This window comes from Brugia malayi, assembly GCF_000002995.4.
Source record: "Brugia malayi strain FR3 genome assembly, contig: Bm_v4_Chr1_scaffold_001, whole genome shotgun sequence".
Classification (NCBI taxonomy): Eukaryota; Metazoa; Nematoda; class Chromadorea; order Rhabditida; family Onchocercidae; genus Brugia; species Brugia malayi.
The window spans coordinates 13,071,647-13,197,847 of NW_025062475.1; the positions used below are offsets into that span (position 1 = coordinate 13,071,647).

A 126,201-nucleotide genomic window follows, 5' to 3' on the forward strand; every position below is an offset into this window, starting at 1 on the left:
AATGATATAACAATATTATTGAAAATTTATTAGTATATAGGAATAATTATTAGAGATTGAAAAAATTAATTTTAGAGAGTTATTTGAAATTTTATGGTAGAATTAAGTAGTACAGAGTATAAGAATTTACAGTATAAGAAAACAACTACTTATCATTCTATGATCAATAAAGTTCATTGCATTAGGCTAATAGAATGAGATTAATTAATTCAACTTTGACAAATGTGGCTCAATGAAGATCCTTTGAAAGTTGGCATTATCATTAACACTACTGTTGTTAATTATCATTGATAAACAAAAGATTGACACACCGAATGATTGGGTTGGTTGACCTCTCAGTTGTAATGATTGATACATATGGCAATAAATATTATATATATACAAAGTTTGTTATTGTTGTTGTTGTTTACATTTATATAAATAATCTAAAAGAGCAATTAGTCAGCTAACTTTTTAAACAAGAATAAACGAATTTATTCATCAATCAACTATTATCTCTTCAAAAAGCTTATTTTTTGGTTCTATGTTATAAGGCAAGCTATCTTCTTTGATAATCTTTCTCAGATGTATATTTGAATATCCATTGCTGATAATTGATGACTTTAATTTTTTTTTTTTTTTTTTTTCTTATAGAAGGGATTTGGAGACATTCCATTTAATAAATGAGAATGAGAGAGAGAGAGAGAGAGTGAAATAAAGAAGGGACAAAATGAATAAATCATTGTCATTCTAAGTGAGCAAAAAAAAAAAAAAGGGAGAAATACAAGAAACCGATTAAAAATATACTATTTGATGTTTAGTCGATTTAAAATATTCATAATCAACTTGTCAAGTTTATTTTATTCATTAGATTATTAGATTAAAATTAGATTCATTTTGTCTTTTCCCTTTTAAGTTTAAAAAAAAAAAAAAATGCTTCAAATATATATTATGTATATGTAGACAAAGAATTTTCAAATCAAAATTTTTAGTTTACTTTTCTATTTTAGCAAACTTCGGGAAATATTTTATGTCTTTTTTGTTAACGGTCTCTCTCTCTCTCTCTCTCTCTCTCTCTCCCTCTCTTTTATCATTAATTACAAGATGATCTATGAAGCATTAATCAAAAATTTTGAGCTATTTTTTTTGGCGGATTCCTTAACAAATGTAAGAATTAGAAATTTTTTTACATTAACACATTTCTTCGCAACACAGTTAAATTATTTGTGACTGAAAATCATTACAATGTAAACAACATTCCAGGTATGTCAATGTATACGTATGTAATTTCCTCATTACAATCAATGGAAACTGGAAAATTTGATCGATGATCACATAATATAAACAGAAATGAAAAAAAAAAAAAAAGAAAGAATCAGAACTAAGTATATTTTTAAGTTTTAAGCAAAAAATTAGCATAGATTAATTAATTAATTAATTGATTGATTGAGACATTGATCGAGATCGAGTAAAGTAATTTAAATAAGTAATTAAGTGATAATAATAAGTAAAAAAGTAATTTTAATTTAATCATGAATGAATTTAGATATTTCAATAGAAGTGTTAAATTTTAAATTTATACTTGATTTATCAGAAATATTCAAGAAAAAAATGGAAATAAATTAAAGCTTTAATTAACACTTTTAATACAACAATAAAATAAATTGAATTTTAATTAACACTTTTAATACAACAATAAAATAAAGAAGTAATATGTTAGATTGTATTATATTTAAGTAAAAGTTAGATTAAATTTGCAATGTATAAAATAGCGATCAAAGATTTTTATTTGATTTAAATAATTTGCATTGAAAAATTTTTTTATTCTTCCATTAATGAAAGATCATCTTGAATTTCATTCTTCTTGACTCATATTCATTCCAAATATCAATTTCAAAGCAATGTCCCCGAAGAAATAACCATTTCATTGCATTGCGGAGAGAGAGAGAGGGAGAGAGAGAGAGAGAGGGAGAGACGAGAAAGGAAGGGAAAGCGGAAGAGAAAATAGAACGATGACGAATTGATTTGTAATTTTATCAAAGAAATTGATCAAATAAATTGAACAATATAGAAATAATATTCAGAAATTAATATATTCATTTATCAAATTTATTACTAATAAATTTGATAAACATTTTATATTTAATTGCACAATGTTGCATAATTTTCTCTCTCTCTCTCTCTCTCTCTCTGTCCTCTCTCTCTTTATGCAAACATTTTATTATCATTATGTTTCTCTCTCATTTTAATTGAAAAATTTACCTAATAATTTATTAAAAAATTACTTTCAAATAGGTACAATTATACTCTGTAAAAACTGAGAAACTATAAGCGATCAATAATTTATAAAAAAAAATTTGAAATTGTTAAAATGAAAATAATCCATTTCAATCATATATAATTTTTATTTTATTGTTTGTTTAGAAATTAAAATACAAATAGATGAAAATAAATATTTCAAATGAATGTATTTGAGAAAGAAACAGTGAAAAAATTTTGCCGAAAAAAAAAAATTTTTTTTTTTTGAAATTACTATGATACCGCTAAATTGCAAACATTTGTAATTAATCTTACCGACACATCTAAGTGTAATACAATGAGATCAAAAGGTCATATTAGAGGTCACATTATTGTACAGCAAATTAGTCAGCCGATAATTCTCTCTCTCTCTCCCTCTCTCTCTCTGTCCCTCTCCCTCTCTCTCTTTCTCTATTTGTCGTGTACATTTTTTATTACAGATTGTTGCTTTTTTTTTTTTTGCATCAATAATTTGAAGATAGCAAAACAGGTAAATGAATAAATTCAAATTTGTAAGATTTAATTACATTTCGTAAATAAAATTTAAGTTAATAAATTAGTAAGAAGAAAAAGTAAAAAGAAATAATTGATGAAAATTAGTAGCAAATTGTAATCTTCCATCTATCATCTATTTAGTTAATGTCTTATCTAGCAGAAGAATTGTTTACATTCTGCTAAACATTGTAAACAAATCACTTCTGTGGACATTTTATTAAAACTAATATATATCTTTTATTAACCGCAAAATATATATCAATAATGAAAAGGTGTGAATATTTTCTTCCACTCATAATTAATGAATTTTATTGTTTAGAAGAGAATTTTATCATAACAAATTGTATTTAACAATAAATGCAACCAACAATTTTAAATACTTTTATTAAAATAATTTATGCAAAAATAATCAATGAATTATTGCAATAAAAATTTTTAAAATAATTTTTGTTGCAAAAATGTGGAAAATTTGAAATTTCTATTTGAAATGAAATGAATGAACATTGATAAACAACTAAAAAGTACACATTTCGTGATGATATTTAATAATGAAAAAGAATAAATCACAGAAATGATAGAAAAGTAATTTCACTTTTTTTTTTTTTTGAAAAAAAAAAAAAGATCTTATTTAATGGGAGGTTTTCATTATCAGTGAAGTAATCAATTCAAAAAAAAAAAAAATAAAATAGAAATATTTTCAACTGTAAATAACCTTTTTTTTTTTTTAAAAAAAAAGAAATCATTTGTTAATGTAGAAATTGTAATATGTTTCCTTAATTAATTAACATCAATTTTTAATTTAATTTTCTACTTTTCTTGATGAATGGTCATCACCTAAAAGCAAATGTTAATTTTGAAAAAAAAAAAAAAAAAAAAAAGAAGAAAAAGTATAAAATAGAATTTAGCATTTTGAACAAAAAATATTGAAAAAAAAAAAAAAAAAATACATAAAAAATGTGATTCGATTAAGTGAAGAATAAAACAATTTGAATAAATTTAATGCTATAATTTGAAAAAAAAAATTTAATTTTTATATTTATTATTACATAATTTATAATATTGTATGCTAATCACTTTATTACTTTAACTTTACTTTACTTTACCTACTATAAGTAAAGTATTTTGTAATTTAATTACTATATAATTTAATTTATCTATTATCACATATTTTATAATATATATGCTAAATTGATTACTTTTTTACTAAAATATATTCCACATTTAATCAAATTCATTCATTACATTATGATTACAATTCTATTTGTTTATTTTTTTTTTATTTTGCAACAAATTTATTTGTTTGTTTATTTGTTTACTTATTTATTTTCTGATTAATAGATTACCATATAATTTTTTATGCTATTTCAATAGTAATATTTTAACATTTAATAAATTACTGAGAAAGTTTGCTTCTTTTTTTTTTTCTCCTTTAGGTAATTATTAGTGATATTAATTAGGATGACGTCATCACGCAATATAGTAAGTTAAATTAGCGCGCAACCAAAATTGCACCACAAAAAAAAGGAGGAATGCATGATGAGTCATCGAGAGGCGATGCAAATAGCAATCGTTCCCGTTCCCATGCAGCTGCATTGTCCTGCATGTCTGTGCATGCAGACAGCAGCATGCACCATTCTTGGAATAGATGGCAATGTCTGTGTATGTCTGTGTATGTCAGTGTGTATGTGTGTGTGTGTGTGTGTGTCTGTTCCCGCCAGTGAATTTATTTGAAATGAGCCAATAGGATGAAAGGAATGGAGAATTTAAACCAATGAATGAGCGCAGCTCTGAGCACATCCACCCACGCACTATCACTTCCCCAAACATGGCATTCTGGCATGAAAAGAGTGCACGAAAATGAGAGGAGTAGACGAGCAGACTGCGCGGGACTGTCACGTTTGCATGTGTGTCTCTCTGTCTCTTTTTCTCTGCACAACGAAGAATGTCTGAATGTTCGTCCGGTTGGATTATTTTGTGGTGGTGGTTGATGGTGCTGAGTGGTTGCTTGGATCATTTTTGTCTGACGTCCTTTCCCTGTTTCAATTTGTTGAATTTGCAATGGTCAAGGTGTGATCATTGGTACCGCGGTGTATTTTCTGGTACAAATAATAGATGACAAAGTGATTTTTTTTGTTTTTCTTTATATAAAATTAACAGAAATCTATCTCTGATTTTTTTTGTCTCTCAAAAAAGGTAGAAGGAAATTTTTTGTTTTAGCAGAAATATTCGAAAGTATTTTTTTTTTTTTTTTTTTGGAATTTAACTGAAATTTCGGTCGAGGATTTTTAATGGAGATTGAATTTGTACAAAAAGTTTTCTTAGAAATGAATTATTCTTTGATTACAGTTATTGCTGAACTTTTTTTTTCTGGAAGACAAATTGTAGTGAGGACACTTTACTGAAGATGAGTCATCATTTGAATCCATTTAGACACTTCGACAGATTAACTTCTTGATGACCGAAGTATTCTAAATTCATTTTTCATACTTTGTACAGAAAAGGTGAAAGTGGAAGGTTATCGTCAGTGATAAATTCGTTGGCTGAAATTGAATAGCTCCTATTCAATTTTTGAAATCGAATTCAATTTCAAAAACTGACTGACATTGAAATGTGCGAGGTATCATTTTTGCAAAAAATGAGGAAATGTTTATGTAGAGAGGTCAGCGTAGGGTTAATTGTTCATAGCAAAGAATTAGGATATTATCTTAACTTTGTTTGTATGTTGCTAGTTCATAATTCACATTCCATGCTTCACATTTACTCCTCTATCGTAGTACCACTTTTTCCAACAATATTGAGCAAACTTTCACCGAAGAATGCTGTTCTTCGCGGAAAATTAGGTTGCGTTTATCATTTTAATGTATTATGACAAATTTTTGAAATATTTATCAGCATGGCTGTCAGAGATAGTAAACTGTTGAACGACCCAAAAACTTTCCAGTTATCAATCTTATGACATATTTCGCTTTTATTTCATCCAGTATTGATCTTATTTGGTTACAATAAAGCATTTTCAGAATAAATGAAGGATTGATATAAGTATGAATTCATTTCTTTATGAAATTGGTGTAATTTGATATCTATTCCCTATGTGACTTCATCCAATAAAACAGTTATCGATTAAATATTATGTTTAAATGAATGAATGGATGGATTTCAAATAAGAATTTTGTTCGATGTCTTCTAATAGCATCTATAGATGCTGGCAAATAGCCATTAAGTTAAAATTAGTACATCTGGATAGTAGTGAAGAATTTCTTTTAACTATAATATCATTTCTGTGATACAATAGTATTTGTAAGTCATAGGATTTTGAAGTCTAAAGTTTGAATTTCTAACGCACATTATTTGGTACTTTAAGGGATTTTGTATGGACGAAGCTTTTTCCTTCTATTTTATCTCATTCTTAAAAGTTGTGAGTTGGATTAATGATTATTCATGATGTCGTCATCTCTTTAGAAATCAATTCTTCTTGTTCTATTTTTTTCGAGAATTTTCTATGTACAGTAATCAGTATAGAATGCTTTTATTTATCAATTGGAATGAATTTGATGCTGAATATCTGATTCGGAATGCATGATTTTGTAATCTTTAGTTTTCTACAGTCATAGAACTTATTATTAAACACATTTTGGTTATAAAATTTTTGTCAATATTTTATTTTATCGTTATCGGTTCTAATTTCTTTTTTCTCCTTTTATCAATTTTTATAGTCTTTGTTCAGTGATGATGATGATGATGATAGATGATGATAGATGACATTGCTTGTCGCATTCTAAATTCCAATCTTATGTGTACAGTAACATATTTCTAAGCAAAAAGATGTTTTTATGATAGGATCGAATAAGATAAGCTCTGGAAGTTCTTCCTTAATGATAAAGATAAGAAGAATTATGCTGTTAGTCAGTAATGAGTTGTAATTACAAGTTATTGTTGGAGAAACTGAAGAGAGTTAATGGAATTCGTTTTTACTTCAATGGGAGGGAGGAGAGAGAGAGAGAGAGAGAGAGAGATTTGAGGCTAGTGATTGGTATCCTGTAATCATGACATTGTATTGAGTATGCTATAGTATATTTCATTACTGTGATAGCGCAAAATTTAATTCAATTTGAAGTTTAAATTCATTTTGATAATGAAACTAATGTGTGTGTGTGTGTGTGTATATGAGTGCAATGTGCATTTATTATTTGGGATAAATTCTTATGGTATGCCAACAATTTATGTAATTCTTTCGTACTGTCATTCTCTCTTCCTTCCTTTTCAACTCTCTTTTTGTCTTGGTTCCGTAAATATACATCATGTAATTTCTTTCACCTGATAATATACATTTTTTTTTTGGATTGGAAAGCTCAAAAGGAGTTAAAAATTTAAAGACTGGAGTATTTGAGAGTTTCTGGGATGAGTGTTATGTATGTATAACAATGATTCCATGGTTTTAGAATTGGCACATATGAGATTAAGGAATGTAATTTGGTCTTTTGTCGGAGGAATAATTTCCTGAATTATATAAGGAGGAGAAATAATAGTAGGAGAAGGAGGAAGAATTTGATTGTGGTGTAGATGGGAAGCCAGTCATGAATGCTTTCTCAAACATGATCATTGTCTTCTCTTTTCATTATTTTCAGTCGCATTTATTTAGGAATGGGAGGGGAGGTGTAGGGTAGGTAGATAAGTGATGATGGTTATGTTTGCCATTGATTGTTCGAACATTAAATGGTCATTGTATACTGGATGGACTAGAATGACATTTTCGTTTTCATTGATTGTGAGGAAAATGTCACTGGTCAAATACTGGTTTTTTTTTTTCACTATTAAAGTGTTAGCTAGATAGTTTATAAATAGAGCTTCTTACGTATTCGTTCCCTATTCCATTTCTTTAGAATAAGCATTATGGGATTATAGAGAGAAAAGAAAGGAAAAGGACTTTTCATACACCATTTGTGGCGGCTACTTTTTGATTCCATCTCTTTCCTCTGTTTCTTTTCTTCCAGACACATATGCTGAAATAATATATTCGTAATTCTGGATCGTTTCTTTTCATACTTTCACTTCATCTTCTTGAATTGTTTGAATTATTCTTCTATATAATTATCCCTTGTAATGTTATTATATCTTTTAGTATTATTTATCATTCTTTGAACAGACGTAACACCTAGCTGTGACAGGTTTGCATGGCATTATAGTTTGATGATTTCTCTTGCAGCAAATATCTCGTAATAGAGGTTTGTGCCGTGACAGTGCATATCACGATATCGGTAGTATAAAAATATAGGAATAAAAAATGTGTGACGACGACGTTGCGGCTCTTGTAATCGACAATGGTTCTGGCATGTGCAAAGCTGGTTTCGCTGGTGATGATGCTCCACGTGCTGTTTTTCCATCTATTGTTGGTCGCCCGAGACATCAAGGTGTAATGGTTGGAATGGGGCAAAAGGTAGATATTTATTTGCAGTTTTTCATGAGAGCGTTAGTTTTTGGCAAATTTTCCTGGTTTCATTTAATCTCTCGTAGAGTTCGACAAGCTTTTGATAAGATGGTTTCATGTTAACGCCATATTTGGTGCTTTGACTCATAAGTTCGAGTACATATGCGGATTCCAGGATTCGTATGTCGGTGATGAAGCTCAGTCGAAACGAGGTATTCTCACGCTGAAATATCCGATCGAGCATGGCATTGTGACCAACTGGGATGATATGGAAAAGATTTGGCATCATACATTTTATAATGAATTGCGTGTAGCACCAGAAGAGCATCCAGTTTTATTGACGGAAGCACCACTGAATCCAAAGGCAAATAGAGAAAAGATGACACAAATTATGTTTGAAACCTTTAACACCCCAGCTATGTACGTTGCAATCCAGGCTGTGCTATCCCTATATGCTTCTGGTCGTACAACTGGTATTGTGCTTGACACTGGTGATGGTGTTACACATACTGTCCCAATTTATGAAGGTATCTTAATTTTTAATCTCTTATGTTTTTTGTTGTATACCTCAAAAAGTTGCACTGCAATCATAAAATATTTCAGGCTATGCACTGCCGCACGCAATTCTGCGTCTCGATTTGGCTGGTCGTGATCTCACCGATTACCTCATGAAAATTCTTACCGAGCGCGGCTACTCGTTTACGACCACTGCGGAGCGTGAAATTGTTCGGGATATCAAGGAAAAACTGTGCTATGTAGCTTTGGACTTTGAGCAAGAAATGGCTACTGCAGCATCATCATCATCGTTGGAAAAAAGCTATGAACTTCCCGATGGACAGGTCATCACTATCGGCAACGAACGGTTCCGATGCCCGGAGGCACTCTTCCAGCCCTCATTCCTTGGTAATTTTCTTCGTGTAATTGATAAATATTTCAAATGGTTGCCATTAGTATCTTCTGTTTCATTTTAAAAAACTTTGTTTTTTAGGAATGGAGTCTACTGGTATTCATGAAACAACGTACAACAGCATCATGAAGTGCGATGTTGATATCCGAAAAGATCTATATGCGAACACTGTTCTTTCGGGAGGTACTTCGATGTTCCCGGGTATTGCTGATCGTATGCAGAAGGAGATTACTGCACTTGCCCCAAGGTTAGTTGGTTTTGTCAAGATGCAGTAACTTATCGGGACTATGTTTTTGCATTGCATTAACGTGTGCACCGATGTCGGAGGGCGATTAAATTGCTATTCATATTTGCAATATCTGGATAATATTTTTGTATGCTTCTATGTATCTACTAAATATATTTTATTGATGTAGTATAATTTATAACTGAATTCTTTGTTTTAGCACAATGAAAATTAAGATTATTGCTCCACCAGAGCGTAAATATTCGGTTTGGATTGGTGGTTCTATCCTGGCGTCACTCTCCACTTTCCAGCAGATGTGGATCTCGAAGCAAGAATATGATGAATCGGGACCTTCAATTGTTCACCGTAAATGTTTCTAGACTGTTGCTACTATTGCTGCCCCTGCTATTTTCCATCTCTTTTAAACCTCCCAGAAAAGCTATAGCAGCAAATGCAGCAAAAATATTAAGTTAAACTGTCCTTTTACTCGGCCGCACATCCCTTCCACTTATTAATATATCAACCCATTTTACTATACTAGTTTCTTTTGTTTCTGCGATTAAAAATCGGAGTTATATTACAAAATTCTGGACCTGAATTATTTCCCGTCTTTTTTTTTTTTGTTTTTTTTTTTCTTTTATTAGACTTCCTACTGATGTCTTTTGACTATTCTCTTATATAGACATGGAAATATCGTTCGAGCTTAATGAAAAATTTCCACTCACATTCCCACAAAGGATATTTGGCTCTTCCATTTCCTTTTTATATCTGTTTTCTCAAGGAAAATAACATTCCTGAACTTCATGTTCATCTTTTTGCTGCGTTCTTTTTGAAGGGTAACGACGGATTATACTCCTATTGAAAGGACTGTAAGATTTTGAAATAATTTGAATTTCTTCAGATTTAGTTTTCCTGTGACGGAATAAAGAATGCCCTCCCTCCACTTATCCACATATTTTTATCTTCATCCATCCACCTGTCCTCGTCAATTTTTTCCTATTTTTTCTCTTTTTCTCCATTCCTCGTTCCTAAAAAGTGTTTGGTTTTTGTTGTTTCTTTTTAAGCTAAGAATTTTTGGGCATATTCGCTCGTTGATGTTTCTTCATTTTATTCTCTTTTTGTCGTTATCATTTATTATAATCGACATATTTTTTTTCCTCTTTTTTGTTTCCTTGAAAATAATATGTAATAAAACGTTTTGAAGGTTTTTTCTTTTTCGTAAAATTCATTTATCCGTTGGCTGTAACAAAGCGTTTTTTAACGTCTTAGGTGGTCAGAAAAATGACATTTTTTTTTTTTTTTTTTTGGAACTATGTGTTAACATATTGAAATGAAGAAGTGTATGGTCGTAAAATCATATGAAATGTGTTAATTACCACCAAAGATGAGTGATTTCATCATTTCGACACGGAAAAGGGATGGAGTTGAAAGATTTATTGGAAGTGTAGAAATGAGCTTAAAATTTGCACAAGGAGAGGGCGAGAATCTGAAAAGGAAGTAATAGTAATGTTTTTGGGAATGAACACTGACTGTTCCTACCACAATGCGAAGGGACGTGTTCGGAGTTGTTAGAGACGTGTTGGTATGTGGTGAAGATTTTAAAGTATTCAGAGAGTGATTAGAGGCGCACTTTGTATGACAAATGCGCTTCTTTCAAACTTGAATTTTTCGGTGGATTCAAAGCTAAGCCTGTTGAAATTATAACTAAGGCAGTGGTACACTGTGAAACTTTCGTTCCATTGAAATTGGATTGAAATTTCAAATATGCAAATTGTGTGTCTGGTAATTTGTGTTGATTGTAAGATTGATTCAGCACAATCTAATTAATTTTTGCGATTTTACTGCAATGTTTAATCTCGAAATGAATTTAATTTATGCTGGATAGTAATTGTTAAAAGATTTGCAGGGTGATTTCTGATTTGATTTCACAGAAAATTAGAAATAGTTATCGTGTTGCTAAAATGTGTGCTAATCCAGCAGAGTCTTCCATTCGAGAATATTTGAGCAAACGAAAACGTCGAACGAATGATAGTCAGCAGTGTACAGCTAATCAAAAATATTTAACTCGATCAACTGGTGAATATTCTGTCAAAAATTTATTTCATGAACTTTTATAAATATTTTGTAAAGTTATTTCATTTCATAAATTTCAACCATTCTATAAATTACTGTTGAAAAATAGATTAAGTATGGCTCAAATTAATAAGTATGTATTAAAAATAAGGAAGTATAATTACTCTGAATACTATCTTAAGTTAATGGATAATTAAAGCATAAGAATAGCTCATTATTTCTGAAATTTGCTAATACATTCGGAAAATTTGCAAATTTTTGGATGAATTTTTTTTGCCCTAATTTATGCTATATTATGAATAGATAATGGTGGATTATCGTCTAAAAGGCTTTCGCTAAAGTTAAATAATCAGTCGCTCAATTATACGGATTTATTAATTTGTGGATATATGATTAAGTTACCACCAAATATACAACCGTATGCTACGCAGCGAACAATGATTGCAAAAATTCTTATCTCTTTAAAGAATAAACTTAATGCGCTGATTGAAAGCCCAACAGGAAGTGGTTGGTTTATTAGTTAAAATTTTGATTTGAAGAATTTTTCAAACTTCGAGTTTTTTATATGATGTTGTAAACTGCTGAAAACAAACTTAAGTGGAGAATAATACAATAATTCCTGTATAAAGTAATTGCAGTATAAAATTTCCACTGATTCAGCATTTGTTATATTTTAAGTTTTTTCAAATTATTGTGTTTAATTTTTTTTTTTCACTGTTTACAGCATTTTCAACCAGAAAGAAATTTAAATGATTTAGGTAAAACACTTGGACTTCTGTCAGCAAGTTGTGCTTGGCTTGAAAGATACAAAAAGGAACGAACGCAATCACGTGATGAATGCAAAGCATGTCATAATGGTAGTGGTAATGGACATTCTGGTAATAAAACTTTAGATCAAAGCACATTATTTGGAGAATTAAATGGTGTTGATTTAAGCGATAACAATAGTAAAGGTATGAATACAGCCGAATGTTCATGTGATACTCAATCATTTTCTACAAGTAAGTCATTTTTACCAATTGTTGGGAGATAATATTTTAATGTAGATTTAAAACTAGTAATGATCTCTTTAATGTAAATTAGAATTAATGAAAGATAATTCTTTTCATTCAGAAATAACCAACAACTGTTGTGTGGCAGATATTGATGTACTTGACAGTATGAAAGTTAAATTATAAATAACTACTGAAAAACCATGTGCAAGTATTACCTGATTTAAACCTCTAATATATTACAATTGACGGAATGTTTTAGATGTTTGAGAGGAGGAACAGTTACTTCATTATGCATACATTTTTTGTTGCAGGTGAAGTGTTATATTTCTTTTTTTTTTTTTTTTTCAGTAGAAGATGAATTTGAGAATGATTTTCGCTCAGTTGCAAGCTCGCCAGTTGTTTCAAATAAAGTGAGCTATCTGTTTATAAATTACTTTACGAAAAATTAATAATTGTTGCGTTTATTATATGAAATACATTAGAATTAATTCTAATATGTGATTTTCTATTATTTAATATAACGTATTCTAATGTTTAATATAATCGTATAATTCTAATATTTAAAATAATATAAATTTATAGTTGGAAGGAGCTACCTTACTGGATGATAGTAAATTGTCGACGAAAGATGTGACGGAGGAAAGCCACACTTGTTTACCGTAAGATTATGTTAAGAATATTTCTTCCATTCATGTTTTAGAATTTCTAATCGTTACTTTGTATTGAACGATTGACCATTGCATTAATGAACAATGAGCTAAGCGTAGTGAATTTAATACGATAACTTTCATGATCTTTCCGCTAAGTATACATATTCCGAAATACTTATTGCTTATTTCAGACGTGTAACAATATACTATGGAACGCGAACACATAAACAAATTAGCCAAGTGGTAAAAGAATTTTCACGCTTGCCATATAGTCAAGATGGAGTCATTAAGTAATGTTTTATTGATATTGTGTAATACAACTTAACGTAATTTCACTTATACAAATTTCACTTTCTATTGTTTGCAGCGCCTTTATTAGTATTTTGATTTATCTCACTGGATTCAACAAGAAATTTAAATTAGAACTTAACAGAACAAGATATAAAATGATAAATAGCGTCATTAGAGTATCTTTACAATTGAGCACGTCGTTAAGAATAGGCAAAAATTCTTTTGACATTTTTTTCCAATTAAGGAAATTTCTAGAGACATGTTCTACACAGACAGTCATCCAATTTCGAACAGTCTGAATTCATCCTTCAAAAATCGAATTGTTATAGAAATGGAATCAGTGATAATCTTGTCTTGTTCTTTAAAGGACCATTTAACTTTTAATGATATGAAATAAATACTGCTAACAATAGGCTCACTCTCATTTATTATTAATTTTGTCAATCAAAAATAATTTCATTTTTAAAATAAGGGTGATTTTTTGCAGACATACAATACTGGCAAGTCGTGAATATATGTGTATCAATCCAGCAATACAAGTTAATGATGATATCAATAGTAAATGTAAAGAATTCATATCTTCGGATGGGGTAATTTAAAATTTTGCTTTAATTTATACAGCTAGACAAATGTTGCTACATATCTAAATTTGCACAGTATTCTCACATTATTTTAAGCGATTCTTAAATTTAAAATCAGATTTGATTAGATTGGTTGTTCATACAAAAATGCAATGCGTGGGAAATATGAAAAACCGGGCGCAATACGACGTTTAATAGCACAAACTACTCGAAAAGTGAATTATGTCTGGGATGTAGAAGATCTTGTTGAAGCACTAAAATGTTCCACACCATCACTTTGTCCCTATTTCTCAACTGCTCGAGTGCTTATCGATGATGCTGATATTATTTTTTGTCCATTCTCTTATTTAATTGGTATGTATCCTTTATGATATTTATGCTTGTGTAAGACTTGACATGTTGAAGTTTTGAGAAATTAATAGAGAATACTCTAATTTTCTCTAGTCTTATCATTAATAAAGTGATATATTACCCAATAAAATTTTTGTAGATCCTATCGTTCGTACGAATTCTGGTTTAAGCCTAAAAAACACAATAGTTATTCTTGATGAAGCGCATAACGTGGAAGATGTTTGTCGTGAAGCCGTTAGTTTTACATTCATGGAGCGTGAACTGGTTGGTGCAGCTGCAGATTTATATGAGAAAGGTTAGAAAATTTATAGCCTAAGAAATATTTGTTGTTTGTTATCTTCTTTGGGACTTAAGGTTTTTTTTTATTGCAGTGGAAAATCTTTTCAGCAACAGAACTTGAAAAAGAACTTGCAAAAGTGGATGCTAAAATTGTTGCGGAAGAAGGATTGATTGAAACACAAGACAACAGGGCGGGAAGATATAAGGAGTGTTTGGAAATATTGAAGGGCCATTTTAAAACAGTTGGTGTTGAATCAAATTAGATCGATTATGATGACTTTCCCGGAAACACTTTGTTTTTGTAGAAAGCTAAAATAGTGATATTTTCATAGTTATTTTATAAAAAGGATATATAAATAATATTGTATAACTTTTTCAGGTAATTAGTTTCTTAAATAAGATATTGGATTGGTTTGTGAATGTATCATCAAATGCTCTTCAATCGGCACCGATGAAAAATGATCGACTTACCTATACTTTTAACTGGGAGAAGCTTTTCACAACGTTTGCGAATAATGATTTGAATATATTTGACAAAACCGGCAAAGGGACTGCTTATTCAGGTCTACTGGTAAGATGTCGTTTCAAAAAACTGATATTATCAGCCTATTGTGAAGTTTTTAAAAATAGGATTCTACATCGCTTTTTTGAATGCTTAAGGATTTGACTTCAGATAATTCTATAGGTGATTCCTAGAATTGACAGTTTGGAAGAATTCGTATTGATTTTGTTTTCGGAGTTTATTTATGAAAAACACTGATTTGTGGATTAATTTTTGATTCCTACTTTGTATTATATTATTCGAATTTAGCCTTAGTAAGCACTGCTATACATAGCTTGGCTACTACATAACAACTGTTGTTTTAAGGCGTAAAAAGAAAAAGTTTTTTTATGAAAAGGCGAATCTAGAACTTATATAGATCAGTGTTACTTTAGTATTACTCGTCAATATCAATAAAAAGTGGTTTAAAGTTAACTGTTTTCTTCAGGAAGCATTTATATCTATTACCGATACGGGTAATGAAAATGATGAGTTTCAATCCTACTTAAAGTATTACAAGCCATTTGCTTCAACAGCTGTTTGTGTGGAAAAATTTCTATATTTTTTTAAAGCATATTTTCGGGATGACAATCGTACTGCATATAAGTAAGTTCTTAATCAAAAATTATTGATAATAATGTTGCGAAATAGTTTCAATGTCTTTACAATTCTTTTTGTGCTAAAATATTGTCGAAAATGATTTTTACATTAATTTTTTGCAGATTATTTGTATGTATTGATAAGCCATTTGTTCCATATGCGCAATCAAATCTTTTCGATATTACTAAGAATTCATCAGATAGCGTTTGTTTGATTTGCTAATTTCTTTTTTTTTTTTTTTGCGTATGAATTGAAAATATAGGAAAAGATAGGTAGTGTGCGCTACATATGCGGTTTAAGGAATGAACGTTTTGTATGCTGAATAGTATTTTGAAACAAAAGTGTTGCTTATTAATTGAATATGGCAGTTGTGTGCTCAAAATGGATTTGCATTTAGAACAATCAAATACAGTTATCTAAATTTCAGGTCGATATTTTAGATATGAGTTCATATGAGAAAGAAAAGGAAGTATGGTTAGATTCAAAAACACGTCTGAAAGGATATCGCGAAGTGAAATATGGCTATCGTGTTGCTATCAGTTTTTGGTGTATGCGTCCGTCACTGGTTAGAATTATGATGATATGCTCGTTTTCTGAAATAATTATATGATTAAAAAAACTGAATTATAATTTGTTTAGTCCTAGAATTTTGATTTTTTTTTTTCTCATCGAACACTTTTTTTGTTGGATTTAGAATATCAAGATTGTCCCCATCATTTAATATCAAGTCATCACATAGTTTCGGCATTATGCTAATCCACTGTAATTGCCACTGAGCGCAGTTGTCAAACTTTATGATTAAGAGAATCTACACTGATTTAAAAAAGCTGATATAGTTTAATATTTTAGGCATATATAGATGCATTCAAAGGATGTCGCAGTGTTATTTTAGCTTCTGGCACACTCTCTCCGACGGATACTTTTCGTACCGAACTTGGTACTACTTTTCAACAAGAAATGGAAGGAAATCAAATTATACCGGATGAGCAGATTTTCGCTGCAGTTATTCCATCCGTAAGTTTTATTTCAGTCTTTATAACGTCCTTGTTTTGAAAAAAAAGGAAAAAAAAAAGAAAAAAAAAAGCACTAATTGAATTAGTAATAGAAACAGCGTTTTTCTAAGTGTTTCAGGGACCAAGTGGTGAAAAATTGTGTGGAACTTATAGAATTATCAATCGAGATGATCGATTTATACGAGAAATTTCATTGATTCTTAGGTGTACATTTGTTTATTATAGTTGCACAAAGTTATTCTAATTTATTTTATACTTGCAGAAAGTTATTCTACTGTATTTTATAGTTTTAAGAAGATAGGACAAATTTCCAAACTTTTTGAAATGTTTGTTCATTGGTTTCAAATACTATCATATTATTCTTTTTTCATTTTTTATTAGTTAGGTTGCAATTACTCTTTTTTTACTTATTTAGTGAAAAGATATATCGCATCTTTTTTTTCAGTCACGTGTGTAAAATAATACCAAAAGGTGTGTTATGTTTTTTTTCAAGTTATCGTGTCTTGGATCAGATTTATGAATATATGGAAACAACGGGTATTTTAAGGCAGATACAAAATGTCAAGGTAGTTATCATAATTTTAATATCTCTACATTGATCATTTTTTATTATTGTCAAGCACAATCTTTATTGGATCCTGTAACCAAAGCTATGTAATCTTTCTATCAAAATGTTAGATTTTTGTAAGATTAGAAATTGAGCGACACAGTTGTACCTCATCTTCCTTATCAGTTCTTTAAATCACAATCATTAGTTATCATTACTGTTTCATCTCTTTGTCTTTTGTGATAACTATTTCCATAAATATCAGATAGTCAAAAAATGGATGGATAGATAATCTGTCAACAATTAATTTTGTTATTTTCAGCTTGTTTTGAAAGAACCACGTCGTTCATCACTAATGAATACTGTTATGATGCAATATGAAAGGGCGATTGTTAATTCTTTAGATATCGGACCACAGTGCACTGGCGCATTGTTGATGGCAGTTTTTAGGGGAAAGGTAGTTATTTAAAATTCTTGGAATTTTGATACTTAGTATAAAGCTTTTTACCCTCTCAATTCTCGTATTTTAAGTCTTTCTTAAACTTTTTTTTTTTTTTTTTTTTCATACTGATTGCTTTCTAACAAACGTATTTTAAGTAATCGTTATAGTTCTTTTTTTCTTCATTTACTATTGTTTACTTAAATGAAAATGGCGATTTCTGCAAAATAAGTATATTTTATGTTTTCATTGGCTTTTTACCTTAATTCTTGTAATAGATATCGGAAGGTATTGATTTCACTGATGATAGAGCTCGTTGCGTGGTGACCGTTGGTATACCATTTCCCAGTGCTGTGGATGAACAAGTAAGTTTGATAACTTAAAAGTAATAAGTATTCGTTTTTCAATTTTTACTTTTTTTAATGTGACTATTTTTGATCATAATTATATTTCAGGTTATTGAAAAGAAAAAATATAACGATGATTATTGCACGAAATTACAACTCTTATCGGGTGATGAATGGTATACGATGCAAGCATATCGAGCTCTCAATCAAGCTTTGGGAAGGTAAATTGAAATTTTTCATCAGATTTGTGTAATAATTTAATTTGTTATATTATATCTTGTAATCATCTTTGCTAGTCAAAAAATTGTATTTTTAGGAAATTATTTCTGAACAAAGATAATATAACTTTTTAATTTGTATTCGAAATTATTTGAATACAGTTAAGATTGTTGGAACTTTGGTAGTAATATTAAATGACTTTTTACTTTTCCACTTTCATTATAAAAAAAAAAAAAAAGTGATATATTTGTAACTTGTAATGATAGCTTGTAATGCTATTCTTGTTTTGGTAAAATGTATGAAAATTCAGGCTAGATTCATCAGATTTATATCAATTTTTCTTCTAGATATTTATTATTTACAGATGTTTACGGCATCGTTCCGATTGGGGATCGATTTTGATGCTTGACGAACGACTATTGCAAACACAAGCAAATCCAAATGCTAAAAAGATTTCTCGATGGATACGTAAACAGTTGAGACCGTTGACAAATTACGAGCATTTTCTTAACGAATTAGCCAATTTTGTTAACAAAATGGAACTTAAAAATTCTTAGGTAGCTAGTAATAATAACTGTAGTGCTTTTCAGTGTTGTTAATAATGAGAAATAACACTTGTTTTTGAATGTTCCTAGGCTGTTTATAGTTTACGTATGTTTTAGGTTTGAATTTTCATCAGTTTTTGCTACACATTCCTTCCTTTAAATGCGATTTTTTTTGATTTTTAAAATTTAGCAAATCTATGCATAAAAGTAATCCATTCATTTCTTGCCTTATATTATTGTTTAGCTAAATGCCTTCACCTTTACTACAGTTTATAACCTTGATTTTCAGCTTATACTTTACAAATATAATTTTCTTTCTAAATTTACACTTGGATGATAAATAAGGAATAATTCAGACATCGGACAAATAAGAATGAGAAAGAATAGTCACATTTTTCTTGTTTGCATTTATATCTTTTTTCTTTTTGCAAGTGATTTTGAGATTTGGGCTCATGCAAGGCATTAATTGTGTTTTAGTCTTTTTATTAGTCGCAAATAATATATTTCCAAGTTTGTTGTTATGTTTATCTTTGAATGAATTAATTTGATCAGTTACTGCCGATAAATTGTTCTTTTTTTCCTTTTTTTTAAAAAAAATATCATAGTTATCATTCCTGATATATCGGAAATGTCGATTTGAAGGTGTAAATGATAAAACAATTGCTGCAAAGAAGAAAAGATGTGAGTTTGTTATCAGTGATCCTTGGTTTAGAAAGAGAAAGAGATAACAGCAAGTGATTTATTATCACAAAAATGTGAAGTAAGGTAAATGAAGTCATTGTGGATTAGATTACAATCTATCTTCAGCAGAGAATAAACTTAGTTTATCATGATAATGCTTATTTCATAGCAATTTTTGAATGTAATATTTAAACTATAAGTTTCATTATAAAAAAATTTTCCAATAAAATTATAATAAATGGATAAAAATGTGGCAAATGAATTCAGAAATGCCACTGAAATATTACACACTCCATATGTTCGTTTTGTTAAAATGATAAATGTAGCTATTGATATTTAATTATCAACAGCAAAGAAATATTTTATAAATCTATTCATAGTTAATTATTCTCAAATTAATTTATGAATGTTATAGAACAAACTGTACTAATAAGTTCTCAAAGATATTACTCATCATATTTACTCGTTGTTACATTTCATCTAGTATTGCTATTTACGTACATAAATAATTTGAATCAATCAATGAGTAATTATTTTAAAAAAAGAAAGAAAGTGTAAAAAGAAAAAGAAACAGAGAAATTACTCAATTTAACCACAAACATTTTTAATAAATTCATAAAATTGAAATGTGAACAATATTATTTAGTTAGCTTAGCTCTTCTTCTTCTTCTTCTTCCTCTTCCTCTTCCTCTTCCTCTTACCTTTCTCTCGTAACGCTGACGTATATCAGAATTAAACCGGCTTCTCTGATAGCGTTATTCAGGATCTTATCTCTATGTCTTACGCATTTCTTTATGTATGTATGTATGTGTATGTATGTATGTATGTGTGTACGTGTATGTATCCGATCAATGATTTTGATGTTTTATAGGGAAGAAATGGAGGAGGGTAAATGATAAAATAAAATGTTTGGTGAAAATTTTCCAATTAATTTACACTATAGATTTTTGTGTGTGTGTGTGTCTGTTGTTGTTTGTTTGTTTAACTATATGATATTTTGTTAATTTAACAAAACAAATTTAAAAATAGAAGTTTTTTTTTTTTATTTGATAAAAATATTGAAATATATCAGATCATTTGCAACTGTGGCACATTTGACAACCGGTTATTCTCACCTCTTTTTCAGCAAATTATTATTATTATTATTATTATTATTATTATTATTATTATTATTATTACCACTATTTCATTATCATTGATGAATTAATTATTATTATACTAAATTATTGCTATTAGTACTAATTATTATTATTATTAATGTAAATGTCTCTGATTTTTTAAAATAAATAATTTTCTCTTATGAAAAATGCTAATTGAACTTCTTTTCTCTTTTTTCCTTCTCCCTTTTCTTTTTTTCTCTTTCTCTCTCTTTCTCTCTTTCTCTTTCACTGCTCTAAAAAGTAGTGTTACTTGTGAGATTTTTTTTTTTTAAACAGGAAAAATATATTATTTTATAGAGCAAGCTAAAACATTAAAACAATGAGAGGGAGAGAGAGAGAGAGAGAGGAAAGAGGAAGGGGATGAGAGAGAGAGAAGAGGGGATGGAAAGGAGAAAACAGATGGGAGAATGGGTGGTATTATAGTGAACTGACGTGGCATTCAAATAGATCGTCATATTATTCGTTTATAAATATATTTGATTCTGTTCGATGTGAAATTCTATCAATTCTGTTTAGTTAATCATTTTTGCTATCAGTTATCATATTTCTCATCTCTTTTCTTTCTTTCTTTTCCCCTGCTTTTCTCTTATCATTTCCTTTTCTAGTTCACTTTTGATATTTATTCACTTCTGATATACCATTTTTCAAATTAAAACATTTTAATGCTTTCTTTTTTTTCTTAATTTTTAGCGAAAAAAAGTTTTTTTTTTTTTTTTTTTTTAGGAATTTCGCTTAACTAACAAATCAGTCATCAATCGATACATAATAAAAAATGGATGACGATCCGTGTGAATGTTTATTCAACCATGAAACCGCTATGAGGCGCTTACTTTCATTGGTGAAATATTAATTATTCGATTCAGCTTTTCTTTTTTCGTTTCTTTTTTTTTTTTTTTTTTTAGATTTATTTCACTGAATAGAAGAGATGGAATAGTTATATAGTTTTTGAAAAAAATTAAAAAGTACATGGAAATGAAGTCTCTTAGCAATTAGTCGGATTTTTCTTTCTTTTTTTTTTTAATAGAATAAGCACTTACTAAAAAAAAATGTGTGATATATTATTGTTAGCAGTTGAACTTAAAGAGAAGAATAATATATCTCGAGATATTTAATATGCTACTACAATGTGTATAGGTCGAAGAAAGTGAGAGATTGATTTGTATGAATGTAATACAAAAAGAAAAATAAATGAAATTAATTTATACAGTGGTTATGAGCATTTTTTATTCATATTATTTTAGTTACGGGATTCACAAGGCTATTGCACGGATTCTGAATGTGTTCAAGATTTACCGGGTCCACAAGGTGCAGGTTTTGGTGCCAACAATTTAATGATGATTGTCATTTTGTGGGCTATACTTGCAGTTGCGATGTTTCTTCTGCGTCCTAATTCGATGCGTTCAAGACCAGATTCATTGGGAAAACCGGGACCTCGTCCGGTAGGTGTAATGAAATGGCGATTTTTTCATAGAGTAAAGATAAAAGATTTTATAATGACTCTAATTCAATACATATTTTATAAATAACTTTTTCATTAAACTTAGTTTTAACTCGTATTCCTATAGTTTTCAGTACACCAGAACATTTTTTTTTACATTTCAATTTACAAATTTGGATTTTTGAAAATACTGTTCCATCAGCACGCTATAAGTTAACTCTAATTCTTGCTTTTTTGTTCGTTCTATTGAAAAAAAATAAGCCTTTTGTCTTTATTTAGAAATTAGGAAAATTTAAAGAAGCAATTTATATAGTAATTTTTTGCAGATCAATTACAGTTATTAGTTCTTAACCTGAAATTTGTTTTTTGCAGGGTGGTGATGCTCCTGAACCGCCAGCACCTAATGTACATTAATATATACCACCATCAAACTCATCCACTGAAGTTCAACATTGAAGCGACAACAATAATTTATCCACAGATGTTCCTCTTACCTTTTTTTGAACTGTTTCACAAACAAGTGGTACATTAATGATAAGAAGGCTATAGTCACATCAGTGAATAAGTGCCGATTTCTTGTAATTCCACAGTTCTTGTAAATATCAATTTTTTTGATTATACTTTTTTGATTTTACCAGCAGTTTTTTGAAATACACAGGTTGTGAATTAAAGTAGTGGCGGTGGTTTTCTTTTTTTTCGCATTTACTTTTAAGTGAAATTTTAACTTTTCTTTTATTCCTCCATATTCTCTTTCGGAACATTTCTTTCAATTTTATTTCATCCTAACCTTCCGTTATTGTTGTAGTAAGAAAAGAGGTTAAAAATGAGTTGAATGAACTTCTAAACTGAATAATTGTACAGTGTATAGTTAAGGTGGTGAGTGAAGTAAATGCTATAATTAAAATTCAGATAATACTCTCACTTGATGATGAATCTCTCATCTGTAAGAACTGTAATGTTTCTCTGATTTCTAGGAATTCTGAGAACTCTTGCAGTCTGCTGAAAGAACAAGTGAATTTCTCTTTTCCGTAATAAGAATAAATGGAAGAGTAGAGCTCTTTCATTTAGATAAAAAACGAAACATTTACAATCTTGTTTCTATATAACATATTGTTGCTGCTATTTTGAGCTTTTCTCTCGTTAATAGCACCAAAAAGCAACAAAATCTTTCTTACTCTTTTTTATCTACAACTTTTTTTTTTTTTTTTTACCTTGAAATATTAATGAATTCTGTCTGGTTAGCCTTCCTCTTTTTTGCTACTGATCCCTTCCCATTCATTCTCACATATCGTTTTCCTTTCATTCTGCAGTCAAGTCATGGCTTGCAAAATGTGTTTATAATTTTTTTTCTTGATTTAAAAAACTTTTTTCGGGATTTTATTTATTCTCAAATAATACACTTTACATATGTTCCATTCTCGAATATAATTCACACAGGTAAAAATCAAAAATGTGAGAATTTACATTCAACATCGACACTACTTCCTGGCAATAGCTTTTTTTTTTCTCCATTGTCAGGAAGTACAGTGAGGAAAAAAGAAGCAGTATAAGGAAGATGAGAGCGTCTCATTTATCACTACCTGCTTTGGTGGTATGTTAATTTCAGCTGTTGCCCGTTATCAGTGTTGCTTTTTTTAATATGTTATACTTAACAATAGCAGTGTGATTACAACTCTTATCAGCAAGCAGACAAAAACATATTCGTCTTCGTAGAAGTCTGAAGTTTTCATAATGTCAAATGAAATGTTGCAATTCCAAGCTCCAAATATTAGTCTTACTGCAATACCGAAGTCTTAGCTTATGATCGAGTATCAATAATCACAGAATGGAAAGCGATATGATATTAAGCTGTGTTTGACGTGCAGATATCGTGAGAGTGTGCTTTCACTAAGCAATTGGAAAATCTTTATAACATGATTATGCATTTACCTAAAATTTAAAATCTCGTAAAAATGTATAATTTCTAATTGATCCTAAAGTGTTTTTTTTTTCTCTCTCTCTCAAATGTTCAACATTTGAAAAATTTTTGTCAAAAGGACTCAAAATTATGAACATAAAGAGCTAGAGAGAATCGGCAGTCACAAATAATACAACTAATATATCATGAAATGATTCAGAATCAGGAACGACATATAATTACAGAGCTGTTGTACACTTACATTACAAAAAAATACAATGTTTTTCAGTCTGAAGTGAAGAACTTGCGAATTTAATTTTCAACTGCTACAACAGATTTGACTTTATCCATTAGGTATCGAAATGATCGACGAATATAATGAAGGTGAAGTTTTTGGGAATAAAATGAAATGAATTCCCAAAGATTGGGCAGCAACTGTTTAATTTCTATTGATTCGGGATTTATTCTTCTACGATACTAGAATAGATAAAGAAGAAACTAGAAGGTGAAAGAAAATTAGAAAACCTAGAGAGGTATGAGATGATTACAGCTTATCTTCATTTGCTGAGTGTCTGTCCAAACAGAAAAATCTTTTTGCAAATTATAAATTGAAAAAGAAAAAAAAAAAAAAAAAAAAAAACAAAGAGTAAACTTCAAACATTTAAAAAGGAAGCAATATTTCAAATAAACAATTATGCAATAAGAATCTTGAGAATCATGCACATATGTTAAATGAATCATTCTAGTATTTGTTCCAGTGTTTTTGAGCTGAATAATTTGAACTGGAACTATATGCACTAGAAAATGCTGAAGTTACAATGCAAGCGCCTTTTTGAGAAGCTTTTCGACAATCAAATTTTCCATCTCGCTATCTAAATTAAAAGAAATTTTAAAAAATTGTTAGAAAGTTCGTTAAACACTTAAAGTTTTTTAGAAAAAAAATAAACAGTATTTAACTCACAACCAGTGAAGGTGTTTCATTTCATTCACATTTTTGCCTAAATGATAATAGATGTTTTAAATTTATTTCAAACATATCCATTTAAAATAATGAAAATTTCTTACTTTCTGCTGTGCTAGCACCCGTTACTTCTTTCTCAAGTTCAAGCTTCTTTTGAGCAAGAGCTAACATTTCCTCCTCAACTGTATCAGCAGATATTAAACGCACAACAAAAACTTCTCTGCAAAAGAAACTGTTTACCACATTCACTGTAACAAATAATAATAGACCTTAGAATATCACTAGTACAATTAGATTAGAAATATAATGTCACCTTTTTAAGATCTTTATCTTTGGATATGTTCACAGGTTCATTCAAATGTTAAATTATTAGAGTAATATCTTCTATTCACATAATAAAATGATCCGAAAATAAATGTTAATTTGGATTACTGAAAACATTTTCAAATTCTACCACTAAACTAGAAAATGATGAGGTTTTTTGATGCTAAGATTTTTTGAAATTTTTTGAATACAAACGAAATCTGGTACAGACAACATACTTCGTTTGACCCATACGGTGACATCTTCCTTCTGCTTGTTTGTCGTTATATGGATTAAAATCAATGTCATGCAATATGATATGATTAGCTGCAGTTAAATTGATACCCAAACCACCAGCTTTCGTAGACAATAGGAAGACAAATAAATCAGGCGATGAATTATATTCATTGATCACATCTTGCCTAAAAACTTGATAATAATCGACAAGAGCGAAACAGATTCAAGAACTATGTGAAGAAATTTCAATATACATACCTTTCCATAACCGGAGTTGAGCCATCTAGACGGCAATATTGATAGTCACGCAATCTGAGGTATACTTCAAGAATATCCATCATTGATGTAAACTGACTGAATATTAGCACTTTATCACCCTGCAAGATTACATACAGATTGTACAACTTTCCTATTTGTGTAGTTGAGGAGGAAAAATCATTCCATAATTATGATCAGAATTATAGCTGTTTGCAAATCACCTTTTTTTTGATCGAAGGTAACAATTTATCCAATTCCCTAAGTTTTCCGGATTCAAGTGCGACCTCTTCATTGAGGATGAATTTCTGTGTCGAGGTAAATTTTGAACATAATTGGCTAATTGCAAAATCTGATAAAAAAGCAAGATCTTCTGCGACATGATCTGATTTCTTTTTACGGTATTCATTTTCCTAAAAGAATAACAATAAAAATGTAACTAAACTGTTGAACAAAAAGAAAATGCAACAGTAACAGAATGACAGATATTTCGTTTACCTCCAAAGTTCTCGCCATCATAGGAATCAAAACACGAATATTCATAATATTAAATTTCAATTTTAATTAAAATTTAGATTAATTAAAATTGGGGAATGAATTAAAACAAAACAATTCCTACGCGTAAATCCTGAATGCTGTGCCTAGTTCAAAAATCATTACGACATGAATTCTAATTTCCAACGATGATTATATGCGGAAATCTGTCAATATACACAACATTTGCATCATTACAAACCAATGAAAATTTGAAAATCAACCTTTGAGCACAAAACTTCGGCAATTTGAATCACTTTATCATCATTATATAACCGCCTGTATAATAAAGGATGATTGGCCACTTGTCGCAATTGCATTAATGGGCTTGAAGTGTATTTTTCACCATTCGATTCTAGCAAACGAAACTCACGTATCAAATCTGTGTAGATCTCTTTTTGTTCCCTAATCATCTGACACTTGATCACACGATCCTTTTTCTTTGGTAAATAACTCAATACCTACAAAAATAGATTAAATCCAGAAAAAAAAAAAACTCCGTCCGTTAAATACAAAAATTTCTACAATAAGCTAGTCACTTATTTGAACTGTTTCAGTCCTACGAAAGGAACACTTTCCAACAATACTACCTCTTTGCACTTGTTAAACAAAGAGTAAGTAAAATAATTTCAATCATTTTATTATTCATTTTCTTATCGTTTTTGTCACATTCTTCTTCTTTCATATCCCTTTCAACATAAAATGACAAGACGCTTTGAAATCATTTTTTACAAACACTTGAAATTTTACCAAGATATCTAAAGTAAATAAAAATTCTCAAAGAAAAAGAAAACATACATCTACTTTTAATCTTCGTAAAATGTATGGCTTCAAGATTGCTTTTGCTTGTTCAATTTTATCAGCTTCATACAGTGCACCATTTTTGGCTTCCAATGCAGGTATTTTCTTTAAAAGAGCAAGATATGAAAACTTTTTTACTATGCACAGTGTAAATCACCTTTAAACGCTCAATAAATAAACTAAGTGAAATCTAAACAGAGAGCTTATTTAGAAGCTTGTTTAACACCTGCAATTCTGCTCAAGAAGAGTATGACTGAATAACGTAAGCCATTTAGAAGTTAAATGATTCAAATTACAACACTAGAAAGATGAAAAAAAAAAAAAAAAACCTGCTGAAATTGTTGTAGAAGTTGTCCAATATCATCACAATATTTTGTAAACAATTTCGTCATTGTAAAGTACATTAATGAAATTAGCTCAACAAGATTGTTTTGAAGAGGTGTGCCAGTAATTAAAATTTTCCTCTCACCCTGCAATTTCTTTCAATTAATTGTTCCGAGCAAACATAAATCCACATTACCAATAACCTACTTATTTTTTTTTAAACAGGTTTTATCCGACTTGCATTAAAATATCGAATACGCACAGTACAAGTTAAATATCTCACTAAATGTTACACCAAATACGACAGCTTCAGCATAATACAAACCTATTTTCACTAACGAAGACTATATTATTCTTATGAACAGTATTACAAAACCTCTGTAATATATGAAATTAAACATACATGAATTTTCATAAGATTTTTGTATCGATCGGTATTACAATTCTTCAATAGATGGCCTTCATCATAAATAACATAGTTTATTCGAAAACGCTTGAAAAATTTCCGATCTTCTGTTTTAGATCCAACCATATTATAAGTTGTCAGTAAAACATCTATCTGTAAAGATGGAAGCATGAGATAGTGTCTCAAAACAAATAAAAAGTATTCCTAATCCATAGATAATCAGAATTTATTTTTTTTTTATTGTTATTCATCTTTTTTATCAAAAGTAAATCATCTTTTATTGTTATCAAAAGTAAATCATCTTTTTAAATCAATGATATAATTCTATGCTTCACATCATTGATTTTCAACTGTATCTTTCAATAAGCTACCTTTATTCTAGCTACCTTCTTTTTATGTATTCTACTTTATCGCTTTTAAAATAGTGAGGAAGATCTGGAAATAATCCAATTTTCAATTTCGAGAGTTGATACTACTTATATTCATAACTCTAACAATGCATTATAAACATACATTTTTATCAGTTGCCATGTGTCGCAACTGCCTCCGATCAGCAATGCTACCATAATACGTAATGATATTGACTTTCGGAGACCATTTTGAAAATTCACTAAGCCAATTCTCAATTGTCGAGGAAGGTACAACAATTAAGTGTGGTCCCTTGATTTGCTCACTCTTTAAATAAGTTATAAAAGCTATTACTTGAACCGTCTTTCCAAGACCCTGAAAGAAACAACACATGATTGCAACTTAATAACGTGCTACTTTCATTAATGCCATATATGTTTATATAGTTAGGCTTGCATTTTTTTCAATGAAACTGACAAATCATATGATAAATCAATACCTAAAATGTTCCTTTTCAAATTAATAAGAATAATAACAAATAATTTCAGATTATCAATAATTCATTATATCAGCATCAGCAATAAAGGTACTATACCAGACTTTTTGAACTTTGCATCAAAAGGAAATGATGATAGGTCAAGTCTTTAAAGACTACTCCACATATTAAAGCTAAGGTAATAACATCCAGAAAATATGTAACAATTAAGAATATTTCTTCACTACATCTTCCTTCTCTGTATATTTTCCCTCCTTAAAGTATAACAAATAATTACCATTTCATCAGCTAAAATAGCATTCAGTTTTAGTTTATGCATCATCATAAGCCAATTCAGACCAATTTGTTGATATGGATGAAGTTGGCACCTAAAAATAAACATTGGCAGAAAAAAAAAAGTTTCCTCAAAATGATATAGAAATTACAATTCCATAAAACGCACTCTTCACTTAGCAGTTTTGGCTTCATTTGCAACTGTTTAGATTTAATCGAATCCAAAGCAGAATAAATTTCTTCTGAATGTCGACGACAGTCATCCAAGATATTTTCCAGTATACTGCGATTTTCCAAGAAGTCTAAATATTGCTCAGCAGCATATGATCCACGTGGACATTGCAAAAGGCGAGATTCCTAGAATTTATTGCATAATTTAAACTTCAGCTCTTTCGTTACATTATAGGTTTTACGAATATTCGAAATTTGTAAATAATCACAAATACTGTAATTTTCCTAACATATGACATAAAAGTTTATAAAAATTGAAATACGCAAAAAACAAGGAAGATACTGTAGATTTCATACCAAATCATCATAATCTCGAAACGGCCGATTGTTGATTATAAAATCTGCTACTTTATCATTTATGCGTGGGGTTGCCATCAACATATTTCGATTAGCTTCGTTAAAAAACGTTACACAACAATTTTTCAAAACCATCGATGGAGTGTTTTGATTATTTCGTCGCCGCACAATCTGAACAACTCAAACTACTAAAAAAAGACAAAAAACCCCAGCACACTACCATTGTGTCGTCTACATATTTGCCACTCATCGGCTTCACTAACTTTAAGTTTAATAAATATCAAAAACGCTCATTTGTTTTAAATATTTCAAATTTTATTGAAACTACTTTTGCACTGAAAACTGTGATTTCACCAATTTTTCTTCTCTGTAACACTTAATAAAATATCCAAAATAAATTTTAATTGAATATACCAACCTGACCATTTTCACTATTATTATCGCTCTTGCCTATTCGCGCCGAACTATCCGAGTCATAATGTTCGTCATCACTTTCACTTTCCTCACTACTTGAATTCACGTATTTCTTGTGCTTTTTAACTTTCTTCACCATCATTTTCAAACTTATTGGAACCTTTAACTAGTTAAAAAATAGATTGAAAATTAATTTAAGATTTTGCAAAACTAAGGGATAGAAATGCTACAGCATCCACTCAAATAAGATGGATCAAAACCTCGAAATATTATCAACCGAATTCATCCTAAAATTTTAATATGTGATGGTTGTTGATAGCATGGTTCCATCAAAAAAACTAAAAAATTACTCGTTTTTCGCCGCTCTCGGATTTTTCATCACTGGATGAAGAAATGATTGCTCTCTTCCGTCCACCTCTCTTTGTAGTCGGTTGAGTGGCTACATGTGTATCATCTTGTTTCAAAAAACCATTTAATCGTGGCTTACATAACCATTTCACTGGTTCTTTTTCATCCGTTTTTTGATCACCTGACTCGCTGTCTGTTAACGTTTGAAGCCTTAAAAATGAAAGAAATTACTAAAACACTCAATAATCTCATTCACTATAATTAACATCAAAAGTATTAAGCTTTAAGCAATAACAAAAAAGAAAAAGAAAAAAAAAAAAACGAACAAAACAGTTTGTTCTGAAACATGTTTTCTTTAAATACACATAAAACAATTACTTGCTGTATAATAATTTTGACAAATATTTGATTAGAAGAAATCAGTCCATACTTTTCCAACGACTAGATTTTTAATTTATCTTCTACACAACAGGATACCAATAATTTGGATTACTTGTTTGCGATTCTTTCTCCGAAATTGTGCAGCCATTTTGACAAGAAGATATCCAAATTTCATTTTAAATGACTAGTCAATCTAATAAAAAAAAATTAATCATACTCACCTTTCCTCAAAAGTTAGATCTTTCTGCATGATATTTGGTATAGCTCGGAGGCTTCTTGAAGATACTTCGGATAATTCTTTTTTATCCTCATCCGCTTCTGCATCTGAACTCTGTTCTCTCCAACTGGTAGTAGTGCGTGGTGCCTCCAAAAATTTCAAATCCTCATCATCTGATCCATTTTCAATTAATTCTTCTTCTTCTTCTTCTTCTTCTTCTTCCTCCTCCTCCTCCTCTTCCGAGGATGACATCAAACGTCGGCTACGATGAAATGGTCGTGTTTTTTTCACTTCTAAAAATTATTTTTGTATAGTACCTATAACAAAAGCATTTTTTTCTAGTGGATTTATGAAACTTAATAAAACTTTACCTTTTGATCCATGTTGAAGCTGTACTCGACTGTCCTTTCTGCCATTCTTTGATGTCAGCAAATTTACCATCTATAAATTAAGTCGTTATAATATCATATATAAAATAACTAGCTTCTTAGGAAGATACACAGTCCTTCAACATTCAGAAAATGAATCCATCTCCAATCTATCCGAGAATGATCACAATTTAATCATCAAGATCATTCGAGCTATTAATAGGATAACCTTTGAACCCTTGAGTGATACTCTTAACAGTTCTTTGAAATAACTATACGCGGTTAAACTCATGCAAAGAAATTAACATAAATGGACATATACGGTCACGATAGTTCCATTGCTATGTACATTTTATTTAGGTCTGGTAAATTTCAAAGGAAAACCATCTTCAGTATAGAAGATATGGTGATCTCAGTAGTTTTCCATATTCGACAAGGAATTTTCGATTAAATGATGTAAATCAAAAATTCTAAAAAAAAAAAAAAAAACTTGTTTTTGTCCTCTTTAAAATAAAGAAAGAAAAAAGATTTGTTGATTCTTAAATCAATCGAAACTTCACTTCCATTCCCGTAATTTCAAATCAAAGAGAGAAAAGCAAAAATTCTTGTACAAGATTTATAATTTTTACTTCCATTTAGTAAAAAAAAAAAAAGGATTCGATAAAAATTATAAAAACTGCTTGATAAAATTTTAATAAAAATTGCAACAATAAATAATAAAAAACTCGTACTTCCTCTTCAACCATTTTAGTAAAATTAAGAATTTTTGAAGAAAATTGCAATTTTAAAATTTCTAAAGGATAAAACAGGCGACCTGTGCAACGGATTGTTTCTTAAAAGCCAACCCACGTATGACATCTTTCACTGATTCATTGGGTCGATGAGCCACACGACGCTTTTCCCCAGTGATAGCTTCGAATGATCCCGCGGTACTCATTTCCCATGAATATTCACTCCCTCTCACCTTATCTTAGTTTCTTTTTTTTTTTCTCTCTTTTTTTCCAACCCGAATTAAACAATTTACAAAATTGAACCGTTAATTTCAACTGGTGCCTTATTATTTCCAAGTAATAATAACGACTTCTAATTCAAGTGGTCTGTGTTATTTACATCACATTGTTTGGATTATTATGAAATTTCACATTTTATTCATTAAAATAAATGAAAATTTTATTGTTGTAATATTTTGTTTATTTTACATTTGTGATATGAAAATTTGTGGATAAAAGATAGGAAATAATTGGAAATTGAAGCTAATTTAGTATGAACTTTTCAAAATGACACGAGACGTTTGTTTTTTCTTTTTTTTTTTGCTAAAATTGCATTGAAAAAAATGAAGCGCAAATATTGATAGAGTAAGAAATTAAACACAAATAGCTTATAGCATAAGATTTCTTTGTAGTTTCAATTATCAAAATTATTTTTACACTTTTATTTGTTTCAAAATTATTTGTTGCAAATATTTTTTATTTTATTATTTTATTTTTTGGAACAAAATAGCCAATTTTTAAGTGGATTCAACATAACAATGGTGTAAGATGATATAGTTGTTGTTTCATAGCTGATAACATCAACTGATTATTCCTCTCTGAAATGTTGGATGTCAGTCGGAGATATGTTTATTGATAATCTATAAATGTCATTTGCTCTAATTTTATGCATACTATTCATTAGTCAAACTTTTCATAATTAATTCTAGATAAGTATGAAAGATTATCATGAGTAGACCAATCTAAATTACTTACTCATAATAACTTGTAGAGTTACACTAGAGTTATACTCAAATTCGCAGCTAAAAAGACTCTTACGATGAATAAGCACACCTGTGTAGGGGTAACACATTAAATTAGAGAATATAGTAATAATTTAAAATTCTCATTTACAAAAACTAACTTACTGTTTTCAGGAAAAGGATAATTCAAGAAAAGGAATGATTAATATTTAGTAAATAAAAGTAAAAATAAAATGGATAAATTTATGCTCATTCAAGCAAACTTTACATCAAATATATTATGTAGAAATTTTACCTGTTGTAAGATACTGTTGAATGGACAGTTGGCACTGTATTAAACCTTAAATTTAATGATGTAAGAACTAAAGATTATGATGAAGCATTCGTAACAGAAATTTCCTTAGTTATTTTTTCTTTTTTTATATTATTCATAAAACTTCACTCAGACAGGATAACTTTTTTCCTATGACAATTGAGTGCTGCGTTGATATATGGAAAGAAATATAAATCTGAAAGTTTTTTAAGGATATTCAAATTAGCAAAAATATGACTGATTGAAGGAATACTTATCAATGCTTATTGTTGATTATCCGGTTATCCGGTAGATAAACCTAATAATTTGATAGTATTCTGATGTTTATCTTAATAGTAATGTTTACCATGGATTTTCAAGAGTTCGATTAAACCTTGCTTCAGCTCGTTTATCCGGTGGTTTCCATAATATTTTTTCTGTTGGATTTTTACTTATATTATCTCCATCATCTATGATAGATTATAAATTATAATAGAAAATTGAATATAATAGATTACAGTGAAAAAATTAATATAATAGATTATAATGAAAAGCTAAATGAGATAATTGATTGAAATCGATTCCATTCGTATAACGATTTTGTAATTAAAGAAAGGTTTTTCAAAATCTTACTTATTATTTTTGATTCATTTCCCGTTTTCAAATACTTTCTTTGTTTGTTTTCTCTTTTCCAGTACGATTGATCATCCAAAAATGTGCTACCTGAAAAAAAAGAAAGATTCTAACAAATTCAATAACAATGGTGTTAAATGGTCAAATTGGCAGTAGCAAAATTTCTAACTAAATTATCTCTAAATCTTTGTTATATTTTAAACTATCCTATACTCCATTTAATATTTCAGGTAATTCAAAACTATCAGTACTCTATTCCATATCTTTTTTAAATAATTCAAAAAAACAAATGTCTAAATTTAAGAAAAGACATTGAATACGTTTTCACAATGACAATTCATTTATTTCTTGCTTAATACTTTTTGCTTTTCATTTTACTTAATTTTCATTTAGCACAACTGAATGATAATTCAATCATCATTTCCGAATGATAACGATCTAACATATTTTCTCAATCTGTCATTTACTCATTAGCATGCAAATTTAATTATCAATTAAACAGAAAGTTAAATTTCTCTTAAAACTATGAAAATTGAACAGACTTGGTGGTGCATTAACTGAAGCAGAAATTGGCGTTGGCGTCATTGGTGTACTTTCTTCATTCGTCTCGGTTGATATTTCTACGTCAGTTTCCATCATTGTATTCTATAATTTGAATCTTGAATGTATAGTAGTTTTAACTAAAAATTTCTCAATCTCTTCTCTATTCTTCTGATTTATACATTTTTTTTAAAAAAAAAAGAAAAAAAAAAAAAAAAAAAACGATTACGATTGTTCTTGTCAGCAAATATAAATACCTTTAAGTTCAATTTTCAATAATTATAATTTACAAATTATTAAATTTAAAACTTTCACAGAATGTACAATAGGTATTATTAAAATTTGATACAGTTTTACTAAAGTATTACTTGAATTATTTGAGAATATTAATAACACTTAGATGGTGTCACTGACGGATATATTTGTTGATTAGAAATAATTTTACATGGACGTTTGTATTTATAACTAATACTCAATCAATTTCTTCAATTAGATATAAACAACAATTGATATTTGAATCAAAATTCAAAATTGAAATCTCAAATTTTAAATGCGACAAACAGGATGTGATAGAGAATTTGATAATTTTTCCGATATATTTGTTCCAGTTTCATCCAATGAACTTTTATTTTCCGTATCACTTTCTTCATCATTTGTATCATCCAAATTTTCTGCTGAGAAATTTATTCGCCATTTATTTAAAAAGCTAATTTTTTCACTTCTTTTTTTTTGGGGGGGAGGGGAAATCACTTCATCGATTTTAAAAATATATGTATTATAATCAATAAATGTATTTATATATTTATATTTATGATATTTGTACATATATCTATTTATGATAAAAAAATTCACTACATTTGAACTACTATTTCATTTCATTTAACAATTAAAATTTAAAAATTAAATAAATGGTATGGTTTACTTTGAAATTTGTTAAATTCAATTGAATATATTTTAAGCTCATTTACATACAACTACAATATTATGAATAAATTTGAGAAAGGATTACGATTTACCGGATAGTTCAGGAATGAGGAGAACTCGCTTGTTTGGTGAAAAATATGGAACTGGACTTGTTGAGCGAGCAACACGACTAATCCATTCATGAACATGATCCGGTTGAATTTGATGATGATATCGTTCCGGCTAAAATATTCACTAGTAAGTGAGATATGCGGGATATAACAGATTCTTTGGCAATAATTAGAATTAAAGTAATTTTAAGTTAAATGTTAATTAAAAGTGATAATCTTGTTTTCGAAATCTCAAATATATTTGATGGTTAATTGAATGAATTATGTTTGAAAAAAAAAAATTGAAAAAAGTGTTAAAATTTAGTAAAATGATAAATTAATAGAGAAGAGATTATTTAATTTTATCTGAGAAATATCCTTAGAAAGGATAACATCAATTGATAATAGCATAGTTTAGATTTATAATATTAAATCATACTTTTTGCGTTGATGTTGTTTGACGATATTTTTGATCATCAGATTTTCCAGTCTTTCTCTTCTAAATTATCAGTTATTGTAATATATTTATTAGTAGTTTTCTTATTAATGATAAATAATAATCAAAATCATTAGAAATTAATTTCTGCTTGAAAATTTTTTGGATATTTAATTTTCATACATTACATTCTAATGTTGTAAATTTTCAAAAGGTTTTTTTTGAATCTTTTAATGATAAATAAAACATTCAATCACAGAATCTTTGCTTAAATTAATTAAGCTACTGATTGAGAATACCTCCGTTTTGGATTTCCGTTTTTTATATTTCTTTCGTTTCCATTTATCTAACTGATTTTCGTTTGAAACGTCAGTCTCATGTTCTTGAAATTGAGGCTTTTCATCATCTTTCACCTTAACCTTTAATAGAAGTAGAAGTTATTAAAGGAAGTTGTACTTTATTTATGAAAGATATTAATCGGTATTAGCTACTGATTATGATGATATTAAAAATGTTAAATGAAAAATATTTCTATTTGGATTATCTAGCAATAAATGAATAATTCTACTTTTCTTTTTATAAAGTTTCATATAACCGTATTCAGCATTCAGTAGCAATTGAAAAACGAGAATGTCATTATAAATAGTTCTAATAATCCGGAAAAAAAAAAATTGGTTTTTTAAAGAAATGCTTCTAAATAAATATCATAAGTGCTCAATTTCAAATTTTAGGTAAAAAGTTTTAGGTAATGTTTTACTTCACTTTCACCGGTTGCTTGAGAATCTTTCTCAGTTGAGAGCTGTTTATCTTTTTCTGTTTTTTGAGACGGTGTTTTTGCTGTGGAAGCGGGTAAAAGTTGTAAATCCTGAAAACTAACAGCGAAGATATTTAAACTTTAAGAAGTTAGTCTATGATTTTACTGCTTTAAAAAAAATAAATAAATAATAATTTACTTCAATTTCCTTTGCAGTTTTATCAATTGCTGTAGTTTGTAAGGTTGATGGGATTGACTGAGGCGGTAAATGACTTGGATATTGTTCAGGCTTTTGCAATTGAGCATATGGCATAAATGACATTTGAGAATTCACTAAATTTACAGATCGTTATTTCTAACTTTTATTAGCAGCTAAATGAATGGATGATAAATTAAGCTCATAAAATTTTTATTCAAAATATTTAATATATTATATAAGAGGTGGCTTCTTTTTTTTTTTTTTTTTGCTCAATATATTTTTAATCTAAGCTATTTGAATAGACGGAATCATTTTTTCTATTTATTTTACAAATATTCCTAATTAATAATAATAGTAGATATTTTAGCATATTCATAATTAGCGTACAGTATATGTCACTTATAAGATCTACGGAAATTTTTGAATATATATCATTTCTTAGTTTGAAATTATTTATTATAGATATCTTTTTGTAATTATTAAATTCTAAATTTTTTTCTTATTTGGTTACTTACTTACATCAAATAATTACTTATATAGATAGCTATTTTATTGAGTGTTTTTCGTAAAGGAAAATCTTAAAAATTCTCATGATTAAAAAAAATAAATTATAGTACATTTTATGTCTTTCCAGCTTTTTAAGTTCTTAAATAAATAGTCAGAATTTGAGTAGCATAGGTTCTTTTACTCTTTTCCTCATTTTTATCGCAAATTATAATATTTTTTTTTTTTTGATAGATTAAAGAAATTTAAACATACTTAATTCTCTGGAACGAAATGATGGATGTTCTTTTGAGCCAATTTTGGTATCTCTTATTGCTGTCATCATCTGTATATCAAGTTGCTTTTTTCGAAACATATCAAGTTTTAACTGATTTTTATCTTCTCGTCGATGCTGTAATTCCTTTTCCATTCTTTTCCTAAATTTCCAATCAGTTTTATTTTCAGAAAAGAGAATCAATTTAAAGAAATCTCAAAAAAAAAAAAAAAAAAAAAATAATAATAATAATAAACTATGAAAAGTTTTCTCAGTTGTTGAGAAAATTATGCAATTTATGCAAATTAACCTTGATTTTCTTCGATAATAAGCACAAAGAAGCCAAATTGCTAGTAAGCCCAAAATGGCAAAAATAATAAAAAAGATAAATAATGTGATAATCATCCATAATAATGAAGTCGATGATACACAGCAACCTAGAAATGTACTTATTAAATAATACAAAATCATTTCTATTTTCTTTTTTCATTTAATTTTTGATTTATTAATGGAAACACTTACTTTAAAAAAGGTGAAAAGGGAAAGTAATAGACGATAAATCAAATTTCAAATTTAAATATTATGATATGAATCAAATTTTAATTTAATTATTAAGATGAAATTTTACTTTTCCTTCATATTTAACACATTCTTATACCTTAATCTCAGGTGTTTTGCTAGTAAATTTAATTTATTATCTGTTAATTTACATTCATTATAATATTTGATAACTAAAAATTGTCCCCTAATTTCTTGCGTTATATATATATATATATATGCTTCAGAGCTTTTTTGGTAGATTCAAATATTATTTTAAAAAAGTTATTATTAAGAAAGTATTAAGAAAATACCTTGAAATAGGCTGACACTTTTAAATTTAACTGTATTTCTGTAAATAAAAAACTTCTTTCTCAAGTGAAAAAAAAAAAAAAAAAGAAAAAATGTCAACACTTTCTTATATTCAATTCAAACATTTCAAAAAAAAAAGTTTTAATTTGTTTTACTGAAATGATCATTCATTCTAATTAATAATGAATATGAAAGGGATGATAATTCCCTTTAATTAAGAATAATAATTTTCATATATTTCGATTTATTCGTAGTAGCAGAAAAGGATATTTTAAAGATCCCAAAAGAAAGAAAACAATGGGTGAGATCAATTAGTAGCAACAATTTTCAATTCTTAAATTTTAAATTTAAAAAAAAAAAAAAATGAAATTAAACAAATGTATTACCTTTTCATAGTTGACTATCAGTTATGAATGATCGATTGAATTATTTTTCATTTGTTGAAAATTTTCAAAAACATATACTTTCAAAGTTCACTTTCTGTTGATATAACAGACATACACACAATACACCGAAGCTGTAAAGTTGCTCATTGATTAAAATTCATTTCATACATACTTTTTGTTAATTCCAAAATTGTGTTTTTTTTTTCTTTCTTATTTTATTATAGAATACTATCATATATATCTTTTCCCCTCCCTCAATTATCTTTTCGAGATCGAAAAATTAAAGATAATAAGCGTTCAAAAGATTAGAACAAATTTTAAACTGAGCAAAATGAATTAGGGAAAAGAAAATTGATAATATATTGAATTAGTATTTAAATGTTCTCATTTCATTTGACATAATTTGTTCATACACTATTCAATGTATAATCTATGAATGTGCTAACCGGAATTTATTCAGGATAGCTATAACAGTTAGAAATTTCCGCTTAGCAATGAACCGGCTTAAGTTAACACCGTAATATGAAATTACTATTTCTAGTTGTTATTCTAACATGTTTAAATCATTTCGGAATGTTTGACATAAATATGCAAATTTGTAAAATAATCAAACAATGAATAAAATATTCGCTTTTTGTACGATAATTTTCATTTGGGCCGCATTATTGTTTGTGTATTTTATATTTGTTAATGTAACTTTTTTATTTGTGTTAAATATTTGATTTATTAAAGTGGCAGAACTAATTGCTTTTTCGTGGAATATTATTTGAATTAATATGATACGATACGGATTCTTTCAGAAATGGCGGAAATATCTTCATCAACAACAACATCAGCACCACATTTAAGTAGTCTATTTGTACGTGATCGTTATTCTTCGTCCACGTTTCAACGTTTCTTACTTTATTCATATATTCCATTTGGCATATTGCTGTTTTGTTTACGTGTTATTATTGGTGTACATATTTTCCTTACTGCATGTATCCTACGCAAAACAATGTTACTAAGGTGTACGGTAAGTTATTATTACTCTTAGTTTTTATACATATTCACTTATGTGTTCACAGAGAGAAGCATAAACTTTGTTCAGATTTTCAAACTGATTCGTAATTTATATTTTTAAAATGCATTTGTGATATTTCAGACTAAGTTTCAAGTCAATTGAACTAACTTATAATGACCTTATTTCTACTCGCTATCTGTTGCAATATTTTATCGGTTTATAGATGTTGTGAGAGTTGAACTTTTTTATCTGCTAAATGTTTCAGTCTTTATTACACTGTAATGAATGCATAGATAATCACTTGGTGTAAATATACAAATTTGTAAATTAACAAACAATGAATAAAATATTCGCTTTTTTATATGATGAATTGTTTTGCAGGTATTACGGGTTATGTCATGTTTGCTGGGCTTAGTAGTATTAAGCGGTGGACCAGCTCGAGATTGGGATCATAAAACACATATGCTAATTGCGAACCATATTTCGACCCTTGATCACTTGGCTATTGATTTAATTGAACCTTGCATATTACCTTCTGTTTGGGATATACCGAGCATTTTACGTTGGTAAGTGCCAAGTTTCATTCAAGTTTATTGTTCCATTTTGTTGAGTTTTCGAGCTGAAGAGCCTAAATTCGGTCAGATCATTTGGCTACTAGCTCGATAATTCATCACTGATTTCAATAAATAGATATTTTTCTGATCAATTTCGTTCATAAATAATTGCTAAATATTATTTCAAAAATGCTATTTTAAATTAATGTTTGGATGTTTCTTTATTTTTCATAATTCATTTGTAGGTGCTTAGGATACAGAGATTTGGGAGCTCGTCAAGGACGTGCGGAGCTTATTCGTCGTTCAAAAATCTTTTGCGAAAAGAATACTTTGCCTCTTCTCACCTTTCCAGAAGGAGCAATGACGAGTGGTTCCACTGGTCTTCTCAAATTTAGTACTTGGCCATTCGAAGTATGTTGTATTTGTTTTCTTGTCTTCCTGGGGACCTTCTTTATAGTGATAATTAATTTCGGAATTTAGGTGTCTGATTCAGTCCAGCCTGTGTTGATATCAATATATCGCCCATTTTTCGGCAATATTGCAGTATCAGTTTTGGGTGGCGCATGGTGGCAAGATGTTTTCTATTTTCTGTTTGTGCCGTTTACTGTCATGAAAGTACAATTTTTCATCCCAGTCCATTTTCAGTTGATACATTGAAAACATGAAATCCCGAATACTATTTTGATATATCTACTACTGGAATTGTTTGACCCGTTCAATGTATCACATCGTAGAAGATTACGCGGAACTATATTGAATTGAACATATGTTATCTTTCTAAATATGCTTTCAGTTCTAATTATAAAGCATTCGTTAAAAGTATCCATATTTAGTTGTATATCGGTTTGGTACATTGATCGGTAGAAAATTGATTTAGTTAGTTTTATGCTTCAAACATTGAGTAACTGATTCTATCAGAGAATTGATTTAGATACGTTGGCTTCATCCTTTGCATCGTAGGAAGAGTTCAGAATCAAATAAACCAAGCGAAACAACTGAAGAGTTCACGAAACGGGTTGCAGACATTATGGCCGCCAAATTAGGTATGGAAATAACTCTTTTCTTTAATGTTGTGCAACATTGAGAAGAGAAAGACGATTAAGTAACCGTTAGTTGTATTCATACATTTTACTACAGGTATTGCTGCTACTTCGTTTACTTCTCAAGATGCAGTTGAGGAAGCGAAACGACATCTTGAAGGAAGGCAACGGTCATTTCTAAACATAAGATTGAATAATGATTCTCTGAGGAAAAATCGATCTTGGCAGAGCGTAAAGAGTATAACTGAATATCTTGATTCATTGACAATGAAAATCAAACAAGCTTTTCCAGCAGTTCCACTTCTCGCAATAAGGTGAACAATATTTATTCAAGAAAATGCAACCGCGATCCATTCGGATTTATAAATTTATTCAGCTTATTTTTTTTTTTCTGACTTGTTTCTCAAATTAAATTATAGTCTTTTTTAACCCTACCTTTTTGCTCTGCTTTATATTTATTTATTTAAACTTCATTTATTTATTGAAATATTCGTAATTGTTAATGCGGTTGTTTTCTTGATTTCTTTGTCGCTTTTTCCTCTCTATAAACAGATCTAAAAATGTTAATCGAATGATAATGAAGCTTAAGTCAATAATTAATTTTCTTGTAGAGAAGATCTGGAACAAACTCAAGATGGTAATGCAACATGTGAACGTATAACAACGGGAAAAGTAAAATTGAATCCATTGGGCGATGATGATTTATTGCCGGGAACTAATCCACAACAATGGTCAAAAGTGTACAGTCGTCGAAAGTGGAATCTTATTGAAACAAATCGTGCTAAATATTTGAAACGAATTAACGAAAAATTATCTGTTGAACAGTTAAAACATGAAACTAATTCATGATTAGTGGTTTCCCATATTTTGTATTTTTCGTACCTTTTCCATTTCAAGATATAAGGAATAATCTTTTTTAATAAAATAAGAAAATATATAACAAAAGAAGTATGAAAGAAATGATGAATATTTTCTGGAAAATTACATGATATATTTTTGGAAAATTTTTGTTTCAATAAACAACATGAACTGAGTAACAGTTGAAGGTTTATAAGGTGTTAGTGTTGATACTTTTCTGTAATTCTAGTTTTGGTCTTTTTTTACTTTGATGGACTTTGATTTTTGTTTTTTCTCTTTTTTTTCTGTATATCTCGGAATTATTTCAGTCTCTCTCTTCCTACACTTTTATGCTCATCTATTTTTCGTTTCTTAAACTTTATGAAAATGTAGGAAGTTTAACCAAGTTTAAAAGAAGTCATTTTTCATGTTCAAATATTTTAAAATGTAAAACTTAATGTACATCAGGAATTTCAAAAGATGCTTCTGGTATATTCTGCAGTTGGTGGAAAAGCACCAAGTTCAGCTTGCTGAAAATTTTATGGAGATAATAAGGGTAATGTTCGAATAAAAAACTATTATTTGAACTTTTTTCTACTTTTGTTAGATTTAATTAATAGTCATTAAAACAGTTGCTGAGTTCATAGGACCAATATAAACATTTGTAAATTGCTGTTTGAAACACTGATGTTTTGTAAAATATTTCTAATGAGTTCCCAGAACATTATGCAAGAGAAAAAGATTAGACTGATTGCTCAGAGATATACCGTATCTTTCGATATCTTTGTTGTAATAGTTTTTGTATACTAAAATATTTAATGTGCTACGATAAAAAAAAAATATATGGTTTGTTGGATTTTTTAGAAAACTCGGTGTTATATTCATTGTAAATTATACTATAAATGTGTGCACTATTTTTACTTATTAAATAGATATTAAGAATTTTAAAGAAATTACGATAGAATGTGAACAATGCATTCCATATACTATACTTTTGGCAGCAAATTATATGTTATAGGAATTGTTTATTATTTCATTTTGTTGAGAAAACAAAAAAGCAAAGTTGCTAATATGAATTATATGAATTGAGTTAGATTAAGTAATAAATGTATGAATTATAGGCAAGAATTTTATACAATCAAAGTTTAGAAGTAATGTCGAACGTTGCGGAAGTTGTTCGAATTGCCTACTGTGAAATGTGTAGGGTAAGGCATCGAATATTTAGAGTTCGATTCCTTTGTCATTAATTGCTCTCGATGAAGAATGCACTCAGCTCACACTGAATCACACTTAGTTTAGCAATTATTATATATATATTTGATGTGAATTTATTCGTACTGAGAGAGAAAATAGGAGATGACTGGTGTAAAATTAAAATTTATTTAAATCATTTACATGAATTTTTCAGGATATGTTACGTATTAAAATTTATTTCTAACAAAAATTTCAAGCCAATGCAAACATTTATGCAGCTTTTTGTAAAATACTCCATTCCTGTTTTATCGACTCGAAATATCACCAGTTCGTTAGCTACGTATTCATATATCAATCATTATAATAGACAAACTGGACGAGGACATGCAAATGATTTAATGCATCGTGATTTGCCTCGATTTATTGTAGCAAATAAAAAAAATTTCACACGAACTATTGCTCGATTAGTTGGTGTCGATAGTGGTTTGGAGAAAGCTGTTAGTTTTTGTTTTTGTTTTTTTTTTAATTATTTTAAGGTTACAAATATATTACATTACTGAAATGTATCGTTGTGTTTAATGCATATTTCGATGTTGTGAGATAAATTCAGCAAGTTTGAAAAATGAACTTAGTGGAATTATTACTATGTGCAGCTCGATTTTATATATTTTAATTATACTGATGATATGTTTATTTCAATAAATTGAATGATAATAAAAATAGCTAGGTTATGTGTCCATGAAAGTGTTACATTTCATCTATAATTCGTATCTTTTGAAATATAAGCAGAGTGATTTTTTTTTTTTACTTATAGCAATTGATATGACATTCAGCATAGAAGTAACTAAGCAGTAGAAAAAGTTTAGTGTTAGTTGAAAAAGTTAAAAATACTCGTCTTTATTTCACAGATTGACCACTACATTTGAATGTATTGATGGTAATCTATGAGAAGATATTATTACTAATTTATTTTTTGTAGTTGTTGATGTTGGATGTTGGAAAGAAACCAAAACGAAGGAAACTAGATGAGGCAAAAAGGAATCGTTTAGGAAGGATGTTTATGGAGCATCTTTTTCAAATTTTATGTGAGCATGATCGATTTTGTGATATAGAAGGATTAGAATTATACAAGGTATATCTTTGTTGTATTATTTAAAAAACTTTTAGACTTTTTTATGCTTTTGCATTCGGTTACAAGAGGAAATAACGAACATTTGATTAAAGCTGAAATATATTTTGTAATTGTGATAATACTTTGATGATTTAGGTATACGTTTAAGTAAATGTTATTAATTAGGATTTGCTGAAAATTTTCGTTTTTTTTTTTTTTTTTTTTTTCTCTCTCTCTCTCTCCGTTTTGCTGTTAATTTTTGTTCTTGAGACATGATAGATGATTAAAGAAGATAATGTATATGAATTTTAGGTTGATGTAGGCCCAACATTTAAAGTGATGGATGTTTACTGGTTAGCGAAAGGTGATAAATCTGATGAGGTAATTTTTTCCTTTGTTTTTTTTTTTTTTTTTTTATTAGTATTATTATTTTGAGAATAGGAAAAGAAAATCTGTTTTGTCTGATTTATTAACCATCTTCTGAATGAATTTCTGTGATATGTTATTTTGCAGAATTTTCTTAAAATCTTCTGTATTTCTGTTAAAGCTTTTATACCTTTTTAGATTACGGAAAAAGTGCTGAAGGAATCAGAAAATTTTGTACGTAAAAGACTATCGGAATTGTTAAGCACTCATAATGTTCCACGCTTAACTTTTGTTGCTGAACGTAAACATATTGTGGAGCAGGTACGAATAGATTAATTAATGGCTAGCATTAGTCAACATCCTTTTGCATAGAAATTTTATAAAAATTGATTCTTGTCTATAAATAACGTGTAATTGTTTAGTTTCTGATAGAATTATAGCAGCGTATAATATTATTAAAACTGAGAATGTAAAACTTGTAGAAATATCGATGTGCTCTGTCAATATTGTTACTCAATGAAATAACTCTTTTTTTTTTTTTTCAATTTAAAAGCTTAGTAAATTTTCTTGAAAGAGGATGCATTATAATAAGTCATCTCAATGTCTTATATATATATATATTTTTTTTTAGGAAATGAATCGTTTATTTGAGAAAGCAGATTATGGCATGCAGTATCGAGCTTTAAGTCATACTGGTGCTATTCTCGGATCAATGGCTGATACAGGTTTAATCAATGATAATGGACGACACAATTTCATAGAACAAAAGTTTCATAAAAAGTGAAAAACTGAGGAGATGAAATTTCGTTGCAAACAAGAAATAAATGTAATTGAAATTTTAAATTAAAAGATTATTTGTGAAATTTTCGAATATATTTCAAAAGAAATGATGTGTTTTAGAAATTTATATTTGTGAACTATTTATTGAGATATATTAAGTTACTTCGAAAAGCGAAGTAAAAATGTTATCGATCTTCCTGATATTGAGTTGCTATGTGAGAGGAAATAAATAATAATAAGTGAGTCAAAACAATAAACAATTTACAGTACTTCGTGGAAGTTTTTATAATGATGGTTTACTCCATCAAAAAAGCTACGATAACTGAAATGAAAAGTAAGAATATAATAACAGAAATTGTAGAGATGATAGAGTAAAAAGAACTTTGTCAAATGAAACCTAAAATTAATCCGGAAATTGTATTTTAATATTATTAAATGGTATAATATATGTGAAAATGAGAGAGATTTTTACAATAGCGATTAAATTAACCAGTCATTTCAATTACTTAATTTCAATGAAATTATTCATAAAAAGAGACAAAGAATTAATGAAGGGCTTATTTAGTCATCGAGTTAATTGTACCAACTTCATGATAAATCCGATAGTGATGTATATAAAAAATTAATCTGAAATTTCCATTTAACAAATGATAAGATTAAATAACAGTATATTCAATGAATTGACAAAATTGCTTAATTACGATTATAGGTGTACAATTTTGCTAGAATAAATGACAAATCGATCAAATTTGTTGATTTGTTTACATGCAAAAGGAGAGGGAATAATTAGTGAAAAAAAAAAAAAAGTATAAATTACAGGATGAAATGCTCAAATGAATGGAAGAAAAAGATTGGTTGACAAGGTCAGAGGACAATTAATGAGTTAATAGGAAGAAAGAAGTTATTGTTTTGTTCTGCTACTAATATTAGCTAACGATTGCAATCATAAAAGCATTTGACAATAAATTCTTGTTAATTATTCAAGATATATCTGATAAATTAAATTAATTAAATAAATTAAATTTAATACGACATGTTAGTTTTTGTGAAATGAAATTTTTCGATTTATAAAATTAAAAAAAAAAAAAAATAAACTTACTATTTACAAAATCTTATTAGTTAGATTTTAATTGTTTGTTTGTTTGTATTATTTTTAAAAGTTAACTATATTTTGCAAAAATTAGGTAAATTTAAAAAATTGAGATTAATTTTGCAACTTTTGCAATGCTATATTTTATTTGCAAAATTAAACATTGTTTAATAAATGTCATTTTTGGGATCGATAAGTTTTAGTTATGTAGCTGTATGGATTTTGAAATTTTATTTAAAAATAAATTTCACGCAATTTTTATTTTTTTGATTTACATAAACTAATGAAATGGTTATTTGACATATATGAAATATATTTTTTAATTTTAGATGATTTTTTTAATTTTAATTAATGTATTGTTTCCACTGGTTTCCAATTTTAAAAGATTAATTTTTCCAACAATTTTTGTTTAAAATCTGTTTTTTTTTTTTTTTGTAAATTGTTTTTTGTAAATTGTATCTTCATTACAACATACGACAATATACTGTCAATTAAGGAATAAAACATTTGCAAAATTAATATGGAAAAAAAAAAAGAAAAGAAAACTTTCATTTAAAATCAACAAATATTCTAAAAATTAAATTATAATAATCATTTTTTTAAAAGATTCTTTAAAATAGCATTCATTTTGAAGAAAAATTTCAACAAATAAATTTCTACAATATAAAATTTTAAATATTACCTTTATAAATAGCATCACTTTTCACAAATGTAAGGTAATATGTAATTATTATATTTATTTTATATGCGCAAAAATTCCTTCTTATTTTTAATTATAATAAATTATAAATCATAATTATTATAAATATAATTAATCTACAAAAAAAAAAAAAAACTTTTAATAGTTTATAACTTAATTCAAATTATTAATTTCACCTGAAAGTGATAATTTCCTTTCGACACAATAAAAAAAAACATTTTTCACTTTTTTTATTTTTAATTTTATTTTCTTTTAATATTTCTTTTTAAAAGAAGAAAAAAATAATTCCGTGATAGAATCATTTTATTCTTTTAAACTTTGTTATACTTTTTTTTCATGACTAACAAATTTTTGTTCATTTTTTTGGATAAGTTCGCATATATAAAAACGTGGACGTTTAACAAATTAACTTTAATATTATGAGCTATTATAAACAATTTTATTTTGAAAATATTTAAAAAATATTAAAAGTTATTAATTTAGATTAAATTGGTGATAGTAATTAATAATCGATGATTTTAATGATTAGTGGATAATATTAATTGTTAAAAATAACAAACATAGCCCCATTTTCTTTTTTCCTTTTTTAAAAATATGATTAATTATACTAATTAGATAAGGTAAATAATCATTGCTCGTTACTTTTTCATTTTTTTTTTTTTTTTAATTTAGAAATTTTAAATTATAAGTATGATAAGCTTAAAAACGAAAAATTAAGTTACTTTTGTGAAAAACATTAATGAAATATTGAAGATAATTTATAAAAAGTAGCAATTGATTAAATTGTACGAAATAATTCAAAAATCAAATCAAATTTTTTTCTCATTTTACAAAGAGAAAAATTTTAATTCGTTTGTCGTTTTCATTAAATGAAAGTGAAAAAATGAAAAGAAACATAGAATTGATTAATTGTTTACCTAATTAAACTTAATGAATCAGATGAAAAGAGAAATGTTTTCTTTCTCTTTTCCTATCAATTTATTTTTATATTAATTCTATCATATTATTATTTATTGTAACTCAAAAATATTTACTTAATTTTCTATTTTAAGCTTACTTTAACCATGAATAAGTAATAAGTTATGCATAAGTATTTTTCATGAAGCTTTCATTTAACTGAAATATTAAAATAAAGTTTTTCATTAAGATGAACTATAGAGTTGGATTTAGAATTCAATTATTAGTAAATTAATTGTTATATGTAAGCTGAATGAGATTTAGACATCTTTTCTCAAATGTTTTCTAATGTATTTCTGATTGATACAATATAAAATTATAAGTTATTACAGTGCAAGAAGCTAAAATATTTCTTTTTCAATTATGTAAACAAATTTATGATTAATAGAAATTTTGATGAACAAATTTTATTATTATTATTGTTATTACTATCATTGTTATTGTTATTATTATTATTATTATTATTATTGTCATTATTATTGTTATTATTACTTTCATTGTTATTATTATTATTGTTATTATTGTTATTATTATTATTATTATTATTATTATTATTATTATTATTATTATTATTATTATTATTATTATTATTATTATTATTATTATTATTATTATTATTATTATTATTATTATTATTATTATTATTATTATTATTATTATTATTATTATTATTATTATTATTATTATTATTATTATTATTATTATTATTATTATTATTATTATTATTATTATTATTATTATTATTATTATTATTATTATTATTATTATTATTATTATTATTATTATTATTATTATTATTATTATTATTATTATTATTATTATTATTATTATTATTATTATTATTATTATTATTATTATTATTATTATTATTATTATTATTATTATTATTATTATTATTATTATTATTATTATTATTATTATTATTATTATTAATCGTTTAACATGATAAAATTGGTGAGAAAAAAAATGAATGAATTTTATTGTTATAAATTTAAATACAATGTAATATAATAAATAAGCCATGGAAAAATGTTAACTTTGAACGGTAAGTGAGAGAGACAGAGAGAGAGAGAGAGAGAGAAAGAGAGAGAAGAGAGTAGTATTTGTAATAAAATTACATAAAATAATAATAGTGTCTTATAGAATTACTGATCAAATATATTTAATGTATAAATAATGATGATGAATTTTACCCGTTAAAAGATTACCCGTACCCGTAAGGAAACGAAAAAAGGCGAAAACAAGAAAGGATTAATTATTCCAGCGAACATATCCAACCAACAATCGTAGTAATTTCAGTTTATTCATCATTGAAATTGTTCACAACTCATTTATTCAGGGCAAAATTTCATTCCATTATCAATCAGTTTTGCTACTACGTATAGAAGAAATATTAGGGGCAATATCTTGGCGATCTGTCGATCGGTCAATCACAAAAATTTCTTTGTATTAGTGAAAATTCACTTTCAGTTGAAAAATTTATCAAACTCAATCTCTAACCGAAACAATTTCAAGTGACTCTTATGTGAGTTCTCTTTCCTTTCATTTTGTTTCATTTCCTTCAAAATTTTTTATTTACTTATTTATTTATTTGTTTATTTTTTATTACAGATAATGAGAGAAAGATGAAGGAAAAAAAGCAGAGAGAAAGCAAAAAAAAGAAAAAAAAAATACAAAATGTTTATTGTTTTAATTGAAAATTTCAAATTAAATAAAAGAGCATTGATTAGAATTATAATAGTTATTACTTTCAAAATATCTTTTTCCATATCTTTTAGGTTATTTCATTTTTGAGACAAAATACATATATAAATTGTAATGAAATATTTAAAAATAATAATTTTTACATAGATGTCATAAACATTAATTACTGTAATAATTAATTAAACTATTAAATTTCTTACTTATTTTTTTATAGGCTTATTTGGATTTTGATATTACACCTGTGCTCATTGATCAAAGGACAAAGTAGTCGAAGTCGACCAAGTGGACCACTTACTAATGATTTTCAAAATTGGCTTGTAGCAAATGGCTATGAAAGTTTAAATTTTGATCGGCCAGATATTGGTCCAAGTGGTAGCTTTGGTGGTAGAACGAAAAAAAATCAAAAAGTACGAAAGTTACTTTTTATATGTATTATTTATTTTTTAGCAAATATTTAATTTTAAATATTTTTTTATATATGTGTATATTTTAGCATATTTAATTTTAAATATTATAAAAAAAAAGTTTAAATAAGTTTTTTAATTATTTATAATTTTTTAAAGTGATTCAGCGATAAAATTGTTGCAATTATTTCAACAAGCATTTATGAAAGTTTAAATTTTTGATCAAACAATAATGATATATTAATTTAAATAATAATTTTGATTATAAAAAAAAAAAAAAAAAAAAAAAAAACACGGAAAAAAGGAAAATGAGGAAATTATTTCATAGATAATACGTGAACCGGTAATTTTTGTACACGGTAATGCGGATGCAGCATTATACATACAACCACCATTAGCAACCGGATGGTCACGTTCAATTCAGTATTTTCTGGAGCAAAATTATACCTCAGCTGAATTATATGCGACAACTTGGGGTGACACATGGGCAGGTGGAAATATTTTAAATGCCTATAGTACAATGCATACCTGTGCAAATCTTATATATTTACGAAAATTTCTATCTGCTGTATTGGATTATACTGGTGCACCTAAGGTTGATATTATTGCACATTCATTTGCTGTACCACTAATGAGGTAGGAATATTTGCATAAATTTTTATTTTAAATTTTTACAATATATAATTTTTAACTTTTCCATCCTTTATTTTCACAAAAATAACAATGAAATTATTTTTCAATTAAAATTAGACATAATTTTTGCTTATTTTTTTGTTGAAAAAAAAAAAAAAAAAAGTTGATTGAAATTTAACATAACCAATATTTAAAAAAAAGAAATTTTTTTTTTCCTTTTTGAGCAATTAAACAATTAGAAATATAATAATCATTTATCTGCACTGTGAGATGCATTTAATTAAATAATTTAATATTAGAATAAAAAATTTTGATAATTAGAAAAAGTTGAAAAAAAAAAGATTGATCAAAAATTTTTGATAATTTAAAAAACGGCAAGCTTAAAAAAAAAAGAGAATTATTTCAATGCAATAAGTTTGATTCAAGAAATTTTTTGGGATTTTTGTGTTAATTTAAAAAAAAAAAAAGTGAAGCAATTATGTTCAATGTGAAACATACTGTAGTGTGTTTTGCTGATATTTCATTTTAATTTATTAAAAAAAATTTTTTGGAGTTTACAAATTTTTTATTATTATTTATTCAAACGTATAAAAAAAAGTATTTATCACTTTTTTTCGTAGTAGTAATACTAACAGTAGTAGTAATACTAACATATCTTATAATTTTAATAGTTTATTAGCCCTAACTTATAAACTTTATTTGAGCATAGTTATCATTTTGCGCAAATAGCTAAATGCTTTCCAAAATTTCCAAAATAGCACATAATACAATTCGATTAATTAACTCCTAATTTGCATTTATAAATTAAATTTAAGTAGGTAAAGAAACATTTTAAATAAAAAATTACTACTGTAATTAAAGATACTTTATTTTAGGAAAGTCTTAAAAGGTGGCAAATTAATAGCAACTGATGGAAATTGTGTCCTTGGGAAACCTTTGGGTCATCGTGTGGATACATTTTTGGGCATTTCTGGTGCAAATTATGGTCTTTGCGTTTGTCAACTGGCGCAAACAGTACCAGCCTGGTGTAATGCTTTAGATGGTTTGTATCCTGGTTATACATGTGAGGATCAGGTAAGTATTTTATTTGCCCTACTCAATTTATAATTATCTAATTTTTTGATGCTTAACAAAATTTTCATCCAAAATTACTGTCAAATGCGCATTTAGTCATGTTTTTTTGCGCAGTAATTTTTAAACTACAAAACAGTTAGATTATGTTATATATATATAATAGTTTCAGTTGTTGATAGTATTAACGAACAACGATTTAAAAAGTTTAAAATTATATAAACCTCAGTTAAATGTTTGTATTAAACAAAAAATTCTAATATATCGTATACCTTTTGAATTACTAAAGTCTAACAAAGAGGTATAATATTTCATAAATAGTACAAAAATCATGAATTAATTAGATGAAAATGCTTGTTTCTTTTTTCTTTTTTGCAGTTAATTTGTGCATATCCAGATTCGGAATGTAAACAAAAAAATTACTCCGCATTTTTGGAGAATTTAAATAATGATCCAAGTCGAGAAGCTGACCATGTATATGCTATGTGGTCTGATGGTAATCCTTTATTGTCTGAAAGTTGGAAATTATCAAATTAGAAGTTAGACTATACGATTCCTTTACAAAATTATTTAGCTTCTTCAAAAACTACCATTGTAAAGTTAAAGGATAAAATAAAAATTGCATTGAAAATAAGTAAATTCATTCTTTTCAGTAGATGAAGTGTTATTACTTCGAGGAATGACCTGGGGTAAACCAACCAGCCGTATACCTGGAATGAATGGTCGCTGGGTATCCGACAGAAATGGTCATATGGCAATGAAAGATTTAACAGAATTAAGGCAATATGAGGCTGTTGTGCACCATTCCATTTAACTTATTCACTTTTTTTTTCGTCTCCTTAATAAGTAAATGGATAATGTGAATTACAAGAAAAGCCATTGCAATTAGTATTTATTGAAAATTAAGCAAACGGATATTTCTTGGATCAGTTTATTTGACATAAAAATCTTAATTATTTGCATTGTTACAATTCTCAAGTTATTCTTCATGGAAATTCAAATAGTTTGAAGAGATAAAGGTGCAGAGATATGCAAACAAAAAGAGAAACTTATTCAAAAATTTTTGTCTATAATTCCACATAACAAATAGGAAATGTGTCAAGCACATAACGGGATGCAGCGAATTTAACAATGGAGTGAATAAAACAATAAAGAAAGGAAAATAAACATTCCATAACCAATGATCATTTCCCATTCATTTACCACTTTTTAAGTTTGTCATACCAGCACGCATGACTTCATCAACATGAAGCAAATTGCACGAGACAACACAAGCAGATGCTAAACTGTTCTGCTTGACTACAACGTTATCCCAAATACCCTAAAATTTACATATTTCAGTTCTATTAAATAAAAGTCATATAAAAGAGCTTAACTTAAAAAAAATTTAGAAACAGCTTTATGAATAATCGTTTTGGATCCATGAAAAAAGTAGCTGGCAATACACGAAGATAAATACTATGTAACTTATTCATGAAAATTAAACGATCGTATTTATTCAAAAGATAGTTATAATTTCCCTCAACAGACCTATGTGAGATCATGCCATTATCCGTATTCGGTGATGGGTAAAAAATTTGGCACAAATGACATTAAAAACAATCAAGCTTCTGTGTAATTTAGTCTTCCCAATTCAAAACTTTCAAGTATGAAAAGTTAGCGTTACCTTAGGATTGCATGGTTCGCCTGATGTGATGTCTAAGCCAATAGGAATTTTACCCTTGCAAGCAATCCGTTCCTCTATTAGTTTCACTATTGTTTCCTGAGCATCAAATCCTGCATTCGTTGCTAGTGTCTTCGGAATTACTAATAGTGCATCAGCATAAGCCTAGAATATTGAGAAGAAAAGATGCTGAAAATTACTTCGTTTCATCACGGTACTCATTTCTCCTACACGATATTTCAAAAAAAAAAAAACATTTGATAAAACCTTTTGCAGAACTGTAATTTCTACTTACTTGTACTCCCAACTTTGCTCTGCCTTTCACTTTGTCCACTTCATCCTTCAGCATGCAATATGCACCAATTTCAAAAGCACCAGCTCCCGGTACAACCGCTTCTGCAGTAAGACAAATATCACATTTTCGCTGCACTTACAACAAGTTGATACAGATGAAAGATAAACTATGAAAGAAAAGTGATTCAATAATTCAACGAAATACATCTTTTCACTGTAGTCTACAATTATTCTTCATTCAATCCACGACAAAAAATATTTCTTCAATTGCAATTGCTAAAATTTCCCCTTGATCTACTCAACGATTAATTTACGTTAAAAAGTAAAAAAGGAAAGCAAAAATTAAACCACGAGAATATTTCTATAAGAACTTACGATCACTGAGTGCATTGAAAACTGCTCTAAGACCATCATGAAGAGCATCTTTAATTTGTGTAATTGTATGTTTGTTTGGTCCTTTCAACAAAATGGTCACTGATTTTGGGTCCTTGCAATCTTCAATAAATGTGTACTTTTCTTCACCCTGTAAAGTATAATTATACAAAATTTATGACTTCTACTTCAGAATTTCAACTCTTTCATGTGAAGCAGCATCTCTGCCAAGATTATTGAAAAACATGGAAACAAAAAATGAAGAATCACAATACGTAATGTAAATGTGATAAGTTTAAAACTAGGTAAAGATAGCAGGATGATGTTAAACTATATAATTATGGATAGTAGTGCTCTTTACCGCTTTAAAATGTTAAAAGTATTACAACTTTCAGTTAAATCAAATATTGCAACTTTCTTATAAACCATTCCAATTAATCAACATAAAATCTCAAGTAGTGTGAAAATTTCCATGAATCAGAATCAAAATGGCTGCATTACTAATTAATAGTTATCTAAAACTTACTAAAACATGCTCATAAACTGTGCCGGCATATCCAAGAATATTTGGTGCAAGATTATCAACTGAATTCACTGCTTCACCGCCAACTGCCAACTGCAGTCGTTCCATATTACGCCGTTTCGCTCGTCGCAATCCCAAAATACCATTTTTCGCCAACAAGTCTAACGATGGTGGATCAATGCCCTACAATTTTGTAGTTTAAATTGCACTTATTTTTAACAAGTGTGTTTTGTCATCAAATTTTTAAAAGGATTAATTTTATATAAATACATCTCAAAAAATACATGCAAGCCGCAGGAATAAATGAAAAAAACCTTTTGGTTGATTACTACAAAACCACGTTTTTTTCCATCAATTTTTTCTGCCAGATCACACACTTTCTTTTTCAGATCAACAATTTTCTGGACTCTCCGCATTATAAACTCTCTTTCAGCAGCAACAAGCTTTTCTCGTTCAGATGCTGACTTATAGAAAAAACCCGAATTCACTTCGCTGAAAATGCTTGAATAGTTCTTTTCATACTTGGAAGCACTTCGTATTATGTAGTATTGATCCCCTTTTGGTAGTATATCTTTTAAGAGTAATATTGTTAAGAATGTCAACGAGAATTTTTCAGTGCTCTGAAAAATATATCTAGTACTTTTTAAAGTATTGAAACTTATCAAAAAACATATACTCTTACAGCATTTCTGTAAACAAATAATACGGGAGCTACCAATAAAGACAATGGAATTAAGCGAGCTAAGTAGGACAGGGTCTGAGAAATGGTGAAAAATTATGACGTTTTCTCATATTCCAATGAAATGTTGCATGTCAAAATATATGCATTCTTGAGATTTTTTGGCATATCAGGATGCCGACCACCATGATCCAAAACTAATCCACGTATCAGTTTAGTATCCATATCGCTTTCATGTTGCATCTCCTGAAAATCAAAAACCATAACATAATTTCTTTGACATAGTAATGCGTACTAATGTAACAACTAAATATCAGAAACAGCAAAACGCTGAACTTGATCCAAATAAAAAAACCATTGAATCACTTTTCTGCTAACACACATCTTATGATAATTCATCCTAAACCATAAATTCATTTCCATGCGGAGACTTATACCTGCATTTCAATCATATGTAAATCTGGCTGTAGATCATTTCCAATTCGTATTGCTAACACAGCATCCACAACACAGTCCGTTATATGATCAGCCAACTTCCGATTAAGTTTCGTTCGCAGTGAGGTTTGTGCTACCTATATAAAATTGTTTTAACTTCTCTTAATACGGTGATGAAAGTAATAGCTCCTCTGCAAAAGCAGTTAACAGAGCATCTTTTTATGTCCAACTTTTCCGGAAATATGTCATAGCAATCATGACTAGAAAATGAAATCAGCTTAACTGGATTAAGGAGTCTAACTCCTACAGAAAACACGATACCTTTCCTTAGAGACGCTTTTTCTTTCTTTCAACTTATTGTCAAGTTCTTTATCACAACATACTGTGAAATTTCGCTAAAGTAAGTGATAAAGAAAATATGCTACAAATGACACAGGAAATGTGCTCTACAATTAAGAAAAATCTAGATATCATATTTATCAACAAATACCTCGCTCAGCAGTTCACGGTCCACTTTTGGAGTTTGTTTGAAAGTTTCCAGAAATTCAAGAGTTTTCTTATTCGCATACTCGAAGCCTTCTGTTATCAGTCGCGGATGAACACCCTAAAATAACAAATAACGCTGAAATGTTGATATGGAACAAAAAATAATTTTCAAAATAATAAAACTCGTATTGCAACAGCTCTTTCATACATACTTCAGAAACATAAAGATCAGCCTGCTTAAGGAGTTCTCCTATAAAAAGAACAGTAGAAGTGGTGCCATCACCAGTCACATCATCTTGAGCGGTTGTAGCTTTTGCAATCATTGCAGCTGTTGGATGTTGAATTTGCTATAACAAGTAAATATTGTTTGCACAAACAAATTAAAAGAAAGCAATTTAAAGCTTTTTATGGATAATATTTTAACTGTATTGTCTATCCATCAGAATAACGATAACTACAATGTTAGCTATGAACAACTAACCATTTCATGTAGCAATATATTGCCATCCTTGGTCAATTTGATATCACCCGCGCCAGATACAAGCCTATAAAATGTAAAATCATTAATGTCAAAGATAATCATAATCTAATTGAACAAATAATCAGTCACGCATCAAATTTCGGTTTTTTTGTTCCCATGTTTTAACGATTTACTTGTTTTTTTTTCTTTTTTTTGAAACAGAATTAAACCAACATTTTCATTGTTCCCTTTGGCCCAAGATTAGTACGCATTACTTCCATCAGTCCTCTTGCACCACTTATATTCAACTCTAATGCTGCCGCATTACGAGCCAGTTCGGCTTTAGGATTCAAGCAAAGAATTGATGCCATATTTTACGTTTATCTGTAGCGAATTCAAGATTTAAATTATTATTGGCGAATTTAAATTACTGCTTAACTTGCATAAAAGATCGTTGAGTAGTACTCATCTTGCGGGCAATATAATTCGAGTGTTTCTAGTAAACTGATGCTCCATATAAAAGTTAATAACAGCAGGTATTTCACACGAGAAAATTAACAGAAGCTTTCGGTGAAAAATAAGTTTTAAAAAAACAAAAGAATGGAAAAAAAAAAAAGTTTCAAGCAAAGAAAACAAAATTATTGTGCATTTAAATCCACAATCTCTCCTATTCTACTCCTCAAAATTGTTTTTCTAATTCGGCATAAACATATAATTTAACTTAACTTAAATCTTAACACTTGTATTGAGATCTTCACTTAATCAGCCTTAAATTAATTCACACGCATAACACTGTCCACGTGTACCTACCCTACTCTCTGAACGTGAAAAATAGACGTGAAGAAATGTCTTAGATATTGCCCAGTCTCATACTAACTGTATGCAACGGACGTGAAATACCAATTAAATTTCAGACGATTATCTCAAATGAAATTAATTATGTTTAAATTATTGAATGAGAAATGGTAGATTGGCATGGTAAATAGAGAGGAATAACATCCTGAAAATTAATACTAGTAATTACTGAAGTATTCCTAATTCCTATTTTTTTTTTTTTAATTTCTTATATTTCAAATTATATTCATTCATTATATGCAAATTACTTTTGTATGAACAATGAAAGAAAAAAATCAGCGATTTATTATTGCGATAAGAATTTTGGATTAAATTAAATGACAATGCAAAATAATTGTTTGATTGAATTTCAATTTATCTTATGCAATATGTTATTGCATTTTGTTTATTTAGAATTTATATTGTAATATTTTTTCTTTATTATTTTTTTTCATACTGTAATATGCGTAGTATTGGCAGGGACTAGAAGTATATTTTAATTAGCGTAGGAAAATATGTTAATAGCTACGGAATAGGTAGATATTTGTCAGAGATTTTCCTGTTTTATTTTCAGGATATCTCTTTGTTATTGATTAATGTTAGTATTTGAATCCTGAATACAATGAGCGATACGAAAACAATGTTAGCGGAATATGGAAGTTGGTGTAGTTCTATCGATACACATGTTTTGAGCAGTGGAAATTGTAAAGTGATTTCTGAACTGCAATGTGGTGAAAGTAAATTTTTAATTGTTATTATCATGATTATTCACTTGTTTTGTTAATATTACTTAGTCATTCAATTGTTTTAATAGTAATACAGGTTAATATTTTTTCATAACAATATGTCCGTATACCATATACAAGTAAAATTTCCACATAGATCTTTACAATGATAATTATCAAGCCATTAAATTAAATCGACAGATTAAGTAGTAGTCTTATCAGTCTCAAATCATAATGTTTAGCATCATCGTGACTTCACTGGAAAAACATAGTTATTTCATTATATTTAGTGATCAGTCTTTTTTTTTATTGCTAATGGATGTTACATACTTTTGAACTATTTATTTCATAAATATGTTATTTTAGACTCAGTATTTTGGTTGGAATCACAATTTCCCACTGGTCGACGAGCTTTGTTTCAGGCAAAAAAAGATGAAGATGGAATAATCGAATGGTCTCCAAAAGATATTAGCGTAAAGAACACAGGTAGTTTATATTTACTGATTATTTAGAAAAATTCTGTAGGTTTATGATCCATGTTTTTAAGAAGAGAATTAGCTTCATCTTCTATTCCTGAAGAAGAAAAATCAAGCATTGCTGGTTATCAAAAAATAATCTACCATTATTAGCCGTACGATTTCATCAGCTTTTAGATGGCACATATTTCCTTCCCAGATAGTTATGTGTGAATTAGTTTGGAGGAAATTTTAAGAATTAAATCCGTAATTTATTGTTTTTGTTTTAGTACATGAATACGGTGGTGGTTCATTCATTGTTGTCGATGATGCGCCTTATTATATCACTGTGGACGGTATATTTAGGCAGATTACTGCAGACAGTGAACCCGAGTTGGTTGTTGCTGGTGATTACTCACACCGTTTCGCAGATTTGTGTTATCACAAGGTATGTGTTTCTCGACTGTACTGAAAAAATGGAGATTGATCTATTTCTTAATAAATCGTTATAGCTAACCAGTCAGTAATCAAAAATAAAATTTAAGGGTATCTTATATGCCGTTCATGAGGTGCATTCTGGAAATGAAGTCGAAAATATGATCGTACAAATCGTAGATGGTGCTGTTCGACCTATTGTAAGTAACTTTAAATAAATTTATTTTGTATTTTACTTTTTAGCTTGAATTTGTTTATCCTGTTTTTGTATTTAGAAATTTAGAACCATACATCAAATCTTAGGTCACTGGTGCAGACTTTTACGCGTTTCCTCGAATAAGTCCTGGTGGGCAATGGTTAACGTGGATGGAATGGAATATGCCAAATATGGTGTGAAATTTTCATTTGGTTTCAAAAATTATTGTGGAATCAAAATGCAATATGCATTTGATAATCATTAATAAACGCATTCGTGTATTAATTCGTAAGTGAATATATGTTCGAAATATTTGTAAGTGAATCTAAGAAGACTTACATCCATTCAATGCCTTTTTAAACTAGCAATAGAAATTTCAAAAACTTTGAAATAAAAAATCTAGGAAATTATGCATTTCACCTGTAGAAGTTTAGTTATTCGTATTTCACAGCCATGGGACGAAACAACAGTTGTTATTTCTTCAATTAAAGAAAATGGTGGTATTGACGAGTTTTATCGAATTTCTCGTGAAGGTGTCAATTATCATAGTCCGGAGTGGAATTCAGCTGGCAATTTGTATTTAATTTCGGATCATACGAATTGGTGGAATGTATATGAGGTTTTTTTTTTTTTTTTCATCTTTGAGTGTATTAAGAGAACGGATTTTTTTTTTTTGTTCCATAAATTTGTTATGCGTCTTTCTTTCATGAAGACTTTTATATTTCTCTCGAAAAAGCGAACAAATATTCTTACTCGATCTAATAAAATTGCATTTTTAATGTTAAAATATCATTCCATTTTGAATTCCGTCTTTGTAGGTCAACTTGGCTGAACATAAATTGGGCCAAAACTTATTTCCAGTTGATGCTGAAATTGGTGCTCCACTTTGGCAATTTGCTGAGCGACATTTTGCTTCAAATAAAATGGGTTATTTTTATTTATGTTTACTACATTGATATCTTTGTAAGCATAACTGTGGGTAATTATTTATGTAAAATATCCTTCATATTATATGCATTTCTAATTTAAAAATATCTTCGTTATTCATATTTTTTGTAATTTTAATACACTGTTAGAATTTTTTATACACATTGGCAATCTTATAGGAATTTTCATGAACGTTTCCGGAAAATTAGTATATAAACAATGGAATAAAGAAGTTAAGACGATTGATTGCTCGCATTACACAAGTTTCAAATGCCTCGCTCTAGACGAAAGTGGTACTGCTTATGCGATCGCTTCAGGACCGGCCAAATCTTCATCAGTAATCAGAATTCAGCTGGATACGGAGAAGGTTATTATTACTGCAGCATTAGGTTCAGTGTCAGTGAATGATATGTATTTTTTTTTTTTGGTGAGTGTTTTAAATTTTACTTCTTTACGATCTTTTAAGAAAACTTTTTTGGTTTTGATGAGGAATTGCTGCATATGAAGTGGTCAAACTCATATTATTCAAATAATAATTGAACTGTTGGTAGTTTCGTGAGTTTTCTTAGTAGGAAATAAATAGACAACTTTATGGTTTTAGCAAACTATAAATATCATATATCATGTATAGGTGGATATTCTTCGAGAATCACGACCTTCTAGTGATATTGAAAAGTATGATATTTCAATACCGGAATCGATGCATTTTCAGTCAGATGGTATTACTGTACAAGCCTGGTTTTATCCACCATTTGTAAGAATTTTCATCAGATAATATGTTTTAGATCGAAATTGCCTTTGAAAAATTCGGATTATTAATGGAAAAGTTTAAAATAATATATTCAGGAGAACATGGATTTAAAAAATTCTTTCAATCTGGATCATTTTTATAATGTTACATGAAATGTTATGACACATTCTGTTATTTTAATTAATATCAGTTTTGGTCAAGATTGTTTGGAAGAATACAATAATACTTTATCATCAAATTTGCTAGAATTGATATTATTTGAATGGATGACTTCTGATTTTAGAATTATTCCTTCGAAGTTAATCAGCTATATATAAATTTAAAATCAAGTAAGTTTAAAATCATTCATTCCTACTTTCATAAATGAATAATTGCAGTCCAAAAAATATGCAGCTCCAGAAGGTACTTTGCCACCCGTTGTTCTAGTTGCACATGGCGGACCTACAGCTTGTTCTCCGAACACTCTTGATATGAAAATTCAGTACTTAACTACAAGAGGTTTTGCTGTTTGTGATGTCAACTATCGCGGTTCCACTGGTTCGATATTTGATATTTTAAGCCTTATTGTTTTTTTTCAATATAAGAAGTAAGCTGTAACATCACTTATGTTTATATAGATACTTAAATACTCGAAAAACAACAGTAAACATGTTACTATTTGAAGATACATGCAAATAAGCACTTACTTTAAAGTGATAGTGTTAGAGCATATTCCAATTAACAATTGTAGATTAATTAAATTCACAGGTTTCGGGACAGTTTTCCGTAATATGCTACGACGTAATTGGGGTATCGTTGACAGAAATGATATGATTAATGCTGCTAGTTATTTAATTTCTCAGAAGCGAGTTGATCCGAAACGACTATGTATTATGGGTAGCTCAGCAGGCGGTTATCTTCTTCTTGCTACTATTTTAAAATCTAATTTATTTTCTGCGGCAGCCTCACTCTACGGTGTGAGCGATTTAATTGGTTTGGCAAAAGTGAGTTTGAATTTGAAAACAATCAGAATTTATTCAATAAAATGATTCGACGTCATTGAATGCAGATTTCTTATATGCATATATAATTTAAAATATTCATAAATTCATTTAGGATACTCATAAATTTGAGCTTGGTTACAATGAACAGCTCATTGGAAAGTTTCCGGAAGAGAAAGCTCTTTACGAGCAAAGGTCACCATTAAGTCATCTTGATCAGCTTTCAACACCAGTTGCATTTTTCCATGGTGAAGATGATCCTGTAGTACCACTTACGCAAAGTATGCAGTTGTATGAGGCACTAAAAATGAAAGGAATACCTACTTCACTAACTGTTTTTCCAGGTAATTTTCAGTAGATTATTTGTTGTGGAGAAAGAATTATCCATTACTCAGCAAAATCGTAAAGTGTTATGTGCGCAAAATAATATCTATTTCGTATCTTTTATGCCACATGCATTTTGTAACCTAAAAATTTGATGTGATTTGCTCGTTTTTACTTTGTTTGAATTATCCAGCTGTTTAAATATTTTAGGTGAAGCTCATGGCTTTAAGGGGTCTTTTGCGAATGAAGTGACAATGAGTGGTTTTTATTACTTTTTTTGTCGTATGCTGGGCATCAAACCTTCAGTGGAAAGTCAGGTAATTTCTGCGACACTTTTTCTTCGTGTTATTTATAATTCTGGATTCATAAGACAAGATTAATTGCAGATTCAAATTGAGAATTTATCGAAATCGCAAGAGAAAAGTCGGTAAAAAGATAATTTACTGCCATTTATCACCTGCAGTAATAGTTCGTTACCTATTCTATGATGTTATAATAAATACTCGATGTTTTTGTTGCAATTATTTATCCACTTTACCACCCGATTATCTGATCATTTTGCAGATACCATTATCCACATTTAATCAACCCAGTATAATAATTTTGGTAAGACTGAGGACTAGTAATTGTCCTATCATAAGAACATCAATTATTGGACTTTTTGGAATTTTGAAAAAAGAAAAAATACTATATGAACACATAGAGACAGAGGAGACAACATACTTTATATATTATGGAAGAAAGTATATATATGCGATACAATTTCGTATTCATATTAAACTATAATTCAAAATCAAGATAGAATTTAAAAAATAATAAAGCGAAAAATACACGTCAAATATGAAGTGAAGAAAAAAAAAAAAAAACAATAAATAACGAGAAGAGGAATTAATAACGCAGAAATGAGAACAGAAAAAAATATGATTAAAAATAAAAAAATAGCACAAAGGGCAGATTTCATATGATACTGAATACGGGAAGATATATAAATAAATAAACACTACTTAAGCCCTTATCTACAACAAATAATTAAAACAGGAATATCAACAATTTAGCAATGACCTCGACGCATTCCTGAATTATTATTACGATACAACACTTATGTACATCCATATATTTTTAATCTCTAAACTATCTAACAATTTTCTTCTATCGAGACTATATTTGGTAATGTGAATGCTAAAAGAAATTCCGTTAGAGTTAGAGGTCAATGTTCTACTATTAGAATATATGCTACTATGGACTATTTGACAATATCTTCTACACCATTCGCTATAATTAAATAGTTCAATAGCAGACGGAAAGACTGTGAAAGATGTATCAATGAGACCAAAAGACGGATAATCTAATAAATAAAACTGAAATGGAATGTAAATCTTCCGTCTCTTTACAACGAAAATTAAATTCCACAAAAAAGAAAAATCTTCAGGATTCTGTAAAGGAATAATTCTTCCTTGAAGAAATTATTTTTTATCAGAAATTACCTGCTATACTTAAATTCTGAGCGTGAAATACAATTTGAAGTGAAAAAAAAAAAAAGTTAGAATGAGAGAGACTAGCTAATAATAAAACACAATCTTCGTAATGTTAATCAATAAAAGTACAAACATACATCGATCCTAATAATAAAATATATATTTGATGGTCAAGTCATTTTATTTTTTCAATACTACAATTATTTTCATAAATTATAGGCTCAAGGTAAGAGAGTGAACAAGAAAGACACTATTCTAATGCAACAGTAAAGAAAAATGTCAAATTATGGGAGTGGTTCGACATAATTCGCTGGAATGAGACCAGTTTTTCCGTTTAAAGTTCCAATCAGCCAACCATCTTCTTTTGATTCATAAACTACAAAAGAATTAGAATTTAAGATTTCACTAGAGATGATTTAAGTTAGAAAGATCATAAAAGCACTATATATTAACTAGAATAAAGAACTGTAACATATGTTATAGTAAAAAAGATGAATTGAGACCAGTTGAACTCTAGTTTATGTTTCATTTCAGCTTCTTTTAGAAAAAAAAAAAAAAAAATTTTAGCTGTTTCCGGCATATTCTGGTTCTATAAATCGCAAAGAAAAACGGATTATTCTGAGTGATGAAAACGTTCGTTACAAATGCACATAATACTAGGTTTACAAGCTTATGCAACTTATCGTTATTACTAAGAAATTTATTCAAAATAGATCGTATTCTGGTATCAAATTTAAAGACACTTCAAACATATAAGTGCTAAGAGTAAAGTAATACCTAGAAGAAGTATTACCTTAATTCAGCATCAAATATATTCTTAAGAATGAAAAAGAAAGAACTAGCCATTAGTAATAATTTGTCCAGGCTGAAAAGACAATTCAGTATTGTGACCTGCTGTACATGCATAAAGTGTTTTCACTCGCCGACTGGAAATTTTAAAATTCGTAAAAAAAAAAAAGAAATAATGAGCAATAATATGTACGATTATTCATTATTTGATGCCTATTTTCATTGCCATAATTTTGTAAAAGTTATAAGTTATTAAAAATTAATGCTTAAAATTTAATGCCAAGAAAATTTATGGGAATAGTTGAAACGAAATAGTTCTGAAACTTTTAATATCATTGTTAACCAATTCATAACTTTTATAATTTAAAGATGAATAAAAATTGGTGATAAATTTAATCTTTTCTTATCAAATTTGCTTAAAAAGTTAAACAGAAAGAAACAAAGGGTAAGAAAGTCATGCATAGAAGAAATAAAGGAATCAGCTAGTTATTTCATTCATTTGCTCAATTATTTTTATTAATACTAAAAAAACCTTACGAAAAAAAAAAAAGTATGAAAATGCATGCAAATTGTCTTCTTTAATTGCAAACTTCAAATTATCAAAACCTATTAAAAAATATGTATAAAAACCTAAAATATTACATCTAACTTATAGATGACTTTTAATACCTTGGTTGAAGTGCTCCCAAAGTATGAGTACACGTGAACAATGGTGAAACCCTGAGATCACTGATAAGCACCTCGGTAACAGTAGGGGTATCACCGCAAACATTAACATCATCCGTGACATCATCGCCGTCTGGCAAATTGACATTTTTGGACTGTCGCGATAAATCAAAACAACGATGTTGCTGATATTTTGACACAGGCAAAGGTGATATTTTACGACGTCCACTACAACAGTTATTGGCGTTTGTGGAAAATAAATTAGAAGCTGTGATGAAGCTGAAACTGTGAGTGAAAATACGGAAATGCAGAAAATTATTTAATTTATTTCATTGAAAAGAAAAAAAAAAAAACGACGCAGAAAGTAGCAGTTATTTTTAAAGTGAAGAAAAAAAAAAAAGCAAATAAAGCATTTGATAAGTGGAGAAAAGTTATGTTATTATATTTCCAATACTATATTGAAATATATAAAAGTTATTTACAAACACAAACAAACACACACATAAAATTGAAGTGTACGTGGAATGTTATCACCAAGACATCACTTTCTTCTAACTACATCCGTAATTTTCGATATTAACTTACGAATGGTAAATATGAAACTAGCTAGATATTAGTAAAATTACTCGAAATTAAAGCTAAGATAACCTTTAATTCAACTGTATTCTTTTCTTGCCAATCATTACTTTCCGTTAATTTTATAAAATTATACCAAAAATTTTTGTGCAAACTTTTTAAAGAAAATTTTGCTGTGTTTTTGTGAGATTAAGAAATGAAAATTTGTAGAACAATCCAAAAAATTTTTTTTATAATTATCATTTACAGAAGATGTGTCTGAGTTAGTTATAACATGCTTAATTCAGTGTAACTATTATGCAAAATAAACATTAAAAAAAAAAGGAACAATAAGACATACACGAAGATAGATAAACAAATGTAAGCAAGAAAGGATAAATTATACAAATAGCACAAAAAAGAAGAAAAAAAAAAAAAAAAAAAAAACAACAGCAAAAATTTTTAAAATTACAAACTTACGATTCAGAAGAAAATGGATTATATGCTGGAGCGTACGATGTGTTCAATTTAGCTGAAATATGAATATCAATGATGATAACAACAATAAATATAACTTTATTTTATTATATATCGCTTAAGCTTTGCACAAGAAGCTAAGCAATCGATTATCAAAACTTTGCTTCAAAATACTTAACAGGTAAGCAAATGATATGTTTTAATGAAACAGATGAATAAAAGTTCTACCTTCTTATTAGAGTTAGTTATGATCAAAAATAGAAAAAAAAAAAAAAAAAAAACTGTAGTTTTGGTTGAAGCACATTTGATAAGAAATGTTAGACGATGGTGTATAATACAACATCTTAAGCAAATCCTATCCTTTTTTATTTTTATTTTTTTGTTTTTTTTGTTTTTTCTGTTTTCGAAAGATCTTTTGTATGTCTGTTCTCGAGATGTGGTATTCTTGATTGAGATAATATGATCTTAGCTTTGGGTACTGGAAATATACTTTACAAGTTCTCTTAAATTCAATGGCTAAGATCTAAATAATGGATTTCAAAATTCTTTATTGGTTGGACTGAAAGAAGTTGAAATGATTAATTTAGTTTTGGAAATTTAGGTACAATAATTGCAAGAAATAACATTATGCTTTAATGATTCAAATATCATAGTCATTGTGATATTTTATAACCATTACATTACAGCTTCGAATTTTAATGATCACTTCATATCTCATATGCAATTTTCATTTTCAATACAAAAATCAAGAATTAAAAAATTCTTTATTTAGCTTCTTTCTATCTCCTATTTTTATTTCAAAAATCTTTTTGTAAATATGTTTACTTTTTCTTTTTTTCCATATTCTACAACAAAAAAAAAAAATCAAATTTCCCATTCTACAATATTTATAAGAAATAGAAGCTTTCAGCTTTTGTGCCAAATCAGAGCTGAAGAATTTTACAGCAAATAAGAAATTTTAATCTTTCAATTTACAAAAAAAAAAAAAAAAAAAAAAAAGATAGTAACCTCTGGAGGTGGTAGTATGCCGTTCCTGAGCAATTTTAGGATAATGATGACGGAACCGTTCATTTGGTAATGGATCCGAACCAGTACTTGCTGAATTCAATGATTCCCAACTTTCCGCACATTTTTTCCCAACTGATGTTCGACGTTCGTGTTCTGTGGCACCTCTGAAATTTGAATTTTAAATATAAATAAAATTATTTTAATAAATGCTTAATGTGGTGTAAAAAAATCATTCACATATTGATCTCGAATAATATGAGATGAAATTATAGTCTTTTGCTAATTTTCCTATTAGAGAGATATCCATGTTTAATGATAGGTTTTTTTCTTTTTTTTTTATTGTAAGTAACACTTTTCTGTTATATAAACTACCATCCATTGAAATAACAAAAAAAAAAAAAAAAAAACCTCAATACTTAAACTAACAGGTTTTTTTGCTATAAAATATCTTATAAAAAATACAAAATTAATTAATATAAGAATGAGGATTACAAAAAAAAATTTTGTTAATGGCAAATAACCGTACTCATTTAATAAACCAAATACTGCTAAGATTTGCAGTAAAACTTCCAGTCATTTTTGAGAATATTTTTTTAATTTAAATCTTATATTTCTAATAGTAATTTTCGATCTTTTTTTTTTTTTTTTTTTCATATAAAATTGAACAAACCGGAGATGAGCAGTAGATTGTCCACGTAAAGGCTGTCTCATTTGACACTTTGTGGTATTTTGTGTAAGTGCAGAAGATGAACATGTCAAACTATTCTTAGCTATCGGTGTGACAGGTGATGTTCCAGCAGAAGTGCTCGGCTTATTGTATGCTGCTGTATGCATTGAACGATTCGATGAACTCATGTTTAAATCTTCAAAATCTGTTATTATAATTCAGAAATGTGTACATAAATTTAAATATTTAATAGTCAATTCTTGCAATTATTTCTATTATTTATCGTCCAAATATGTAGAAAATATTTTTCTGTTAATTTTTCTATGCAAATATGAAATTGATTAATAATTTTAGCAATACGAGCACAAAAATGTGTTCATTAATGGCTTTATTGAAGATAAATGAAAAATTAAGAAATGCAAAAATTTTAAATTAATCTGAAATTAGCAAAGAATCTTTCAAAAATTTCTCCATATCAACACACAAAGTTAATTATGGAGAAAAAAAAAAAATTTTTAAACCTTTATGATGCAAAATATAGTAACAAATGACAAATAAAAACATACCATCATTACTGTCAGTGTAACAATATGGCACTCTATCGTAAATAGGAGGAGGACGTTGACATTTACTTGAACTGGCAATTGTTTGTGGACGCTTACTGGAAATTGATGTACCTTCTGCTTGCGATCTGTAATAAGATTTATATATTTTCCTTTATCAAATATCTTTGTAATCTTTTGTAATTTCTTAAAGTTTAATTTTAACTCTGTCTATATAAATAGTCATATGCTATGTTTGTCGTCTTTTAACTATTAATCTTCACTTCCTTATTTTACATATAAATCACTCGACAATGAATGACAATTATTAATTCATATAATCAACGAAATAATTAATTTCATTTCCCTTATATTCATGAATTAGTGATCATTACTAACTCAAATTTATTCTTCATACGATCATTTTTTTTAACGGATTGAGCAAAAAGAAAGAATTGTCAAAGATGAATTACCGCTTTTCTTCTTGAGAAATTGATACAATTTGCTGTTTTGAGAAAGCAATAGAAGGACCAGTACCAGTTTCACCAAAAGAAGAGCTTTCACTTATGAACTCCTCCTGATCGTTGGACCTTGCTGGACAAGGAATATTATCAATTTCTTTTGGTTTATTTTTAAATATCTGCAAAAAAAAAAGGAAATAAATACCAATATTCTACTAAAATTCATAAAATTAACTTTTAATTATCAAAAGAAAAAAAAAAAAAGAAAAAACAGAAATAATAAATAAACATAAACCAAGAACAATATTCATGTAACAGCTTACAACTTCCTATACCACTTTTCTTTTATTGAAATTAAACAGATAATAATAGTTTTTTTTCTTAGCAATTTTCTAGCCTTAACAATTCCTAAATGAATTAAATGCATTATTTTCCTAGCTTTACCACCCTCTCTCTCTCTCTGTTTCCACAGTTAAATCTCTCTTAATTAGCAAGTTTAATCTTGGACAAAACTTCCTCATTAATATGCAACAAATATTAAAAGAGCTAACGAGATCATAATTTGCAATGAGCACTTCGACAACTACATTACAAAATTTAATATCCATAATAGCTGCCATTGTTTCCTCTTTTGGCCTTAATAATGTTGGCCCAAAACAAACAGCAAGATTACCTACTGTCATCAGATTTTCACTGGAACGATTTGCCACTCTGTAATTTAACAAAAAAAAAAAAAAAAAAAAAAGAAAAACATGAAATAAAATTGAAAATTAGTGAAAAAAAAAAAAAAAATTCATAGATAATTAAGTGAAGCAATCGTAAAATAATTGCAAATAATAGTACAATTCTTTTTGATATCATCAGCTAATTTTATACATCTAATATTAATTAAATTTGATAATGTTATTTTTTGGAATTTAATGCAGAATTTAATTTTCATAACTAAAAAATAATTTCTTCTTTTTTTTTTTTTTTTTTTATCTTTTTAAAGAGCTTGAAAAATTTACTTCTTAAGATGTTCAATAATAATTTGCAACATCTCGAAATGTATTTGCGGTAATTTATAGACAAAATAGTGAATATAGGAAACACGTGTTTTGGAATCCATTTTGGCGGCATTAATAAAGTGATGATGTAAGTCAAACGTCATAAGTGGTTCTGGCAAATTCCTAAAAAAAATATAATATCCTGGAAAATATTAAAGTCTCAATTATATTAAAATTTACTTATACAAGGCTGAGTCAAATAAATTACTTTGGCATCTCGTGAGAAATTATGCAACAAAACTCGAATGTCTATAATACTAAATTAAACATTCAGTGGTTGCGTAAATGCTATGTTCAAAATTATCAGTTTCATCATTTCATTTCAAACCGTTAGAAAAATGCTTTCATGTCAAATACAATTATCATAATTTTCAATAAAGTCAAGTAAACGTAATACTATAAGTGTAAATAATTACGTATAGTTAAAATAAATTAGATCCTTGATCACAAAAAAAGAAAAAAAAAAAAAAAAAAACTAAATATGACTAACACATTTAGCCTTTAATTGTGATTAGCATTACAACATGTCAGAAAAAAAAAGAAAAAAAAAAACCTTAAAAAAGTTTTAAGAGCGCTTGACAATGTTTTAATTTCCCATTCATCATCTGTAAAGCTAAGTTTGTCATATATGGAACGTCGTTTGTCTAATCCAATTTGCAGTAACTTTTGCACTTTAGATGTAACACCACAATTTCGATATAATCCTTGCTCACATATCCCTAAAAAAAAAAAAATTTTAATATTTTTTAACAAAAATATACCAGAAATTAATATATGTTTGCATGTTTATACTTCTCACTGACTACAAAAAACGAAGAAATGTCAAGAAAGGATGAGAAAATATTTGAGCAGTTAACAAGTTGCAAAAGGGAATTTCTTCAAACTTTCAAATTATGATATAAATCTAAAAACTGAGCAATGACATTAGTTTAAAACATATGTATGAAATGTTTTCGCATGTTTGCTGTTTAAATTTGTTGTAAAAAACTAATTTATGATCCTTTCTAAGCTAACAGCATATAGCGAACAAAATAATATTTTAAATGAAGTTGAAATTTTTAATTTTTCCAATAATACAGCACTAAAAAGTTAATAATTACAATTCATCATCACTCCCAAAATATTTATAGATTGTATTGCAGAATTAAAATCTTTTCCTCATCTTCAATAACAATTCTTTAATTTAATTTATTCTTCAGTTTGAAAATGAAGGAGAAGTGTATGGAAGGGAGAGAGAGAGAGAGAAAGGGAGAGAAAAAAAAAAGTTCTATTTTTTGAAAGTAAAAGTGCCATTATCACTTGAAAACAAATAATTAATTTGCAAAGGAAAGGAAAAAAAAAAATAAAAAATAATGCGATAGAAAACACAGATGTTAAGCCAAAGCTATGATTTTAGAAAAGTTTAATTAGTCTTAACATATCAACCAATGTAATATTTAAAATCCAACGCATTAAATAAGTATTATCCATACTGTAAAAGTATCACAAGACATCAATTTTTTGCTTTTAATAAATTGATAAAGTGAAGAAATTAGAGTGCAATGAGTCAGAAATACAATAGGTTGATCAAATTTTAATAATTCAATATGGTAACTTCTAAAGAAAAAAAAAAAAAAAAATTCTATGGTAACTAAATTAAAATTGTCGAAGTGGAAAAGCTATTACCAATCATTGCTAATAATGATAGCAACTTATTTTCTCAAAATATCAGCAACTGATAATTATATCGCTTTTCAAATAGCATAATTTTACATTTGAAAATATAATTTCAAATTTGATAACATAGAATTAAAACACCTGTGAAAATTTTTTATGTATCATTTAAATTTTTTCGAATTTAATTTTTAACTTCTCTTCAAAATTCACAAACCTTTTTCTTCGATTGCTTCTATACATTTTCGTACAAAATCGAAACCACTATCATCCAAAACTGCTGCAAAAAAGAAAAAAAAAAAGGACTACCAATTAATAAATATATCTAATTAAGATTAAATATAAGGAGAAAAAAACTTTGTTCATTTTAAATAAAAATTTAAAAAAAGAAAAAGAAAAATACCATGGCATTCATCCAATACAAATGCCGGCAAAAATGCACTACCACAATATACAGCTCTCAAACCTTGGGTTAAATTGTAAGTTGTTGAGGTACGATCAAGACGATTAGTAATACCCGAAGAATGGGTAAAGTCTGCGTATGAAGAACGCATTGAATGTTTAGTAAAGCAGAAAATGAATGATTAAAGAAGAGAATACAAACATTTGCATTCAGAAAAATATATGATTAAAGATAAATTTTATCATTTATGATAATAATATTATCAAAGTAGTAATACTACTATTACTAATACTAGTGATATTTGTTGCTGTTGTTGTTTGCTGCTGATGCTAGAATATTTCTTTATGAAACTGAAACCAATAATGATGTCTAAAAAGAGAGAGAGAGGAAAAAAAAAAAGAAGGCCTAATAAGCATTGAATACATATTTTTAGTCTATCTTTTTAGATGTCTAAATTCTTTTAAAATTTAAGCCTCTATGAAGTATTGAATTTCTTCCACACTCTCTAAATCTTTCATTTTGCATTAAAAAATGACGTCAATAATGAAGATTAGCATAACTAACTAATATGCGACATGAAAATGAATGAATCTTTGAAAAAAAAAGTGAGTGTATACATTTCTATGATTGAAAATTTCTTTCATAAAAAACATTTTCTTACAATAATATTAATACCACTTAAAAAAAAAAAAAAAAAATGATTTTACAACTATAATGAAGATAATTTATCAATATTGTTGAAGATAAATATTTTCATTCATTCTATATCAAATAACAATAACAATAAGCAAATAATAAATATCATTGACGTTGTAAAATATTCGAAAAGATTTGAAATTAAATTTTATAAATGATTTAAATAAATGTTGTTAGTTACCGAATTTATTTTCCAAAATAACAATCATATGTAGAATACAATGTGAAAAAAATAATTAAACCTAATACGTACCTATCTATGCTTTTTCAACATAACCAACATGCGTAAATTTTGATAAAGATTTGTACTTAAATATATTTTATATTATTTGAAGATTTATCATTTTTCATTCTATCAAGGTACCAAAAGAATAAACTTATTATAGTAGCATAATGAGACAAAGAAATATGAGTAAAAATAAAAAAAAAAAAAAAAAAAAACCGTTACTATGTGTTAAAGATATATAAAAATAGCTATGTAGTAATATAAGATGTTATATAATTTATAATTATTAAATTTAACATTATCTCTATTAGTTAATGTTAGAAATTTAGAAATATTTCGACACGAGAAAAAAATTCCAATTATTAAAGTTTGACATAATTTAGTTGAAAAAAAAAAAAAAAAAAAGAGAAATTCCTCTCGGGAGAAGAAGTAATTCTGGAGCAAATCAAAATTTTGAACAAAACATTTTAAGAAGATGAAATTTAGGAGAAACCATATGTGCACCAATGTTCTTAAAACTTAGCAAACAGATCGCATTATTTAAAAAAAAAAAAAAAAAAAAAAAAAAGAAGATATATGCTTATATTTTCAATTCAATTCCATCTCTCAGCTACAAAACTCTGTCGAGGAGAGAGAGAGAGAGAGAGAGCAGTAATTATTTTTACAAAATTAGGTAAGTCTAAAATTTAAATTAAAATGCTCATGATAAAGTGTAAACTACTAACATTTAAGGAGATAAATGATTTTTTGCAACTACGGTAGCGATTAGGCCAAATAAAAGTGATAATTGTATAAAATAAAATGAATGTCAATGAGAGATAAATAAAATTCTATAAATGTATCTAACATAAAATTTCATGTGATTATTTCATGTTTACATGTTAATATGAAAATTACTTCAAACAATAAATGAAATCATATTCTATCAAAGCTTTTAGCATTTATTCAATTTCTTGAAAGTGAAGATAATGCTGTCGCATCAACTTTGGTCAATCAACAATCAGTCACCAGTCACCATCTCAGTGCTTTTCTAAATTCTCGCATACTGATGAATGAAATATATGAAATTGCATAACAACTGTCACTTATAACTAACAACAAAATGACTAAAAAGAATTTCATTTAAAAAAAAAAAAAAAGTTAGTAAAATTTGATAATAGGTTAAAAATGTATAATCATCACTATTTTTTAAATCTAATTAATTAATGTATTATAGCAATAGTATCTCTTCTATCTATCATAAGAAAATAGAAGATACTCTTTCGATGAATTTCTTGCAAATTAAACAAAGCACAACAAAGCACACTTTGATTTCATAAGAAAACTATTCTAAATTTGAAATCTTTCCTTGTAATCTTTACTCTTTACTCTGTACATAAAATTCCAGCTCAAAAATTTTCACAATCAATACTAATGATCAGATTGACCAATTCATTACTTAGTTATTTATTGATTGAGTACTTCTATAACTATTGATATATAAATAAATACTCTTTTATTATTATTATGGATAATAATTTTATTTTCACTAACAGTGAAACGAACTATCATGCAGAAATTCATTCGTCATGATATAGTTTTATAATATAAAGTGAAACATTCTTACCATAAATTAATTATATTTATATATTCAAAACTTAATACTAAAAAGTAAATCAGATAACATAAATTATACTATTAAAAAAAATTAAAATTATTATTAAAAAAAAAAAAGACTAATTTTGAAAAATATTTTTAAAAGAGTCTAAATTACAATATTTACCATTCAATTTATTACATTTAATGTAAACTTAACGAAATAAGGAATGCATATATGCACCCAAATCTTCTAAAAAAACAAAAAAAAAAAAAAAACAAAAAACAACACGTATCTAATTTTGCATCGATTGATTTCTCTTTGAAAATTTCAAATTGAAATTTCAAGTAAATTTATTCAATTATATGCAAAAAATAATTCCTAAATTTCAATCTCAATTTAATAGGAAAAATATTTTCAAAGGTACATTTTTCTTTGAAATGTTAACAATTGGTTAGCAATGATAGCTTGCTGTTATGTAATTCAAAAATGTGATAATATAAATGAAAGCATGTAAACATGAGCATAAAAGTTGAGATAAAAAAAAAAAAAATCGAATAAAATATTTGAGGTGTAATTGAATCGTTTTATCGATCATGGAACAAAATTATTTGAAAATTTTTATAATTTACCATATTCTCTATACAAATGTAATAGAATGTAAGGAAGTAAACAGCAATCAGCGTTATGTAATGAATATGCTTCTAAAGCTAATGCTAGTACTTTTACTAATTCTTTTTTTTTTTTTACCACTAGCACATCATCATCCAAAAATAACTATGAAAACAACAATAGCAGCAAAATCATAAATAAAAAAAAAAAAAAAAGAAAAAAAGAAAAAAGCATTGTAGCAAACATACTTTTGAGCCTAGCATAACATATCACAAATTGACATAAAATTGGTAATTTCAATTAATTTTTCTTCTAAAAAGGCAAGAAAAAAAAAAAAAAAACCAAAAACTCTTTTTAAGATCTTAAAGTTCATAATAAAAAAGAAAAAAAAAAAAAAAACAAAAATCGTTAAATTCTTTAAGAATTATTTTAATGATGTGGTAAAATAAAATGACAAAACAAAAATATTAGAAAATTAGAAAAATGATCTGAAATTTAGGAAGGAAGGAAACAAAAACAAAAAAAAAAAAAAAAACTGAATAAGATCAAATTTTGAAGAGATACAATACCATATTATGATAAATAACTAAGTACTACCTATTTTCATCTTTCAATTTATCGCTTCTCATCTCTTTTATTTCTTCCATATGATCAAAAAGTTTAGAAATAAACTTTTTCACTTCTTCCACATCATTTAAATTATATGGTTCTTTTTTTTTTTTTTTTTTTTATATGCCCAAAAAATGTTTCATAAAAGATTATGTAGTTATGTCTAACAGATGTAGTAGATATATGCATAACTAATTTTTTTTTTTTTTTAAGCATTCAAAAAAGAAATAAAGAAGTCATTCTTCTTTTTTTTTTCTCCTTCTTCCAATTTAATTTCATGATAAAAAAAAATTCATGAATGCATCCAAAAACAAAAAAAGAAATTACGCAAATTTTTCATGAATTAAAATTTCAAGGAACTACCGCTAATAACAAAAACAATATCCAGGGATTATAGGATTCTGAAAATGTCAAACTGGATTAAATGATTTAACCAGTGGAATTAGTGAGATTACAATGAGAGCTTAATATATATGTAATGACATCATTAGATTCGGCATTCCATATTATGTCCAAGTATTAAATTTTGAAGATAAACAAAAAGAAAAAAAAAAAAAAAAAAAAACTGCAAAGTAAGAATAACAGAATAGATAAAATATTGGTAAATAGGTGGATCTGATTTCACTTCACCTTGAGCTACAAGTCAAATAGCTTAAGAATCAAAGTAAAATAATTACTCATTTAAAGAAAAAAAAAAAAAAAAACCTTGCAATAAAAGAATTAAATCATTTAGGATTTTTGATACTAAACAACTAAAAGAAAAAACTGCAAACAACAATAAGAAACGGATCATCAATAAAAAGTTCTGAGATTGCAAAATGCAAGAATCATTATACTATTTGTACTAAACATACATGCATCACAGATATGATCAAAAAAGGAGAAAGAAAAGAAAAAAACAAAGAATTATACAAATTTAGTTTTGCTATTGGTTATATAAAACGAAAAAAAAAAGTGCTTACTTCCGAGGCAATTTGATGTTGGTCCTGTTCCAGGTGAGTATATCTGAAATTTGTTTGTGTTATTATGATGTTTTCAAAAAAAAGTGCAAAAAAGAATTTATACACTTTACTTATATGATTTTAACTCCATTAATGAATCGAAGTGAAATAAAAAAAAGCACAGTTGTTTTATTCAATAACAACATAATTATCAAAAAAGCTAATATCCAATATTCAGAAAGATAATATCCAATTTCCTAGAACACTAATCAGATAGCGGCAATATCAAAAATATTTCATACATAGCTAATCCTTAGAATATTTTTCGCATCATACTTAGCTTTCATTGAATAACAAATACTATATCAGATCAGTTTTTTCATTATAATTAAAATTACCTTCACATTTGTAATATTTCAATTTTAAAGATAATGTTTTTATTGCACTAGGAATGTCTTATAAACACAGATTCAAAACAGTATTTGAATTCAGTCATCCAAATTTGAGTTATTTTGTTAATTGCTAATACAGCAAATATGAGGATTCGAGACGCCCAAAATTTGAGTTGTACACATTGCTTACATAACATTAGCAAATCCAATACATATTTGAAATCAATATTTTACAAATTATAAAGTTGTCAAATGATATGAAATCTTACGGGCTCTCTTCCATCCATAGCATCAAGCCATTGTCGACGATCTTCTTCCGATAATGCTTGTAGCGTCATTTGCTCGGTACGATCCATTGCTAAGACATCAAAGCAAAACCTAGAAAATAATTTTATGAAGAAAGTAAAATGTATAGAATGCCTTAATGATTGAAACTATGCATATTATATGAGTTATTTCCATAGATTAACATTATTATTTGAAATTTTAATAGTATTATGAAAAAAGGAAAAAAAAAAAAACCTCTTATCAATACTGTCTGAGGCCCTTCGAGTGCATGTCTTCAGTTTAAAAGAAACAGATTGTCCAAGCGCACCTTTCATATCCTTAAGTGATAAAACAAAGAAAAATAATTAGTGAATTTTAAAAATTGAATGGAACCTGGATTTAGGATGAAAAATTGCATAAAATATGATTTGATAATAGCTGTCACACAGAGTTGCATGGCAGTTACAGTTTAAGATGACCTATTTTACAATATGCAATAAAACTAAATTAATAATGAAATTTACAATATATATCAACTTCTGTGAGTTCTACTGTTCCTCATGACCTTTTTTTAGAAAAAAAAAAAAAAAAAAAAACAAAACAAAACATTTCAAAGATTTGAGATCATTCCAAAATTTCATTTGTCATTTTTAATAATCAACAAATTGCCAAAAATTATAACTACAGTATTTTACTAACCGTTCTTGCTGTGTTATTTACTGGAATCATTGTGAATATTCGTGTTTCCTTTTGATATACACAATAATACATAGTCCATCGATTTGACAAAACATCTCTACTAATTGTTTCTGGAAACAAATATGTGACTATAAATATTAAATAGATAATGTGATTATGTCACATATTCCTCCAAAAAACATGTCTTCGTGTAATACAAGTTTTTAAGAAATAGAAAATAACCTACTTGGGATTTTACTTTTTTCATGAGCAAAAATATAGCCTTGTTTTATGCTAGAAACGGTTCGAGGCGTCGGATTTTCATTATCACTGTCATTTTTACCCGTTTGAAATACCTGAAATTCGTAAAGTCGATTTATACACAAGGTTAATTTGTATTAAATTTTGCCTAAATTTTTTGCTAATCCTGCCCCTAGAAACATCTACCCAGCAACTGATAACCTAGATCTCATATTGAAAAATATCAGTAAGTAATTAGTTTATCTGATGAATTCTAATTTCCTAAAGTCACTTTTCCACTCTTTCGTGATATGACAGCTGAACATTGAATAATAAGGAATCTAGCATTTAAATGAAACTTCTAATTTCATACATTTGGATCGCTTGAAAAAGACATCCAAATATTTCGTGATAAAACGTTTAAAATTCTTGCAAAAATCAAAACCTACTGCATTTTTCAAATGATTTATCAGCATTTTATCTTTGAGCTGCACATAATATTCTTTTGTTTCCTCGAAGCTTTCTTTTGCCTAAAATTTACTCTTTATTTTCAATAAAAATTAACAAAAAAATTCGCATAAAATGAATTCGAACGAATAAGGTGCTCTCTCCAATATCTTTGTTGATAAAAGACAGTGTGAAAATGGATATCTATAAACCAAACAAACACAAAAATATGACCTTTTGAACTTTTGACTGCACTTCACTTAGAAATGGCTTGAAATCCTCATGTGTTACGTGACCTAAAAAGATTCTTATCATTGCCAACAATGATTTTATTGCTTGACAATGAGAAACGATGCTTTCTACAGTGACACCCAGAAGCATAAAGCAATACAAATTTTAATAAAACATAAATAATTTTTATTACATCCGTGTAAAAAAGAAAAAAATTTTCATATGTGAAAAATATTAACACTTACCAACATGATAAAAAGTAAGCCAGCTATATACGAATGAGCATAGCGTCTCTACAAATTCAAATTTCATTCTTTCTTGAACCGCTTGTATCGCTGTTACATAGTCCAGCGAACAGCTACAGAAATTCCGCTGCTGCATATCCAGTTGGGCATCTGCTTCTTTGAAATCATTTTTCCGTGCCTTTAAATTTTCAATTTAAAGAATAGTTTAACATAGATTTCCTAAATACGTTGCAAATGGTTTTATCATTTTCATCTGGAGTTTCCAAGTATTTTGTATGTTCTCATACTTTCAAAGTTATTTCAAATCGTGGTGGAAATTTTAATTAGGAAAAGATTTTATCAGGGAAGATTTTTTAATTTTTGCTAGCAAAAGTAGAAGTTTACTAATGAAAGAAGAGATATAGCAGGAAATTAAATTTTACAAAAAAAAAAATAATAACAGCCTATAAAAGTCAGAAGAAAGATAATAAAAAAAAGAAAAAGTTACCGTTGATAAATGCAAATGTTTTTCGAGTGATGCATAAAATTTATTGGATTCCTTTTCGTATCTTTTTTTATCATCATGTAATACCTAAATTAACTTGCATTTTTGAAAGACATATATGATTATCTTGTAATAGCATTAAGACTTGACAGAATTTGAAATCCTTGGAAACTATACTTATTCTAAATTAAGCATGAAACAATAATCTGACAAAGAACAAGTAATATTACCTTGATCTACAGACTAGTCATCCAAATATGCAAACATGCATTTAACATGAATGCAATCGCTATTCATAAATCAAAAGTAACCTTGCCAATTCCTTCTACTCGAAATTTACGTAATGGTTCGATAAAATGAATTTCCGAATCTTCAATGATTTTTTCGCGATGATCCTCGATCTGACTTATAAAATCTCCAAATTTGCTCACACACTCAGCTGCAAATCTAATATATCAATTAAGCTCTTATTATGATAATTTATCAGTAATTATAAATTAATTATACAATAGTAGAAATTCTGTCACAAAATTGAAACATGCATCAAATCAGACGTCGAATTTCATTGCTTTATTTTATTTTATTCACCGCTACAGTTAAGCAATGACGCAGCTACAAGGTACAAAAAAATTATCTATCATTCTATATTAACATTATATAGCAATAAAAATGTATGAAAGCATCTCAAACTACATTATCCTTCATAATTCACAAAAGTATGGGTAGAATAATGAAGAATTAAGAAGAAAAAAATAACCTATTTTTCGTTCATCATCTGTCTGAGTACTACCAATTGTGACAAATTTAAATTCTTTCAATGATTTTGCAAATGCTCTTTGAGCCACAGAAAGTTCTGCAAAATAATTATGAATTATATTTCATATCTTCCCTATTCTGATGCATACTAAAAAAAAATGTATTTATAAATCGTCATCTATAAAATTCTAATCTAGACTTTCCTGACATTTACAAATATTATATAATATGGAAAATGAAGAAAAGATAGTTTAATTAAATTAATCTGATGAAAAAATAAGTTTAAACTATAAATTAATGGATTGATGTGATATCAAAACTAAGTGCTAAATATTTGTTTTATTTATGTTCTAGTTCCTCCTAGCTTTAAAAAAGAAAAAGAAAAACGCAAAAGAAAAAAAGAATGAAGAAATGATAAAAATTGAAAAGAAAGAAAAATGAAAAACTGGAACCAGAATAGTGTAAAGAAAGGTGACTGAGAATACAAAAGATGTAAAAAATAAAAACTTAAATATGTGAAAACAGTAAAACTTACTTCTTGTGCAATGAATAAGTTCACGGCATTGTATTTCGATATTTTTGATATTTTTATGAGCATCTTCCAAAACACTTTCATGCTCACGTAAATTTTGGCGAAACCACGGAGTATCCGAAAGGCAATCCGCAAATTCTAACGGTCGCAGAACCATTATTATAGATCGTTAAAAATAAAAATATTATAAAATCCAAAAAAAAACAAAAATATAAAAGTATCAAATAGCTTTGAGAAACTTCCATCGAATCATGTCGAATATCATTGAGATGAAGAATAGAATGCAAAATTATAGTATAAAATCGACTCACAATTTTTCCAGTACCAAAACACCTAGAAAATAATAAAATAGAAGAAAATATTAATGGCTACCAGAAGTATAAATTTTATTGATATTTGCATAATTTTAATTATAACAATTTTACACTTAAATACATAGAAAGTTTGGAATTAAAATTTAATTAAAAGCAATGGCTTATCTAAAATATTATAATTGAATTAATTAAAAAATCTATGAATATCAAATAGATAATTTGATGATTAACAATGTGACAGAGAGACAGAGAGAGAGAGAGGGAGAGAGAGTTTGTCATCTCTTAATGATAAAGATATTACTTGTATCAATTGTTATCTTCTTGCTGCTCTCAGGACAAAATGATATCGAGGTGATAAGCCATTTTCTTATCACAAAACCTTCTTCCAATTCGTCAAGGCTTATCAACCACTCAAACAATTGATACAAGTGAGATGAAACATTTTCACGATGTATTAAATCGTTAATTTATTGGCAAAGATAACGTCATATAAGGAAATAGTGTTAATTTTAAAGAGATTTTTTTTTTGACAAACGACAAAAAATTCAAAAAATACATTTATTAGAGATTGAGAGTGGAAAGATAGTGAAGTAGATGAGGAAACGATAGATGATAGGAGTACCATTGAGAGAATTACATAAATGTAGTAATTCTCGACGATGAGAGTAAAAGTGATGAGTTGATTTTTAGCAGAGAAATGGATAGCGAGACGGTTAGTGATTACTTTTTCATTATGTATTATTTTAACAAGCAGAGCGAGAGAGAGAGAGAGAGAGAGGGAGAGAGAGAAGGAGAAAAAAGTGGGAACGAAATTGCAATTTAGAAATTTGAAATGAAGAATTTTTCGATTTCATTCAGAATTATTCATTAACACAACAATTTCTTCACTCAATTTTTTAACTAAATTTTCTTTTCTTTCTTTCTCTCTCTCTCTCTCTCTATCTTTTACTTTTAACTTTTCAAATATTATTTTTATCAATTTAGCAAAATAAAATATTAGCAAAAAATTTTTATATTATAAACAAATTGTTGATTTTTAATTTGTTTTTTTTTTCCTTTAAAATATATGTATTTTAGCTTAAAAAAAATGAAAGTTAAACTTTTAATGAAAATGAAAAATGGATTTTTTAATCAATCATTTAATCAATCAATTTATTAATCAATCATTTCTTGTAATCTTTGATTTACTGTAATCTTTGCAATCTTTGATTTACAGTTTTGAATGAATCGATTGCAAAATTAGAAATTACATTATGAATTATATAATGTAAACATAATTCTATGGTAATTGTATTGATTTAACAAAATAAATAAAAAAAAAAAGAAAAAATCATATTAACATGGAATTTTTTGAGAAAATTAATAAAAAAAAAAAAAAAAAAATTAAAAAAGTATTAACATGGAATTTTTTGAGAAAATTAAACAAAACATTTCTTTAATAACATATTTCACTTTATTAAGCTATCGATATCAAATTATGATAGAGAGAAAAATAGAGAAAAAAAAGAGGAAACAGTAGAAAAATACCATATCATATCATATCATATCATATCATATCATATCATATCATATCATATCATATCATATCATATCATATCATATCATATCATATCATATCATATCATATCATATCATATCATATCATCGTATCATATCAAATATGATAGTTACAAGAATAGAATGAGTAGGGAAAATGATAAATTAAAGTATTAAAATATTTCTTTCCTTTTTTTTTTTTTTTTTTTTTTTATTAATATGAAACTTTTGGGAGAAAAAAAAAATCTTAGCAATACTTTGAAAATTATTACTAATGCTTTTTGATTATATTTTAATTAGATGAAAATTTTAACATTTAATGAATGAAAAAAAAAAGAAAAAAATTTATAACAATGGATAATAAAGAGAGAAAAGAGTAGAAAAATATCATATCATATCATATCATATCAAATATAATAGTTACAAGAATAGAAAGAATAGGAAAAATGATGAATCATAATCAATTTTTTCCATTTTTTTTTTCTTTCTTTTTTGTTTATCACAATAAAAGGAAAGAAATAACAATAACATATGATATTTTCAATAAAATAAATAAAAAAAAAAAGTGAAATAGACGAGATAAAAATGATATAATTTACTTTTTAAAATATAAATATAAATTATAAATCTTTGTGTTGCAATATTGATTGGATAAAAATATTATTATTACTTTTAATTGTTTTGTTCTGGATGATATAAACTATTTAAAATTATTTACAGTGTTTTTAGACAAATTTTATAAGCAATGTTTTATCTATTTATGTAGAAAGAAATTTATTATTATTTTTAGTTTTTTTTTTTTTTTTGTATGCCATTTAAAAATTCCGAAACTATCTAAATAGTATAATATTTTCCTTTCTAATGAATAAATTAAGTGATTAGCAATTGTGACGAGATAGAAAATTATTTTAAAAAATATTTTTAGAAAATAAAAAAAAAAAAAAAATGAAGTATGAAGATGGATTTTAAAAGCATACTTAAAGAATAGTTGGAAACATTATTCCATTCATTCTTCATTTTAATTGATTTCATTTTCTTATTTAAATTTTTCACATATTTATATAAAAAGAAAAAGCGATAAACAATTGAAAAAATTTAAAACATACGTCACTTTAACAATTTGCTTGCAAACAACCAAAATAGTAAACAAGTAATGCAATAATGAATGTAACACTTTTCATCTTTCCTTATATATTGACATTTAAATTATGCTTAAAAGCTAATCTGAAGTCTTCTTCCTACGGTAATCACATTTTTAATTTTAAAAATTTTTTTATCAATTGAATATTGTATGAATACTATCATTTGTTTATTGATATATAAAAAAATAATGGAAGATATCAATGATAATAACTTTAAAATAGATTAATACACTTTCAATATGATATTAATATTTACAAATATAAATAGAATTTCTCAGTTTTCTTTATTTTTTTATAATTTCATTAATAATATATAATTTGCTTGAATATATAATTTTGCTTTTGAAATTTTATTTTTTTAAGAGTTTAATAATATTTTTTTAATGAATGAATAATTTTTGATAGATAAAGTATACGTAATCAAATATCAATTATTACATGAGTACATATGACTAAATATGATTAGTTAAAAAGAAAAAAAAAAAAATCAAGGAAATTATTGTGAATAATTATTAACACTTTGTAATTACCTTAGCGTATCGTTCACGTATTTCACGTAACATTTTTTTTTTTATAAACTTTATGTGCTTAATTCTTCTCAAAATATTTCATACAATTAAAGATAAAATTTTGATGATAATATGCTTATTCTTTTATTTTTATTATTTTCACCATTGCTTATATGAATATATTACTAACAAATAATTATTTAAAGAAAAGAAAGGATATATTACGTGTGGATACATAGGTATAAATGGCGTAACACGTAACAAACATCTCGTACGTCACTTCCAAACTTAATAAAAATAACGTTTACAAAAAAAAATTGCTGATTTTAAAAAAGATCAAATTTGAAGAAAAATTTTTAAATCAGAACACCTATACTAATATTAGAAGATGCAATATTATTTAGCAATATTATTTAAACGTGAATATATGCGTGTATTTGTGCATGTGTATGTATGTATGTATGTATTTATATACGTAAATGTATGCATGTATGTGTGTGTGTGTGTGTGTGTGTGTAGGTGTATAATATATAATTTGTTGAGAACTGTTGAAGTTTAAAAAAAAAAAAGCAATGATGTTGATGATGTTATCTCCATATTTTTGGGATATACATAAAATTCATGAAGAGTATATAGGACACATACACACATGCATACATACACACATACATACATACACAGCCATATATATACATACACACACACATACACATACATACATAGCCATATATATACATACACACATACACACACATACACACACACATACATACATACACAGCCATATATATACATACACACACACATACATACATACACAGCCATATATATACATACACACATACACACACACACACATACATACATACACAGCCATATATATACATACACACATACACACACACATAATACATAGAAATATAAAATAGTGAAATTTTTATAAAAAGAAAATGAAATTTGATGTATATGCTAGAATGATGATGTATCAAAGTGTACAGCTTAAGGCTACCAAAACATTTTAAAGGTTTTTTTTTTTTTTCTGTTGTTAGCCAAGGAAGAATAGGCCGGAATAGAGGAGAGTTGCTGTTAAATTGAAAAAAGACTATTATCGATGGAAATAAAAAAAAAAAGGAAAGAAAAAGGAGAAGAAAAGAGGAAAACGGAAGACATAACGATTTGTTCGAATCGATATGAATTCCTCATCAACTAAAAATTCATGAACTGGTGATGATGATATAAGCATATATGTATACATATACAAAGAATATTTTACGTGTAATTACGTGTAATATATTTATATGTATGTATGTACGTATACGTGTACGTATGTATGTATAAATATAGTTTGACAAATATTTTAAAATTTTTATTGTAAATTCTTTTTTTTTTTTTTTTTTTCAAATGGAATTAATTATTAGTTAGATATAAAAATTATTTCGTTTTAAAATTTAAAAAATAGATGATTGTATACTATTTTAATGTATTATTTGTTAAATAGGATTTTTTAAAAAAAAAAATGAGAAAAAAGGGAAGAAAATGTGATGTAAGAAATAATGATAAAAACTAACAATTATCATTAATTAATATCATTGTTATCATAGTTGAACAATTATTTTTAAATAATATCAAATTTTAGCTTTATTTTTTCTTTGTGAAATTAATCACTAATATCACTTAAACAATCTTTACAATTATTTTTAGTAATGATAGTGCATAGATTACGCTTGCACAGATCAATAAAAGTTAATATTGTACTTGAATAGATCAGCAAAAATTAAAATTATGCTTGCACAGATCAATAAAAATTAAAATTATGCTTGCACAGATCAATAAAAGTTAATATTGTACTTGAATAGATCAGCAAAAATTAAAATTATGCTTGCACAGATCAGCAAAAATTAAAATTATGCTTGCACAGATCAGCAAAAATTAAAATTATGCTTGCACAGATCAATAAAAATTAAAATTATGCTTGCACAGATCAACAAAAATTAAAATTATGCTTGCACAGATCAATAAAAGGTATTAGTTATATAGCGGACGTTAAATTTAACATTACGTTAAGTGAAAAAAGAAAAAAAAAAAAAAAACATTACGTGAAATGAGAAAAAACCTACAAATAATGACAGATGCTAATCGAATAGAATATTTTACGTACGAAAATTCTAATAAAGTATAAACATAAGTAAAGTGTATTAGATCAATACGCTTGCGAGAGATATAGAAGAAATAAGCCTTTAGCTTAGTAGAATTTTGTCTAAAATAATTCAATGGAAGCTTAATTGTACTATTTTCAAAAAAAAAAAAATTGATTGGAAAAAGTTGACAAACATATGAGAAAATTTCATTTAGCAATTGAATAAAACGAAATAAATAATTGCAAAGATAGATAATATAGAAAGACAATTAAACGAATTTTTTTTTTTTTTTTAATAACACACTTAAATTTCTTTTTTTTTTTTTTTCCTATAGAATATATTTTTTATATGGTAAATTAAATGAACTTAAAAGTATTAAATGAATTTAATTATATTTTAGAATATTAATTTTAAAATATATTCTTTATGCTTTCATAATTGTTAGTTTTTTTTTTTTTTTCACTCATCATTAATGCTTTTTGTTTTCCTAGAAAAAAAAAAAAAAAAAAATTTAATTTAAAAAAGACAGTGACCAATACGTGACAATGTGACATCTACCATTCTACTGCTATTGCTATTTGCTTGTCATCGAGATGGATGTACTTCTGTTGGACATTTAGTTCTGATGTGATGATGTATTGACCAGTTCTGATGTGACATTAAAATGTGGGACAATGTTTGTTTAGCATTTATATAGTATCGCACACTCATTTGCTATTTAATGACATACACACACACACACACACACACGCACACATACACATACATACATACACGCACGAGCATAATGCACGTATTCGCGTGAAAATTTAGTTGTCAAATTAATCATCTAAACCATATTACATGTATCTAACTTTCACTTATGATTGACAGATTTCATAGGATTAATACTAATTTAATAATAATATTATTATTATATATCTAACCTTCACTTATATTTCAATAACATGCGTCATGTGTGAACACGTTGCACGTGTAATGCACGTATTCACGTGAAAATTTAATTATCTAGTTAATCATCTAAAGCATATTACATGTATCTAACATTTACTTAAAATTGAGAAATTTCATAACAATATGAATTGAATGACACGTCACGTGTAAACACGTTACGCATCACGCACACACGAACACTTTATATATACAAAAAAATTAATTGATCAATATAATTTCATTTGATTATTTTACATCAATATAAAATTTTTTCAAAAAAAAAAAAACGATCAAAAATCAAAATAAAATTTTTTCAAAATAAAAAAAAAAAATTAATAAACGAAAAAAAAAAAATAAATAAATATGCAAATATTCGACGTTAAAATGATGAAAAACAAACTTTCTTGGCTATAATAAGTAACAAGAAGGAATTAATATGACTGCATCTTGCAATTGTATGGCAAATGCATGCATGCATGCATGCATGCATGATTATAATTTATGCATGAAGTAAATAGAAGAAAATATCATAGAGAATGATGAAAAGAATGAAAAAGAGAAGAAAGGTGTAAAGAAGATAAACGCAGAATTATGATTTTTGCCTGAATTTTTGGTTTGAAATTCTCAAATACAATCATATTATCATTTTTTTAAATTACATTAGCAAAAATTAAAATAAAATGAAATAAATATCTGTGAACAAATTAAGTTTAATTTATAATTATACTGAAAGAACATTTCAATTTTATTATTTTCAAATATTATAATACTAATAATTAAACTTAATTATAGTAAATCGAATTAGAATATATTGGCAAATATAAGTTGTAGTTAAAGCTATAAAATATTATAAAATTTCATTAATTAACAAATAGTTCATCGGATGATAATAACAAGTGGTCTTCTTGATTTTAAAATTTATCGCTAATCTTTTTTTTTGAAAAAAATAAAAAAAAAAAAAGAAAATTCAAATTATATTGCAATTTCATACAAAACATTGTATTCAATTTAAATATTAATAAAAACAAAACGAAAAATTTTTAACGTTTTTGATAGAAATTTTGCAATCGATTGAAGTTTAATAATAAATTTCATTTCTTATGACAAATTTGAATTTTTCAATGAATAAAATTTTGTATAAAATTTCTATTTGTTATCAAAATTTTTACTGAAATGCTAGAAGAGCAAATATTTGAAATATACCTAAAATGCTTAGTTAGTATTTTTGCTAAAAATATTAATATTTTTGAATTTTTATTTCTAAAAATTCGATATTTAGATTTATCATCAAAAATTATCCGTGATTCTAATAAAATATTCATTTTAAAAAAAAAATAATAATCACATTAATTTGCAAGTAAAGTTTACTTTTACTGTAATCTAATTGTTAGATATTATTTTTATTTTTGCATAAATATCTTTTTTTTTTTTTTTGTAAATTTTTTTAAAAAAATAATTTAAAATTTTATAAATTTTTTTTATTTTATAAATATATTTTATATCTTTTTGATGATTTATTGTATTGAATGATTATCAAAGCACTACAAAGTTAATTAATAAATGAAGTTTGTGTTTTATAAACAAAGAATTTACGCAAAAAATAATAAATTAAAAAAATTTTTTTTTTAAATACTTTAGGAAAAGTATTTATATTTCACTGACAACAAAATGTTTGTTTTAATTTTCAATTTAAAAATTTAATATAAAATATGCATAACTTAGCAAAGCTTTTTCATAAATAATAATAATAGCCTCAAAGGTTATTATTAATCATAAGCCAATAGTTTCATTCAAAAAAAAAAAAAAATAAAAATTAAACAAAAGAAGCCAAAAAAGAAAAAAATAAAAATCGATGATTGTTATTCATTTTGATTTTTTCTCAAGTCTAAATTTAATTTTAGTGAGAATAAATAGCGAAAAATTTTTGGCCTTTATATGGCCCATTTCTGGCTTTTATATTATGGCCTGATATTATGGCCCGTACTATCTTGGCCCTTTTACATATAATTATTTAAATAAGCTTCTTTTTGCATAAAAATATTTGCTTACTTGCGAAAATGGTTGTGAAAAATAAGCAAATAAGAAAAACGAAATTTGAAATTTGATATGAAAAAGGAAAAAAAAAAGTGATTAAATAGCAAAAAAAGAGAAAGAAAAAAAAAATTAAATATAATTTAAATAACATTAATTAAATACTAAAAATTAAAAATCGTTATTTTTTAATTTTTTTTTATCTTTTTTATTATATATATATTTTTATACCTTCAATTATTGATTATCAACTGTTAATGTATGCTAACTTACTAACTATTTCAGATTTTTTTTAAATTTATTAATACAAAGTTAGCAAAAAAAAAAAAAGGGAATAAATGAAAATAATAAATTTGAAATAAAATTAAAGTCAAAATTAAAATAGTATTTAAAAAAAAAAAGATGAATGATAATTGTTAATGATAATATTACTATTACACTTATGTAATTAATAAACAAATGAGAAAAATAGTTGCAAAATACTGAAATAAATATGATCAGTTATAAAATATTAATTGAAAAATTTTTAATTGAAATAATATGTCAAATGAAAATTAAACTTTTTACGGATTTTAAGCATATTTAACTTAAATAAATGATAAAATTTATCAGTTAAAATGATAAAAATAAATGATAAAATTTATCAGTTAAGATGATAATTGTATTGCATTGAAACAGTAATAAATGAATGATTAATTGGTGGAAATAGTTTAAAATTGATAAAACTGAAATGAAATGATAGAGCACTGATATTAAGCATATTTAATTTAAATAAATGATAAAATTTATCAGTTAAAATGATAAAAATAAATGATAAAATTTATCAGTTAAAATGATTATTGTATAGCATTGAAACAGTAATAAATGAATAATAAATTGATGGAAATAGTTTAAAATTGATAAAATTGAAATGAAATGATAGAGCACTGATATTAAGCATATTTAATTTAAATAAATGATAAAATTTATCAGTTAAAATGATAAAAATAAATGATAAAATTTATCAGTTAAAATGATTATTGTATAGCATTGAAACAGTAATAAATGAATGATAAATTGGTGAAAATAGTTTAAAATTAATAAAACTGAAATGAAACGATCGGGCACTGATCGCTAATTTTGATAGTGTCACAGTTAAATTCATTTCTCTTTTCCCATCTCTCTCTCTCTCCCTCTCTCTCCCTTTCTCTCTCTCTCCCTCTCTCTCTCTCTTTTTCATTAAACTATTTGATTGCATTTAAAATTACTAATTACTCATAATATTTCCAACCATTCATTCGCTATTCTCACTGTCATTTCTGTAATTGATAATAACGTTTACTGATAATTTATCAATGATAATGAAATAATTAATAAATAAATTATCATTCAATCAAGGACATTTTACTATTTCAAATGAATAAATTAAGAATCTTTTTTTTTTAAATACAAAATATTGTTATTGAATTAAATTTAATTAACTTTATTTTACTTTTAAATTAATTAATTTTAATCTAATTCACTTCTCGTTCTATTTTTTTTTTTTATAAAATTTAAATTATTTTATTATACTGATTTTTTTTTTTTTTTTTTTATTCTGATGTGTAATTTTCAAAAATTTTTTAGAAATTAAAAATATATATATATATATATTAAATGGAAATAATATGAGAATAATTAAATTAAACTTACATATATTGCACTAATTAAAATTTTGATATATTTTACAAACTTTTTTGTTCAAATATTTAAAAAGAAAAACAGATGAAAGAATTTTGATTAAAATTGATTATTAATACTAAAATTACTAAAATTTTTTGCTATTATTCATACATTTTCCAAATTTATACATTTAAACAAATTTCTATTTATCAATAATAATTACAATAATTTTAGAAATTATTAATTAAAATCAATTGGAATTAAAAATTAAAACAAGAATAGTTTTTATCTTACTTTTTCTTTTTTTTTTTTTTTTATTATTTTAACTTATTAATCGATTTAATTATCTTTTATCCTTCTTAAATAACATTTGGAAGCAATTATTGGCTCAGAAATAAATAGTAATTTAAAAAAAATTTTTTTTTTTTTTTTTTGAAATGATAGTTATGATCGAAAATAGTACATCGTTATTTGAGAATTTTGATGAATAATCATTGCAAATTAATTATAGTATCAAAGTAAATTATAAAAAAGTTATTGTTATCACTCAGAAATCACTGATAAGAATTTATCAAATTTCATTTTCATTACTTTATGATAATTTCTAGTAGTTAATATTATTTTCTATCAATTAGTGTCATCGAAAAAAAGGGTGACACTATAAATGCAAATCAATTGATTGATTTGAATAAATTGTTTTCTTTTTTTTTAAATTTTTTTTAATAATATTTTTTTTTTTTTTTAATAAATCAAGGTAAAAATTTATGGAAAAGATGGATATTTCTTTTTTTTTTGTTAATTTATATTGTTTTATTATTAATTACTGAAATTAATTACTTAATTAATAAAATATTTGCTTTTAAATTGTAAATTTGAATTGACAAAAAATTTGAGTACAAATGAAAATTGTTTATTTTTTATTGAAAATACGTTTCATATTATTTAAAAATGCTTCATATTATTTAAAAAAAAAAAAAAAAAAAAAAAAAAAAACCTATTAAGAAGTTAATTAATTACTAAATGACTTTCTACTCTTTCATTACTAATAGACACAAAATGAAAAATAGAATATATTATTGGTTATATAAATTGAACATTTTGAAAAATATCAATAATTAATTAATTTTTTTTTTAAAAAAAAAAAAAAACATAACATTTTTAAGTTATACGAATTCAAAAAATTCCATAAAAATTTATTAGCTAATTTTATTAGAAACAATAAAAGAATAAATTATTCTAAAAATTTTCACAAAAAAAAAAAAATTTTTTTTAATTTTTTTAAGAAAAAAAAAGAGTAAACTACTTGAGAGAAAAAATTTATAATTCAGCCGCATTTGAGCACTTTTTTATGCTTTTTCTTTTTTTTTTTTTTTTTTTTTTTGAAGTACTTATAACTTTTCTTTGCTTTTTAAAAAATTTGTTTTTATGTGGCAGAGAAGAAAATTTTTTTTTTTTTTTTTGAATTGAAAAACTTTAAAACTAAGAATATTTGATTACCATATGGAATAATTCAAAATTTGCATTCATTACTTTGATTTTTTAAAAAAGAAACAATGCTTATAAGTAAGTTTATTAATGATTATTGTTAATTTCGAGAAATAAATTATTATTATTATTAAAATTTGAAAATAATTTTAATTGAAATACAATATATGCTAATATTTAGGTATATGCTAACATAAAACTTTTACATTCATTAATTCATGTATAATTAGTAAAAATTTCTTTTTTAGAAAATACATAAAACAAAAAAAAAAAAAAAAAAAAAAAAAAAAGATTAATTTTATTTTTTTGTACTTTTTTTTAAAATTTTTTTCAAATTCCACACAAATAATTGTTTGTTTTCGTTAGCTCAAAGTAATTAATTACTATAAACTAAAATTAACTTTAAATGATATCTTAAATTTTTTTATAAATATTTTTTACTTATACAAGTAAAAACATAGATTTTAAAAGCTTATGTGAAAAAAAAATTAAATAATCATATATCAAATATATCATTTTCATGTCATTTCAATTTGCATAGATTAAAAAATCATAATTAAAATTGATTAAAAATTAAAATAGTTCAATTTCATTACTACAATGAACGACAAACTTTTCTTTCTTTTTTTTCCCCGATTTTTTAAAAATAAAAATTATAATTATAGAATAAAAATAAATTATTGATTGAAATTAAACCATCTCTAAAATATGATTTGTACTTTTGTTTATTATCAAAATTTTTTTAACTATTTAAAAAAAAAAAAAAAAAAATAAACATAACTATGAAAATAACAAATTATTGTAAATCTTGAAAGAAGAAAAATTGATGAATGTGTCGAATACAATGAATGCTTCGAGACAAAAAACTAAATTTATTTTAAATTTAGTTTCACAAAAAAAAAAAACATTCATGTATTTATATACTGAAGAAGAATGAAGAAGTAGTATATTGGGAAAAAATTAATAATTTCCAAAAAAAAAAAAGGCAAAAAAAACAAATATTTTCATCATTTTCATGTCATTTTCATATGTTATATTTTAAAAAATAGAAGAAGCAAATGAATGTTTGTTTACAATTAAGAAAAAAATTTGTTTTTTTTTTTTTTTTTTTAAATTAGTCTTAGTATGTGTGACATTATTTGTGCAAATATCATAAATAAAACTTAAATTTTTCCTAATTTTTTTCTCTTAATTTGCACATTTTGTTTTACCTGAAAACAAACAATTAATCTTTAAAGTAATATTTATAGTTTTCATTCAAAAGTTATATTTATACTTAGTTTTCATTCAAATTTTTTTTTTTTTTGTTCATTAATAATCATAAAATTTAGAAATAGGATGATCGTTTGATTGAATCATTTAGGATGATTGATTGATTGATTGATTGATTGGATCACTTAAGATGACCGACTGATTAGATCATTTAAGATAATCGATTGATTGGATCATTTATCGGATAGAAATCAAAAGTTTATTTCTGATTTACTTTCATTCCGATTTATCATATTCTCTATTAATTAATTCATTGTATTATCAATTTTTTGAATAAAATAAAGTGGCAGAATGACAATTTTCCAAAGAAAAAATTAAATTAAATTAAGTTAAATTAAATTAAGAGTGCTTATAAAATTAAGAACCATTTATTATTTGTTCCTTCTTTATTGAATAAGTATATAATATATTAAGCAGATCGATAAGAGGTCATAGTTCATGGAAGTTATTAGTGAAATTTAAAAAATGCAATGAGAAATTTTGCATATAGTATAAATAATTGCTTATAACAAAAGATTATACTTAGATTAAAAAATATTGCATAAATAAAAGACAGATTTCAATTTAATTGAAAATTACAATAACTTTAGTCAGAGTAAAACTTTAAATGTACTTTGGATTATCATATCAGTTGATAATGCTAATCAATAACAATTTCAATACTTTCTAGGATTTTTTTTTGAACAATTAATTTCATTTTATTATCATTTGTACTTATATAATTGAAAGAAAAACAGTACAATTTTAAAACTTATTACTAAACCATTTTTGTGACAAAATCAACAAATTAATTATTCATTTTGTTTTTCTCAAAATTTGTTTATTTCTTTTTAGTTAGCTTAACAAATTCCTTCTCAATTAGTATTCTTTATATATTATCGACATTGTTAGCAATTAATTTGCTTTTCTTAGAATTAATTAATTATTCGTAGTAATTTATCATTTCTATCAATTTCATTTATTCACAATAAAAATGTTAAATATTCATTATTGTTTAAGTCAGTTGAAATGTAAGCACTCATTGTTATCAATTGATAAAATAATATCTTTTAGCATTATATTACAAATATTCGATGGTTTATTTTATATTTACTTATTATCATTTAATGTTGTCTAAATTTAATAAATTGTATTATTATTACTTCGATCTTTTGTAACATACATATATGCTTGAAATTTATTGTTGAAATTTTTACTGTTTCATAATTTTGAATAATAATGCAAAATATGAAAATTATTGCAATGAAACATTTGATTAGAATCGAAATTATTTAAATATTAAGACTTATTATCATTACTTCATTTCATGCTGTTATACCTATTCTAAAAAAAAAAAAATTATACCCATTCTATATATATAAATTTTTTAGGTATAAATTTTAATATAGGTATAAATTTTTTTTAAATTAAATTCAAATATCCAATACATATATATTTGATTGTATTTACTTAAAATTCTAATATATATATTTGATTAAAATTAAAGTAATTTGAAGTTTGATTTGGGAGGTCAGGTGGGGAGTTTTATTGGAAAAGTTATGTGGGGAGTTTGATTGGGAAAGTCAGGTGGGGAGTTTGATTTGGGAGGTCAGGTGGGGAATTTTATTGGGGAAATTATGTGGGGAGTTTAATTGGGGAAGTCAGGTGGGGAGTTTGATTTGGGAGGTCAGGTGGGGAGTTTGATTTGGGAGGTCAGGTGGGGACATATCCCAAAGTTAGCTTACAGAAGATTAGGGAAGAAAATCTAATTTATTTAAGTGTAGCACTGAGAATGAGCATTGTCGACCTACCGCGAAATACCGGTTAGCCTTTCTTGAATGATACGAAAAGTCGATCTAGATAGAATTATTTTGTATAAATTAAAATTTTCTTTTAATTCTCGCATTCCTTCTCATGTTAATATTTGATGAATGTCAATTTCCTTATATTTTCCTGTAATTCACAAATTTTTCAGACCTTTTTCTCAATTCTAATCAGACTATTCTCAATATGAAAACAATTGCCTATCATCACTTTTTGTAAATTTTCAAAAGAAAAAAAAAAAAAAAAAAAAATGAAGATCATTTAGTTAGGAACATTTAGCTGCCTTTCTTCAAAATTCAGAAAATCATCTTTTCATCCAAACGAGTAGTTAAAATTTTGCACTAAAATTAAGATATTTCGATGAATCATTCTTGTGTAAAGTTCATTTCTACCATTTTTTTTGTAGATTTTTGCATTTTCGGACATTTTAGTCAGTTCAATTTTCATTAAATTATCCCTTATTGCTTGTTATTTACTACTTAATATTTTCAATGAAAAAGATTATTCATTAGCATCACGGTGATATTGGAATATTGCATACATATGGTACTAACCTTTTTGGTGTAAATTTTTTTTAGCTCTTGTGCTAACATTTATTCACATGAAGTCCGTTGCATTATCATTATCAAAGGGAAGATAATGAGACGAATATGGAAGATACACAACGATATATCTGTAAGTTATATATATTTTTCCATTTTGTTAGGTGTATATATTTGGAATGATTCATCCTAGAAATGCAAAGAAATTTTCTGTATGATTGAATATAGTTTATAAAAAAAAGGTCTTTTACTTCTAATTTTCTTGAATCACTCTTGTTTTATGAAAAGTTTTTTTTTTTTTTTAACACTTCGTTATTTATAACTTTCAATGGAAATATTTTTGTGCAATTAAGAGTTTCTTTGTATTCGTTTTATTCTGCAGTGTTAAACAGTTATTTTTATTAAACCATTTTTTTTAATAAAGAGGAAATCAGAAATCGTTAATTGTAGCGCTGCTAACAATGTGTGATGAAGATGATGATGAGGTAATGGTATTTGAATGCGGTGCTTCATTGGCTGCTAATGCATTTCCAAACTTTGAAGAAATTCGTCGTGCCGGAAAACTTTGTGATGTGATACTTGTTGTTGGTAATGTCAGGTTTGTACAAAAGAAACCCCCATTTGTTGTTCATATAATACATATTTTCTGGTTTGTTATAGAAGTTTTTCATATTTATAATGATTCACAATAATAGAATTAGAAATAATTTCAGATTTAGTGCTCATCGTATTGTTCTAGCTGCGACAATTCCCTATTTCCGAGCGATGTTTACAGCTGATATGGCTGAAAGTCAGCAGGAAGAGATTCATTTGAAAGGTTGACTTTTGACATATGGGTGGAATTACTGCAGTCAGTAATATTCAGTATCCAGAAAAATCTTGACCATATTATTAGCAATACCATAATATTATTCCGTTGACTTCACCTAAATCTTGATAAGCGGAGATATTACATAAAAGTTGGATTTTTGTGGCTTGCTAAATGTTTCGAAATAAGATTTCGGAGTTTCATAGAATGAACCAACATCTTTGACTTTGAAATTATTGAGAAACGTTATCCTCATTGGCATATGGAGAAAACTGATTAGATAACTAATGTAAAAAAAAGTAGGAAATAAAAGATGAAGAATACTGTTATAATTGGTATTTTTCATTCCTCTGCGATTCAATAGAGAGGCATTTTTAAGTTTCACTGTTTAGTTCTTATATAAATTAGAACTTGATAGTTTATCAGGATGCTTTATTTACCTATATTTCATTGTCTGGATTAAAATCCATACCATATATGTTGCATTTCATTTTTTTCTACTTGTTTCATGAAGATTTCGAGCCGGACACATTGGAGCAATTGATAGCTTTCTCATACACGGGAAGCATAAGGATAACCGCTGCAAATGTGCAAAGCATGATGCATGCCGCAAATTTTTTGCAACTCAATGGAATCGTAGATGAATGCTCCAAATTTCTAAAGTGTAGGTTGCAGGCACAGAACGTCCTTGGTATACGATCCTTTGCTATGGCTCTTGGCTGTGTATCACTTGTCCTTTCGGCAGGTATCTAACTGTATGTCTCCTTTTTATTTATTCCCCTTCATTCCAAAATTACCAGAATATTTCACGTTTCTCTAGAAGTTTTTCTCGAGAAATGAGTGCGTGGCTCATTAATATTGTAAAATAATCTTGTAAAGATGGAGAATGGATGAAAATTGTTTCTGGTAAGGACGCGATGATGAATAAAGAAAGATGAAGCGAAGAAATAGAAAAATGTATATATTTTACCATTTCAAAATTATCCTTACCTTCTGACTTCTTCAGTGTCTCGTTTTTATTCTAGAAAAAAATGATTTAGATTGTTTCCTCCACAAACATTTTCTATCGGTATCGCAAGGTGAAGAATATTTGGCTTTATCAGTAGATGATTTGATAACAATACTGAACAGAGATGAACTGTTTGTTGAAAGTGAAGAGCAAATGTTTGATGCATGTATGCGTTGGGTCCAGCATAATCCTGAAAGGAAACAATATTTACCGAGGTAATATTTTTTGGCTAAGATTGGATGCTATTGTGGATAAATGGAAATTATTTTTATTGTTTATCAATTGCTTCATTGTAAATATCTCTCTTGTTCTGGCTTCCCTCATTTCACAACTGGATATGATTTAATTTTGAAGAAATTGGAGAGTTCTCATCTTTGACAAAAGAATCAGTGCACTGAACTAACAAACAGCAAAGGTAGGGGTATTATAATCTTACGTTTTGAACTTATGGGATAGAAACTTCTTGAACAATTACTTATGAACAAGAGAAGAGAAAGAGATTATTACTTGAATGCAAAAGTTAGTTACATTGATCATATATGCAAGAAAAATTCAAAATTCTGAATTATCCAACGAAAAGTTCCTTCTTCGTATGCTCTCTGTTACTTACCATATGAGCTCATGCTTTTCATGATAGTACACTATTGAAATATATTGACTTATCAAAATAGAATTCTGTTCATTCGTATATTTTAGAAAACACTTTCTAATTTTATTTTTCAGTTGTGAATGACTTTATATTTCCTTAGTAAATCAATTTTCAGGGTACTTACATGCGTCAGGATGCCATTACTGAAACCTCATTTTATTACTGATAATGTAGCTTCTCATCCATTTATCCGTGAATGTCTTGATTGTCGTGATTTAATTGATGAGGCAAAAGATTATCATCTCATGCCAGAACGAAGGAAGTTCCTTAAAAAATTCAGGTGCAACTGCTTGTTCTACTTTAGAAATATAAAAGAATAACTCAAAGTATGGTCAAGAAGATTTTGAAAAATTGTCATTTTTGTTGAACTTTTTGCCTCTTTTGATAAGTGCAAATCTTATTTATTCAATAAAGCTTAGATTTCTTTTTTTGTTTCAAATTATGGATGGAATTAAAATTCCTTGGGAAGAAAATCTTTTTTTGTCTAGAACGAAGCAGAGATGTTGCTTTGATGTTCCCGGTTTAATCTTCGCAGTTGGTGGTTTGACGAATAGTGGTGATTCTTTGTCAACTGTTGAGGTGTATGATCCAATGACTGGTAATTGTCTTTCATTATCTTCATATCATTTATTGAACTTTCTACACTTGGACCAATTATTACCATGTTTAAAGGTAAGTGGACATCAGCACAGCCGATGAATTCAATTCGATCACGAGTAGGTGTTGCTGTGTTAAATCGTATGCTGTATGCTATTGGTGGTTTCAATGGCCATGATCGACTTCGTACTGTTGAAGTCTTTGATCCGGATCAGAATAAATGGGCTGAGGTTGAATTTGAAATGAAGATATACTACACATTATTTCATCTCTCCTGACATTAAGACGGATATATAAAAATGACCCAGACAATGAGATTATTCTGCTAACATCTTTTAAAGCCTAATAAGATTATTTTCAAAAGATCCACTAAACTGTACTGTAATGGAATGTTAGAGTATTGTTTGCTCTCTTCAATGTAAAATTTTCACTTTTTTCTTTTTTTTTTTTACAGGTATGTTCGTTGATTAATAAACGTTCCGCGCTTGGAGCAGCTGTAGTGAATGATCGCCTTTATGTATGCGGTGGATATGATGGGATTAGTTCACTTGCATCAGTCGAAGTTTATAATCCTTGTACAAATCGATGGACTCTAACTACTGCAATGAACAAGCAAAGATCTGCTGCGGGTGTAGCTGTTATCGATAATTACATTTATGGTAAGAATTTGCTGATAAATTTATGATGATATCTTTGTGAAACTAAAAAAGATAAATGAAGGTGTAAAAAAACTGCGTTGCAGTAATAGGTGGACACGACGGAATGTCAATATTTAACTCTGTTGAACGTCTTAATGTTGATAGTGGTGAATGGCAGATGGTAAAATCGATGAACACAAAACGATGTCGTCTAGGAGCTGCAGCTGTTCGAGGAAAAATTTATGTTTGTGGCGGGTAAACATTTATTTTTATATCATGCATTTTTTGTTTTTTCTTTTTATATTTGCTTTCAAACAAGTGACAAGTTTTTAAATTCTGTATGGCATAGCTGTAATGCCAAATTTGGCTAAAATTTAGCATTTCTAGATTTTGGTAAATAAGTTTCCTTTTTTTTTTTTTTTTTGCAGCTACGATGGTTGTCAATTTCTGAAAAGCGTTGAAGTATACGAACCAGAGAAGGATGAGTGGAGTCCACTGTCACCAATGCATTTAAAAAGAAGTCGAGTATCACTGGTTTCCAATTCTGGTGTTCTTTATGCTATTGCTGGGTTTGTCATTGCATTCATTCATTTTGAGAGGTGGAGTAAATGATGGGATGGATTAAAAATAAACTGTCTTAATGTTTGCTTTTATTGCTTTTTCTTTATCACGAGAGTTACGAACATAATTCTGTCAAGCTTGTAACGCTATCTCTCCATTATCGGAATGGTTGCTACACTAAATTATATAGCAGTCTTAAATAAAGTGACCAGTTCAGTGTAAGTTACAAATGTTTAATTAGATTAGAGTGTATTAACTTGAGATTTTGTCATATTCTGGTTTCATATTTCTATGATATACTTTCTTGAATTGTGGAAATTTTGCTAAGAAATTATTATGAGAAATTTGCATACAGATTATTTCAGTTATGATGGCATTTCGAATTTGAGTTCCATGGAGACGTATAATATTGAGGAGGATAGATGGACATTGACAACAAGTATGGTAGCGCATGAAGGTGGTGTTGGTATAGGTGTGATACCACTTCATCCAAGTAAAATATCATAACCTGTGATTTCTGCATTTCTTGCAGGCAGCTTTGAATTATGAATCATCTTGTTCTCTTACGAATTTTATTTTTATTAATAATGGAAGATAATAACAAGCCAATTGTATTCTTTTTTCTTTACTCTTTAGTTCATTACCATTTCTGTGTTTTTCCTATCATTTTCCAAATTTTGTTAATAATAAATTATTTGCATTTTTTTTCGATAGTATACATTCCTCAAGTTTATTTCTATAAATTTTATTGTTTGATTTAAATTTTCCCTTTGGAAGACTGAAAATTAGTGAGAAGGAGATAAGGTTGAAGATCACAATGACTACTCAATTTTATTTATGCCTTTTTTGACGATATTTCCAGTACTTTTTATCATAATAAGTGATCACTGTACGTGGAACAGAATGTATAAAAAAAAAAAAAAAAAAGGAAAAAAACTTTACTAGAAACGCTGCTAATTCGATTCATAAGCTATTGGTTTTAATTTGTTTACAAGTCATTTTTGTTGTTTTATTTTTTGAAATTTCTCAACATAACAAAGTTGACTAAGTAAATATAATAAACTAAAATTATTGGTAGCACAAGAGAATGAAGTCAGAGAGATAGGAAGAGAGGGAGGTGTGTGTGTTTCATTTGATAAAGAGAGATATGGATATCAGGAGAAGAGAGATCAATATTAATCGTATCGTAAAAATTTTAGCTTAAAGTTCATCCTTACTCTTAGCTTCTTCCACCTTATTCATATCTTTTAGCTGCTTCTTTCCATCATTACTTTTCTCCTTTTTCCTTTCTTTCTCTCTTTCTTTTTCATCCTTTTTCATACTATTTTCTTCATTGCTTTCCAAATTCATCGCAATAAACTTGGAGAAATTATTTGCTGTGCGTTCATCTTCCGTATGATAAATAGGCTAGAAGAAGAATAGGAAAGGAAATTTGATGTAATTTGAATGATTTTTTCAATTATTTTTTTTTTTTGGGAAATTTTTCTTAATTAAAATATTGTGGAATTTCTACAACGCTTATTATTACTATCAAATTTATTATATTTATATTTCCATTTTATATTCTATTTTATTGATAAAGATTTGTGGGAAAGCAAAAAGAAAAGTATTAGTAAAAACTACTATCAAATTATATTTATATTACTAATTAAATTACATTTATATTCTATTGTATTGATAAAGATTTGTGGGAAAGCAAAAAGAAAAGTATTAGTAAAAGAGACAAACTTTTTTTGATCCTTTAATAAATAATGCTATAGTAGGTACATCAAGTATCGGTAATCCAAATACTTCATTATTCATTGAATTCATTTTGGCAATTGCTAGATTTTTCTTATTTTTATAAAGTTCACCAAGTTTCTCTATTTCTGGCATTGTTTTCTGGCATGCTTCACACCATGGTGCATCTGTAACAATCATAATAATTGAATTTTTCAATGAATTGAAAAAAAAAAAAAAAAAACCATTTTAAATGAAATTCCTTTAAATTAAATTCACTTTTTGAACGTATTAAATTCCTTGAAATAAGCCATATTGTAAATATTATTGATAGGAATGAACAATTTACTGAAGCATACTGCATTTGCACATTGAGATTCGTCGTAGTAGATAATGATGTCACATGTCACTTAGTAGTAGTGGTAGCAAACATAAGCAATTGGTTTTTGAAAAATTCAATTATTGCTATGGCTAATTGAAAACTGATGATAATTCAATCTAAGATAGAAACAGTCCTATAGCTTATTGTACTATATGCTAATTTATATTATAATTTATTTTTATCATCATTGAATTTCTTTTTCTTTAAAAAAAAAAAAAAAGAATATAAGAAATATGAAATATTTCAGCGTTGTAACCAGAGCTTTTTTTTTTTTTTTTGTAATCATAAAGTATTAAATGTTTTGTTAGAAAATTTATGTATCATTTTTCGCTCAATATATTATTGATTGTTTGAAAACAAATCTTAATCATTATAATGTGTAATGTATGTATTGAAATATAAAAAATTGATTCAATATTTTTCGAATTTTTTTTTTTATGTTTTTACTAAGCGATATTGAACGTTGTAATGATTTTTTCTTTTTTTTTTTTTTGCGAGAAAACAAGTTTTAAATTAGTTTTTTTTCTAAATTACTTTTTTTTTCTGCTTTGCCTTCTCTTCCAATGTTTTCTTATTTATTTATTTATTTTTTTTTTTTTCTCTCTCTTTCTCTATAAATGTTGTTTTTATTAATTTAGAAATATCAAGTAATGAAATGAAGAAAACTTACAGAAGAATACGAAGGTTGTTTTCTTTGGGTCAAATACTTGCTCTTCGAAATTTTTCCCTACTAATTCAATCACGGGTTTTTTATTCCAATCGTCAGGAATTTCTTCACTTTTCAAAAAAGGTATTGCTTTACCATCCAAACATGATTGCACGAATGAAATTATTTCTGCTTTTGTTATCTTTAAATTTATCAGTGATATCAGTGAAAGTGGTATTAAATTCTTTTTTTTTTTTTTTTTTTATAGAGAAATTGTACCTTCTAGATTTATGGGAAAGTGTGCGAAATGCTTCAAAATGAAATATTGGTTAATTTTGTCTGTGTAGTATTTATTACTTTTTCATTTTTAATAATGTGATCTGTTATTTTTTCACAAATTCTGTAAAACGATTATACTGATGGAACATAATGAGAAATGGAATTTTGAATTCATCCTTCATCTTCAGAAAATTCATAAGTTTGTAATTTAGAAAATAAATACTATCTTTTGAGTGAAATGCTTACTTCTTTCATTTCTGCTTTATACTTTTTGAAGTGCTTTTTAAGACCAACAAATAATACACCAGGCACATCTTCTGCTATTAAACCGAGAAATTCGATTATTTGCCAATTTTCTTCTATATCCGAATTGATATATACAAATTGCACCTAAATACCTGTTGAATAATTGGTCTAGATTTAGTCTTTCCGAATAATATATATAACATTTTTCATTGCTATAATTAGAAAGAATTTGGAATTGAAATATTCGCTTCTTTTGTTGTTTGTGTAAATACTACGAAATTATACTTTTTTTTTTGAAACAGCAAGAAATCTAATTTAAGTTGAAGAATCACCAATGGATAGTTTTAGAAGATGTATAGACTTAAAAATGTGCTATTTAATTTTAGCTCATACTTTTTCAATATTGGACATTTTTTCATAAAAGTCTCTATATAGGATTACTTTTTGCATAATTCTATAATGCTTAATTAATATAAAAATGATTAAACCTTATTCTCGAATTTCTCTGCAGCTTTCTTGAATTCATCCATATAATCATCATAATCTTCGGATTCTCTTGATTCGATTAATATTGCAAATTCTGTATTTTTATTACCATCAAAAATGGACGATCCCGATTCTTTCACAAATTCAGTAACCAAATTTTTCATCTGTAGTATAATCAATATTGAATAATTATGCATTTTATCAGTGATAATATCAAATATTGTTGGAAAATCAGTTCATCTTCTTGTGATGATGTAATTTTATTACATGCCAAATACAGTCACATTTAACCTCTTTTCTCGTTTTCTTTTCCCCTTCCCCCCCCCCCCCCCTTTTTTTTTTTTCCTACTTTTATCGATAAAAATTGATTTTCTTTGTTAAATTATTTATCCTAATTTATCCTTTTTCTCCTCCTCTTTTCTCATCTCTTTCCGCACTTCTTCGTTTATACTATCGTTGATTTAAACCATTTAATAATATATATATATATATAATTGCTAATATTCTAACCTTTGTTTCAGCTATTGTTCCAAGCAAAGAAAGAAATAGAAATGAATAAATATGAATTTCTCGCAACATTTCGTCCTTCCGTAAGGAGTAGAGATAATGGCTGTAGTAGATGATGATGATGATACTGATGACACTTTTGACGACACTTTGATCCAAGTAATCGAAAAAGTGTAATATGCGTTTCTCACCATTTTTCTCTCCGTTTTACATTCTCATCATTTTCTCCAATTCTTCCACTTTTATAACCTGTTTTAGAACGGACAAATGAGCATTTTTTTTTTTTTGCGTAAATAACTATTTTTAAGGAAGTCATTAAAATTTTACTGAATAATTATGATTATGTATGAAAATGAATTATTATTGTTGCGAATAACTTTATGATTTATTGATTTATTACGCAAACTAAGAAATATAGTGTGGTATTATAAGTTAATAGTAGTTTAAATATCAAATAATAATTTATAAAATCATATAATCATTTCATCTTTCAAATTATTCAATACTGGAAAGTATATATTATATATTTAGGATGTAATAGATAAGTTAATAGTAGTTTAAATATCAAATAATAATTTATAAAATCATATAATCATTTCATCTTTCAAATTATTCAATACTGGAAAGTATATATTATATATTTAGGATGTAATAGATAAGTTAATAGTAGTTTAAATATCAAATAATAATTTATAAAATCATATAATCATTTCATCTTTCAAATTATTCAATACTGGAAAGTATATATTATATATTTAGGATGTAATAGATAAGTTAATAGTAGTTTAAATATCAAATAATAATTTATAAAATCATATAATCATTTCATCTTTCAAATTATTCAATACTGGAAAGTATATATTATATATTTAGGATGTAATAGATAAGTTAATAGTAGTTTAAATATCAAATAATAATTTATAAAATCATATAATCATTTCATCTTTTAAATTATTCAATACTGGAAAGTATATATTATATATTTAGGATGTAATAGAATGTATGGTTTCTTTTTTTTTTTTTTATTTTTTTAGAAAGAGATAGAATGAGATGATTTAAATTAATCTAATCGAAAAAAATTATTAAATAATTTATTAAAAAATATAAATGAAAAAAAAAAAATAATTTATTAAAAAAAAAAAATATATGTGCCCCTTACATTAATAATTATTATCAATTTTGTTCACTTATTATGAACGACAAATATCATTGCATCTGTATGTTTTATATTAATTTTTTTTTTTCCTTTTTTTTTTTTTTGCTGTTATTTAAAATATAAAATAGGATGTATCATTCATTGAATTAGACAGTTATACAGCAAATTTGGTGTAATTTTTTTTTGTGATACAAACAAACATTCAAAAATTCTAAACGAAATTAATCGATGAAAAGTGTTCAATTCATTTTCACAACGATACACTCTTTCATTCATCATCTAATGCTTCTTGAAAATATATTTCATCTTTTTCTAATCAATTTAATCTTTTTTTTTTTTTTTTTTCTTTTCATTGATTGTCAACAAAATATTTCACATCATAAAATGAAAAAAAACTTTAGAACATCAATTAGCAGTGAAAAAAAAACAAAAAAAAAGCTCAATAAATTTTTCTTTTTCTTTATGATGAAAAGAAAAAAAAAAAGAAAATTTGTTGAATGAATGTTTCTTACAGTTTAATATAATTCATAGGATTATTTTTTATCACACAATAAAACTTCATATGTACTTTTTTTTTTTTTTTTATTTTTAAAAGAGAATGATAATTTTTTTTTTTTCTTGCTGAGCGAGAAATGTTCTTTTATATGGCTGGCAAATAAGTTTGTTTTTGTTGTATAACCAACCATTGATGATTGTTTAATAAGTTTGATGTTTATTTTGTGCTGCAATATCTACATGGTATTGCCGTATATTCATTAATTTACATTTATTTTAGGAGTTTGTTTTATTCAAATACTAAAAGAAAAACGAACGATGATTACAGTAAGCAGTGTTGAAAGTAAGTATTCGGACGTATCTATTTGATTGTTATATAAAAAAAAAAAAAAGAGATTTAATGAATTTCTTTTCTCGTTTCTCATATATCTTAGAAAATTTTCCATTTTTTTTCTCTCAAGCTTTTCATTTTGTAAAATGGGACAGTTTAGTTTGATATTGCCTAAATTCTTGATTTGGTTTTTTTTTTTTTTTTTTTTTTTTTTTTTTTTTTTTTTTTTTTAGGATTTATTTATGTTTTATAGTTTCATACTCTTTTTGATCTTTTTCAGAAAATCGAAAGTTAGGTGAAAGTGTACGTTGCTTACGTGAACAAGGATTAACTTTTTTGCAAATTGCTCAAGAACTTAAGGTCTTTTTAATTATAAATTAATTTGACATAGTTATTTACGTAAAGAGCCAAAAATCATACATAAGAACACTTAGATGATTCCTTGATATCGTCAGATTAATTTGCAACCAATTTTTGCTTTGGAGTATTGATATTAGGAATAAGGTAAAGAAGTGAATGATAGTGAAATGTCATTTTTCTGTTTTTTTTTTTTCTTTTTCATTTGAACTTTATTTAATGGAATATACAAAAATTTTCGGTATAAGTTCAGGTCTAAAATTTGATTTACATTTTTTATTTTCCTTATTTCTTTAAGTTTAGCAAATTTCAACCTGTGAACTTCCTTTTTAGTATGCTATAATGTTCGCATCCGTTAATATAGCAGGTATTTCTAGAAACTTTGGGATAAACTTGAATATTAAATAGTTACTTATGTAATCCAAACAACTATATAGATAGTGAACTTTTATCAAGAGGCTTTATTTGTAGAAATCTATTGTTATATTATTAAATAATACTTGTATATTTCAGCAACCGTTATCAACCTGTTACTCAGCAATGAGATCGCTAAAATTATCAAAAGACTATACAGAAACTTTGAAGATGATTGTGAAGAAAAAGAAACGGGATTGTACTGGATCTTTGCAGTCTGTAAGTATTTATAAGTTGTCTCTGATAATTTCATATCTTTATATTTTCCCATTCTTTATCAAAAGTTTTTACACGTTAAAAGATTGAAGATCCTTATTTTAGAAGACTATAAAATTGTTGCTTGATGAATTTAATTAGCAAATGAGCCAAATATTTACAATAATAAATGAATAGTACTAAAATAAGATCCTATGATGGACATTATAGGGTGGTAGTTGCTGTTCAAGTTCAGAATCAGATCAGCTGGCTGATGAATCTCCTTCTGTTCAAACTTCATCATCCTTAACTCTTTCATCACCAACCTATACAACTTGCGGCTTAACATCTACTACAAATCAACTTTTGAATGCAGTGAACAGATCAATCGAAGCAGCTCCTTGGCATCAGCAACTTCGCAATAATATGGTATCGAAAAGTTGCATTATTTCTTGATTTTCTTTATGTTACTATAGAAATACTAGAATGAAGGAAATTTGAAAATTGTCATCAATTTTAGAAAAATGAAGGTGAAGGTGAAGGTGAAGAACGTCGTATAACAATTGATCAGTCATCAACGACATTTCCAGTTGCTACTGCTTCTTTCACCAATACGGAAGCCATTTCATCTTTTGTACCATATCGAGAAATAAATCCAGAAACTACTTTTCTGGAAGAGGCTAAACGTATTGCTTCATCAACACCATTTAAGGTGAATTGTAGCAGAATTAATTCAATTTTCAAAATAAATTAAGTAGTAATAAATGACATTTCGATGGTCTTTATATTGTAAGCTTAATTTAATTTTAATGTTCATTTTCTTAATTTATTTATAAATTTTTTTCTGTAAAACTGTAAATTGCATCATGTATTACCGGTTATTACTAGTTTTCTAGTCAGTCTAGAACTGATTGTTTTCTAATAATTCCTTCTTTTGATTTCATTGAACTCTCTCTCTCTCTCTCTCTCTCTCTCTCCCTCTTAAACTGTATGCTATTTTAGGATAACGATAGCGTGAAAGTAACTGTTTTGGAGGAGAATGCTGAAAATGCCATAACTCAAAAATTAGCATGGGCTTTGGAACAACTGGAAAATTCAAAGAAACCTGATGAAATTGTGCAGTTGATGAATGTGGTCGCTAGTGCTTTAAACATATTGAACAGTTTAAAAGTCAAAGATAATACTACATCCCAAATTTAAAGGCATGTTTTGATACCCTATGCTATGCTAATTGTAATTGTTGTGTTGAAAATAAGGAACTGATTATATCTGATGCTTGATTTTTGACAAATTATATCTTTCTCTTTTCATTTCCTAGCTTAAAAATCGATAACTGAAATAAATTGTCACAGGACCAAGATGATAATACAAATAGAATTGGAAAATTGTTATTATTTATTATCATCATAACAGCGGAAACCAAGTGTAAAATTTTGCTAGGCTTTTGAAAATAGCTGTATAAAAGAAATTTGTAAATTAATTTAAGTGCAATCTAGGAATTTATCATCGTTGGTTTGATTACTCACCAAAAAAATAAATAAATAAATAAAACATTTTATGGAATAATATCTAAATAAAATAGAATTTTGTTTTGGGATAGTTTAATAGGGTTGTCACTTTTTAGTTTCTACCCATCATTTGAATTGTAATAGCTCTTTAGAGAATGACGTTTTATGTAAATGATGTCTTCTTGTAGATATCACTTGACAGTTGCAATTCTATCCAAAATATGAGCAGGTGATAGATTCATAAAAATTTTAGTGATTTAAATATCTAATATCTCAATGTCATCATCCATTCTTCCAATTTACTCTCTTGGGTATCATTTTTAAGCAAATGGTAGAATCCCATACATTTCCTTAAATTACGATAAATTCCGTATGATAACGGTAAATTATCTTGAACATTCTCTCAAATGATTTTTCATAATAAAAAGTTTGACATTAAAATATAGCACAAATATTTTTCTCTTTTATAATCAGTTTTTATTATTCATCATTTTCCTTATTAAATTACGGCACATGTATTATTTGCTTCAATACTATTGAAAATTTTTGGAAATGATTAAAAATGAAAATTATAATTACATTTAGAATTTTGCATATTTGCGTTATATTTCTTCATTATTATTATTATTATATAAAATCTAGACATATCATTTTATATAATAAGATTTGCACATTGTGCTATATTAAGTTAATTGAAATTTTCCATAGAGATTTATTTCCTTTTAGCGGTTTCTTTCTATTCTTTTGACAATATTTAAATAATGGTTTCACTTGTTTAAACTAATAAGAATTTTTCTTTTTTTTTCTTTTTTTCTTTTTGCTAATTTTTCTTTTTTTTTGTTTTTCTTGTAATCAAACTTGAGAGAGAATATATATGTATATTGTCCATAGAGATTTTGCATATTGACAAATTGATATGATTGTTTTTCATATGCATATCATTTCTCACTTCATTTCTTAGTGTTACTATTATCATACAAACTTTATTTCAAGCAGTTGTCTTTTTTTTTTTTTTTGGGATTTTTTCATATTTTATAAATTTTTAAAAGTTTCTTCTATCGAAAGGATATCATTATCAATTGATGTTTTATAAAATCAATGGGAAAGTTTACATGTTTATTCGTGAAAAAAATTTCTTTTCACTATTTATTTCTCATCATTTTTGCTGATAGCATGTATTGCTGTTACTTTAATGCAATTCTCATCTTGATATGTATTTTGTAGTAATTGTAATTTTTATCAGTTAATTACTTTTTGTGAGTTCCTTATTTACATCTTAAAATACTTTCTTTTTTTTTTACGTTTAAAAAATAAAAAAGTTGAATAGAAAAAGATGGAAAAATTAACTGAAGATAAAACATTTGGACTGAAAAATAAGAAAGGAGTAAAAAGACAGAAATATATACAACAAGTGACAAATCAAGGTAAATCATATCGTTTAAATCTCATAATAATCAAGCAACATATTTACTTGATATTATCTTACTCATTTTTGAAGTATAAACTGACATCAATTTTAAAGACAAAAAACTCACTCCTTTAACTTTTTCACGATATCTTCATTTTTCTAAAATATATTTGCAATTTTTTTAAGTAAGTTTCATGCAGCAAATTTTTAGCAAATTTTATATAAGATACCTGTACATCGGTACAGGTATCTTAATATTTTAGTACCTCTATTTTGTTCAAAAATTTTTTTTTTGCCTTCAGCATTCTCTTATTGCTAAAGGAGCTTTAAAGAATAGAGAATATATTGAATATTGAAGTCATCTTGGAAGATATTTATCAATTAGACTGTCACTCTATTACAGAATGCTTATCGTATTATCACTTATTTGGTTGTGAAATACATATATTTTTACACTTTTGAATATTTTTAGGATAATTCTTCTGGTTATCATAGTATCAAACATAACAATTTATAGATAATAAATATCGTATCTCGAAACTATGCGACACTTATGATCAAATATTCAGAAGAGATCAGTGACAAGAAGCTTATCAAATCATTCTGTTCAATTCATCATTATGCTGCTAAAATATAGATTAAATGGCCCTCATTTATTCCAAGCTATTAATAATCGAAGCATTACAATTTAAACTTATTTGAAAGAAAATTATTCGTAATTTCTGTCCAATTGATCATCATCAACGAATTACTGAATTAATTTTGAGTCTTTTTACAAAATTAATGTAATTCTAAGATACGTAGAGATGTCATATATATGTCAATAGTTTCAGGTAACTAAAATTATATTTCAACTATTCTTTCATAAATTCATTCATATATAATACATATATACCCGAGAATACTTATTCCTATGTTAAAAAAAACATGGAAATGTTCGAAAAAAAAAAAAGCAATTATTTTCATTGTTTCAAAATTTACAGAATAACTATCTTGTTAGTATCATTTATAACTTATATCGTTTGTTTCATACAATATTTAACTTGTCATTATTACATACATTTAGTTCATAATGTGTTTTTTTTTTTTTTAATTTCGTTACAAAGAATCTTATGTGATAAATATCATTTATATGTCTGTTTAATCTTTTAAACTTTTGATAACAGCTACTTGCAACTAGATAATTCCTATGTTCTTTTTTATCAGGATTAATAAAAGAAAAAGAAAAAGAAATGATTTAAAAATGGAACAATCACTGTATTTTTATATAGTGTAACTGATCATTTATGATGTTCGAATGGAATATAGCTAAAGATCGAATGTTCATTAATAGTGATAATACATACCTATTAAAAGAATGATTATCATTAAAGAAATATAATCAAGATTCGTCGATCAATTCTGTGATATCATTTTTAACTTTAGTAATACAATTAATGTAAGCTGAGCAAAAAAAAATCTATCTCATTGAAGTCAATGATCTTCTTCTGATCACATCTTTTACATCATATCTTATATTTGAAGCTAAATTAAACTTAACATTTTATCAATATTAAATCACAATTACAATATTGTAACAATCATTTAAATAGCATTAAAAAGAAAAAAAAAAAAAAAAAAAAACTAAACCATCCATTCATTTTTGTATAAATTTACTTGTATTTATCAATTACAATCATATCACTTATCAATTACACCATTACCGTTGATCAATATTTGTGGTATTATCAATTTCAAGTGTGCATTTACGATCTCTGAATAATGTGTAGGAGGGAGAGAGAGAGAGAGAGAGACAGAACCAAAAAAAAAAAGGAAAAGAAAGGGAGAGAGAAGTAGAAGAGAGAGAGAGAGAGATCAAGGAAATCCTAAAACTCCCAGTAAATGAACAAATAAATAACATACATAAAACTGTCCTTCACAAAATGTCATTTCAACATCCATAGACTGTGCAATACGCTACACTGACATCAATTGTCGACCATGCAAAATGTCAGTATGTTATGTTGATAGAAGTAATGAACCGTGAAAATTTAGAAGTGCGTACAATTCTATGATAATATCTTGGAGTTTTAAAGTAATACTTCTATGAGTATATTTGTTTGATTTTGATGAAATTTGTATGTAATCTTTTTTGTGTTAATTTAAGAAAAAAAGAGAAAGAAGAAAAATTGAATTAAATTATCATTTTCAGTTTATTGTAAATTATTCTATGTATATATATTTTACCATAAAAAAGTGATCATTAAATTTTTCTTTCTTTTTCTTTCTGCATTATTTTTGCTTATTTTTGAAAAGGATTTGAATGAGGAATAAAGGAAATGACAGTAATAGGGTAAAATATTGTTTGTTTATTGAGCTGATCTTTGACTTAACATAGAAATTTTAAATGTTACCTAATAATGAGTACTGTAAAGTTTTATTTCAAATATGTCAAATTCCATAGGTTATTTATTTGATAATGAGCTGATGATCTATGTAATATGCACGATCATACCGCAAAAAGTTCATCAAAGCAAATAAGTTCATCAAAGCATATCATTTAGTGAATATTTAATTATTAATTACGCGATGTTGTATCATTTTTTACATATGGTACTTCGTCTTTGTTCAATATAGCTATCGATTTTTTTGTTTTCGTTAATTTTGTAATAACTAGAATTAGTTGTTTGCATTTTCGGTGAACAAAGAAAGGGTTGTTATTATTTTGGCGGTGTAGTGGGCTTATTTTAGTGGAGGAGTATGGGTGAATTGCAGTCAGCGCTTCTTCTCAGAAAACAACTTGCAGGTAAGAATTTTCTTGAACATTCTAGACCTAAATTAGTTGCATTTGCCATTCATTTGGATAACTCAAATTCACACCTGGACGTGTTTTTGTAAATATTCGCTATGGATTATTGATGTAGGAAAGTTACAAAAATCAATCAGAAGTAAGGTTTAGTATCGCAGGTTTTCGGTTAAGTTCTTTTTTAGGAAATATCTGCTATTAATTTTTGTGCACCTATATAAGTTAAAGTGGAAATGAAAAGGAGAAGTAAAAGGAAAATGAAATATCAGTGAAATTAGTTCCACCACTTCCAGATACCGAGACACATGCTAAGGTTTCTAGAACTTATAAAATACGTAAAAGTTCGTCAAAGATGTAATTATTTTTCTTGCAGAATTAAAACGAGTTCCTGTTGATGGATTTTCAGCAGGTCTTCAAGGTGATGACATCTACAAATGGGAAGTGCTTGTTATTGGGCCGCCTGACACGCTTTAGTTAGTTTATTTAAATTGTTTAGAAAAAAAAAAAAATAGTCCAAGAAACAGTCGTCGAAAGGTGTTGGATAAGATTCATCGGAAAGTTTTCGCAGTTGACCTTTTGAACCCATTATGATATGACCTTATGTCATGAACTTTTGGATATATGTTGTAAAGCGCAGCTCTTTTTGCATGAAAACAGCGATACAAATTAAAAATACTGGTTATTTTAGCGAAGGAGGATTCTTTAAAGCGCTTCTGGAATTTCCCAAGGAATACCCATTGTTGCCGCCAAAGATGAAGTTCATTTCTGAAATTTGGCATCCGAACAGTATGTGTATTTCATATTTTATCACTAAAAATAATTTGTGTTCAAATAAAGAAAGGATAATTAAATCTTATTTAATATAGAAATTCCCTGCCTATATTACCTTCTTCCCATGAAATATCATTTGATCACTCCGATTATGTAGTGTTGAGGCCTCAGCTTAATGATGGAAAAGTTTGTCATGATTACAGGAGGATAAATTGCTTCAAGTTACAAAGTGCTTAACTAGCGGTGGCTTATACGGTGTTATAATAAATGATTTCATAAAATTAATACTTGATTGGTGCTTGTTATGTGTTACTTCCAGCAGTTAATACACATTTAATAAATCTCGGGATCGCCATTTTCTTAATATGCTGAATGATATTCCAGTCTTTAATTTTTTTCATGTATTCTTTGGTTCATTAATTTTTTCTTCAGTTGACAAGGAAGGCAATGTTTGCATATCGATATTGCACGAACCAGGAGATGATCGATGGGGTTACGAGAAGCCAGAAGAAAGGTGGTTACCTGTGCATACCGTAGAAACAATTCTTCTTTCTGTTATATCGATGCTTGCAGATCCAAATCACGATTCACCTGCAAATGTTGATGCCGCGGTAAGATTTATTGATTTTTACTATAGCTGTTAGTAATTACAAATGAATACATATTTCGAGCTGTGAAAATTTGTCCATATAGAAATGTCGAAGTTTTCTGTTGCAGTTTGAGAATGACAAAAATTGATTGACTAATGAGGGAGCAGTATAACATGCGTTTCTCAATCTTTAAACAAGCCTAGAAAACATACTGCAATATGTTAGTGAGATATAAACAATAAGCCCAATCATTAGATGAAATAGCTTAGTATTGGCATTGTAGATCCTATTCGAGTAGTTCATTCATGGTCAAACTGCTGTTGTATTTCTTCTAAGCTTTAAGTTTGATAAAATTCATTTTTTTTTTTTTTTTCATCTGCATGAGCTAGGAATTTACTTCTAGAAGATGCAACGCGAGAATTTTGCTGAATTCAAGAAACGTGTAGCAGCCTGCGTTCGAAAGAGTCAAGAAGAGGGTTGTTAATTGTGAAATAGTGAATTACTATTCACTCTTTTTACCATCTCTTACGATGATTGTTAGAGCTGTGAGTTATTATTTTTGTTATTAGAATCTGTTTTTCTTCCCCACTTCCTCCCCCCCATTCAGTTCATGTTCTATCATTTTACAGGTCTTAATAAAAGATGTGCAAGATGTGATCCATTATATTATTATCAATGATGACACGTTATGTTTATTGCTTTGTTCTCTTTTTTTCTTTCTTTTTATTGTGTGATTTATGATTTATCTTGAAATATACAAATGTGCTTGAAAAATTGATCTTTTCAACAATTGAACAAAAAAAAAAAAGAAAAAAATTGAAAGAATTTGTCATATGAATTTAAATCATTATCATGGAACAGTCATATAAGAATGGAATAATGAATGAAAATTAGTTACTATGTGCAACATATGGTATAGCTGGACGTTTTTTATCACAACAAAGCATGCACAAAGAATATTTCTAGGTTCTTAATGTTTGGAATATCGATTCATTTCTAATCCGTCGGAGATATATCCTGGAGATAAAAGAAATAAATCTCTGTCAAAGATTTTTGGTTTAAGAAATAAATCTCTGTCAAAGATTATTGGTGTCTTCTTTTTGCAGGTATTTAATTGAACTCAATGAACAAGGCTAACAAAATAAGGCTAATTTCATCACAAAATAAAAGAGAAAGCACCAATAAATAGGGACTTTTACAAATGTTTTGTTACAATATCTGAGTTTATGTTTTACATTAAGTGTAGAATACGTTTTACATACTGAACGGTATGATGCAATGTAATCAGGTCAATTTATTAATGTGTAAAAGAGTTCGAATTACGTCTACTGGATGCGTAGATGGCGTAAACTCATTGATCATCGAAATATGCTCACAATATAGCAATATAAAGTCGGTGTAATTCACAATTCGTTCGTCTCGATTTAACAAATGCGGATAAAAGATGGAGCAGTGACGTGATAACCAATATCGATAGATACTATCCAGACTAGAAGCAAAACTCAGCTTTCGATTTTTTCGACCTATAATAATATAAACTACAAAATAAAATAGAAAAATTCGAAAAAATAGGAAAATAAGACATATGCATATTCATTCTATTTGAGTAAATTTTAGTTAAAAATAAATAAAATTGAATTTTTGAACTTAAGTATAATTATAATTTAAGAAATGGCAATGAATATGTAAGTAAACCTGATAAATAATTAAACAAATATTAAGCTAAAAAAAAAAAAAAAAGAGCTATTTAGACATTAAGATTATTTCAAGAAGTAATAACCCAATTTGCAAAGAGCGTAGCATACTGTTAGTCGTATTTCTTCACAATCTAAATTGCTAATATAATCGTCTTGTCTTGCTGATTGTATTACTTCGTTCAACTGAAGAAAGTATTTCCTTATTGTTTATGCATCAATCATTATAAATTTTTATTTTAAGAACAATTAGAAGTAATTTTGGATGAATTAATTTCTGTTCTAAATGAAATTTCAAACATTTCAATTGTGATCTCTAAAATAAACTTATTTAACTATCATTGATCTCTGTGATATTTTAGCAAAAGAAAAAAAAAAAAATGAAAGTGAAAACTTTAATAATTTTTCAGTTATTTTAACCATTATATTTTATATATTTTATATTTTAACATTATATTACTAAAGATATATTTTATATTTATATTATATTCTAACATTATATATTACTGAACATCAATTAGTTATATCAAAAATTAATAATTCAGCTTTACTGATTAGTTAAATTGATCAGATCATATTATGACCTGGTGATCATTTATAAAAATTGATTGAGAAGTTTTTTTTGCTTAACCTTTAGATCACGAAGAGGTGGTATATCTATAGCGATAGTGCAATGAAGTATGAAAAATGCTGGCCAGTAACGAGATAGGATTATAAATTTATCTGCCGGTGAAATAAAACTCATCAAAATTGTATTGAGTGGACGTCGAATTGCTTCTATTAGTATTTGCTCTTCTAAATTTGTTTTCTTTTTCGATATAATAATTTTGATTTAAATTTTATGCTAACGAATAAAAATTTGAATTTATTTACTAATAAATATAATTTATATTTTAAAATGATTTAGTGAAGTTAATCAGAAATCAGACAAAATATATTGTCAGTTATATCAGTTATTCAAATTATCTAATCAATTTAGTATACTGGATATCATATTTTTGGCATACAATTTGCTATACATTGATCATTGAAATGATACTTATCACTTAAATGATATGATAAATTGTTTTATTTTAATTTATTTTTAGCAGAGATGCTTAATAAATATTATCTAGTTTTACATTCTGATAAGCTTTATTGTAAGCTTATGATAAGCTTATTCCTAGCATACAGAATTACTTCAATTATAAGTATTTATTTTAAAGGATTATTTCTTATCAATTTCCCTATTATTAACTCTAAAAAAAAGAAAAAGCAAATATTTGTAGATGAAATTATTGATCGATCAATTTTGATACAACAAATTTTTCATAGAAACTTACTTTTTTCACTGATTGAATACTCTATTAATAATTTCACTCGTTTATCTGCACGTGGACCACGTTCCTTTTGCACAGCTATAATTAATTATTTGTTGGTTGAAATTTTTTAAATTTGAAATAAATTTTATCATAACACAATTTATGCATAGTTTCTGAGTTATTCACTAAAATGTAAAGAAGAAATGGTGAAAAGTATAGGAAAAAAAAACAATTGTTTGAATGATGTTAATAAATTGAAATTAAATATATTCCAATTTAAGACATTGAATTAAGATTATAACTATGACTAGAATTTAGTAATAGTATATGTAAATATATTTTTACTATTAATAAATTTTGTTATTATAAATCTATCTGATTCTTATTTCTAAAAAAAAAGAAAAAATCCTAAAAAAAGACATTACAGATGTGTTTTTGCTTCTAATTTACGTGAAACACGTTTAACCTCACGTGATTTTTGGTAATCCTATATACTTATCAGATACTTATACTTATCATAGAGTTGTTTTTTTTTTTTTTGAAATTTTCTTCAACCTTTTCACTATTCAAATGAACAGTGTGCTAAATTATTTAAGAAAAATACCTAAAAATTAAATCATTCAAAACAAAAAATTAAATCAGAATTTCTGAATGATTGAATTTTTAGGTATTTTTCTTAAATAATTTAGCGCTGTTCATTTGAAAATTCTTTTCTATTAACTAAACTTTAACGATTAGTGGTAATAAAAAATAAAAAAATATTTTGTATATTTCATGTAATCTAATAATATGAATTAATAGAAATTAACTAAGAATAGAAATTGATTGAAAATTTTTCAATCAATCTTCAAATAACAATAAAATTTGAATGAAACAAAGAAATGATCGATTTCTTTCTAAAAATAAAATTTTATTAAAAAAAAAAAAAGAAAGAAGAAGTTATTTCCTCTCATTTCTTGATCTCTCAATGATTATCAAACCATTCATTCCTTCATACTTACCATTCCGGTTCATTTGCATTTGAAAGCATTTGCGTAATCGGCAAGATGGACACCAATTCCGGCGTGTTTTATCAACCGGACAATTATTACCACCAGCTGTAATCTTATATATAGCACAAAAACTGAATGTTTTGTATACAATCATGCAGAAAGTGTTGCAAATTAGCGCACGAAATATTGCATACTTAAAAGTAGACAATATTAAATTGTTTATTTTTTTTTTTGAAATCTAAAATATTTAATGGTTAAAATTAAATATTGTCACCAATTAATTCTGTTATATTTCATGCAATACTTTCCTTCCTTTAATTAATGTAATATTTCACGTTAACATTTGCAGAAATAATATAACATTACGTAAAAATCATATTTACGTATCATATTTCACGTACGTCATGCTATTTCACTTCAGCATATCACATATATATATATGATAAAATAGAGTGTAGTGAAGAAATAAAGCAAAATCGATTGTCATAAAAAGAAAAAAAGAAAAGGAAAGAGCTAATGATGTGACATTAATGTGACATTTAGTATCACAAAACGACCATTACGTGTGAAAAACTTACAAACGCACGTGTAGTTAGTGTTGCGTCTAATGCTGTAAAGAAGAAAACAAACAAAAAAAAAAAAAAAAAAAAACAAATTTTTTTTTCTAAAAAATATTTACAGGTAAATTTAACTTTTGAATTCATTTTATGAGCACATGAATCGTTATCAGATAGTCTGAAATCTCACATTAATTTCTGAAATTTACAATTTTAATTTGCAATTGACTTTTACCATTTCAATTAACAATTAATTTTTAATTTTTTGTATTTAAATTCAGTGAAAGCAAAAATTATTTTTTTTTATTTTATATATGGTTGTAGTGATTGAGAAAGTAGAATGAAATGTGTTTGTTAAATGGTATAAGTAAGTAATTAGTTAATCGAATTAATCGAAAATGTTCTAATAGTATAGCCATTTTAAATTATTTAAGTTATTTTTATTGTTGAATGGTATAAGTAAGTAATTAGTTAATCGAATTAATCGAAAATGTTCTAATAGTATAGCCATTTTAAATTATTTAAGTTATTTTTATTGTTGAATGGTATAAGTAAGTAATTAATTAATCGAAAATGATCAAATAGTATGGTCATTTTAAATTATTTAAGTTATTTTTATTGTTGAATGGTATAAGTAAGTAATTAATTAATCGAAAATGATCAAATAGTATGGTCATTTTAAATTATTTAAGTTATTTTTATTGTTGAATGGTATAAGTAAGTAATTAATTAATCGAAAATGATCAAATAGTATGGTCATTTTAAATTATTTAAGTTATTTTTATTGTTGAATGGTATAAGTAAGTAATTAATTAATCGAAAATGATCAAATAGTATGGTCATTTTAAATTATTTAAGTTATTTTTATTGTTGAATGGTATAAGTAAGTAATTAATTAATCGAAAATGATCAAATAGTATGGTCATTTTAAATTATTTAAGTTATTTTTATTGTTGAATGGTATAAGTAAGTAATTAATTAATCGAAAATGATCAAATAGTATGGTCATTTTAAATTATTTAAGTTATTTTTATTGTTGAATGGTATAAGTAAGTAATTAATTAATCGAAAATGATCAAATAGTATGGTCATTTTAAATTATTTAAGTTATTTTTATTGTTGAATGGTATAAGTAAGTAATTAGTTAATCGAATTAATCGAAAATGTTCTAATAGTATAGCCATTTTAAATTATTTAAGTTATTTTTATTGTTGAATGGTATAAGTAAGTAATTAATTAATCGAAAATGATCAAATAGTATGGTCATTTTAAATTATTTAAGTTATTTTTATTGTTGAATGGTATAAGTAAGTAATTAATTAATCGAAAATGATCAAATAGTATGGTCATTTTAAATTATTTAAGTTATTTTTATTGTTGAATGGTATAAGTAAGTAATTAGTTAATCGAATTAATCGAAAATGTTCTAATAGTATAGCCATTTTAAATTATTTAAGTTATTTTTATTGTTGAATGGTATAAGTAAGTAATTAATTAATCGAAAATGATCAAATAGTATGGTCATTTTAAATTATTTAAGTTATTTTTATTGTTGAATGGTATAAGTAAGTAATTAATTAATCGAAAATGATCAAATAGTATGGTCATTTTAAATTATTTAAGTTATTTTTATTGTTGAATGGTATAAGTAAGTAATTAGTTAATCGAATTAATCGAAAATGTTCTAATAGTATAGCCATTTTAAATTATTTAAGTTATTTTTATTGTTGAATGGTATAAGTAAGTAATTAGTTAATCGAATTAATCGAAAATGTTCTAATAGTATAGCCATTTTAAATTATTTAAGTTATTTTTATTGTTGAATGGTATAAGTAAGTAATTAATTAATCGAAAATGATCAAATAGTATGGTCATTTTAAATTATTTAAGTTATTTTTATTGTTGAATGGTATAAGTAAGTAATTAATTAATCGAAAATGATCAAATAGTATGGTCATTTTAAATTATTTAAGTTATTTTTATTGTTGAATGGTATAAGTAAGTAATTAATTAATCGAAAATGATCAAATAGTATGGTCATTTTAAATTATTTAAGTTATTTTTATTGTTGAATGGTATAAGTAAGTAATTAATTAATCGAAAATGATCAAATAGTATGGTCATTTTAAATTATTTAAGTTATTTTTATTGTTGAATGGTATAAGTAAGTAATTAATTAATCGAAAATGATCAAATAGTATGGTCATTTTAAATTATTTAAGTTATTTTTATTGTTGAATGGTATAAGTAAGTAATTAATTAATCGAAAATGATCAAATAGTATGGTCATTTTAAATTATTTAAGTTATTTTTATTGTTGAATGGTATAAGTAAGTAATTAATTAATCGAAAATGATCAAATAGTATGGTCATTTTAAATTATTTAAGTTATTTTTATTGTTGAATGGTATAAGTAAGTAATTAGTTAATCGAATTAATCGAAAATGTTCTAATAGTATAGCCATTTTAAATTATTTAAGTTATTTTTATTGTTGAATGGTATAAGTAAGTAATTAATTAATCGAAAATGATCAAATAGTATGGTCATTTTAAATTATTTAAGTTATTTTTATTGTTGAATGGTATAAGTAAGTAATTAATTAATCGAAAATGATCAAATAGTATGGTCATTTTAAATTATTTAAGTTATTTTTATTGTTGAATGGTATAAGTAAGTAATTAATTAATCGAAAATGATCAAATAGTATGGTCATTTTAAATTATTTAAGTTATTTTTATTGTTGAATGGTATAAGTAAGTAATTAGTTAATCGAATTAATCGAAAATGTTCTAATAGTATAGCCATTTTAAATTATTTAAGTTATTTTTATTGTTGAATGGTATAAGTAAGTAATTAATTAATCGAAAATGATCAAATAGTATGGTCATTTTAAATTATTTAAGTTATTTTTATTGTTGAATGGTATAAGTAAGTAATTAATTAATCGAAAATGATCAAATAGTATGGTCATTTTAAATTATTTAAGTTATTTTTATTGTTGAATGGTATAAGTAAGTAATTAGTTAATCGAATTAATCGAAAATGTTCTAATAGTATAGCCATTTTAAATTATTTAAGTTATTTTTATTGTTGAATGGTATAAGTAAGTAATTAGTTAATCGAATTAATCGAAAATGTTCTAATAGTATAGCCATTTTAAATTATTTAAGTTATTTTTATTGTTGAATGGTATAAGTAAGTAATTAATTAATCGAAAATGATCAAATAGTATGGTCATTTTAAATTATTTAAGTTATTTTTATTGTTGAATGGTATAAGTAAGTAATTAATTAATCGAAAATGATCAAATAGTATGGTCATTTTAAATTATTTAAGTTATTTTTATTGTTGAATGGTATAAGTAAGTAATTAATTAATCGAAAATGATCAAATAGTATGGTCATTTTAAATTATTTAAGTTATTTTTATTGTTGAATGGTATAAGTAAGTAATTAATTAATCGAAAATGATCAAATAGTATGGTCATTTTAAATTATTTAAGTTATTTTTATTGTTGAATGGTATAAGTAAGTAATTAATTAATCGAAAATGATCAAATAGTATGGTCATTTTAAATTATTTAAGTTATTTTTATTGTTGAATGGTATAAGTAAGTAATTAATTAATCGAAAATGATCAAATAGTATGGTCATTTTAAATTATTTAAGTTATTTTTATTGTTGAATGGTATAAGTAAGTAATTAGTTAATCGAATTAATCGAAAATGTTCTAATAGTATAGCCATTTTAAATTATTTAAGTTATTTTTATTGTTGAATGGTATAAGTAAGTAATTAATTAATCGAAAATGATCAAATAGTATGGTCATTTTAAATTATTTAAGTTATTTTTATTGTTGAATGGTATAAGTAAGTAATTAATTAATCGAAAATGATCAAATAGTATGGTCATTTTAAATTATTTAAGTTATTTTTATTGTTGAATGGTATAAGTAAGTAATTAGTTAATCGAATTAATCGAAAATGTTCTAATAGTATAGCCATTTTAAATTATTTAAGTTATTTTTATTGTTGAATGGTATAAGTAAGTAATTAGTTAATCGAATTAATCGAAAATGTTCTAATAGTATAGCCATTTTAAATTATTTAAGTTATTTTTATTGTTGAATGGTATAAGTAAGTAATTAATTAATCGAAAATGATCAAATAGTATGGTCATTTTAAATTATTTAAGTTATTTTTATTGTTGAATGGTATAAGTAAGTAATTAATTAATCGAAAATGATCAAATAGTATGGTCATTTTAAATTATTTAAGTTATTTTTATTGTTGAATGGTATAAGTAAGTAATTAATTAATCGAAAATGATCAAATAGTATGGTCATTTTAAATTATTTAAGTTATTTTTATTGTTGAATGGTATAAGTAAGTAATTAATTAATCGAAAATGATCAAATAGTATGGTCATTTTAAATTATTTAAGTTATTTTTATTGTTGAATGGTATAAGTAAGTAATTAATTAATCGAAAATGATCAAATAGTATGGTCATTTTAAATTATTTAAGTTATTTTTATTGTTGAATGGTATAAGTAAGTAATTAATTAATCGAAAATGATCAAATAGTATGGTCATTTTAAATTATTTAAGTTATTTTTATTGTTGAATGGTATAAGTAAGTAATTAATTAATCGAAAATGATCAAATAGTATGGTCATTTTAAATTATTTAAGTTATTTTTATTGTTGAATGGTATAAGTAAGTAATTAATTAATCGAAAATGATCAAATAGTATGGTCATTTTAAATTATTTAAGTTATTTTTATTGTTGAATGGTATAAGTAAGTAATTAATTAATCGAAAATGATCAAATAGTATGGTCATTTTAAATTATTTAAGTTATTTTTATTGTTGAATGGTATAAGTAAGTAATTAATTAATCGAAAATGATCAAATAGTATGGTCATTTTAAATTATTTAAGTTATTTTTATTGTTGAATGGTATAAGTAAGTAATTAATTAATCGAAAATGATCAAATAGTATGGTCATTTTAAATTATTTAAGTTATTTTTATTGTTGAATGGTATAAGTAAGTAATTAATTAATCGAAAATGATCAAATAGTATGGTCATTTTAAATTATTTAAGTTATTTTTATTGTTGAATGGTATAAGTAAGTAATTAATTAATCGAAAATGATCAAATAGTATGGTCATTTTAAATTATTTAAGTTATTTTTACGCTAAGCTAATTTTAAAGAAAAATAAGATTGAACTGAATGGACAAATGAATGTATTTGATGATAAGTTTAAATAAAATTAAGTAAAATTTTTTTTTTTTTCAGTCATTAAGTAAAATTTTACAATCAAATAAATTTTGATTACTATTTGAAAAAAAAAAAAAAAAAAAAAAAACAAAAGAAGGAACCTTCGTTTGAAAAAGCAACTGCATCCATCACATGTCCATAGACCATAATGTCGTCCAGAACTTTTGTCACCACATATTTGACAAGTTATTTGTACAAATTCATTATGTCCTTAAAAAAAAAGAAGAAGAAAAGGAAAGAGATAAAAGAACTTTTGGAAATTTCTTATTTTCCATTTATTTGAAATTGTTGAATTAAATTTTAATTTTGAAATTTTATGATTTGTTAAAATTTCGCAAAAATTTATTTGTAAAAAGTAAACGCACATTTGAAATTTGAAAATTTACTCTCTAAATCAAAACAGTATAGTAAATTTATGAAAATGATAGATTAAATAATAAATAAAAATTTTTATTTACTCATCGTTTTTCAAAAATGTTTGTTCGCTTCGACGATTGTAAAATAAATTTGCTCTGAAATATATAAAAAAAATATTCTCAATTAAATTACTTTTAAAAGTTAAAATTTACTACGTTGTATGTCAAGCAGTACAATAAAATTTAATAAAATAAAGGAAATTATCAATAGAAAATATGAATAATTATTTTGTTTCAAATAAACAAAATTTGAAATTCATTAGTTTCTTTTAATGTTTGTTTAGAAATATTTTGAAACTTTTAAAAATATTTTATTTTTAAATTCTCGAATTTTTAGAATTTTTAGATTTTCTCACTTAAAAATAATTTGAAAAAATGTTTTTGTACATTTTTGTGTTTTAATTTTTAGCAGAGTAATTTGTAAAATAATATTGTAAAGGTATGAAAATATTTTAAAAAGTATGAGATAAAAAAACATTGACAATTTCTTATTGCAATTTAAATTTCAACTAACTTTAAAAATTTTCAATAAATCAATTAATAATTGCAAAAAATTTTTTTAATCAAGCAAAATGTTAATAAATCTTTTCATCTCTTTTTTTTCCAAAATTTCATCCAAAATGTCAACAAATTTTTTTTTTTAAAAAAATTCTG

The 126,201-nt window shown here is 26.4% G+C and overlaps 16 protein-coding genes and 2 further genes across 21 annotated transcripts; 10 read left to right on the top strand and 8 right to left on the bottom strand.

The window, feature by feature from the left end:
* Positions 1-8,053: 8,053 nt before the first annotated feature.
* Bma-act-5 (actin, putative) lies at positions 8,054-9,710 on the top strand (the record flags this gene model as incomplete). The annotated part of the gene is made up of 5 exons (XM_001894784.1): positions 8,054-8,206; positions 8,373-8,724; positions 8,801-9,100; positions 9,186-9,351; positions 9,551-9,710. 5 exons carry the CDS (start codon positions 8,054-8,056, stop codon positions 9,708-9,710), a joined length of 1,131 nt encoding a protein of 376 aa, XP_001894819.1.
* Positions 9,711-11,291: 1,581 nt separating this feature from the next.
* On the top strand, positions 11,292-18,813 carry Bma-dog-1 (BRCA1-binding helicase-like protein BACH1, putative; the record flags this gene model as incomplete). Its single annotated transcript, XM_001894785.2, has 21 exons — positions 11,292-11,406; positions 11,707-11,910; positions 12,162-12,404; positions 12,747-12,808; positions 12,981-13,057; positions 13,240-13,338; positions 13,827-13,929; positions 14,049-14,274; positions 14,411-14,566; positions 14,659-14,792; positions 14,930-15,121; positions 15,540-15,697; positions 15,814-15,895; positions 16,119-16,256; positions 16,541-16,705; positions 16,823-16,908; positions 17,150-17,270; positions 17,574-17,708; positions 17,969-18,055; positions 18,146-18,258; positions 18,621-18,813. The coding sequence occupies 21 exons, from the start codon at positions 11,292-11,294 to the stop codon at positions 18,811-18,813; spliced, it is 2,889 nt and encodes a 962-aa protein (XP_001894820.1).
* Positions 18,814-20,822: 2,009 nt separating this feature from the next.
* Bm15575 lies at positions 20,823-21,003 on the bottom strand. The gene has a single exon (XR_006227960.1). The product of XR_006227960.1 is annotated as a pre-microRNA Bm15575 (primary transcript).
* Positions 21,004-21,414: 411 nt separating this feature from the next.
* On the top strand, positions 21,415-22,494 carry Bm2563 (MGC80968 protein, putative; the record flags this gene model as incomplete). Its single annotated transcript, XM_001894786.1, has 3 exons — positions 21,415-21,480; positions 21,884-22,081; positions 22,453-22,494. The coding sequence occupies 3 exons, from the start codon at positions 21,415-21,417 to the stop codon at positions 22,492-22,494; spliced, it is 306 nt and encodes a 101-aa protein (XP_001894821.1).
* A 2,296-nt stretch (positions 22,495-24,790) lies between these two features.
* Positions 24,791-32,108, bottom strand: Bm5082 (SNF2 family N-terminal domain containing protein; the record flags this gene model as incomplete). Its single annotated transcript, XM_043077732.1, has 18 exons — positions 24,791-24,849; positions 25,043-25,158; positions 25,481-25,663; positions 25,737-25,855; positions 25,958-26,146; positions 26,492-26,728; positions 27,066-27,173; positions 27,398-27,538; positions 27,796-27,951; positions 28,312-28,521; positions 28,920-29,010; positions 29,085-29,272; positions 29,444-29,614; positions 29,862-30,017; positions 30,208-30,415; positions 30,808-31,096; positions 31,175-31,244; positions 31,986-32,108. 18 exons carry the CDS (start codon positions 32,106-32,108, stop codon positions 24,791-24,793), a joined length of 2,814 nt encoding a protein of 937 aa, XP_042933666.1.
* Positions 32,109-32,749: 641 nt separating this feature from the next.
* Positions 32,750-37,998, bottom strand: Bm8933 (Uncharacterized protein; the record flags this gene model as incomplete). Its single annotated transcript, XM_043077733.1, has 13 exons — positions 32,750-32,759; positions 33,199-33,243; positions 33,563-33,665; positions 33,829-33,918; positions 34,371-34,473; positions 34,930-35,042; positions 35,385-35,514; positions 35,821-35,880; positions 36,117-36,236; positions 36,575-36,682; positions 36,771-36,904; positions 37,530-37,690; positions 37,838-37,998. The coding sequence occupies 13 exons, from the start codon at positions 37,996-37,998 to the stop codon at positions 32,750-32,752; spliced, it is 1,338 nt and encodes a 445-aa protein (XP_042933667.1).
* Positions 37,999-39,564: 1,566 nt separating this feature from the next.
* Positions 39,565-42,208, top strand: Bm4080 (Uncharacterized protein; the record flags this gene model as incomplete). Its single annotated transcript, XM_043077734.1, has 7 exons — positions 39,565-39,777; positions 40,147-40,331; positions 40,565-40,730; positions 40,800-40,934; positions 41,251-41,362; positions 41,457-41,673; positions 41,971-42,208. The coding sequence occupies 7 exons, from the start codon at positions 39,565-39,567 to the stop codon at positions 42,206-42,208; spliced, it is 1,266 nt and encodes a 421-aa protein (XP_042933668.1).
* Positions 42,209-43,650: 1,442 nt separating this feature from the next.
* Bm2375 (Uncharacterized protein) lies at positions 43,651-45,651 on the top strand (the record flags this gene model as incomplete). The annotated part of the gene is made up of 5 exons (XM_043077735.1): positions 43,651-43,887; positions 44,370-44,522; positions 44,814-44,882; positions 45,066-45,188; positions 45,499-45,651. 5 exons carry the CDS (start codon positions 43,651-43,653, stop codon positions 45,649-45,651), a joined length of 735 nt encoding a protein of 244 aa, XP_042933669.1.
* A 4,266-nt stretch (positions 45,652-49,917) lies between these two features.
* Positions 49,918-53,020, top strand: Bma-lips-3 (Lipase family protein; the record flags this gene model as incomplete). The annotated part of the gene is made up of 6 exons (XM_001891599.2): positions 49,918-49,919; positions 50,313-50,505; positions 50,831-51,138; positions 52,011-52,209; positions 52,585-52,702; positions 52,860-53,020. Coding segments are annotated over 6 exons (981 nt in total).
* Positions 53,021-53,401: 381 nt separating this feature from the next.
* On the bottom strand, positions 53,402-57,489 carry Bma-cct-6 (T-complex protein 1, zeta subunit, putative; the record flags this gene model as incomplete). Of its 2 annotated transcripts, XM_001891598.2 has the most annotated exons (12): positions 53,402-53,527; positions 53,873-54,034; positions 54,165-54,265; positions 54,539-54,686; positions 55,062-55,241; positions 55,373-55,550; positions 55,841-55,983; positions 56,175-56,309; positions 56,663-56,776; positions 56,871-57,005; positions 57,140-57,203; positions 57,353-57,489. In XM_001891598.2, 12 exons carry the CDS (start codon positions 57,487-57,489, stop codon positions 53,402-53,404), a joined length of 1,623 nt encoding a protein of 540 aa, XP_001891633.1. The 2 variants fall into 2 exon arrangements, with proteins under 2 accessions (XP_001891633.1, XP_042933670.1); XM_043077736.1 differs by lacking the exon at positions 57,353-57,489 and having other exon boundaries at positions 57,140-57,142.
* A 1,085-nt stretch (positions 57,490-58,574) lies between these two features.
* On the top strand, positions 58,575-63,176 carry Bma-dpf-4 (prolyl oligopeptidase family protein; the record flags this gene model as incomplete). Its single annotated transcript, XM_001891597.2, has 14 exons — positions 58,575-58,689; positions 59,044-59,163; positions 59,423-59,580; positions 59,678-59,767; positions 59,871-59,957; positions 60,215-60,382; positions 60,582-60,690; positions 60,870-61,057; positions 61,322-61,444; positions 61,819-61,978; positions 62,189-62,424; positions 62,537-62,765; positions 62,956-63,062; positions 63,132-63,176. The coding sequence occupies 14 exons, from the start codon at positions 58,575-58,577 to the stop codon at positions 63,174-63,176; spliced, it is 1,935 nt and encodes a 644-aa protein (XP_001891632.2).
* A 1,328-nt stretch (positions 63,177-64,504) lies between these two features.
* Bm5539 (Rho-GTPase-activating, putative) lies at positions 64,505-81,576 on the bottom strand (the record flags this gene model as incomplete). 3 transcript variants are annotated; one of them, XM_043077738.1, is made up of 25 exons in its annotated part: positions 64,505-64,596; positions 65,064-65,146; positions 65,679-65,903; positions 66,711-66,762; positions 67,716-67,879; positions 68,386-68,578; positions 68,949-69,073; positions 69,398-69,564; positions 69,937-70,096; positions 70,393-70,554; positions 70,985-71,150; positions 72,302-72,364; positions 72,488-72,619; positions 77,169-77,211; positions 77,809-77,917; positions 78,062-78,144; positions 78,506-78,615; positions 78,732-78,840; positions 79,174-79,254; positions 79,406-79,467; positions 79,648-79,825; positions 80,135-80,218; positions 80,443-80,570; positions 80,889-80,984; positions 81,423-81,576. In XM_043077738.1, the coding sequence occupies 25 exons, from the start codon at positions 81,574-81,576 to the stop codon at positions 64,505-64,507; spliced, it is 3,021 nt and encodes a 1,006-aa protein (XP_042933672.1). The 3 variants fall into 3 exon arrangements, with proteins under 3 accessions (XP_042933672.1, XP_042933671.1, XP_042933673.1); XM_043077737.1 differs by lacking the exon at positions 72,488-72,619; XM_043077739.1 differs by lacking the exon at positions 72,488-72,619 and having other exon boundaries at positions 65,679-65,954.
* A 912-nt stretch (positions 81,577-82,488) lies between these two features.
* On the bottom strand, positions 82,489-82,685 carry Bm15574. The gene has a single exon (XR_006227959.1). The product of XR_006227959.1 is annotated as a pre-microRNA Bm15574 (primary transcript).
* A 14,188-nt stretch (positions 82,686-96,873) lies between these two features.
* Positions 96,874-101,534, top strand: Bma-kel-3 (Kelch motif family protein; the record flags this gene model as incomplete). Its single annotated transcript, XM_043077740.1, has 12 exons — positions 96,874-96,898; positions 97,216-97,363; positions 97,479-97,582; positions 98,088-98,318; positions 98,614-98,797; positions 99,347-99,511; positions 99,720-99,829; positions 99,904-100,058; positions 100,283-100,487; positions 100,571-100,721; positions 100,895-101,035; positions 101,393-101,534. 12 exons carry the CDS (start codon positions 96,874-96,876, stop codon positions 101,532-101,534), a joined length of 1,761 nt encoding a protein of 586 aa, XP_042933674.1.
* Positions 101,535-102,227: 693 nt separating this feature from the next.
* Bm8934 (Thioredoxin family protein) lies at positions 102,228-105,364 on the bottom strand (the record flags this gene model as incomplete). Its single annotated transcript, XM_001896684.2, has 6 exons — positions 102,228-102,434; positions 102,756-102,934; positions 103,799-103,976; positions 104,300-104,443; positions 104,788-104,949; positions 105,296-105,364. The coding sequence occupies 6 exons, from the start codon at positions 105,362-105,364 to the stop codon at positions 102,228-102,230; spliced, it is 939 nt and encodes a 312-aa protein (XP_001896719.2).
* Positions 105,365-107,261: 1,897 nt separating this feature from the next.
* Positions 107,262-109,440, top strand: Bm8935 (Uncharacterized protein; the record flags this gene model as incomplete). Its single annotated transcript, XM_043077741.1, has 6 exons — positions 107,262-107,286; positions 107,555-107,634; positions 108,145-108,264; positions 108,472-108,669; positions 108,761-108,952; positions 109,243-109,440. 6 exons carry the CDS (start codon positions 107,262-107,264, stop codon positions 109,438-109,440), a joined length of 813 nt encoding a protein of 270 aa, XP_042933675.1.
* A 4,455-nt stretch (positions 109,441-113,895) lies between these two features.
* On the top strand, positions 113,896-115,786 carry Bma-ubc-7 (Uncharacterized protein; the record flags this gene model as incomplete). The annotated part of the gene is made up of 5 exons (XM_043077742.1): positions 113,896-113,941; positions 114,315-114,414; positions 114,630-114,727; positions 115,145-115,323; positions 115,706-115,786. The coding sequence occupies 5 exons, from the start codon at positions 113,896-113,898 to the stop codon at positions 115,784-115,786; spliced, it is 504 nt and encodes a 167-aa protein (XP_042933676.1).
* Positions 115,787-116,586: 800 nt separating this feature from the next.
* Positions 116,587-119,443, bottom strand: Bma-nhr-239 (ubiquitin-conjugating enzyme E2 G1, putative; the record flags this gene model as incomplete). Its single annotated transcript, XM_001896680.1, has 5 exons — positions 116,587-116,825; positions 117,083-117,182; positions 117,628-117,791; positions 118,319-118,393; positions 119,299-119,443. The coding sequence occupies 5 exons, from the start codon at positions 119,441-119,443 to the stop codon at positions 116,587-116,589; spliced, it is 723 nt and encodes a 240-aa protein (XP_001896715.1).
* Positions 119,444-126,201: the final 6,758 nt, after the last annotated feature.